The sequence below is a fragment of the Penicillium digitatum genome, chromosome 2, assembly GCF_016767815.1.
Source record: "Penicillium digitatum chromosome 2, complete sequence".
In the NCBI taxonomy this organism is placed as follows: Eukaryota; Fungi; Ascomycota; class Eurotiomycetes; order Eurotiales; family Aspergillaceae; genus Penicillium; species Penicillium digitatum.
In genome coordinates, this window is record NC_089385.1 from 3,314,524 (window position 1) to 3,432,221 (window position 117,698).

General features: G+C 49.3%; 38 protein-coding genes across 38 annotated transcripts; 21 read left to right on the forward strand and 17 right to left on the reverse strand.

The window, feature by feature from the left end:
- Positions 1-1,098: 1,098 nt before the first annotated feature.
- Positions 1,099-1,833, reverse strand: Pdw03_7196 (Short-chain dehydrogenase; the record flags this gene model as incomplete). The annotated part of the gene is made up of 1 exon (XM_014678656.1): positions 1,099-1,833. The coding sequence occupies one exon, from the start codon at positions 1,831-1,833 to the stop codon at positions 1,099-1,101; it is 735 nt and encodes a 244-aa protein (XP_014534142.1).
- Positions 1,834-4,953: 3,120 nt separating this feature from the next.
- Pdw03_7197 (Woronin body protein HexA, putative) lies at positions 4,954-6,779 on the reverse strand (the record flags this gene model as incomplete). The annotated part of the gene is made up of 4 exons (XM_066101587.1): positions 4,954-5,932; positions 6,222-6,529; positions 6,602-6,653; positions 6,709-6,779. The coding sequence occupies 4 exons, from the start codon at positions 6,777-6,779 to the stop codon at positions 4,954-4,956; spliced, it is 1,410 nt and encodes a 469-aa protein (XP_065956670.1).
- Positions 6,780-10,990: 4,211 nt separating this feature from the next.
- Positions 10,991-13,269, reverse strand: Pdw03_7198 (Transcriptional regulator (Cti6), putative; the record flags this gene model as incomplete). Its single annotated transcript, XM_066101588.1, has 4 exons — positions 10,991-11,697; positions 11,754-12,007; positions 12,073-12,462; positions 12,689-13,269. The coding sequence occupies 4 exons, from the start codon at positions 13,267-13,269 to the stop codon at positions 10,991-10,993; spliced, it is 1,932 nt and encodes a 643-aa protein (XP_065956671.1).
- Positions 13,270-15,219: 1,950 nt separating this feature from the next.
- On the forward strand, positions 15,220-17,053 carry Pdw03_7199 (uncharacterized protein; the record flags this gene model as incomplete). The annotated part of the gene is made up of 3 exons (XM_066101589.1): positions 15,220-15,235; positions 15,333-16,103; positions 16,158-17,053. The coding sequence occupies 3 exons, from the start codon at positions 15,220-15,222 to the stop codon at positions 17,051-17,053; spliced, it is 1,683 nt and encodes a 560-aa protein (XP_065956672.1).
- A 1,002-nt stretch (positions 17,054-18,055) lies between these two features.
- On the forward strand, positions 18,056-18,814 carry Pdw03_7200 (MARVEL-like domain; the record flags this gene model as incomplete). Its single annotated transcript, XM_014678652.1, has 1 exon — positions 18,056-18,814. The coding sequence occupies one exon, from the start codon at positions 18,056-18,058 to the stop codon at positions 18,812-18,814; it is 759 nt and encodes a 252-aa protein (XP_014534138.1).
- Positions 18,815-19,399: 585 nt separating this feature from the next.
- Pdw03_7201 (uncharacterized protein) lies at positions 19,400-20,874 on the reverse strand (the record flags this gene model as incomplete). The annotated part of the gene is made up of 2 exons (XM_014678651.1): positions 19,400-20,706; positions 20,766-20,874. 2 exons carry the CDS (start codon positions 20,872-20,874, stop codon positions 19,400-19,402), a joined length of 1,416 nt encoding a protein of 471 aa, XP_014534137.1.
- A 3,546-nt stretch (positions 20,875-24,420) lies between these two features.
- Pdw03_7202 (D-arabinitol dehydrogenase ArbD, putative) lies at positions 24,421-25,744 on the reverse strand (the record flags this gene model as incomplete). The annotated part of the gene is made up of 4 exons (XM_014678650.1): positions 24,421-24,601; positions 24,689-25,114; positions 25,168-25,237; positions 25,303-25,744. 4 exons carry the CDS (start codon positions 25,742-25,744, stop codon positions 24,421-24,423), a joined length of 1,119 nt encoding a protein of 372 aa, XP_014534136.1.
- A 1,473-nt stretch (positions 25,745-27,217) lies between these two features.
- Pdw03_7203 (Biotin carboxylase, C-terminal) lies at positions 27,218-29,761 on the reverse strand (the record flags this gene model as incomplete). The annotated part of the gene is made up of 5 exons (XM_014678649.2): positions 27,218-27,268; positions 27,514-29,140; positions 29,198-29,295; positions 29,357-29,555; positions 29,610-29,761. 5 exons carry the CDS (start codon positions 29,759-29,761, stop codon positions 27,218-27,220), a joined length of 2,127 nt encoding a protein of 708 aa, XP_014534135.2.
- A 1,167-nt stretch (positions 29,762-30,928) lies between these two features.
- Pdw03_7204 (ubiquitin-conjugating enzyme e2) lies at positions 30,929-32,466 on the forward strand (the record flags this gene model as incomplete). Its single annotated transcript, XM_066101590.1, has 5 exons — positions 30,929-31,009; positions 31,076-31,364; positions 31,425-31,548; positions 31,606-31,708; positions 31,765-32,466. 5 exons carry the CDS (start codon positions 30,929-30,931, stop codon positions 32,464-32,466), a joined length of 1,299 nt encoding a protein of 432 aa, XP_065956673.1.
- Positions 32,467-35,112: 2,646 nt separating this feature from the next.
- On the forward strand, positions 35,113-36,108 carry Pdw03_7205 (AT hook motif family protein; the record flags this gene model as incomplete). The annotated part of the gene is made up of 2 exons (XM_066101591.1): positions 35,113-35,184; positions 35,260-36,108. The coding sequence occupies 2 exons, from the start codon at positions 35,113-35,115 to the stop codon at positions 36,106-36,108; spliced, it is 921 nt and encodes a 306-aa protein (XP_065956674.1).
- A 133-nt stretch (positions 36,109-36,241) lies between these two features.
- On the reverse strand, positions 36,242-37,835 carry Pdw03_7206 (Isovaleryl-CoA dehydrogenase IvdA, putative; the record flags this gene model as incomplete). The annotated part of the gene is made up of 6 exons (XM_066101592.1): positions 36,242-36,656; positions 36,707-36,984; positions 37,051-37,286; positions 37,349-37,443; positions 37,520-37,607; positions 37,658-37,835. 6 exons carry the CDS (start codon positions 37,833-37,835, stop codon positions 36,242-36,244), a joined length of 1,290 nt encoding a protein of 429 aa, XP_065956675.1.
- Positions 37,836-38,348: 513 nt separating this feature from the next.
- Positions 38,349-40,132, forward strand: Pdw03_7207 (3-methylcrotonyl-CoA carboxylase, beta subunit (MccB), putative; the record flags this gene model as incomplete). Its single annotated transcript, XM_014678645.1, has 2 exons — positions 38,349-39,784; positions 39,838-40,132. The coding sequence occupies 2 exons, from the start codon at positions 38,349-38,351 to the stop codon at positions 40,130-40,132; spliced, it is 1,731 nt and encodes a 576-aa protein (XP_014534131.1).
- Positions 40,133-40,848: 716 nt separating this feature from the next.
- Pdw03_7208 (Ras-related protein RSR1) lies at positions 40,849-41,944 on the reverse strand (the record flags this gene model as incomplete). The annotated part of the gene is made up of 8 exons (XM_014678644.2): positions 40,849-41,272; positions 41,364-41,373; positions 41,434-41,462; positions 41,511-41,533; positions 41,588-41,667; positions 41,731-41,757; positions 41,834-41,865; positions 41,934-41,944. The coding sequence occupies 8 exons, from the start codon at positions 41,942-41,944 to the stop codon at positions 40,849-40,851; spliced, it is 636 nt and encodes a 211-aa protein (XP_014534130.2).
- Positions 41,945-43,375: 1,431 nt separating this feature from the next.
- On the forward strand, positions 43,376-44,391 carry Pdw03_7209 (Protein yop1; the record flags this gene model as incomplete). The annotated part of the gene is made up of 6 exons (XM_066101593.1): positions 43,376-43,429; positions 43,611-43,817; positions 43,890-43,898; positions 44,041-44,104; positions 44,157-44,214; positions 44,268-44,391. The coding sequence occupies 6 exons, from the start codon at positions 43,376-43,378 to the stop codon at positions 44,389-44,391; spliced, it is 516 nt and encodes a 171-aa protein (XP_065956676.1).
- Positions 44,392-46,785: 2,394 nt separating this feature from the next.
- Pdw03_7210 (Autophagy-related protein 1010) lies at positions 46,786-47,523 on the reverse strand (the record flags this gene model as incomplete). The annotated part of the gene is made up of 3 exons (XM_014678642.1): positions 46,786-46,973; positions 47,023-47,376; positions 47,436-47,523. The coding sequence occupies 3 exons, from the start codon at positions 47,521-47,523 to the stop codon at positions 46,786-46,788; spliced, it is 630 nt and encodes a 209-aa protein (XP_014534128.1).
- A 671-nt stretch (positions 47,524-48,194) lies between these two features.
- Pdw03_7211 (Peroxin 3) lies at positions 48,195-50,046 on the forward strand (the record flags this gene model as incomplete). Its single annotated transcript, XM_014678641.1, has 3 exons — positions 48,195-48,352; positions 48,469-48,821; positions 48,884-50,046. 3 exons carry the CDS (start codon positions 48,195-48,197, stop codon positions 50,044-50,046), a joined length of 1,674 nt encoding a protein of 557 aa, XP_014534127.1.
- A 2,791-nt stretch (positions 50,047-52,837) lies between these two features.
- Pdw03_7212 (uncharacterized protein) lies at positions 52,838-53,926 on the forward strand (the record flags this gene model as incomplete). Its single annotated transcript, XM_014678640.1, has 1 exon — positions 52,838-53,926. The coding sequence occupies one exon, from the start codon at positions 52,838-52,840 to the stop codon at positions 53,924-53,926; it is 1,089 nt and encodes a 362-aa protein (XP_014534126.1).
- A 1,080-nt stretch (positions 53,927-55,006) lies between these two features.
- Pdw03_7213 (Chromatin assembly factor 1 subunit A, putative) lies at positions 55,007-57,031 on the forward strand (the record flags this gene model as incomplete). Its single annotated transcript, XM_066101594.1, has 3 exons — positions 55,007-55,699; positions 55,757-56,874; positions 56,932-57,031. The coding sequence occupies 3 exons, from the start codon at positions 55,007-55,009 to the stop codon at positions 57,029-57,031; spliced, it is 1,911 nt and encodes a 636-aa protein (XP_065956677.1).
- A 779-nt stretch (positions 57,032-57,810) lies between these two features.
- Positions 57,811-62,763, forward strand: Pdw03_7214 (Chromatin assembly factor 1 subunit A; the record flags this gene model as incomplete). Its single annotated transcript, XM_014678638.2, has 4 exons — positions 57,811-57,856; positions 57,978-59,338; positions 59,404-59,513; positions 59,571-62,763. The coding sequence occupies 4 exons, from the start codon at positions 57,811-57,813 to the stop codon at positions 62,761-62,763; spliced, it is 4,710 nt and encodes a 1,569-aa protein (XP_014534124.2).
- Positions 62,764-63,700: 937 nt separating this feature from the next.
- Positions 63,701-64,731, forward strand: Pdw03_7215 (Protein phosphatase inhibitor 2 (IPP-2); the record flags this gene model as incomplete). The annotated part of the gene is made up of 3 exons (XM_014678637.2): positions 63,701-63,767; positions 63,856-64,585; positions 64,650-64,731. 3 exons carry the CDS (start codon positions 63,701-63,703, stop codon positions 64,729-64,731), a joined length of 879 nt encoding a protein of 292 aa, XP_014534123.2.
- An 885-nt stretch (positions 64,732-65,616) lies between these two features.
- Positions 65,617-67,248, forward strand: Pdw03_7216 (Major facilitator superfamily domain, general substrate transporter; the record flags this gene model as incomplete). The annotated part of the gene is made up of 5 exons (XM_066101595.1): positions 65,617-65,684; positions 65,970-65,998; positions 66,068-66,865; positions 66,923-67,096; positions 67,145-67,248. 5 exons carry the CDS (start codon positions 65,617-65,619, stop codon positions 67,246-67,248), a joined length of 1,173 nt encoding a protein of 390 aa, XP_065956678.1.
- Positions 67,249-69,859: 2,611 nt separating this feature from the next.
- Positions 69,860-71,254, forward strand: Pdw03_7217 (Phosphatidylinositol transfer protein SFH5; the record flags this gene model as incomplete). The annotated part of the gene is made up of 2 exons (XM_014678635.1): positions 69,860-70,497; positions 70,555-71,254. 2 exons carry the CDS (start codon positions 69,860-69,862, stop codon positions 71,252-71,254), a joined length of 1,338 nt encoding a protein of 445 aa, XP_014534121.1.
- Positions 71,255-71,821: 567 nt separating this feature from the next.
- Positions 71,822-73,262, forward strand: Pdw03_7218 (TATA box binding protein associated factor (TAF); the record flags this gene model as incomplete). The annotated part of the gene is made up of 3 exons (XM_014678634.1): positions 71,822-72,191; positions 72,250-72,668; positions 72,723-73,262. 3 exons carry the CDS (start codon positions 71,822-71,824, stop codon positions 73,260-73,262), a joined length of 1,329 nt encoding a protein of 442 aa, XP_014534120.1.
- Positions 73,263-75,017: 1,755 nt separating this feature from the next.
- On the forward strand, positions 75,018-76,511 carry Pdw03_7219 (S-adenosylmethionine decarboxylase proenzyme; the record flags this gene model as incomplete). The annotated part of the gene is made up of 2 exons (XM_066101596.1): positions 75,018-75,557; positions 75,612-76,511. The coding sequence occupies 2 exons, from the start codon at positions 75,018-75,020 to the stop codon at positions 76,509-76,511; spliced, it is 1,440 nt and encodes a 479-aa protein (XP_065956679.1).
- Positions 76,512-77,343: 832 nt separating this feature from the next.
- Pdw03_7220 (Transcription initiation factor TFIID subunit beta, putative) lies at positions 77,344-78,586 on the forward strand (the record flags this gene model as incomplete). The annotated part of the gene is made up of 2 exons (XM_014678632.1): positions 77,344-77,852; positions 77,908-78,586. 2 exons carry the CDS (start codon positions 77,344-77,346, stop codon positions 78,584-78,586), a joined length of 1,188 nt encoding a protein of 395 aa, XP_014534118.1.
- A 1,027-nt stretch (positions 78,587-79,613) lies between these two features.
- Positions 79,614-81,146, forward strand: Pdw03_7221 (Acyltransferase 3; the record flags this gene model as incomplete). The annotated part of the gene is made up of 3 exons (XM_014678631.2): positions 79,614-79,736; positions 79,793-80,420; positions 80,479-81,146. 3 exons carry the CDS (start codon positions 79,614-79,616, stop codon positions 81,144-81,146), a joined length of 1,419 nt encoding a protein of 472 aa, XP_014534117.2.
- Positions 81,147-81,480: 334 nt separating this feature from the next.
- On the reverse strand, positions 81,481-83,101 carry Pdw03_7222 (Mitochondrial export translocase Oxa1, putative; the record flags this gene model as incomplete). The annotated part of the gene is made up of 3 exons (XM_014678630.1): positions 81,481-82,158; positions 82,216-82,953; positions 83,012-83,101. The coding sequence occupies 3 exons, from the start codon at positions 83,099-83,101 to the stop codon at positions 81,481-81,483; spliced, it is 1,506 nt and encodes a 501-aa protein (XP_014534116.1).
- A 408-nt stretch (positions 83,102-83,509) lies between these two features.
- Pdw03_7223 (Outer membrane protein, MIM1/TOM13, mitochondrial) lies at positions 83,510-83,967 on the reverse strand (the record flags this gene model as incomplete). Its single annotated transcript, XM_014678629.1, has 2 exons — positions 83,510-83,620; positions 83,686-83,967. The coding sequence occupies 2 exons, from the start codon at positions 83,965-83,967 to the stop codon at positions 83,510-83,512; spliced, it is 393 nt and encodes a 130-aa protein (XP_014534115.1).
- An 868-nt stretch (positions 83,968-84,835) lies between these two features.
- Positions 84,836-86,635, reverse strand: Pdw03_7224 (MFS multidrug transporter, putative; the record flags this gene model as incomplete). Its single annotated transcript, XM_014678628.1, has 4 exons — positions 84,836-85,092; positions 85,152-85,483; positions 85,540-86,143; positions 86,194-86,635. The coding sequence occupies 4 exons, from the start codon at positions 86,633-86,635 to the stop codon at positions 84,836-84,838; spliced, it is 1,635 nt and encodes a 544-aa protein (XP_014534114.1).
- Positions 86,636-88,224: 1,589 nt separating this feature from the next.
- On the reverse strand, positions 88,225-92,307 carry Pdw03_7225 (Phosphoribosylformylglycinamidine synthase; the record flags this gene model as incomplete). The annotated part of the gene is made up of 1 exon (XM_014678627.1): positions 88,225-92,307. One exon carries the CDS (start codon positions 92,305-92,307, stop codon positions 88,225-88,227), a length of 4,083 nt encoding a protein of 1,360 aa, XP_014534113.1.
- A 1,559-nt stretch (positions 92,308-93,866) lies between these two features.
- Positions 93,867-95,433, forward strand: Pdw03_7226 (Aminoacyl-tRNA synthetase, class Ic; the record flags this gene model as incomplete). Its single annotated transcript, XM_014678626.1, has 8 exons — positions 93,867-93,899; positions 93,949-94,041; positions 94,098-94,214; positions 94,284-94,525; positions 94,591-94,720; positions 94,776-94,845; positions 94,904-95,136; positions 95,191-95,433. The coding sequence occupies 8 exons, from the start codon at positions 93,867-93,869 to the stop codon at positions 95,431-95,433; spliced, it is 1,161 nt and encodes a 386-aa protein (XP_014534112.1).
- A 318-nt stretch (positions 95,434-95,751) lies between these two features.
- Pdw03_7227 (Gamma-tubulin complex component GCP5, putative) lies at positions 95,752-98,459 on the reverse strand (the record flags this gene model as incomplete). Its single annotated transcript, XM_014678625.1, has 2 exons — positions 95,752-98,319; positions 98,382-98,459. The coding sequence occupies 2 exons, from the start codon at positions 98,457-98,459 to the stop codon at positions 95,752-95,754; spliced, it is 2,646 nt and encodes an 881-aa protein (XP_014534111.1).
- A 201-nt stretch (positions 98,460-98,660) lies between these two features.
- Positions 98,661-100,032, forward strand: Pdw03_7228 (Glycosyl transferase, family 15; the record flags this gene model as incomplete). The annotated part of the gene is made up of 4 exons (XM_066101597.1): positions 98,661-98,802; positions 98,880-99,143; positions 99,199-99,817; positions 99,876-100,032. The coding sequence occupies 4 exons, from the start codon at positions 98,661-98,663 to the stop codon at positions 100,030-100,032; spliced, it is 1,182 nt and encodes a 393-aa protein (XP_065956680.1).
- A 729-nt stretch (positions 100,033-100,761) lies between these two features.
- On the reverse strand, positions 100,762-101,603 carry Pdw03_7229 (Cytochrome c oxidase subunit Va, putative; the record flags this gene model as incomplete). Its single annotated transcript, XM_014678623.1, has 4 exons — positions 100,762-100,880; positions 100,961-101,078; positions 101,217-101,262; positions 101,410-101,603. The coding sequence occupies 4 exons, from the start codon at positions 101,601-101,603 to the stop codon at positions 100,762-100,764; spliced, it is 477 nt and encodes a 158-aa protein (XP_014534109.1).
- Positions 101,604-103,189: 1,586 nt separating this feature from the next.
- Positions 103,190-104,311, forward strand: Pdw03_7230 (Fatty acid elongase (Gns1), putative; the record flags this gene model as incomplete). The annotated part of the gene is made up of 3 exons (XM_014678622.1): positions 103,190-103,600; positions 103,657-103,939; positions 103,995-104,311. The coding sequence occupies 3 exons, from the start codon at positions 103,190-103,192 to the stop codon at positions 104,309-104,311; spliced, it is 1,011 nt and encodes a 336-aa protein (XP_014534108.1).
- A 3,032-nt stretch (positions 104,312-107,343) lies between these two features.
- Pdw03_7231 (uncharacterized protein) lies at positions 107,344-108,765 on the forward strand (the record flags this gene model as incomplete). Its single annotated transcript, XM_014678621.1, has 1 exon — positions 107,344-108,765. One exon carries the CDS (start codon positions 107,344-107,346, stop codon positions 108,763-108,765), a length of 1,422 nt encoding a protein of 473 aa, XP_014534107.1.
- Positions 108,766-109,904: 1,139 nt separating this feature from the next.
- On the reverse strand, positions 109,905-113,402 carry Pdw03_7232 (Nicotinamide nucleotide transhydrogenase, putative; the record flags this gene model as incomplete). Its single annotated transcript, XM_014678620.1, has 5 exons — positions 109,905-109,936; positions 109,996-110,070; positions 110,128-110,316; positions 110,370-113,237; positions 113,309-113,402. The coding sequence occupies 5 exons, from the start codon at positions 113,400-113,402 to the stop codon at positions 109,905-109,907; spliced, it is 3,258 nt and encodes a 1,085-aa protein (XP_014534106.1).
- A 614-nt stretch (positions 113,403-114,016) lies between these two features.
- Positions 114,017-116,200, reverse strand: Pdw03_7233 (Amino acid permease, putative; the record flags this gene model as incomplete). The annotated part of the gene is made up of 10 exons (XM_014678619.1): positions 114,017-114,195; positions 114,247-114,649; positions 114,708-114,830; positions 114,899-115,242; positions 115,294-115,414; positions 115,472-115,506; positions 115,562-115,828; positions 115,885-115,933; positions 115,988-116,008; positions 116,093-116,200. 10 exons carry the CDS (start codon positions 116,198-116,200, stop codon positions 114,017-114,019), a joined length of 1,650 nt encoding a protein of 549 aa, XP_014534105.1.
- Positions 116,201-117,698: the final 1,498 nt, after the last annotated feature.

A 117,698-nucleotide genomic window follows, 5' to 3' on the forward strand; every position in this document is an offset into this window, starting at 1 on the left:
GTAAGGAGAGCTAAACAAAAAGGGAGAAAGGAACAAAAAAAGATCCAAGCCGATCAAGGCAGATCCAGGCAGATCCGAGATCGAGAGGAACTTGCGTCATGACTTTGATGGGCCAGGCACAAAAACTTGGTTTACCGCCTTGGTGAACCTTGGACTTTTTATGTGGATGCATTGCTTATTTATCATGTATATTATTATGTATTATGTCTGTGGGTACGGAGTACATAGGCATGACCTCGGTGTTAAAGTTGTTAGGATTTCATGCAACCTACTTGCTAGATCCCTTCTTTTCCCATCTAGATCCTGACACTAAAAATGGCCCTACTATTAACCCCCCTTTCTCAAAATCTACATTCAAGAAGCCGGTAAAACCCCAGGGAGCAATAATCCATTGAGAATCCTCCTCCACGGCTTCCCCAGAAATCACGCACTCATGCCGCCGCGCGGCTCCAAACCAAGCAATGAGAAAGTCGACCTAGCAATCTTTTCTCTATCCAAACCGGTGCGAGATTTTGTGTCGATGATACACGAGCTAGGCTACCGTTCCGTTCGATACATTTCCGGCCACGGCTGTGGCTGTCAAATTGTTATCAGATACAATTCATGAGGCCAATAATCAGCCTGATAGACAGTACAACTCCATCTCAGAAAGTAGGCATCAGAAATTGACAAGCGCGGCAAGGGTAAGCAACCAAATCTCGAGGGATTTTGAGGAATGGAATTATCACATGGTTGGAGCACAACAAAACCCTGACGGAGGGGCTTATGCAGGCGGTAAGCTGCTTACAAACTACAGTCACTAGCACTTGTCACGAGCCCTGCGAAGCCCTGAATTCAGGACCACCCGAAACTTGTGACTAAGTACGAAGTCTCTGGCCACTAGATTGTATGTGCATGCTAAGACATTGAGGTCGGCCTTTCGGGTTTATGCGATTCATAGCTTTCAATGGATCCTGATGGTTTTCACTCGAGAGGAGCGTAGCAGTGGATACAAAATAGGTCCTTTTCTGTATTTTCCGGGAAGCATTTCAGAGAACAAAAGTCAAGAGGACCATATGTACATGTATCTTCAATAAGACATTAATTTATAGAGACACTTTACATTAAAAGTGAGCCAGAGTTGGTGCTGACACAGCTGCCGGTGGCATTTGTATCCTTCATCAAGTAGACATAAGCCTCGGCGACTTCGTCGGGCACACCGACTTTGCCCAAAGTCGTACCACTCTTAAACATCTCAGGTACTCCATCTGCACCCCAGAGCGGGGTTTCAACAACGCCAGGGCTGACAAGATTTACCCGGAGAGGCTTCAGGTCCAGCGCGAGGTTTCGGGTCAGCCCATGAAGACCAGCGAGGTACCCGGCCATCAATGAAAACCCAGGGCTTGGCTTCTGAGAACCTGCCCCTGTAGTCAAGGTGAGAGACGACTTGTAGCTGGACTTCAAGAATCGAGGGGCAAGCTTAGCAAGCAAGACCGGAACTGCAAATCGAATATGGCCTGCACGCTGGATGGCTTCAAGGTCAATACTGTGCAAAGGTTGAATTGCTAGACTATCACCGGCAGTGAAGACGATGTGATCAATTTGGCCAACTGCGGAAAGGACCTGCTCTAAGCCTCTCTCAACATCCTTTGTAGAAAGATCCAGGACGTGCCCTTGAACTTCAACGCCAGGGCTTTCCCCTTTCAAAGCCGCAATGCTCTCGGCAATACGTTTTGCGTTGGAGGACACGATATGGACTTTGGCTCCCTCAGTGAGACATTTGGCAGCAACGCCATAGCCAATTCCGGAAGAGCCCCCGAAGATGAGAACTGTGGAGCCTTGGATGGAAGGCATTTCGTAGTGATCTTTCGGAGAGGAATCAGTTCCTCACACAGAGTTGGGGGCTTTAAGATTACTGTCAACTTGGACGTTGAGTCTCTTTTTATGTTTTTGCTCTCATTTGAATTACCAAGCAGAATGCTCAACCATGGAACCTTGGAACTTTATTCCATCTTCAGACGGAGATAGGAACGGCGATAAGGGCATTAGAGACAACCGAATATGGATGTAGGAAATAGTCCACTGAGGCACAGAGTGACATCTATCGATGGCCCTGACATTTGATTTTGCGTAATGTATATATGGTGGATCTGACTTTGGTACATGAATGCTTGCATTCTCTTTTTACTACTGGATAGTACTTGGTACCTTCAACCCATGTAAGCTTTATTGAGTGTCTACTTGTGCATTTGCGTTACCACTCTCATTGGAAGAAACAAGATAGTCTTCATGATACCGACTGACCGTTTCAACCTCAATCTACGAACGAAGCCATTAACTTGCTAGACAACAACAGCTTGGCAAATTACATAAAATCTAGATTTCTTCTCCTTTAGGTGTGTCAAAAGCTATTCCGTAATGATTCTTCGATCATGATCATGTAGAATGAGTTGTACTCTGATGGGATGTTGCATCCAGATCATCTCATGAGTCATCTGCATCGACCCACAGAAAAAGTTGTACGCCAACACAACTGTTACCCAACCTTTAGATCGATCAGTCATGTTTAATGGAAACTATCTGACAAAAAATACCTGGGTTCTGTGTAGATCTGAGGGGGAAAAATGACGAAGACAAAATTTGAGACTGTCAATTTATCACAAAGCGCTGGATTGGACAACTCATGGACCTCCGGAACTGCAATCCATGCCAAATGCCAGTGTTCCGGGCTCCGGGTTGGGCCTCACACTAGCGGCTGTTGGATGACCAGCTTGCTGTTTAAACCCGTGAGTATTGTTGCACGGGTTCCCAGGGAGAATTGAATTGGTTTATTATTCGCATCGCTGCTGAGGGACGGCATGCGAAAGACCTTGATGCATTTGCTTGGAAGAAGCTCGAGCCACAATTTGCTTATGTCCCGAGCAAGCTGGAATGGGGTATTTATCAGGAGCCAGATGCCATTGAGGAGATGAAGAACGGGGTTTCGTGCGCTAACCTGCGTCTCTTTCAGCTTACAGATAGGGTTGGGCATTGGAAACCCAAAGAAACTCCAGAGGTGGCACGTGTGATTCTGAATTTGATCGAAGGCTTCCACGATTGGTCAGTTTGGAACTGTACAAGAGAGGGTTAGGAAGACACGTGAACTTTATGACAAGAGTTCGGAAACATGCCTGATGTCAAGCTGTGGTCAAATTTAAACAGCGAGTGACCTGCGGAATCCTCTATATGTAAAGTCCTTGCTTATCATCTGAGAACAATTCAGGCAGAGTGATGGGGTTCAGATAATTTTAAGCCGCCTTCAATATTGTTTGACCTGTCCGCCTAAGTACACAACAGAATTTTACGCAGAGTTGACAATCACCATGCAACCCCTGCAAAAACTAGCATCATCCAGTTTCCTTATAGAACCTGTAGATAGAACGGAGTCGCCCAATCAGTCCGGTTCCCCAGAAGCAGCCCCTCCTGCAGCATATCTAGTGCTAATTTACCTGCTCGCTGCTTATTCTACCACTATGAATATGGTCGCAGACACACTAGCCAGAGAACTCCACACCGAGCCCGATCAGACTAGCTATAATACCCCTCCTATACATCGGTACCTCAGGAACACCGAAGAACCGCGGACGAGAGATTTTTCCGACGCAATAAATCACCAGAATTTATATTTTGACCACTTCCCGCCTAGTGCCCCGGCACATTTTACATTACTGGTAGTAGGATAAGTGGCAAGCGGAATGTGGGCCGAGAATGCCAGACTAAGACGAAAATCTACCATACTGCCAGCTGAGTTGCTTTCCTTTAAAGCGTACCTCAGCGCGCCATTTCCAACAGGTTAACCAGACCAAGTGCCATCATAGTCAGCGCAAGGATGTTGGGAGTTGACGAACACAGCACGGCATTTTTGATCACAAACCATAGCTAGGCGGCATTTAGAATAAGAGAGCTTGAATCCCTTCGTATCCAGCTCCTTGCACAACTAGCGATCGGAAAGCTGGCTATAACGCTACCAATGGCGATGTTCATACACAATCTATATGGGCCTATAATTAAAGCCATCGGGTCTGATGGGGCTTCAACTACCAGGCAAAAGACACACTGTGGGACCTAGGTACTTTCCAGCCACGCCCCCTAGAGAATCAGAGTTATCTTCCCGCCGCCGTCCTCTTCGGCCTGGGCTCCCAGGAGCTGGGCATAGCCAGCAATACCCATTGGTGAATGGTAAATGCCAGAGCTCAAACGCCGGTTATGTAGGAAATTGCAGTGGGGCTGTGACCGCACGTATGTTTAACTCCGGGAAGTGCATCGTGCTCTCCGCTATCCTTTTTGTCAAAATACAGGATAGAACACGTGCAATGGCAAATTCATCTTGCAGAGGAAACTCACAGGTCCTCAATTTACATTTTTGGAGTCACCAGTGTAGTGATAGAAAATTCGAGATAACTGGTAGGGCATGACAGAGTTCAGCGAATGGGAAGCGGTGCCTGGAAACATTCCAAGGCTTACCATGGTTGTGAAACACGGATCCGGGGATCTGCCGCAACTTCAATTTTCACTTCAAATGACGGTGAAGAAAGGATCAGAATAGTCAAAATATTGACCTTTTAAGGGGATCAAAGGTAGCAGACCAGAAAAACCTATTTCTCGCCAAGCCAATAATATATGCAAGATAGGTATCTGCACAACCTCAATAAGAGACAGATAGGTAAAGAAGCGGAGTGCTTGTAGGCAAGTGTGGACAGAGGCTTAAGTTTTGTATTATGAGCTAGTTACAAGGAGATCAAGACTAATTGAGTACAGATAAATCCATTCAAGTTTTCACCCGTACACAAAAAGTTGCTTACATGAGATCGTCACACAAAGGAAAATTAAATCACACAGACGAAAGGAAAAGGAAACGAGCAACTCTTCATCTCACCACGGATGAGGGACTAGCGTGTCCTGTCCCCCTTTAGGTGAGACCTAGAGATAGAGGGTTTATAGACGGGAGCCGTGGATGACCTTGTAGTCGACGACGAGCTCACGGCCCCCATCGTTGATGACAAGAGCACGGACGGAACCACGGCCGTCAGAGAAGGCTTCGCTGATGCGCTTGAAGAGGTGGCCCTGGGGGATGACATTAAGACCCTGCTTGACATCACCGTTCTCGGTCATGGCGACGAGGCGGTTGTCATCACGGAGGTCCAGGATGCGGTAGGTCTTGTAGACGGGACCGAGCATGGTCTGGACAACCACGGAAGGAGAGGGGTTGGCGATGAAGCTAGACTCCTCGTGCAGCTTGCGGGTGAAGAGGTCAACACCAAGGTAACGGTGCTGGCCAGTCTGGGGAGAGACCGAGATACGGATCACCTGGCAAGGGCGGCCCTGAAGGATCAGGATGTCGCCAACGCGAACAAAGTGGCAGGGGATGGGCACGGTCTCGGCAGCCGCGCCACGGTTGCGGGGCTCGACGACGCGGACACTCTCACTGGCAGCAACGACCTCGCCTGAGGCAGTCTCTTCAATCTCGGATTGGGAGAATGGGTGCATGACACGGTCGGCGGCGCGCTCAACGCCGCGGCGGAAGGAGTGGTACTGGCCTTCGTCGTTGTAGTAACCCATTTTGCGAGTGGAGGTGATCTCACTGGTAGTGGACTGAGAAACTTTTACTTGGGTCGGGGTGGAGTACCGAGCACGGGGCTGAACTTCACGTAGGTAGACGTCGTCTTCCTTGTAAGAGTCGGTCTGGGGTTCAGAGGTCCGGTCGTTCGAGATTTCGAGGGACTGGGATTGGTAACCGTAGGCGGAGTCTATGGGCTGACGATAACGACGGTCGTCAGAGACGTCGAGGTCGTTGGAAGGAGAGGTACGTGAACGGTAGTCTCTTTCAGTGAGGTCGATTTGGGTCTCGACGACTTTATCGTAGACTTGAGTATGGTCCTGGTATTCAAGAGAAGATTGTTGGTGACTGGGGTAGCTGGAAATTGTCAGCTCACATGCATGGGTGCCATAAACATATAAATAAATTAAGCCAGTCACCGCTAATTGAAGTGGATCAGGTTTTGATGACACGTAACGTTAGTCCTCGACCAGATCCGTAATCCCTCTAAACCAAGACAGGAGATCTCACAACAAATAATGATAGATCAGCTGCAGGTCTCCACTTTCACAAGTGGATCCCTGAAGGTTGGGGGGTAATTTTAAAATAATTAAAAAAAGATAAAAGGGAAAAAAAAAGATCAATACCAGGAAAAACAGTTACATACCGTTCACGAGTAAGCTCAACTTCAGGGGCGTAGTTGTGCGAAGGCTGGTGCTCGTACTGCTGCGATTGCTGCTCGTACTGAGAGTGCTCTTCTTGAACACGAAACTCGACTTCTTCCTTTCCGTGAACAGGAGCGGGAAGGGGAGTAGAATCTCGAGTATCTTCCCGTTCGACGCGCGAAGTGTGATCGAAATTGACTTCTCCCTCTACTCTAATCTGAGTAGTTTCAGAGACAGCGTCACTCCGGTACGACGACGGGAAGACACTGAAGGGGATAGGGACACGGGCGTCAAAGTCCAGATTGACGGACTTTTAAGCGTCTTTTCTCGAATGCCTTCCGAACTGTCGTTAAACAACTCGAAAGACTAAACAAGAAAAGACTTGAAAGGGAAGTCTTTCTCGAGGTTGGGGGAAAGGAGAAAAAGAGAATGTCCTTTTTGTCCTGCAGTTAGATGATTGGAATGGAGGGGAAGAAAGATAAGCTTAACAGATGAAGAATGTTAGATTGTAGGAATGGAAGAAGAAGAGGAAATAGGCCAGCGTAGTTGGCGAGCATCATGATTATTTATGCCAGGCTCTTTGTTTACGCCGCCTTGCCGGTTTGGGTTCTCCGCTGATCACCGAGGCTCACTTTCTCTCCTTACTGTCTCTCTACGGTATTTGAATTGCTCAGTTAGGGTTGTACAATCGGTCTGGTTTAATTCTCTTCATTCTTGTTCTGGGTAATGTCTCTTAACCCTCCAAGAGTGCAACTCCATGGATGGATGCCCCGAGCTCTGCAATACACATCGGGCCCTTTCACACACGGGGGGGGGGGGGGCTGGCTAGCCAGTGCGTATCATCACTGCGCCACCGGTAATATCTCCATAGCAACCTTTGGGTCGAAGGACATCTGGCTCCTCTTGGCGCCGATCTTGTTTGGCTCCATCACATCGGCACAATTGCGTTGGGGTTGCGGAGACCCGTTCAGTGTAATTTCCCTCGGCTTAAGAGGCGTCTTTTTGCTTCGATTCTGCAATTTTATTATTTGCACAGCCATTGACCCATTTCTGACACTATTCAAATCTGACACACTATCCATACCTGACACTACTCCTGACATTATTCACAACCCGCGTTACAGGACACGGGACATCGATACCAATACCAACACCAGTGCACTTCTCCACTGGAAATTGATTTATCGAGATCATGAGACCCTCTTTTGGATCCCTAGGCCCGGCCCAACCTCTGCGAGGTGCCAGTGCATGCAGCTCGCGTCTAGGCCGTACCGCTAGAGAGTGGGAAATGTGTCACATGTCGGGTATTTGGGGGGGCTTAATGTACGGAGTACTCTGTACGTTTCTTACGAGACATCTGAGATGATTACGGGTTAGTGTTTTGACTCGAGTTACACCATTTAAGTTTCGTCCAATAGAGTGGCGTTGGTAGTGTGTCTTGTCTATACCCCTTTTCACGGAGTCCGTATCCAGTGGGGCGGGAACTGGATCGCTTACATTAATACTCCGCAAGTGGACTTCCAAAATCGAAATCCACCTGCAAACCATTACGGAGTTCCACACTACTTTGATCGAAGCTGTCTGGAACCCCAATGTGGTACTTTTGCGCGTCCTTTTTTTTTCAATAGTCAAGCCTCGTGATTTCGGACGCCATACTCCATACAATTATTTTCAATTATTCCACACCCTTCAACGTTGGATGACGGTTCCACCGTTCCTCCTACCATATTTGTAGTTCTCTCACATCCCTACGGAATATGCAGTACTCCGTACTCCGTTTAGAATCAGCATGCGGAGTATCTCTCTCCGGCGTCAACGTCGCTGTACGCTACATTTTAGGTACACATTGGGCTGCTTTTAGGATCGGATGATTTCTTTTGGTAGCTAGAAGCTCAAAGGAGATCGGTATAAAAATAGCACCTCTATTTAAATTACCATGCTTCTCTTATAGAAAGAAAATAACCCCAAAATTGTGAAACAAGATTGCAACCTATTTTGGAACACCGCTATGGCGCTCGATGGGTAAATTGTACCAAACTTTGCCGTCTTCTCGAAACTTGCTAGGGTACGAGACTGCTTGGGAACATGGGGGTATACAAGATATTTACAAACAGTTGACGTTGTCACTATATATTCCATGACTTGTAAAGATGCTTGGGCCAGTTCCAAGCCCAAACTCTCCTTTTCATCCATCCATGTAGTCTCTAACGAAGCAACAAAGGTATACGTACTTCTTTCATGGCCAAAGTATCCACTAAGGCATAGGTGAATGAATCAAGCGAGTAGTAATCTGCCTATATACCCAAAACTATGTCCTTTGAGAAATTGCAGCCGGAATGCCCCCGAATCCTCGGATGTGTCCGGTTCACCGAAATGGCCCCGTGGTACCTGTATTATACCTCGCATCCCTATTGGAATAGACCACAGTAGCTCGAGGAACATCTTGTCTATTTCAATGACGTAGCTCTGAAATTATTTTCTTTGCACTTTCTATGACGTTGGGCGATATGCAGATGTCTGATTGTCCGTATATTGCCCGATCGGATACTACATCTGATCAGACCACAGGACGACCAGAGGTGACACTCTTTGCCACCTCATCATCCGGTACTCTCCCTTCTATAGTGCATCTACTAGTAACAGGTCCGATGATCGCATCGAGCTTTCAGCTTGATGCATGGACCCCGCACCAGATAATGCTACCGTTCCTCGGCTTCACAACCGACTGACGATCTTTTATCCGCTACTAATACTAAAACCCAAAATTTGCCCCATCCACCGTCGTCAATTTCCATAGATCGTGTAATCCATCCAACATTTTTACGTGCTAGACCAATCTTCGCGACATCATGTCCAACGGCCTGTGAGTTTCCATATTACCCCACCATCAATGAGATGCAGATGCCAACGCAGAACCTGTAATGGATATCAAGAAACAACCCTTCTGGTATACTATTCGTCGCGGTTGGGCCGGTATCCCTAGTCAGTGCGCCTGAGAATTGGCTGTTGTTGCATGCTAACCAGAAAAGGCACTCGCGCCTGTAGCGGCTGCAATCACAAAGTCAGAAAGCATAGTTCAAAAACTCATCGAGACAGTTGTGGACTCCACGGTAGGCATCGATGTAGCGCCTGATCGTGCGATCCCTGCGCTTGCTGTTCTTTATGCATTTTGGACTTACATCGGCAGCGGCACGTTGTCTGTTGCCGGGCAAGCCATGTCCAGACCCCACGGTCTGGATAACGATCACCCTCGGAAGCATCGCGGGAACATGGAGGGCCTCCCACTGCGTCTCATGTCGGCTCCTCATTCGTTGATTGAAGTTTTCTCGTTTTTTGCGGCGGGGGCATGCCTCGCTCAAGTACTGGCCCCTGATGATCAGCAAATCTTGAATCTCCTGGGGCTTCATGTGTTGTTGAAAGTCTTTGGTTTTCTGCCCTTCATATATCGTCGGTTTTGCTCCGGTAAGGTCACTGTCGCATATGCTGTCTATTTCTGCTCTTATCAGGTTTCTCTGGATGCTTGCGAAACCGTGAAAGACCCTGCCCACTAGAAGGCAAGTGAAATATTTGAATGAGGTATTCTGGATTATCAACCCAATTTATAGGTGACTGCCGGTTAACTAGTTGGTGGAGTTCAACTCGAGGCGTCCCATCCAGATATCTCCAGGAGAAATGAGAAACCTTGCTCAAACCGGTGAGGGTGTTGATTCCAGTTAAGACTCGGCTTCTGTAATCCGGTTGACTAGAATAGACATGCGACTTTTTTTTTTTTCTTGGAAGTCTAGACTTGTTACATATCACCTGTATGTTCAATCTCGATGTGCACTGCGCATCATCGCCGGGCCATCAGTGCCGATATGAGTTCGTCAGCTATAGAAGCCGAACAGAACTCTTATGGAACACAATTACCCCCCAATTCCAAGCCAACAGTGTAATGTGCATGGCAGTGTGAGGTAACCGAGTTGGAATTTGACTTTGAATATGGTCGGCGATTCGATCTTGCGCTTGATGCAAAATAGAATGTGCCGAGACGTGCAAATGGATTCCCAGGTTGTTTGGAACGGCCTGTCAACACAGTCAAGCAGTATGCTCACGAGTGAAACATCTGCAATTGAGAGCTTTAAATGAGTTGGCTCGCTTCTTCTTCTCTCTCTCACACACAGACATGGTATCGGTGTATGCTCCATGCTTGGCAAGAAACACACCTATTGTCCAGTAAATATCTTCGATTTTTCATGAAAAAAAAGGAGTTGTACTATTTCCACTAGAAAAAAAAAAGGAATTTCTTACAAACAGACGAACAGCCATATATAAGCCCTGACTTTTCCCCGAAACACCAGAAATGAAACCCAGGCACCAGGACCAAAAAAAAGACAGATACAAAAGCCAGACAGGAAGAGGACCTCTTAGAATAAACATACCGAATAGCAAGACATGATAGTCATAGCGAAGCTTGGGCGACAAATAAACATGTAGAAAAAAAATAACATGAGCGATGAAACCTTGGAATCAAGAAAGACGAAGAGTCGCCGCTAGGTACAAGTCATCCTTGCGTTTCAGGATGATCTTGACGCCGGACCAGTATGGAATAAAACGAGGAAGACAAAAGAGAACACGACAGAAAAAAACAAGTGAGATGAGGTCTAGTGTACATCGATAAGGCGAGAAAAGCGTATTAAGATGGGTATCGTGATGCGAAGCAGCGGATAAGCTCAAAAGATGAGATGGCGCGAGAAGAAGAGGGAAAGCAGTTGGGTGATAGCGGAGGAGACTACCGTTCTCCAAACTTGCCGTACTCCTGCTGCCACTTGAGGAGATGGCGAGTGAGCACGTCCATCATCTCGACGCTGCTGAGCTCCTTGAAATCCCTGTCATGGGTCGTCAACGATTCGCCGTAGCCGCCATCTGTGGTTGCGGGGCCAGACTCGCCGCCATCGCTGCGCGTGGATGGCATGGCACTGTCGATCTGATCGACCATGCTCTTCAAGAGCAGGCCCTGGGCCCGGTCGCCGTTGCCCGTAGGTGTGGAGGAATTTTCGCTGGCAACAGCCATCTCCACTTGCATGCGCGAGATGAACTCCAGGATGGCCGCTACTCGGCGCTTCATCTCGTTCATGGTTGTTCGCTGTGGGTGCATGTGGCGCGGCTTGCTTGGCCGTCCTGACTCCCCGCCGTTGAGGTGTGCTCCGTTAACACCGCTGTAGCCAACTCGAGGGGAGTCCCCGCCGATTTCGTGAGACTGACCGCGGCGCGGCGAGTTCGCCATGTACACAGAATCTCCATTCCCGTTGGTGTCCCGGTCTTTGGTATATTGGTTTCGTCCAACACGACCGCGACGAGCGGGAGGTCGACCGGATTTGCGGGTTGACGGGCGAACAGGTGTCGGCTCTTGGGGAGTAGGGGTGTTGGGGCTTGCTTGGGACTGTTCAGGCTCCGGCGGTGCGGTTTTATTTGGGGATCCGATCTCTTGCTCGGATTCTGTTATAGGCCGTATCAGAAAGTGAGCAATTGGGTACTGGGCCTGTGTTACTTACCGTCCCCCTTGCGCCGGTTTGATCGTTCTTTCCGACGATTCGCCGCTCCAGGAGCCTCTGTCTCGGCCTCATCGTGTTCGTTCCGAGAATCTTTCTCCAACTGGCCTCGAGAGGCGGCTCTCTGTCTACGAGCCCCGTTTACTGCGGGTTTGGGTTTCATCTCATCATCAGAAGGCGGGTGAGATGCTATGTTGCTATGCCTCGAGACAGAACTAGGTGAGGATGAAGTAGTTCGGGGACGTTTCGATCGTTCTCTGTTCCTAGGTAACTGATCAGCCACATTATCAGAGCTAATGCCATTCGGCCTGGGAAGACGCACGTCACACTGTCACTGCGACTTCGCTTGCCCAAATTTGTGTCCGTCTCATCTGCATTGCTTTTGGTCTCAGCCTTGCTTTCTTCAATTGCACGTCGTATCAATTCTTCTTCGTCATAAGCAGCATCCCGGCTGTTCATTGTTGATCGCCGTTTGGCGTGCGCGGCGGCACTCTCACTGTTCCGGGACTTGGAATCCCTGGAGCGCCGTGAGATCTCTCTCGATGAGGCACGGGAGGACGGACCGGGGGACGGGACCACCGCCGGCATGACTGGAACATCAGGTATCTCAGGCTCAGTTGGGACCGGGGCCGGAGCTGGGGCCGGAGGAGGTGGAGGCGGTGGCGGCGGAACTGGTTCTGGTGCAACAGGAAGGTAGGTAGAGGATTGTTGTCTACAAGATGGTTAGTACGCTTCTTCAAAGTGTTTAAAATAGCAGCGTGGAGTAGTCGTTTGTATCTTGGAAGTGCTCGGCGGGTGATTGTGCGCTCGTCTGCGTCGGGAAAACAACCCCTTCCAAGCTGCGAGAGGAAAACACAACCACCGGGATATAGGATTGACGAAAAATGCCGGAAGATCGAAGGCCAACAATACTCAAAGAACATCGAGGTCTCACTTACCCATGAGGTTCGTCTATGATCTTGTGCAAATCCTTCCTGCATTCCTCGCAGAAATATTCGTCGGGACTCGTAGCCTCGTCCATGATCCCAACACAGCCACCGTGTTGCCAGACTTTGCACAAGTCACACTGGATGAACATGCTTCCAATGTCATCTGACATGGGATCAGATGGATCAGTGGGGACTTGTCCCGACTCCAGCTTAATGGTGCCGCGACCGAGGGCCTCGCGACGAGAAAAAGGCAAGCCTGGATATTCTTGCTGACCGCACAGACATCGAGTGACTTCCTCCTCGTCGTCATCTAGGTCATCCTCGTCTTCTTCGCGGGGTGGATCATCGTCGTCGTCATGGGCGCGCTGGCGCTGCCGCGTATGTGGAAGGTCTTTCGAGCCACCCTCAGCATCCTCGATGGACTGAGAGCGGTGACCAGTTGATTCGTTAGAAGAATGATTTTTATTATTCGATCGAGTGCTTCTCTCTCGAGTAAGGGAATTTGAGGAGCTAGAGGAAGAGTTGGTGTGTTGTAGAAGGGCAGGAGAGGGCTGGGAGGTGCGAGCCCGAGAGGAACGTCGAGGCGTCATGGTGGGGGAAAGCCGAGGATTGTAGGAGAGTTTGATCGAAAGCTCTGAAGACAAGATTAGAAAAAATTAACGGATTTTCGAGACGTTGGCTGGTGTAGTTCCAGCAACAACTCGAAAAAAGCCGTTTGCGAGGGAGCTCTCGCGCGCGATTGAGAGCTCTTTGGGAGGGTGCAGTGTCAAGTCAAAAGGAGCAGGACAATTGAAAATCACAGATCTGTATAAAGGCGTCACAAGGCTCGATAAAGAGCCCGATGACTACATAGTCCGAGAAATGATTCCTTGTAATGGCGGGGAGGAAGAAGAGAAGGAGAAAAGCGCCGGAATGGGACTCCAAAAGATCCAATCGCCGGTTTCCCCGCTCTCGACGCCTCTCGACGCGCGAATCTTTCGACACTCATGCTCTTCGTGTTTCACTTCTTGTTTTTCATTTCTCAAGGAGGAATTTGATGCTGTTTTTTTTGATTTTGTTTCACCATTCTTTCGACCTTACTTTTACTGGGTGCAATGGCTTTGTGACCCACTAATTGGAGGTTGCTTTTTTTCACTACCACAACGGGATGAAGCAACAGGAGAGTCTAGAAGCGAAAGAGAGCTAGCCAAGAACAACAGTACAACATGCAAAACTGTGCAGGGCTGCCGGAGTTCTCCTTTGAAAAAATGATGCGATTTTCCCCAGTGAAAGATAGTAGAGAGCACTGTAGAAAGAGACCAAAAAAGGTCCTAAGGTGGTTTAGTGGCCTTGGGAGGCCTAAGCTGCAAAACACAATTTTGGATCTTCTTATGCTGCAGGAAAGAATTGAAACAACCGATCTTGTGATTCCTATCGTCTTGACTTCCGTCAATCCGGATCAACCTATGTACCAAGTGTGCATCTCATTTCGACCGGAACCCGTTTTCGGCGTCGGCAAGACAACCTAGATCTGGTTGCAAGGTGAAACATATGGGATCGGTTCTCCCAATCATTTTTATGATGTGGTTGTTCTTCTGAAACGTGCTCCGAGGTGCATTGGTGGTTGGGAAGGCGAGATGAGGCTTAAAGCAAAGCCTCGCGGAGGGGTCAAACAGGTCTAACAACACCCGATCGAGGTTCGTTGGGCAAGTTAGGGCTATGGTTAGTGGTGCGATCAGTAAATTAATGGCCCAGAATTCAAGCAATCCTTCACAACAGCTCTTAAGTGCTGAATTCCCTATGAATGCAGGTACCGGTAGTACCTATCTGGGAGATGATCGGAGAATGGGATAGATTGAGTAATTTAGTTGTATAGACCAACGACCAAAGTGGAGTACCTGATAGTACTTGGAAGATAAACCAAATTTGTGCTCCTAAATGTCCGATCTGCAGAGTAGTTCTTCAGAATCAAATGCCTAAGTACTAGGTTATGCCACTTCTCCCCGAAGTTATCGGGTAGAGGATTACTAAAAGAAGATTAGCGTGTTTTTTTTAAATTCCCGTGACTTGTCTCTTTCTCTTCATATCTCTCAACCCCTCTTAGTAGTTAATCTAGTCGTTCATTTGCCTTGTCTCTAGCACTGATTCTGGATTCAAGTTTGCCTTACTCTTCGACCTAGGACCCGATCCCATCGATCTTGAATTTCCAACGTGCTGAGTAATAGCACTGTTTTGTGGGTAGGTTGATATTCGTGTCTCCGGGATTGTGGACAGCAGAGGAACGCGGTGATTGGATTGAATCCCAGTTATATGTTGACCTTACCGCCTATACACTTCTCGGTGGGTTGCTATTGAAAGGAAAAAAAAGCTTATGCCATGCTCCACAGAGATTGAAGACATTACTTCCCAAATCGACCCTCGGCACAACTCCCGACCTTTGGATTATTGGCACTTTCACAAGCAAATATCGTGGCGGGGGATCAAAGGACAAAGCCAAAGGGCTGGAAAATCATCCATATAGCATCGTCAGCGGTTGATGGCGAGCGTGGATACCTTGCATGATGACAGCTACATTGAGTATGTCTGCTCAGGGACATCTGGTCCGGATGATCGGGAATTTCCCAATTCAGGACAACGATCAACTAGTGGACTGAATACTGACGATGCCATGTAGACGGGGTGTTCAATTCGTCCCCTGATACACCCTCTACCATTTATCCTGATCGTCTGATTCGTCCTCTACCTAGACGGACCCTCCGTTCCCGCCTTTCTTCCGATGCTGCCGACATCATATTCTATCCTCCTACGCCGCCGGCCTCTCAAATATTCTATGGTGTCTCTGCGGACTCCGAAGAAGCGGTGAATGAATCCAAAGTGTATGTGCAGCAGACCGTGGAGACTGAACTGTCCCCAGAGGTTGACACCCATGAATTTGAGATGTCAGTAGAGCTGGAAAGCGGTGATGAAGGCGGTCCGATGGTTGTGCGGAGGAGTGGTGTTATCCGGAGATCTTCGATGTCACCTCCCGTGTCTGGCAATCCACATAGCTTCCCTCACGACACACCGCAGGCAAAGTCTTCAACGGGGGATGGTTACGACGCGTTTGAGAACACGAACAACAAGAAAAAACGAAAGATACCTACACCCGGGAACCTGGGAGGACACCACTCTGCCTTGTCTCCGGAGTTCGCCAGTATGGGGTTGGCCAGCTCAACCCCAGTACGGGTTCCTACCCCAACTGATGCCACTGGCACATATTATGGGAGCGGGAACCCTGCATCCCCTTTAGGAAGTGGGATATCTGGTTCAGGAAGAGGTCGGTTGGGACGTCCTACTGTTCGTAGCAGCAGCAGGAACCCGTTATCGCCCAATGCTCAGCATGGATGGCTGAATGCCCGAACGCCTAATCGGCGCGACGGGTTGATGTCATCCCCTGGCCCTTCTGGTATGCTTTCCCTCCATTTTCCCACTATACTGTTTGTTCTGACGTATGCACCAGGTGAATCTCCTTCTGATCAGGGAATTATCTCCACCGCGATCGCCAATGCCGCAACACACTCCTCCCCACCCCGAGGTCCCAGTAATGTCAGCCTGTTAGAGAAAGAGAAAGAAAATACCACTCCGACGAAGACACAATTCACCTTCACATGTGAGTCTGACTCGTCTAAGGGCATGGCGATGCAACGAAATTATTCAATTCCTTATCGATCCCCCACTTCACCACTCGGTCCGGCAAGTCAGAAACAGAGGGGGGTCTCCACACAAGGGACACAAACTAGCCCCGTGAACCACCAGGCCCCACCCGATACCCAAACACCGGTTCAAGGTGGGGAGCCAACTCCCGTGGGCCCCAAGAAGAAACGGTCTCCAAGCAGCAGCTACGCACTTTCTGCACGTCAACGCAAGGTCCAGCAACAATACACGAACTTCCACCATCCTCCTAGTCTCGAAGACATTTGGATTTGTGAATTCTGTGAATATGAGAGCATCTTTGGGCATCCACCCGAGGCCCTAATCCGACAGTACGAGATGAAAGACCGCAAGGAGCGCAAGCGACTTGCGGAGAAGAAGCGACTTTTGGAAAAGGCCAAGATGAAAGGTCGCAAGACCAAGAAGGCGACCAAAAACGCATCGAAGAATGGCTCACAGCACCCTTACCAGCAGGGATACGACCGTGCGTCGGTTGACCACTCCTCCGCCGGTGGGTCAGGTCTTCCCGATGATGAATACCAAGGACCTGAATATGATGATGAAAATTCGGCGGTTCGACCTTCCGCCCCTGAGTCCCTCTCCGACCTCAAGCCTCCACTGCCCACTGGAAATCATCCGAAGATCGCCGCGTCTGTTCAAGGTATCAAGGGTTCTGCGGATTCCGGTGCAAGTCGGCCTGCGTAGTCGACCAACCGCATCCCCATAGCTGTTCCTTGGCGTGTCATTTTGCATTCGTTTTTCTTTTCGGGTTGACTTAATTTTTTTGAGGATGTTCTCGGATTGTTGCATGGAACGAAATCCCCTCTCAAGCATGTTGGTATGGCGAGCAACTCATCGGACAAAGTTCCTTGTTGGAGTTCCTGGTTATTCTTTGTAATTGTAATGTCCATGGTATGTATGCTCTGAATCAGATGTGAAATGATCCAATGTCCATACTTGTAGCCAGCATTCTTTTCCTAGACCAGACCCTCTGTATTCCGCACATGGTAAACTACTAAAAATAAAGCAGGGACATTTTGATTGGACCTCGAGCCTGCACTTTGAAACCATCGAGTTGGCGCGCGCGAACTGAAGCTACTCCACCACGATGTCAGGATTATGAGATCTACAAGACCCAACATGTTAGCTTTGTTCCAAGGTTTTAGCTCTTGATGAACAGGGGTGCTCGGCATTCGATTTTGATCTACCCGTTTCATCTTCTCGTCCCCGACTCATTGTCTTTGGATGAAAGACGACGATAAACAGTGGAGAACCCCTAGAAGCGCGCGCTCAAAGGAGATGCGTTTCATCTTGGGCTGCAGATGTTAGAAAATAACAACATGGGGCTTTCTTGTCAAGTTCTGACGAATATGTACCAGGGAGCAAGACTAAGACTGACATATAAAAGCACAGCGCTGGCTGTGTTGTTGAAATCAGACTCGCCTTTCATTCTATTTTCATGCTTCTTTCTTTTGTTCACTTCTGTTTCTATATGCTTTGAATACGACAAGCAGCTTTCTCTTTGTCCTCCTATCAAACTATACAATCTCGACAATAGCTTCATTCGTCTTCGTCCCTCCTTCGAATTTTACATTTCTCTACCTGTTAACATAATCTCTTGAAGCACTTCTATTTTGCTTTCTCATCCACACCTCACTTCCAACTACACAACTAGATCCCCACATCACCAAAACCAATCGAGATCAAATGTCTTTCCTAGCAGTCCCCCTCCTCAAACTCGGCTACAATCAAGCCAAAAAACACCAAGCCAAGAAAGATCTTCAAAAATACCAAAACGCTGGCATCTACCCCCCCAGCTACCCACCGGAGCAACACCCGATGAGCAGCTACCCAGCAGGCGCCACGCCCGGCACAACCCTGCACTTCGAGTTGCCCCCGCAAGAACCCAGCAAAAGCGCCCAGCTAACCGTCATGTTCTTCTCCGGTCTCCGCTTCCTACAGTTCATCTTCGGTCTCACCGTCATCGGCATGTACGGCAAAGACGTCCACCACGACCACTCAAAGCAACACACCTGGCACTCGAAATGGGTGTACGCGCTCGTCACAGCGTTCTTCGCAACCGCCACTGCAGCCATCCATCTCATCCTGCCGTTCGTGATGCGCAAAGCTAAGCCCGGTGCTGGGCCGGGCCGGGCCCTGCTGCTGCCGCAATTTGCGTGGGAGTTTGTCGTGACCGTGTTGTGGTTGACGCTGTTTGGGATCTTTGGGAAGATGTATATTGGTGTTCATCCTGTGGAGGGCTCGAGTTCGCAGACTGATGCTACTACCTCTGCGCTGGGTGATGCGTCGAAGATCAGGCGGATGCGCCATGCTGTTTGGGTTGATGTTATGAACTTGGTGTTCTGGATTATGACTGCTTCTTGGGCTTTGGTGCGCTGGCTGAAGAGTCGCAGGTCGGCTGTCACTGGGGATGCCATTGATACCGAGAAGGGTGAGAAGATTTAGGTGGAGTTTGAGGCTGTGAATGTCGATGTTCGCTTTGCTGGTTGGTTTGTGTTGGGGGATAGATGCCTTCATGACATCGGATGGAAAAGGAGGGTAATCAGCATGCGCGTTCGTTTAGTCTTTCTTAATCTGGCACTTGGGCTCGGGAGTCACGGTGTACAGTGATTTTTGTGTCTTTCCGTGGAGGGCGTTCTTCCAATACAAGCCATAAAAGATCGTTTTTGAGACACATCTCGGTGGCTTCGTTGTTTTGAATGTAATCTCATTCGTTGAGGTTTATGGTGTTTTACTATGCAAACGGTAAAGCAGGACACTTGGAGATCACTATTGATGTTTCTGGTATTGGATTCTCAGGCTAGCAAATTCGATACAATGAACGAATGTCACCCCTTGGAGTACATAGGAACTCGCATCTCCGGGGATGCTCTCCCCGTCAAGCATCCGGAATTTCTGAGATCAGCTCAGCATGCTCCGAGACATGGCAAAGTAAATTATGCTGAGACCTGGCGAAATCAGCGCTGAGACCAGTGTGCCTTGCTCAGAATTGTGCTCCTCCGGGTCAAGGCTCTGTCTTTCGGTGAGAAATCACAACTTCACTCCCTTCATCCCAGACGACAGCAACGAATCCTCCTTGGAAACGGGGAAAACAGCGGGCTGTTCAGCTGGAAGGTCTTGATCGACATCCTCGTGGTGCGAGACCAAGTTCTTGAAAGGCTGCAAGGCAGGAAGTGTCGACTCAAGAGCATCGATGTCCGCCCAATCCCCCTCAACCTCATCAGGAGCAACAAGCCGCGGACCACCAGGCATGTCGAGGCGGCTCTCCATAACGTTGAACGATGGTGTGATTTTACAGAAGTCATTGGGGCTCAACATCGGGTGCCGGAGGGAAGAAGCTCGCGGGAAAGGTACAGGGGACGGCTTGCATGCAGCTTTCACAGCCTTCGCGGCTTCCATGACAGCAGGCTCATCAAGAAATTCGTCGTCGAATAGTGGACCAGATGGCTTAGCGGGTTTGGGCTCAGGAGCAATCTCACGTCCCAGATCACGCGCGATCTGGTCTTCCTCGTCACGGAAGCTGAGGTGCTGCAAAAGACCAAGCTCTACATAGCTGTCTTCGTAGACGGTGTTGGCACCATCGGCCTTAATAGTTGGCTCAGAGCGCCGGCGGATGGGAGGTGCCGTTTTCGGAATGGATGCCTGTGAGGATTTCCGATGGCTGAAGACTGGGCGGCGGCGTGGGCCTCGTCCATTACGTGTCGCAGTAAGGTAGGTCTTCTTGGGACCTTGCTGGCTCGCGTTATCGGAATTGGCGGTGGAGTCACTTGCTATGGACTTATTCTTGGAACCGCGGCTGCCAACCTTGTCTGGCATGAGAGTAGACTCGGGATCTATTGGGGTCCCTTTGCGACGCTGATGACCCACTTTATCTGGGGCGCGGGTTGGCTCCTCAGCCATGCTTGCGGTGGGAGAGTTGGAGGGGTCAAGAGTTATTATTGTGCCGAAGGGAGTGTCAAGGAGCACCCGAGTTGCTTTCTGTGTTTCAACCTTTGAAGGCTGCGGCTTCTTCAACATTGGGCTAGGAGAACAGGTTCCGGCAGCACCGCCTGACTGGTTCCCATTGATGTGCTTACAGGAACCGTCAATACGGGGTTGACATGGTGCGATGTGGAGCAGACTTGTGTCTACCTCTTCTTTGTCGGTGCCAGGCAACGATGAGACGGTCACCCTTTGTCCGACTAACCCTGCCGGTGCCTTGATGCGTAGGATTAGACGATCTAGGACATGGGTATTCAAGCGGCTCGAGAGTCGTTCAGCACCCCATATCCTCCAGAAGAGATGTTCTAGGCGATGTTCGGTCTCATCCTTGCTGGCGAGGTAAGAGGTCGAGTACGCTGTTTGTTGTCAGTCTGCTTCTCCACCACGAAACCAGGAGTAGGGAGTGTTACGTTACCTTGCCAAAGGTTCTTGTAAACACCATTGTTCAATGTATCCTGCTCCGGGGTTTTGCAAGGCGTCACACTTGACATGGCCACAAGACTTTGGGGGAGCTTTGGCTCCATCTCGGATGTTCGTTTCGGTAGTCGAGCTTCAGATGATACCGGAATGTTGACTTTGCACAGAGAAATGTACGGGATGAGTGACGTGCGAATCGACAAGATTGAAGGGTCTAATCAGTGATGCTGCTGAATGGTGCGTGGACCAGTCGTGCTGATGTAAAGTCAAAGTGCGATTTCATCCTTCGTATTTAGCACATACAGAACGCTAAGGGAACAAAAGGCAAAAGAGCTCGACGGGTGAGCTTCGAAGAGAGACGTATTCTCGGGTTATTCTTCTCCGTACGACTTTGAAGTGGCAATTCGATGACTTTGGATGACTTTGGATGACTTTTGATAACTTTTGATGACTTTGGAAGCTTCAAGATACTCCAGGTTGAACTTGAGGCTGCGCTACCACATCAATTAGAGCCTTCGAACACGCTCGAATTAGATAAGAAGATCATGGCTGCAAATTCTTCCTGCACTCCACACTCCAGAAACCGAAAAAGAAAAGAAAAAAAAAGAGAAGTTCAGGACTGAGAATTTGAGTGTACCCCAGGGTTCGCCCTTGCCTTTAGCGGTCAAGGTGTTGGGGGGGGGGGGGGGGGGACCCCCTTGGATTTGAAATCGGACTGATGAGATCTTGAATCTTCGACCTGTTGATCTATCTTGGATCTCTCCTTCTTTTAACCAAATCTTCTAAACTTGGTCTTTCTTGGGAGAACTGGCTGGGAGTGGACTTCACTGTCCTGATAGATGTGAACTCTATCTACAACATGAAAGACAAGGGACTACTATTCAACAACTACAAGACTCAAAAACTAGAAGAGAGGTCCAAAATAAAAACACAGTATCCTCGTTACATTCCAAATTGCGCGTCCTTTTGCAAGCAGGGGTGTAGTAGTGACAGCCCTATCGGCGGCCGACTTTCTAAATATGACACAGCACACCCCAGTACCACCTGGAAGAACCCTTTAGAACAGATCAAGGAGCTTTGCCGAGGTGACATTCACATCTACATGCCCCCTTGATTCGGTACATCTAGTAGGGGAGCCTCTCTTAAGGATGTGGCATGCGGAGAAACCCCGGGGGAGCTTGTGATTGGGGGGTTCTCCACTGTTAATCCACTGCAAACGATATAGAAGATCCAGCGTGAAAAAGGAATTATGGATTCCAGTTCCTATTCTTGTGCCCTACAAGAGGACTTGACAAAGTAGATATCCAAGCACTGAATATCGAGAACAGGCGCAACATCCTGTATAGTCTTGAAGCGGCCTAGTGTAGAGACTGCCGAAATAGGAAATCCCGCATTCTCACTAAATTTATTGCCCACATTTATTGCCCTGGTTTGTTTATGCAAATGAGCGATTCTCAGCTTGAAATTAAAAAGTTTAGACCCTTCCAGTGGCTATAGCTATGGACACACTACTTACTCGCGAGGCTGAAGAGAAACAACTTGTCCACCATGAGAAACAACCCTCTCATCACCTCCGCGAATATTTATATGAGGCCACATCCCATCCAGCACAATCTGGACGGAAGTAGATACAATAAAAAGCCAAGCTAACAATAGCCGGGCGCTTCAGACGCGCAATGGTCTATATACAACCGAAGGTCTCTCCGTCCTCACGGACAGAAAGGCGGGCAAAAACAATCAGTGCGCCATGAGCGAAGTACAAATGATTCCAACAGACAGATCATTGATACCAATGGGCATAGACGAGTTCGTGGGTGCGGCAAGATCGTTCTTCTACAACCTTTGAGTGACCGGTGGTCATCTCGACACGGAAGATAGACCCCAACCGTGAGTCTGTGAGTAGCAGGATTTTCGGCTGCGACGGCATTAAAGCCATGCCGTTTATGGTCAATTTGAGGCCATAATGGGAAATTAACACTGAGCTGTAGGGAAAAAAACGTGTTCCAGATTAATGCGGTGAGCGTGTTCGGGATAACAATGCTGGGTTTCAGAAAACCCTATCAGATTAATCTCTAACATTGCACTGCACATTATGTGCGTGATTCCCATCACTGCGCAGTGGTGCGAGCTAGCTTCGTCTCACGATCATCATCCCCACCCTCACAGGTCCTCTTGCGCCTGTTGGTTAAAAGGTCAACAGCAAGCCTTTGTAGCGGACTCATCAACCATTTGGACAGCTAACTTTGAGATTGTGGCTTTTCTGCAATGATTCCAAAATCCGTAGTCAAGTTGGGGTACTGCCTCAAACCATCTAGGGCGCCTGAGAGGGCACTTCGGGTTGTTAGACGGCAAAAAACCTGCTGCGTCGATCTCAACGATGATAGGAAGCTCTTGTGTCTCAAACATGCTTCGTCGCACAAGAAATAATCGTTTCAGACTGGATATGACACTGAGAGAATGAGAAGCTATGCCACTAGCCTGGCTGCGGTGCGAGTGGGAACAAAGCTCCAACTTTCGTAGCCGGCCGGATTTTCTGATTTGATGCAATTCTATCCCGTATTGCGAGCCAAAGAGCCGGATCAAGTGTTAGGTTGAAAGCCGCTCTAGCTGTCTCAGGAACATCAACACTCGTCGGATCATTTCGTAGCTCGGGGAAAAAAGAGCATTCCATATCGAAGACGAGGAATTCCAGGGAAGGAAAATTGTCCACACGCTTCATAAAGCCGTTATTCTTCTCCACTTCTGCCTCTGCGCTGGGTTTTAAAAAACAAGTTCCTTCGACAGGGACAGAGCTCAGCGTATCAGTCTTTAACATAGGAGAGCTGCTACAGTGAAACGAATCCACGTCTCTAGTCAGGCAATCCCGGCAAGTTGCACAATCTCCGGTTGGAGCCTTCCTCTTCAACCCGGGCAGTTTTCAAAGTTGTAGCTTAGAAGATTGTCTCTCTTTATCTATGCAAAGATACCCATGGATGCCACAAGGATCCCGATCGAGAGGCCATATCTACCTACCTTGGATGTTTCAGGCCACACGTAACAATTAAAACAGCCACCTTTGGAGAATCATAAACAAGAATCGTCAACCACTTGCACGAGATACTCGTGATACCTGTGTCAAGGACAATTGTAACGGGGAGATCGGAACCTGTTTCGCAGGAATACCCAATTCCAGGTCATGCGAAGTGCATCCCGGAATGGAGGTGAGTCAGATTCGGTTTAATTTTTTATACGTTGATTTTTGAATTCTGCAAGGAGGTGCTGAGATTGCTAATTCGCCAGACAAGAAGTGGATGTCTCGTATTTCCGTTGCGATGAATTGGGGGTATAGACCGGCCACCATGCATCTCTTGTTCTGGAGAGAGATTTATTATGAGGGGCTCCCCCACACTGCATGTTCAAGCTACTCCATTATTGAAGATGGAAATTTCCCTAGGATTTTGAACCTTGTCACTCTCACATAAGAAATTCAAGTTGGGAGAGTCTTTCTCCGAAATTTTACGGCTCCGAAAATGCAAACCACAATAGGACGAGGATCCCGTAACTCACGCCATTTAATGTGAAAGGGTCTACCTCAAATTGACACCGTGAAAGATGAGGTAGTATCATGTAGCAGAGAGATCACAAAGAGAGATTAAAGTGCGCAGATAACGTGCTTAGGTTACGGTGTAGCCCCCATCAACGCGGAGATCCGCCCCAGTGATGTACTTGGAGGCATCACTGAGCAGGAAAGCCACGGCACCCATTAGGTCCTCCGGTGTACCCATCTTGCCGGTGGGGATAAGAGAGGTCCAGTGGTCGCGAAGCTGAGGGTTCTCGTCGAGAATCTTGCGGGTTCTGAATGGCGAAGATAACATCAGCAACATTTTCTGGCAAGATTTCTCTAACGACAAGCTTCTCCTTGTTCACATAGGAAATACGCACAAAGCAGTAAGCATATAGCCAGGGCTAATGCAGTTAACACGGATATCATGGCCAGCCCACTCCACAGCGAGCGAAGCAGCCAGGTGGCGCACAGCAGCCTTCGCGGCATTGTATGGAGCCTGGGGCTGGGGAACATTAACAATGGCACCGGACATCGAGCCGATCATGACAATGCTACCGGGTGCCTTGCGCTCTATAAGGTGCTTGGCAACACTGATAGCGAAAAGGTATGTGCCATCAACATTGACGCCCCACAGCTTCTGCATACGGTCAAAGGGGTAGTTTATAGCCTCGAAGTTCTCGGTGAAGCCGGCCGATGTGACCAGGTTATCGATCTGGCTGTGCTTGGCTAGGATGTCTGCCATGGCGTTGTTCACGGAGTCGGGGCTGGCGACATCCGCATAATGAGCGGTGACATTAGGCATACTGTATGGAGTCAGCTCATGAGGCGAGCTGGAATCGTAGGTCAATGGACTCACTCTTCCAGGCCGGGATTCTCCTTGCGGAACTGCTCGATCAACGAGTTGGCTGCGGACTCGGCTTCATCCTCTGAGATAGATGTTAGGATCAATTGCTTGCTCCGGTTATGTTTAGTGGGGTTGAAAAAAAGATACTGTTAAGATCAACGATAGCTAGATCTGAGCCAGAAGCGACAAGGCCTTGGCCCATGACCAACCCCAACCCACGTGCACCACCAGTCACCAGGGTTACTTTCCTCTCAAGTGAAAATTGGGCTAGAGTACGCTTGGAATGTATGCCCCCGCGTCCCTGGGCCACAGGTTGAGTGGGCATCTCGCTGTCGGGAGGGTATTCAATCTGTACGTTCTCATCAGTGCGAGCAAATTGGCCCTCCTTATCGCCAGAAGCACCCTCGGGGGCTTTGGTCGTAGCAGAGAGGATGGGGTTCGTTGAGGGGTCATCGTGCTTTCTCTTTCCGAGTGAAGCAGTGTATGAGAGAGGGCGAATGAAGCCCGTCGCTGGGCGAGTAGCTGCAAAGGCAGGACGAGCGGTGTTCAGAGTCTTGATGGCATTACAAGTGACTGCAGACTTGAACATTTTGAAGATCGCAACTTCAGATGCACTGGAGCTGTGAAGGTACAGGGTTGGAAGAGACGCGATGTATCATGGGTGTACGGGGAAATAAAGAGGGAATAGGTACTGGCAAGAAAGGTCCAGCAGAGGGTGAGTACATTTTAATAAGCAGGTCATCGGACCTCCATTTTGATTTTCTTTTTCTTAAGTGCAAGAGCAGGGGAGTACGACAATTGTGATGAAAACAAGCTAGATAGTAGACGTGGAGCGTATCAAGGTCTGCAGAGCTTTTCATCGAAGTTAATCACTAGATCCATTTCGAAAATATGAAAAAAGCAGAAGACAAGACCGTATTGTTAGATCATTCCATATGCTCCCTAAGATGTCAGCTTGATCTGAAAGAGCTACACGGTCAAATGCGGCCTTGCCCCCGAAGTGCAGTAGGCCAATTAGGATCTCTGATGTATGAATGTGTGGTCATCTTTGTGTCATGCAGGTTGAATTTTTGCCGACTAGGGATTACCCTGTGAGTAAAAAATTATACAATGCATTTTACCAGTAAATAGTGGTCACTATTGTTTTTTGTGGGGATTTGTCCCCCCCCCCCCCCCCCCCCCAGTTTTGTATCTCCTTGAAGCAAGCCTTCTCGCGCTTTCGTAGTTCAACGGATGCCGATAGGGTTAAGTGCTTCAAACGAAATTTATCGGAAAAATAACTGGAGCTGAAACTTGGCTGGGCCATTGCTCTACATGTAGGCATTCTGTTGATTCAATTATGGGCAGGCCCAGAGGTCTGAATTCGTGATGTGACATATTCAATGATTAGTCAAACACCAAGCATCAAAAAAGCCTTGCCACCGGACTTCACTTGCACTCATTTCGTCCCTATCATCAACAACCTTCTGGTATGTATTCACACAACCGAAAATTGCAGGAGCGCGACCAGAAAGATGCTAGCGAGCTTCCTCGGTGTTCCGCCGGAACACCGCAACGTGATGTACATGGATCTCCTAGTGCGCAGAGCGCATAATGATCCCTGGGATGGACATCATGGGCTAGCACCTAACATCCTCTCCACGAACACGAAAATCCTACACAAAGCCAGGTCACTGCTCTATGGTGATGATAACTGTTGTGACCTTTGGAGATGGGCGGCGGATTAAAGAACCCAGAGATGGGCAGCTCTTCCAAGAAGTCACTACAGCCCAAAGCTATCGAACAGTAGCTCGAGCTGTGTAGCACTCTAGTACAATGCCCGTCGAGGCTCCAACATGTGTTGAAATTTCTCTACTTTCTTTGAACACTCAGGAATAGCGATCAAATTCAATCCACTGTGGAATAAAGCAAAATATATACACGCAGAGCCGTTCCCAACGCCAATGTGATTTACAATGCATACAATGTAGTTCAATGGATGGGTTAACTATCGCTTTCTTCATTGCGGCATATTTAAAAACGAAGACAAAACCCTGTGCGCCTTGATACCACAAGTCCCAGTCTACTCGGACTCGGTGAATTCCACCAGCGGTGTTCCGCTTTTGCATTGATCCTGCAAGGCACATGTTAGCCAGTGGTTTTTGAATCTCTAGTAATTATAGGATCATGGAGTCTTTTCCTCTCCCCAAAATTAAAACTCAGGTAGAACCCCCCAACCCCAACCCCAACCCCAAAACAGCCCGGACAGATAACCAGAAGGGCGCAAAAATTAAAACAAAGACCCAAGTGAAACAGAAAATATTTTACGCGGGTCCGGGGGTTTCTAGATCAAAGTCAGGGGCAAGGTGCGTGACTTACTCCTTTTTTATGCACGACCCGTGCAATGGTGCCCCGTTGTGGACTGCGAATGACCGTCTCCATCTTCATGCTCTCGATAACAACCAACGGCTGGTCTTTCTCCACCACATCTCCCACCTGCACTTCCACCCGCAGAACTTTACATGGCATTGGGGCCAAGACACTGTTTGTCACATCCTTCAGTCCCAATGCCTTCTCCATCCACTTAGCCCGGGGCACCGTGAGCCGGTACTGGGTTCCACGCTGGAATGCGATGATAGTGTCCTCGTCTCGAATAACTGTTGTATCTAGCCGGGTGTGTGCGAAGAAGGATGTGACAATTTGCGACGCTGAATCAAGGCGGCTCACCACCTGTTCGAAGACTCGTCCACCGACTTGCACGTTGAATGTGTCGTCTGCTGTCTGCTGCACTCGCACACTGAACGTGGAGCCGTCGGTGGACCCTGGACCACTATTCTCAGTGAATGACAACTGTCGCTCTTGGTAGCTAGGAGTAAACCCGATCGTCGAGCCCGCAACACCTGCTGAAGATCGCGCCCCTGAGACGGTGTCACGGTGTAGACAGGCCAATGCGACCTGCGCTAGGACTTCCTCCTCAATAGTCGTCGAGGGAAAGAGCTCTTCACGGTGCTTCTCGATGTAGCCGGTCTCGACCTCACCAGCGATGAAATCCGGGCTCTTGCAGATGGCTTTTAAAAACTCTATGTTGGTCACGGGTCCTGCGACTTCATATTCTTCCAAAGCAGCTGCCAGCTTGCGGAGAGCTTCCTCGCGATTTGCACCGCGCACGATGAGCTTCGAAATCATGGGGTCATAGTGGGCCGAGACTTCGTCTCCTTCCACGAAGCCTGCGTCAATGCGAATGTCCTCCGAAGTAGCCGGCGTTCGCACATGGAGTAGACGCCCTGAGTCAGGGATAAACCCCTGCTCTGGGTTTTCGGCGTAGATTCGGGCCTCGATGCCATGGCCACTCTTGGCGATACGCTCCTCCACTTCTTCTTGTGTTAGAGGAAGCTTGGCTCCTTCAGCTACCAAAATCTGCCAGTGGACAAGATCCTGTCCTGTGACCATTTCAGTCACGGGATGTTCGACCTGGAGGCGAGTGTTCATCTCCATAAAGTAAAAGTCCCCGGAGTCGTTATCAAAAATAAACTCCACTGTACCAGCACCTTCGTAACCGACGGCCTCTGCAGCTGACCGCGCCTTTGCCCAGAGGTCCTTTCTAGTTGCATCAGGGAGATGAGGCGCTGGAGATTCCTCTAGAACCTTCTGGTGTCTCCGTTGAATACTGCAGTCTCGCTCTCCTAGTGCAACAGAGTTTCCATGCTGGTCTGCAAATACCTGGACTTCAATGTGCCGCGGTGTAGTGATATACTTCTCCACCAGCACATTATCATCTCCAAATGAACTCATGGCCTCTGACTTAGCCGACTCAAGCTGAGCTTGAAACACCGCCTTGGAACTGGCTATACGCATGCCCTTTCCGCCACCTCCTTTGACGGCTTTGATAAGCACCGGGTATGTGATCTGGTCCGCCTGCTCTTCTAGGAAGACTGGATCTTGATTTCGTCCATGATAACCTGGGACACATGGCACACCGGCAGCTGTCATAATCTCTTTGGAACGACTGTTATGGCACTTCCGGTAAGAATATTGAGCTTTCAAATAGCGTAAATAAACGTACCTTTTGTCACCCATGTCTTCAATGGCCTTATACGGCGGACCAATGAAGACCAGCCCAGCTTCGGTACATTTTTGCGCAAATGCAGAGTTCTCACTCAACTACATACCAGGCTCTTAGTTAGGATCACATCTAATGTCAAAATGCACATAGTCTACTTACAAAGCCATATCCAGGATGTATTGCTTGACACCCTTCTTTTTTTGCAATCTCAATAATTCTATCGCCATCGAGGTATGCTGACACCGACCCCAAGTTAAAGGCGAAAGGAGAGCTCAAGGCGTGTTGAGCTCGGCTATCTGGGTCAGTGTAGAGTGTGGTCACGCGAATCCCACGCTCCGCGGCAGTCCGTCCAACTCGTCTAGTATGTCGAAGTTAGCATCCCCAACTCCACTCAATTCCGTGTCCAACATACAAAGCTATTTCTCCTCGATTGGCTATAAGAATCGAGCTCAACGACTTGTTTGCTTTTTTTGCGTCAGTGGCCGATGATATAGCTCGTGATGTTCTGCGGGCCGCGGTCGGGGTTAAGCGGGGAGCAATGCGGAGAAGAGATGAGAGGGTCATGACAGTGGGAGAACGACCTTTCCAGCAATAGTGAGGTCTTTACAGTAGATGGTTTGTATTACAGTGTAAGCATAATCAACGTATTTCGAAGGGATAAAGTAAAGAATGGGAAATGCTCAAGGGTTTGGAGCTCTTGTTAAGCCGACGCAAAGCGAGATTGCGGGGAAAGCCGAGAGGGTGACCTAATCAACCTGCGTCGACTCCTGAGAGGTTTGCATAGTTTGCATATTAGTTATGCCTGAGGCAACAATATTTCTTGGCACTCGGCCAAGTGCCGCGTGCTTTTTTCTTTCTGTGGGCACCATGCGATCCGAAGTCTGCCAAAATCATGCATGGCTGGTCGATTGGGCAAACTACAGTGTAGCTGTTACCAAGTGAAAACGTGATGACGGGAATAACCCCTCGTTGAAACCCCCTTGGGCAAAGTGGGAGGGTTGGGGTTCTGGGGTGGATTACTTGGGACACACAGTTCCTTCGAGAGCAATCCTATGATTTTCTATGCTGGATAAATTGGAAGAAGTCCATAGATAGCACTATGAAACGATCTTCTCCATTTTATATCGGATTTTAAACACTACGCTTCAATCTTGTCAATCTTGGAAGTGTTGGTTATAACATAAATGGTGTTGTGATATAGTGAACTCTCATCTCGGCTCCTATGGTGTCCAACTGACGACTCCCAGGCTTCCAATTTATCTATGAAGCCAAGGGTGACAGCTTGAAGGGATTACAAGACAGCGATAAGCTTTCGGGTCATCTTTCGGGAGATACAAAAAACTGTAGATCTATCTCTTGCCCTGCAAGTTTCTGGTATTATAGTAAACTCACTGCTCCCGAGGGCAATGTCAAGTGTCAGCTCATTCCTTAATAGTGACAGCAATTTTTCAAACGTGGATATCTGTTCGGATCATACTTGTGCAAGCTCGGTGACATGCCCCGGACAGAACTTCCTGTATAGGAAATGGCTTATCAGGTGAAGCGCACTGACTGCCCAGGTGAGTCAATCGAAGCCGCTACAGCTTTGGCTGCACCGATTATTTAAGGACGAATTTCAGCTGCAATAATGTTCTTCTGGCTCGTAGGTCATAACTCTTGTTTTTTAAATTCCAAAACGAAGGCAAATACCTTGTTAGGTTCTATCTATTTGGCTCACAATTTATGCCCATGATGAGTCCTTTCAACGTGTTGAAGCAAGATACCTGGGACTCTTCCCAAAGGCTCATCAAGGAAGATGTATTTTATCCAAATGTATGTGGATCTAGTCAATTCTCTACGCTTAGCCCGAAACTTCACCTCCAAAATCTGACCCAACAGGTGCACCTCAATTACATTCCATCTCCAAAGAAATTTACATTACAAGACTTGCGTCTAAGCCAGAGTCCAACTGCATCCCTCATTGCGGGAACAGTACCCTTTTCATTATTGTCAGCCGAAGGTGTCAAAGCCTACCGAAGGGCTCTGTTCCAAAAGGATGTCATAGACAAATGTGCCAACTCGCCATTCCCGGGGACTTTGGTTCTTCGTGGCGCGGCGAAGCAGTCAAAGTTTATTTATGACTTTTGGACGCACCCCGAGACAATGAGGATTGTGTCCGAAGCAGTCGGTGTGCCTTTAGAGGTGGTGATGCCAACAGAAATAGGGCACACTAACATCCAGGTTGAAGGCACTACCATCGCAGAATTGTCCAGCAATCTGAAACCTGAGCCAGCGGTAGAAAGGCTTGAGCTGACTCCCGAAGACCGAGCTTATGACCCTTTGAGAGATGCTAGTGCTATCATTCCGTGGCAGTAAGTTCAATCCTTAGCACCTTCCTTGGAACACTAACAACACTGATTCAATCAAAGCTACGACTCATATCCTTATGTTTGTGTATTGATGCTGAGCCATACTGAGGGCATGATCGGAGGCGAGACATACATCAAAAAGGGAGACGGGGAGGCTCAGAAGGTGTGCAAGAATCCGGATTCAAAACGAAAGGCCCTCACTAATCATACACTGGGAAGGTTGAGGGCCCCCAGATTGGTCATGCTATCATGCTCCAAGGCGGCGAAGTCTGTCATCTGGCTGCCCGGGCAAAAGGTGTGAAGGAGCGAATATCAACCATCACTTCGTACCGTTCTGCCACGCCGAAAGTTTATGACTCCAGCTATATCACCAACGTCCGCCCTTATGCAGATACGAACACTCTCTATCCTGAGTGGATACGATACCGCTTGCGAAAATTGAGAGATGAGCTTACCCATCATCTCGACGAGATGGAGAAAGAAGAAGACGCGGCCCAAGAGAGAAAAGATATCCAAAATCTTATAGACCAACAGATTGACTATTTACAACGAACTTCTCGACAAATGGTTGATCCTGAATATACCCAGAAAGTTTTAAAGAAGTATGGCAAACCGTCATACTATGAGGCCCCTAGAATTTGGGAGACTGTTCAATCACTGCCTGAATTCCAAAGACTTGCATTAGCCGCAGATGAGGAACGACGTTGGCGGCCAGAGAGTATCTATTGGACGGATCTCCTGAGATCCATCGAAACAATTCGGTTAGGGAAACCTCTTCAGGGTGCCCTAGGAACAGCTGTGCGGGAGAAGACGAGAAGGTACTACATGGGAGATGAACTTTTGCGACAAGGACTCAATGAGGCATTCTTGGATTGGTTGGGATGCTCAGGTATTTGGGAAATTTACTGCAACAACATTTGATTGGAAGAGAATTGAGTCAACTATCAAAATGAGATTGGAGACTTATCAACTTCTTTAGCGTGTATCTGAAGTTATTCAATATTTAATTTAATACCTTTATATCTATTCTATGAGGAATCCAAGTATTTTCATGAAAGTTTTTTTTTGTGGTCACTAGACTATCCGAAAGAGAGGTGCCATGCCCTCCCCCGAATCATATCGCAACATCAATTACTAAAACCCTTTGAGTTGGTCGCTGGACAGCCCGAAAGAGAGGTGCCATGCCCTCCCTCGGACTGTCCAGCAGTAAGTCCAGTTGCCATCATTCCACAGAGTAGAACTCAACAATCATCTCCTCCGACATGAATTTGAGGCCTCGTTAAAACCAGCTGGAAGAAACCCCTATGGGATAAATACAACCAGCTGGAAAGAGTACCTCGTACATAGGTTAAATCCAACATCCTCCAATTTCCCTTTGATTTGCCTTGAATTTTATTCATTGATTCGTTGTCTTGGACTTTTTTAAGTGTTTTGAGGCATTCATCACTTTCCTCCACTTCGATCTGGAGTGTTTTTTTTGGTGTTTTTGGTGGTTCACTTTCATTCACTTTGATCGGGGGTTTTTGGTGTTTTTGTCTCAGGTTCATCCACCTTGATCATCAATCTGATTTTGGCGTTTCTTTTTGCTTTGGGATATCGATGTTGGCCATACCGATAGTGGAATTGCTTTCTTTGGTTGTTTTTTGTTATTGGATAATATTATTAGTGTTTTTTTTTGGTCGTTTTCTTTGTTTTCAAATGGGAGTGGTCCTTTCGATGGGCATTTGAAGCACGGTTGCCGTGCCTAATTCCTTCTTTGGGACTCGTTCGATAGGCGCTTGAGTCTTTTGTTCCTTCGGGGCTCATTGGCATGGGCTGCCATGTCTGTTCTCTTCTCCAGCGCGTTCGATGGGCAGTTGAGGCCTCTCGTTTCTTCGGTTTCTCGGGTGGCACGGGTTGCCAAATTTGTTTTCCTCTTCAAGTTCGACCGGTTCGATTTCCTCCACTGGATCTTTTCCATTCCAGACAGCAGTTTTGAGCTGTGGTGTTGTACCACGCTGGTATTAATGACATCGTGGTGAAGGCCCAACCGAGAGAACGCCACGTGGGAAAGGCTCCCGGTAGAGAGTGAAGTATTCACCAAGAAATGTTCAACATAGTTGAACTTTGAGCCAGCAGAAAACTCATTGGGAAGAGCTGCTAGTCTAGATTGGGATAAGAAAGACATCCACAGGAGTTGATTGAACCAATCCCACACGACGTCAACTCCAGCTGGGGGTATGTCTTTCATACATTGGAGTCTCGTGACAATTATCAATCATCAGGCAGGCGGATTTAAGAGCCCGAATGATCAGTTCCAGATGAAGAGCACGAGTGCCACAGTCTCCACCCAATACATCAAACCCGGGTATCAAGAATGCGAATGCTCGGTACTTGAAGAGAGACCCGGGCCCTGGATCTCTCCCAAACACAGGCGAAGATGAGAGGAGTGAGAATCCAGGTTATCCGCCACCAACAAAGACTGCAGGGGTTGCAATCTCCACTGAGGACACCAAACCCAGACATGGGAATCCGCGGATTCTCCGCACTTGAATAAAGGTTAGGGCCCTTAACCCATACCCAAGCACTGAGGTGATGTGGGTTTCAATTTCAAATTTCAACCCATACAGGTAGTGTCTTCCAGAAGGATGTAGTTGATTTATTAAATTCAATCCTCTTCAGCAGGTGGGCGTCCCAATGGGGACGAACGATGGGGATCCTGCCGAGGCACATCGTGTGGGATGGTTGTAGAAGGAAAGAAAAAAGGAGGAGGGAGGGGGGGAGGGCTAGTATATATATATTAGTATGACGTAGATCTTGAGAACTTCCGACATCTATTCAAGCAATCGACATGTATTCTATGAGATGAGTGGCCCGCACACTAACAGGTGACAGTCTTCAAATGGACCAATCCATTCAATAAATTTGAAGTACTATGCCTTTTATAGTAAACATTTTCTTTATCCGGATCGGACCTCTAAACTATTGCGTGCAGTTTTCATGTAGTTGTTGGCCACTACTGCATACAGAACGGAAGGCGAAGTCAAAAGTGGACGCAGAGCACGAGACCTGATAGACATTTCGTGCAGAGGAAACCCAGAGAAAGCCCAGAAAACCAAGTCTAGAATGAATTAACATAAATTGTATCATAAAATCCGAGTCTCCATCGAACTTTTGTACAGCTACATGGATGCCTAGTTTCTCAGGCCTCAATATGCTTTGCCTTCTTATATGGCAGGCTTATCCCAAGTAGCCCCCGATGCTCAACTCTCTTCAGCCTTCATCGTCTTCCCCGTGGTCAAGACTTGAAGACAGAGCACAACAAAGTTGAGGGTGAATGCTATGTAGATCACTAGAGTGGAGAAGCGCCAAGGCTTATGTTAGCAGGATTGTCATCTTCTTCAATGCACGATCAGTCCGGTCTTCACTCCGTCACGTCAGCTGTGCAGCCTTGTTTTGCTTGCGCTATAGACATCTTTGCTTGATTTGCTTTCGTTCAGTGATTTTCATTCACTTAGCAGACGCCTTGTCGAAACTCTCGACACCTAATCTTTTTCATCTTTTTTCCCCCTCGGCGTCCACTCCAAGATGTCTGACGACGATGAGTACTATGAATTCGAGGATGAATACATGTACGAGGATTTAGTCCCAGACATGGTCGTAAGTTCAATCCTAGGGCGATGCCTCGACCAACTCGTGCCATCAGTTCCGCATGACAACACATCATCAATTCAGACCCTAACCAAATCGGTGCTTATCCAGGACGATCTCGCCGCTTCCTCATACTACGAAGCCGCCCTATACGAGGACCCAGGGATTGATGTCGAAGACTACTTCAGCGACTGGGACTATTATTCAGACGATTATCACGACGATGATGCAACCGTCGAACAAAGCGCAGAGAGAAAGAAAAGGACCGCGATCGCAGCGACAGCACCACGACGAACCAAGACATCTTCCCGTCCAAAGGGTCACATCGCCAAAATCCCACCGTCTAAATCACCTTTGGTGCCAGATACTGCCTCTTTCCAGGGCGTGGTGTGGAAAACACCTGCGTTTGACCGGGACCAGGACGTCGCCATTTTGTATGAGCCGGACACGGGAGACAAGGTCGCGCTTCTAGAGAACTGGCGGGAGGTTTTCAAATCTGCCCAGCCGGCGCTGGATAGGTCACGCCTGAAAACGCGACACGTTGAATCCAAGCCCGTCGATCCGTCGCTGGCTGACGATGAAATGTTCGCTGGTGACGGCACCGACGATGAGCCCGATAGCGAGGACGAGATGTCCGGTGTTGTCTCTTCGGATACTTCGGCAGTTGATGCTGGGGATGCGGGGGATGCTTCAAACACAACCCCCGACCCGGATCCGGACTCTTTCCGCTCGATGAAACTGTCCTCACCGCCGAAGGTCGTGATTCCGTTGAAGAGGGGGTGGAAGAGGAAGGCCGTTGCACAGAAGGATGACACCGATGAGGACACAGCCTCACCTCGTCCGAAGAGGGTTGCGTTGCGGAAAGGCGGTGATGAAAAGGTTGCGAAGCGTGCGGCACCACCGGTGCGCAGATCTGCGAGACAGAAGAAGTAGGACCGTTGTGTTGGAAATGTTTGATGTAGGGACATTTATGATATGTACAACGACTAGGATGAATTTGCATCTACTCTGCAAAGAGATAGCATCGTCCAACATGAAGCAATTTTTTGTGGATAATACTTTTATTTTAAGCATACTCCTTGTTGAATGCGCGGCCAATGACCATCCTGCGGATCTCACTTGTACCGGCACCAATTTCATACAGCTTCGCGTCCCGGAGAAGGCGCCCAGCAGGGATCTCGTTGATGTACCCGCTTCCTCCCATGAGCTGGATGGCATCAAGCGTGCATTCGGTCGCACGTTCAGCGGCGTAGAGGATTGCGCCGGCGCAGTCCTGAGTGCGGACGGTCATCTCACCAGGTTCCACGGCGGCGTTGTCTACCTGCCGTGCCGTGGCGTAGGTGTACGCACGCGAGGCAGCCAGTTTGGTGTACATGTCCGCAAGCTTGCCCTGAATCAGCTGATTGTGGGCGATTGGTGCACCGAATTGTTTGCGCACATGAGTGTAAGGAAGGACTAGGTCAAGTGCTGCTTGCATGATTCTTGTGGGTGTTAGAATGTCATGGGTGTACTGTGATATGAGATGGCTCACCCCAATGGTCCTGCACTCAGGACGAGTCGCTCTAAGTCCAGACCCTCCATCAGTACGCGGACACCGCGGTTCAGCTCACCCAGGAGGTTCTCCCGTGGAACGAAAACATCCTCAAAGATTAGTTCTCCTGTGTTAGAGCCACGCATACCCAACTTGTCCAGTTTACGTGCGCACGAGAAGCCTTTGAAGGTCTTCTCGACCAGGAACGCCGTGATACCTTTGGAGCCTAGTTCAGGCTGTGTCTTGGCGTACACGACAATATAATCGGCATCGGGGCCCTGTAAGGAAGGGTGAGCAATCAGGTCGGAAACTCCAATACCATCTATACCACCGGAACGACTCACGTTGGTAATCCACATCTTAGTTCCGTTCAAGAGCCAGCCTCCATCAACTTCCTTCGCCGTGGTCTTCATGCTGACTACATCGGAGCCAGCCGAATGCTCCGACATTGCAAGAGCACCGACCTTCTCGCCTGATAGGAGATCAGGAAGAAAGCGCTTTTTTTGTTCTGTCGAACCATTGATAGAGAGCTGGTTCACGCAGAGCTGGGAGTGGGCGGCATAAGAGAGACCGATGCTTCCTTTTTGTCCAGAATGGAGGTTAAATCGATTTTTTCAAATGACTGTATACTAGAATACCTACCAGATGCTCGGCTGATCTCTTCCATCACCACACAATGTGCCTGGTAGCCCATCCCCAAGCCACCGTACTCCTCGTTGGCTGTGACACCGAGGAACCTTCATATCTGTTAGTATGCTGTATAAGATGCTCCCTTCCCAAAGAAGAGAACCGAGCAATTGGGAGAGCCCATACCCAGCATCACCCATCTTCTTCCACATTTCTGCTGGGAACTCATTCTGTTCATCTGTCCGTGCAGCAACATCGGCTGGTATCTCTCGCCCTGCAGCAAGGTTAGAAATGCGACATGGACAAGAGCCTGGCGCAATCTACTTGTGAAATCTTGCACGCGTTCTCGTAGCTCTAGGAGTTCCTCCTCGGATGGAGGTTCAAAGCCCGTGGGGTGCTTCGTTGAGATGGAGCGGAAACATGGGGTGAGTGCGGGGATGTGGTTTAGCCGCACCGCACGCGTTGATGTGCGAAGGAGAGAGGGAAGGGTCAAAAAGGCCATGGTTATGTGAGAGATTCAATGCAGAATACAAAATCCGAACGGAATGTCTTTGGGGAGGTGGACTTCTTAAATATGTGCAGGAGGTGCGGTAGTCCTCGGCGCGCAATCAAGGACAAGGTTGTTACGCTATAGTTGTGCACGAGTTTCCCACCTTGGAACATGCAATCCTTCACTTTTTATTTTGAACTTCTAGCTAGTTCCATGATATATCTCCAGATTGGTATTTGTATTCTCTTCTCTCTCCAGCTCGCTAAATTTCCAACATCTTTTGGTCTCTTTTGGTCCTCTCATGGGAATGATGATGGCCCTCGGGTACAAGCGGCAATCGTCGCACCTCCGCATTTGGGGAAACCCCAGTTTTGTGCCTCACTTCTCTTCTGCTGTTCGCTGTTCAAGTGAGGTTAAATACTTTGAAAACTCACAGTATACCTATACATACCTCTTCGTTTCAACTTGAGCCGAGCTCTGCCATCCTCTTCTCAGAATCAGCTACACTCCACCCTCTTCCCCGCAATGCGTGCCCCGTCCCCGCTCGTCCTTTGGAGCTGGGGCTCACGACCCGGACCACGCAAATATCTCCAGCCAACCAATACTACGCGACCATTTTATAGAACCGTAGCAAGCTATACACATCCTCACCATGCCTCAGCCCTCTCCATCCTCCCCACAGCAGTGGATACCTCCTCAGACGAGTATCGCGAAAACAGCGAACAAATGCAAGAACTCTTAGACCGGATGAACAGCCTACACACCAAAATTGCACGCGGAGGACACGACAAAGCGCGCGAGAAGCATATCGCACGCGGCAAAATGCTCCCAAGAGACCGCATCTCCGCCCTAGTCGACCCAGGCACCTCTTTCCTCGAGCTATCAGCACTTGCAGGACACGGTGTCTACGACGAGGATGTTCCAGCGGGCGGAATAATCACCGGCATCGGGATGGTCGAGGGTGTTAACTGTATGATTGTTGCTAACGACAGCACCGTCAAGGGCGGCACCTACTATCCCATCACAGTAAAGAAGCACCTCCGCGCACAGGCGATTGCACAAGAGAACCGCCTCCCCTGTATCTACCTCGTTGACTCTGGTGGCGCAAACCTGCCACACCAGGCAGATGTGTTCCCAGACCGCGATCACTTCGGCCGGATCTTCTTCAACCAGGCCCGCATGAGCTCCCTCGGGGTCCCACAACTGTCCGTTGTTATGGGTCCCTGCACAGCGGGCGGTGCATATGTACCTGCTATGAGCGACGAGACTATCATCGTTGAGAACCAGGGCACAATCTTCCTAGCAGGCCCGCCTCTCGTCAAGGCCGCGACGGGGGAGGAGGTTTCCGCCGAGGACTTGGGTGGCGGCCAGTTGCATTCGAGCATTTCCGGAGTAACTGATTACCTGGCTGTCGACGATGCACATGCTCTTGTCCTTGCTCGCCGCTCTGTCGCAAATCTCAACTACCCTACCACGACAATTCCGCTCCAGCTGGAGAACGGAAATGGAGATTCGCTTGTCGTGAAAGAACCGCTGTACGACCCTAATGAGCTAAACGGAATCGTGGGAACGAATCTACGTCGCCAGATCCCCGTCCACGAGATCATTGCGCGAATTGTCGATGGGAGTGAATTCGCCGAGTTTAAGCGTGATTATGGCTCGACCCTGGTAACAGGCTTTGCCCGCATTCATGGCCACCGTGTCGGTATCGTTGCTAACAACGGAATTTTGTTCTCCGAGTCCTCGCTCAAGGGAGCGCACTTTATCGAACTATGTGCGCAACGGCGAATCCCTCTTGTCTTTTTGCAGAATATCTCAGGCTTCATGGTCGGCGCCGATGCTGAGAAGGGCGGCATCGCGAAGAACGGTGCCAAGCTTGTCACTGCCGTTGCCTGCGCCGATGTCCCCAAGTTCACAGTTGTGTTTGGGTCCAGCGCTGGTGCTGGTAATTACGGGATGTGGTAGGTTTTTCTGCCTGGTCTGTCTCTAGAATTTTTCTAACTGCTATTGCTAGCGGTCGTGCCTACTCGCCTCGTCTTCTCTTCATGTGGCCTAATGCTAAGATCGGCGTTATGGGTTCTGAGCAACTCTCTGCCGTTATGAAGGCTGTCGGACGAACCGCCGATCCCACTTTGAAAGAACGCATTGACCGCGAATCCGAAGCGACCTTTTCATCAGCTCGTTTGTGGGATGATGGAATCATCCCACCGTCTCAGACGAGGAAGATGCTGGGCTTGGGTCTGGCAGCTGCGCTTAGTGGCAAGGCTGAGCCCGATGTGCAAACCAGGTTTGGCGTGTTCCGGATGTAAAGCACCGACAGGTTGGAATGAGGCATGCAAAATTTCCCCTAGCATAACTCCGAGAAAACATTTAATGGAAGACGCACGTTCATAGGCTACTGACTCGACATGAGATTTTGGAATGGTGAAATGAAAGTATGTAGTGGACCATCACCTTGTAGAAAATCTTGTAGTCTACAGGCCTCTTCCAGGCTATCATTCTTTAGTCGGGTAGGCCCTTAGAGCTGTACAGCACGGTCCAAGGAGATTATCACAGGAAAAGGTTCGGATCGCTTATGATATCCAGTACTCTATTTTCACACCTTTCCATGTTGATGGCAAAAGGTTCCGCCACATGCCAAACATTCAAGGGATCTATCTAGCACGAACCCATCAACCAAAGGATTAGAGCAACGGGATCAAAAGAAAGCACTTTTTTCCTCCATCTCGTGAAAAGCTTTCGTCTTTTTAGTCCAGATCAACCAAACCTCAAATATATCAAATATTAAAAAAAAGGGTGGCACCAATAGTGAGCAGCCCAGAACAAAAGAAAAAAAAATACAAATCTGTAGCAGTGAAACAAGGTTTTATATGGGGGGAGCGGAATAGACATGTTGGCAACAAATGGAAAGAACATCCGTGTCAAGATGTATTATACCGTCGGGTGGTAGATCGCAGAGGGTCGTATCGCATGAAAATAAAATAAGACAAGGGTCCTGGTCAAAGGGCCCTTCAAATTGTTGAAATCAAAGGATAACACACGGTCCGCGGCGATTTCTTGGCCGGCGATTTTCTTTCTTGCGGTCATGGCGGTTCGAGCCATCGCGCTTGCGGTTGGGATCGCTGTTGCTCCTTGAGCCCTCAGAGTCTTTGCGGATGATCTGGCGACACAGATCGACAAAGACTTCGTTGACGTTTGCGCGGCGCCGGGCAGAGGTCTCGTAGTATGGGGCGTTACCCCATTTTTGGGATAGGCCAAAGGCGCGGGCGCGCGGTACGGCGCGGTCTTCTTCCAGATCAGATTTGTTGCCCACGATCACGATTGGGACGTTTTCGTCGTCTTTGATTCGAATGATTTGTTCGCGGAGCTCGGAGAGTTCGTTTAAAGAGGACGTGCTAGTGATGGAGAAGACGAGGAGGAAGCCTTGGCCTTGCTTCATGTATAGCTCTCTGTAGATAGCGTTGTTAATGCGGTGTACTTTTCGCAAGGTCCGTCCGCGGAATCTATCGTGGTGGTGGATGGGTTGGGGACTAGATTTACCTCATTGCCGCTTGTAGGTTATTAGCTTTGACCTCACATGATTAGATGTGCAGATTTGAGAAAGACTTACTGAACTGTTCTGTTCCTGCGGTGTCAAGACTTCGAAAATTTAGCATCATGCCATTTCCAAACCACCGAGTTACTCACATCTCCAGTATACATTGCCGACCCTTTTAAGCTTGGTTAGTGAGGGAGCTATTTGCAGCACATGGTGGACCACTTACGTCTACCTCAATCTGTTTCCGGTACGAATCCTCGATCGTGGGGTCGTAGCTTTCGATCCAGACATTTTGAACGAATTGGGCTGGAAGGGGATTGTCGATCAGCTTGAGGACTCAGGGCAAGGCGGGGAACACAAGGAACGAACCTGTTAAGCAACTTTTTCCGACACCTCCTGTAATTGCGTCGCATGGGAATGCCTGTGGTCAGCCTGTGACCTATAGGGAAATCTCAGGAGTCGAGGCTCCTACCAGCACCCAAAACAACAATATGGTATTCGCGTCTAGACAGGGCGCAAACAAATAATTAGAACTGGCTCTGGCGAAATTCCAGGAGTCTTCATGGACTTACTGCGGCCGCATTGAGAAATATTGATCTTAGTTATTGATTCGGAATGGAAATCAAAATAGCTCTCGAGGACCGAAGGTCAGGTTTAGTGTGGATCCCACGTGGTATAAATGACGACCTCAAATCGTCTAATCGTCGGTGGTGATGAATTGGCCCATCAAGCACGTTGAATGATTCAAGTATATGGTGTAGCTCGCTCGGGGATGGAAGAGCTTAGAAGGGCGGTACGCGGGTGCGGTTACATGGCCCGCCTTTTCGTGCACGGAATAAGGAGATTCGAGGGATTTGAGGGATTTGAGGGATTCGAGGGATTCGAGAGAATGCAGGATCCACTGGGAAGTATCAAAAACCTGTAAAGTAATGCGAAGATATTTGGGCGTTTCTGCAAGAATTTTGCGAGAAGAGGGGAGATGGTCTGACAACAGGAGTTAGCCAATTGCCCTCTCTTTCTCTTTTTAGGCCCCGGACCTGATCACATCATATGCCGAGATCGTTTCTGGTGGTCAGGCACTAACTGGAAATGTTCTCTGTCTTCTCGGCACTGTTCGATCCTTTCTTATTTGGGTCTGAGTCTTTTTTTACTCTTTTCTTTGCCGTTTCCAATCATCTCTACGAAGACAGGTCACGTGATCGATCTGTGGATGTCTCCCGGCGTTGAAATCCCAAGTTCACTTTGAAGATACTCAGCATCTGTCTAATTCTTCCCCCCCCCCTTCCGTATACAAGATATTTCATACTGATACCTCGTGTGGTGTGGAATTGGAGACAAGTTCCATAATTGGTCAATTAATTGGCGGGACCTCGGGAGAAGAAGGATATGCATCACATACCCCCGAATGGACCAACTGCTGCAGGGGAGGCCCACAAAGGAAGGTTTCATGATGGAATCAAAAAGTTTGAAACGCAAACAGAGTACATCTTTATCTGACATACAGCCCTCGATGACGGCAAAAAGCCGCGTACGTCATGTGTAGGATTTACCTTGTAAATAAATTGTGAATTGAAAAAAGCGAACTGATTCTGATTTAGTACGGAGTTAAACGATTGGGTTGAAATATCAAAGCATTTCTAGGCTAGCACGATTAAAGCTTAAGACTCGCTAACTTTTAACGCCATATGTTTCCCTTAGCCCCTCAGTTAGGCACTTCGGTAGTATGTTTTAAAGATTTGACTATATCCGCATGGCTTCCAGTATTGGAACTTCTGATAGAGAGGGCATTAGTTAGCGATACACTGATCTGTTCAAACTAACAATCTACTTTGTGCAGTTTCACACGGCACCCACAGTGGAGACGTCATGTGTGTCACGTGATACACACAAGCTAGCCTCTGTCCTCTTGCCGCCAGCTTGACCGGTTGCATTCTCACCATCCCTCGCTCCATTGCCATCCTAATAGTTCTTCGATTTGTTTCCCCACAAACGATACCTTTTATAAGCAAAAAAAATGGCCTCTTTCCAGGAGCGTGCCCAGCACTCTATCGCTCAGCTTGACAAGGAGGTACGTTTCCGGCCACTGTTGTGTGTCTCGCTGGCGCTTCGGATCTAGCTTTCGCCTCATGGCTGCAATGCTTCTGGGCGCCAGCGACCACAGCAACAGTGACTGCAATTAAGTTGATTGATATCTACTTCACTGTTCTATCTATCGCAGTGAGTTTGAGCTGACATCTGTCATTTTGTAGCTCTCCAAGTACCCTGTCCTTGCCAACCTTGAGCGTCAGACCAATGTCCCCAAGGTCTATGTCGTCCTGGGCCTTGTTGGAATCTACTTCTTCCTGGTCTTCTTTAACATCGCGGGCGAGTTCCTCGTCAACTTTGCTGGTTTCCTGGTCCCCGGTTACTACTCCCTGCAGGCGCTCTTCACCTCGAGCACCAAGGACGACACCCAGGTAAGACAATTTTTGTAAACTTTTCCCTGCCATGCACCAATCCGCTAACTTTGTCTTTCTTCACTCTCACAGTGGCTCACGGTATGTTCACATGGTTTTAAATCCTTGTTGTCGCAATCGTGCGGAAGCATGAGATCACCGCCGATTCGGGGTTCTCATGCACCACCCACGTGACACAATTTTGTTCACACACGACCAATGATTCTAACCCTTGACTTGGTAGTACTGGGTTGTCTTCGCCTTCCTGACGGTCATTGAGAGCGCTATCAGCGCCGCTTACTGGTTCCGTATGTGCTCATAGGACGCCAATCTTGCTGCTATTTTGCTAACTGATTACAGCCTTCTACTACATCTTCAAGTTCGTCCTGATCATGTGGATGGCTCTTCCCCAGACCAGGTATGTCAATTTCCCATGGCGATTTTGAGGCCAGTGGCTGACCTCTGTCGCAGCGGTGCCCAAATTGTCTTCCACTCCTTCCTCCAGCCCGTGGTTGGCCGCTTCTTCTCCAACAACGGTACCTCCTCCAACCTCCGTGCTCAGGCCGAGGCTGCGAGCAAGGCCCACTCCACCTAAACGGGGTGTGGTTTAGCCTCTCAGCGGAGAATCGCACGGGCAATACAAGCTCCGTGGAACCTGCTTTTGCGTGGGTCGCGGATCCGATTCTCTGTGCCCGGCAGGACTCCAAGCACGAAGTGAAGTGGTTGGCTCAAAGCTTCGTTGCTATGATTAAATAGGAGCAGTGCACTAGCTGGAACATGAAATAGAGAGGACCCGAGGAAATGTTGCGACGGGTCCGAGGTTGGATGTGCGCTGAAAATGAGAGCGTTTTAATCTTGGTTGTTGCCATTTTGTCACATTCGAGTGGATTAGTTGTTTAGTTCGTACATTGAATGTGGACGCCGTTCTTTTCAGATGTTGAGATCTACCTAGGTGCATTGTCAGGGTGTATCTTCAGGGTGCTGCGCTACGGGCCGTCGAGCTGCGTCCCTACGGAAGTACAAACCAGTTCATGTCCCATAAGAGTCATTTGATCAGTATCACCCGGATCCTCTTTGGTCCCATTGCCTTTTCAACACTTTGTGCACAGCCGTCCTCTTCAATGCTTGAATTCTTCTGATAATGTCCACACGTTTTGTCATTCCGATCAACATGATAGTTCTTCTCAATGTGTGTCTCGCAATCGTTCTCCATATGCCAATCAAGTATCTCATGTGGCTACTTAAGCGTACAAGTTAACCGCCCTTCAAAAGTCTGCTATTAGCTCAAAAGCTGAGCGCAAACAGATCCTCGAGAAGGTTGTCCGACGACTAACTCTCTTCCTTCCGACGGAGCTGCTCCAAGAATTTGGCGCCTCGGTTTACATCTCCAGGCCGAATTCATATCACAGATCAAAGACTAAAGTCCTTTGATGGTATCCTGCTCATCAAGTCAACAACAAGCATCCTGGCAGCTTCGGATGCCCAATCACTAAAGTAGCTGTCTCGAAGCCAACTCTATCGTACGTTGTATGCCGAACATGACAGCTGAAGAGGCTTTACAGAGATACCGCCTACCACCCTTCTCCGACGATGATTCTAGTATTTCCTGTAAGTTGCAAAGTTTTAAGCAAGCAAATGGGAATTATCCCACTTGCGGACCGTGTCAGAATCAGTCAAAATGTCTTTTAGAGTCACGAAGGAAGTTGAATCGATCGGTATCACCATGATTAATCCCCAAAGCACGGATGTAACCGAGCGAGGGTCTGCTGGTAAACCTCAACATCCTTCGGCTCAGCATGCCTTGCTTGGCCGATACGCCCCCATCAAGCAACTAATAACATGACCATCTTCAGTGAGATATTCCAGGAACCAGGGACCAATTTCACAACTCTTAATCAACCGATAGGCAGAAGTCTCGCCTATCAATCATTTAATTTCCCAGTGAAAGTGAGCAGATTCGACGACACCATCCTCAAACTAGGGGATTTTTGATTTCGTAAACGCCAGTTCGAAGTCTCCTACTCTCTCCAAGATCCATACGATCAATATGGGTATTACGCCCTGTACACTCACGCCAGGAAATGAGGTTCGAATGGCGCGTGCAAAGTGTGGTTCGCCAGTTTCTGTGAATCTGGACCCTTGTCCATCATTCCAATTGCCCGTATGGAGATCGGGGAGAAGTGTGGCTAGAGCTAGGCCGAGGCACAGATCATCCGGGTTCCAGATGCCTTGAGCAATTGTCATATCTACCTGAATGACCCATTAATTAGAAGTCGGAGATTGCTTTCTTCGTCAATGTTGGCTTCTGCTTGGAGCAATGAGATGCTTCTTTGGGTCTGCATTAGGGAGTTGGCATATTGCATGGAGGGGCTGCTATATCTGCATCTATATATTGGTGTGGGGGGATCAGATTCAAAAACATTATTGGTCTAGAAGTACAACTTTGCTTACCATGTGCAGGGTTTTTATGCAGGGTGCAGCTACCACAGAATGCAATTGAGGAAAGACTTCCAAAACAAATTTCAAGATGGTCTGGCTGAAGAGACATTATACACCGAGATTGCACACCGTTCTGGCCTCTTTTGCCTCATTAGGGCCCAATCGATAGCCCAGGATAGGATTTCGTGTTGATTTTCGTAATTGAGCAAAGAAACAAATCCAATATGTACTTACGCTGCCTTGTAAACAGAACCAGCCCAGCCCGTTCAAAAATCCCCTCAAAGAAAATACCCAAGCACTGAACTCCAAAGGGCCATCACTGAAAAACCCAAGCACAGCACATGAGAGAGCCGTAGACTCATAGTAATAGCCCTTTTTAAAATTATCTAACAGATCATTAAATCGTATCGAGGTTGATCGCCCGCGGCCATATTCCATTGAAGGAAATTAGAAGCAACGTGTCCGGTTGGTTGAACAGTAGTCGGAGTGGGAACGTATCAGACTTGGTGATCGAGGTGTATCGCCCAAGCTCTTAGTCAAACTGCTTAACTCAGTAGAGCCTTATGCGATTTCCCCAGCCATCAGCGCGAGGGTTGACGACAATCCGGTAGGGGAACGGATTGGAATCGCTAGTGGTGATGGGCGGAATATGATCTTTATCTCGATTTACAACGCTCAAGATTTTCAAAGCTGCCTTTTGCAACATGTTTCCCATTGCCTTGCGCACCTTGGCTCGTTCTGAAACCAAATTAGTTCTGGAAAAAAGGGGCCCGGTGATTGTACCTACCGGACTCAGTGCGCGGTGTTGCGATAGTCACATCAAGTGTCCAAATCTCCCAGCACACCTCTTCCTCGCCTTTCCCTGTCAGTCCACCGAACCAGTGCCCCGAGCGACGCCGTTTCTTCTCGTAGAACTCGACTGCAATCCGCCCTCGGACGCCCCCGCCCCCTCCGACGATCTGGCCATCCTGCCCGCCGGCTGCGGAGGACAGATGCTGCCGGACCAGAGTCGATACGCGCGATTCAATTAGTGTCTCTAGATCTGCATCATTTATAGCGGGGAGTGTGAAATCAAGCACATCAAAGGTGACCGGCCGGATAGAAGGGAAGTAACGGTGGAAAAAGATGAGGTTCAGGACACCTGGCAGGACGTAGAATTTAGTAAGAACGTGCTTGTAACGTCTCCAGCTCACAACTTACCCTTCAGTACGTCTCGCACATGGGTGGTGTCAGCGAAGATCTCCAGGAAGTACTCCGGAGGGGTTTTGCGGGGCTCCATCCCCGCCATGACGCAGCTCGCAACCAAGCCGGTTGGGGTTGGGTGCAGTCTCAGACGGTTATTGTTGGGAGAAGAGAGAATAGTGTCGTAGATACAGAATGGAGGGACAATCAGTGAGCAAGTTGTTGTTGCATAAAGCTGGAGGGGAGTAAGGTGGAGTGATGACTCCACGGCTGATATAGCAAGGGGGGCGGACCTGTATCGGGCGTAGCCGACTGAAGCTTATCGCTTATCATCGAACTGGGGGGGAACAGGTTTGAAAGAGATCATTTTATCTTGAAGTACGGGGTATGCGGAGTATACGAAGAGCAATGAGAAGAGAATGGACAAGAAAGAGACAGCCAGGGATTAGCGGGTTGTTGCGGGATGGCTTTGCCAAATCCGGGGGAGAGCTCTAGTGGGACATAATTGACAATTCAGAAGAAAGGAGACGATGAGTTCAAATTCTAGAGGTAGAGTATATAGTTGGCAGGTTGCAGGTACTTTAATTGTCTGTGGTGCTTTAGAGGTTCGTTTCACTCACATTGCATGATAGTGAGCTCTAGCCGAGGCCTGAAATTGGCGATCAGCGCCCGAAGCCTCTCTTCCCCATCTACTGAACCCACCCATCTCTTGCATCTACAATGAACTGAAGTTGCCTGTCATTCTTACTTCTTCCCAGAGAAGCACCCATCACAAATATGATCGGTGCGACGAGGCGCTGGTTCCAGCGCAATCGCAAAGGTCTTGCAATCGGGGCTGGGGTGATAGGAGCCGGTTACTTGGCCGGGCAATATGTGCTGTCCAAGATCTCCGAGGCACGGGAGCGCATGAGCAGTGATCGGATTGCTCGCGAAAAGTCAGTTTCCCTTGATTTTGATGACTCCTATCCCTCCGCTAGCGAGCACGCGAGCTTGCAACGGGTGCAACCCCGACTAGATACCCCGAACCGGAATCACTTACCCATGGCAATAGTCTCCGCCGACGATTCGAACAAAACCAGTCTGATTGCACATACACTGTCCTTGCCTTATTGCCGACCGCCACCGAGAATATTATTGATGCCCTCCCGGTTGAGGAGTTGACCAAGGAGCTGCAGCAGAAGCGAGCAGAGAGGTTGGCTCGGCTGAGTGCAGGGGAGGCAACTGGGTCCGATCAGAGCTCAGTGTCCCCGAGTCTACCGGACGATGATCGAAGGAGCCTCTCTAGTTTCCAGAGTGAGGGATATTTGCACGCAAGCCAGGTCGGGGACTCTTCTTTGAACTTAGACGGACGACCTCGGCCTAAACGGAACAAGACACAGCTGTGGAATGAGGTGAAAATATCCTGTGAGTTTTTTTTGGCAGTTTTGATCAAAAACCCTAGTCCATCAGACGCTAAGGATTCCTAGCTGTCACTCGGTCTTTTACTATGATCTACACTCTTTCCTTACTTACTATCTTCACTCACATCCAACTCAACTTACTCGGCCGTCGGAACTACCTATCAAGCGTGATTTCCCTTGCTACACCACCTGCCAACACCTCGACAATCCGTCTTGAAGACCACGATGATGAACTCACTCAAACATTGGGCGATGACTTTGAGACCAACCGACGTTACCTCGCCTTTAGTTGGTGGCTGCTTCACCGTGGATGGAAGGACCTAATGGGACGAGTGCAAACAGCTGTGGAGGAATTGTTTGGACCTTTGAATCCACGCGAGGATATTAGTTTGGCCAAACTTTCTGAGTTGACCTTGCAAATCCGAAAGAGGGTGGAAGGCAGTACCGAGGACGAGCGACGATCTCAGAGGTGGCTTTCGTGCTTGCTTCCCCCGGCAGAGGACGAGGAGCATGTCTTACGCGAGTCGGGCGTGGAAGGCGTAGCTGACCCGTCCTCCTCCCAGACAGCAACGAAACTGCGACAACTTCTAGATGAGACAGCAGATTTGATTGACTCTCCGTCTTTCTCCCTCGTCCTCACACTTCTTAACAACGAGGGATTCTCAACCCTTATCGATCAAAAATGTGCTGCTGACGCCTTCAAGACGTTCACCTCCGCACCAGAGACTACCTTGCAGTCCTTCGATTCAATTGCCACTGTTGTGCCCCTGGCTGCTAACTCCGAGCGCAAGACAAAGCTTGCCAACCTCCTGGCCGTCATGACTCGCCAGGCACATGTGATTGGCAATGGTGTCCACCCACCTAATGAGTATCTGGTCGCCATGGACCAGAACGTGCGTGAGCTCGAAGCCTTCTCTGCCGTGGTCTACAGTTCGAACTTTGACCTCGAGCTTCTTGGTGTCAAGAACGAAACGGCATCGACCAGAGAGACAGATGTGATCGATAATGAAATTGCCTCATCGTCTTCCCCCCAAGGTATCATAGAGAAGGAAGTTGAAGCTGATTTAAAGGCGGGGAGCACCGAGCCACAATCACGCAGTTCCCTTCCCGAGGAAACAGTCTTCAATGAGCCTGAGCCTTTGGCGGACTCAGCCTTTGAGGAGGCTTGGGGCAAGGCCACGGATGACGAGAACACCTCCCAAACAGAGGAAACCCAGCCGACCCAATAAAACAATGAAGAAACTTCCACCACCGATGGCGATTTGTGTGATTCTTTCTATCACCTGACACCTTTGTTTTCGCATGTCGCTATGGGGTTCTATTTTCTCTGCATACAATATCTTGGCGATAGAATTGAGGGATGCTAATGATACATGCCAGTTCAATGATCATTTTCTAGTCCTAATCTCTCAGATAGTCCTATCAGTATACCACAGCTATGCGTGTATTTACTTTCTAGAACCAATCAGGCATGAATCCGTTGTGATGGAATCTTATGCTCAACTCAGGCCGCTAGCTCCCGAGGGATTACATAAGACTATTTAGCCGCTCGGCCAAACAGATTTTGGCAAGAATCGAAACCGATTCTCGCTACAGTGGTGTACAGATCAGGCCCTAAGATCCTCTAGGGACTACGTGTATTTGTACTATTTTATACTCCACATCACAGTAGACTAGTGTGGGTGGGACAGCGGGGGTCTCATGCTTGGGGATAGTGGCGCCGAGATTATCAGGATGCTAGGATTTCGCGTGGGATTATGGAGCCTCATTGGGTACCTGGGTATCTACGAATCGGAAGCTTGGAAAATAGCTGGACATCTCCGCTACCACGTACGGAGTAGATTTTCTGTACGTTACAAAGTACATCGTTCATCAAGTTCAAAACTTGTTTATTTTCTCCCCACTATTACACTTTGGTCTGCAAGTCAATGTAACCTCAGGCACAGGCACTTTTCCAAGGTTCCTTTGTAAAAAAAATTTGGATACGCTGAAACATCTTGACGTCACAACCAGACTTCCAAGGGTTTTTCCTACTGCAGCCTCCGAGATCCACCAATGAGCTCATATAGCCCACTTGTGTGGCGCAGTCTTGGTCGCGCATTTGAAATTTTGTCGTACTGAACTATAGCGTTCGTGTAATGACGTTTTTCAATGGGGGGTTGGAGCATTGGCTCTTTTTTTAAGGGTCAATCCAATTATGTATCAATACAGCCCTAAAAGAAGCAGAGTCAATAGCTAGACGAGTATACGGAATGAGAACATTGCTCCCGGCTGTTGGAAATTACCCTGTGCACACAAGTTCTCTTCCAATGTTCTCTTGCAGGGAAAAAGACCCCCGCATCGTGCAATCAATGATCAGCCCGCTATCATCAGGCTCGGTCCCGATCATGCACATGGCTGATACTTGAACCTGGAGTGGAAAGAGGAGCTTGGGAACATGCACATAAAAGCTCGCACATTTCATCATCAGAGATTTTGTGCTTGTCAGAAGCGGGTATGTAGTTTACATGCAATCCAAAATCCAGGCCAGCATTTTTTTAGCGATATAGCATACGCGGCAGTCACCACTCAGATAATCGGATCGTACTAATCAAAGAAGTCTTGGACATCGATTTTTACCTCAGCCAAAGAAGCAAAGACGACCAGGTCTAGTCGCAGATGCTGGATATTCTAGAATGCTGAATAGGACTCTACCGTCTCTACTTAGGCTGCTACGTGGGGTAATCGAGTCGGCTGCATCTCTACATCGGCTAGGGTATCCAACGATGTAGACATCGCAACGGGGCATCTAGATCAAGACCATTTGCACCAGCATTACGCATGTCTCGCACGAGTAGCAACGGATTACCATCGACTTAAAGGTGCTCAAAGTCTCGGATGCTAGCCGTCATGCCATGATTTCCGAATTCTTCACCTAACCCGAAAGTCCTTGGAAACGAGGTGTTTGTTATAGGCACTGTAGACTGGCACTGTCAGGAGCGTAATCTGGGTGCATTGAGGTTAGGGGCGGTTGGATGGTGGAGTTAGTTGATGGTAGCAGCCCTTGTGCGGTAGCGTACGTCGGCAGGGAGGAAATTTGGGAGGTCCACGACTTGTACCATCGTATCAAACATTTCCACAGAGGAGCCGTTAATCTTCAGTGAGAAAAACCAAAGATTCGGCAAAGTGACCATGTTACTTTCAAGCATTCACGTGTTCAGTGGGAGGCGAATGTGTAGAGTTGGCATGTTACTGTAGCATCGATCCACGAAAAGAAAACCGGACGCACTTTGATATGAGAGCCGGGGAGAGACAACAATTGAAGCTTGGGGACCGTGGAATGTAACCGTATACCGTAAGTTACCCAGCCTCAGATGTGGCTAAGCCATGTACTCCACCCGCCAAACTGTGTGGGAAAGTACTTCCTCCGCCGTGTTCCGTATCGTCCAATCACTTTACTCTACCAAGGAACGGCCAGTCAAAGTCCTCAAGGTTTCCCCCGATCTGCCCTGCCTCCCCTTAAGGCCTGCCTATCCCGATCATCCCTCCACATTCGAGATTTACTGGCCGACTCCAGGTTTGTTGTTTGATTTTTCTGTAACTTCTCGCTTTCATTACTGTCGCCGAGGTCGTCTACCAGTTGAGTTGCAGGACTTCGTGTGTGCGCTCGTACCCCGTCACCTTCGCCTTTGAAACTACCCCGACGATCAGCCCGAGGATCAGCCCATTGCACGTCTACAACGCCTTAACATCGCTACCTACCTAAGCACCCCCCTCCCCCTCCTCCTCCCCGCACTCGGTCTTCCATTTAAGACCTTCCAAAGGGGACCGTGGCGGCTGCATACTGCAGTGTGTACTGAGGCCGCATTATCGTCCTATCCGTCAGCCGCGCGCATCGGAAACTCAGCCTTTCAAGTCATCATCACGAATCTAGATCCAGCACCCTGAAATCAAACCTCCGTGTACTCACGAGGAAACCCAACTCTCACAACGGCGGCTCTATACGTTGGGTTTCAAGACTGGTGATCCATTTCGCCCAACATGACTGACTTTCGAATGCCCCTCCACCAAGCGCCTCCTGTACGGAAACCCCTCCCTGGTGCCCAGCACGGGTATGTTGGATATCAGCCCTACGATTCTTCACGACCATATCTTGCGCCCCATTTAGCGAGTCCCCAGACCACGCATAGTCGGACTCGAACCACATCCTCCAACGTGTTGCCCTACTCGAGCGGCTCTCAACATTACCACGGCGCTCCTCCCCCACCTCCTATTCCCCAAATGACTTATTCTCCTCATCCACCCTCTCGACGCATGTCTAGCACCACTACCTCGACCTCGTCTACCGGCAACCACCCGACGGTACATGCGGGGCATGGTGTTTCTGACATCCGGCGAACCGCCTCGTCTCGCTCTGCCAACTCTCAGCTTGGATATGTAGCCCTCATGCGGCGGCAAAAGGCTACTGTGTGGTGTGACCGGGCACAACCTGAAGACGCCAGATCACGCGAACAAGCCCTGCGGGACAAGAAGAGAGCGTACCTCGAAATCCATGGCGCAGGCGCTGGCCGGGCAGGAACATTGGCTAGTGGCAAGATCCGGCATGGTTCTAAGGGAGCAACTGAGTTCTCACCTTCAAACTTAGTGGGCGCTAAGGTCCCCGTTCGACTGAGTGCGAACGAGGTCGGCGACGGGGACGATGACACCCTTAGCAGTGATGGTGGCGCAATTCACAGACGGACCGGCAGCGGTCGTAGCTCTCTGGGAAGTGCCCACCGTTACCCAAGTGGATACTCGCGGCCACAGGGAACGATGGGCAGTAACAGCACGCCCCCGAACGAGAAGACCGACCTTCCAGAGGTTTCTGAAAACACACCTGCGGAAATCCATGAAGAAGAAAAGAGCCGATTGTCATCTCTCCACAAAGATGATACCGCGACAACACACAGCAGCGAGCAAGAGCAAGAAGACTTTGTTGGTGACATGAAAGCCCCGAGCGCCGCTTCTGCGGCAGCCGAGAAAGCCCAGAAGGCAGCCGAGTTGCGACGACGAGGCAGTGTAGATGAGCGAACCACTTCCATGACCAATGTGCGACTTTTCGTCGCAAATCCCGATTCAGACAGCGACTGAGGCTCTTGTTCTCATATAGTTTGCCAACTCTTCATCCTTCATCCTCTTCTTTATATCCCGCTTCCTTCTCTCTTTTATGATTTCTGCATGATATCTCTTAATGCCTCGTCAATTGCACATAATACCTATCTCGTTGCAACTCCACACCTGGCCCCATTCGGCAAATCTTGATGTTTTAGACCAATGCGTCCTTCTGCTTTGTCTATATCTTTGCACGTTTGCTGTCTGATTTACCCCTTCTTTTCAAAGCGCCGCATCTCCTTTTTTCGTTCTTTTTTCTTCTTTCTTTTCTCAGGTTTCCTTTTTTCTTGCTGTATATCCTCGATGGCACTACTAGTCTCCATAGATTGGCTCTTTGGTGTGCTCTCTGAGTAGTCCTTCGTCCTTCTGCGGCTGCATACGAGGCCATCCCATCCTGGTATTGGTTATGTGGCCCAACTTCTCTTGATAGAGATGTCAATTTCAACCCAAAGATTATCTCAATTTGTCTCGTCTACAAAAATAACTTGGAGTGGCATGTGGCTCTAGTTGTAGCCTCGCTGCCGTTGCATAGGCTAGAAGTGCAAGGCAATCGAACCACAGTCACAAAAGGAAGTACAAAAAACTGTGCTCATTCCTTGTTGACCTTGGAATTCGAAAGCGATGCCATAATTTGTTTATTCAAGATCCCACCCAAAATATCCCGGGTATGTCCCTTGGGCACTTGGGCTGTCCGTAAACCCAAGTTATATAATCACACACGTGCTGATCGGTCGCGAGCGCGAAACGATCAACGCGTCTCAGTCTCGGCCCAACTGTCACTGCTGTGCTCCGGACGTTCTTTAAGCAACCTGGTCGATCCTCTGTGATTTAAGACAACTCATCTAATTCGAGTGACGCCTGTCATCTTTCTCTCCATTTCGCGCTTTCCCTTGGTTGACACGACCTAAGCCACCTATGAACAGAAGTTGCGATCTATCATACGCAGCCTGACCCCATCCCCCCTTCCCTCGCCCACCTGCACCCCCGAGACCTCGGATTCCTAACCAGCTCTTTGAAACAAACCTGGCGTTAATGGTACTCAGCGCATCTCTACCACCAATGCAGTCGGCCCCGTCCTTTCCTGCACCACCTTCATCCGGTCCCCGAAAACGCTCAATTCACGATGTTGATGATGCCAACCTGCCCCCGCCAAATGTGAAGCGACCATTGACTGGGTTCGCCGGCAGAAATCAAGAAAACCTTGATCCATCTATCCCCTCCCAGCCTGACGACACTATCCCCCCGCCAGTTGAAATCAAGCGTAATCTTCCACCTCCCCCCTCGGTCGAAATCGTGATGAGACGAACACTACGTAAACAAGATGAAGCTGGTACTGGGGGATTAACTTCGGCTCCTACCAACACTGCTTCCAATCCCGAGCCTGATGCCCCGTCCTCTAAGAAGCGCAAGGTAGTCTCTGCTGGCACAGATTCCAAGCAACAAGAAAAAGAAGCTAAAGAGCGCCAAAAGGCCGAGGAGAAGGCAAAGAAGGAGGAGGAGAAGCTGAAGAAAGAAGAAGAAAAGGCCAAAAGAGAAGAAGAGAGGCGTTTCAAGGCGGAAGAAAAAAAGAAGCGCGATGCCGAGCGCGACGAAGAGAAACGTCACAGGGAGGACGAAAAGCGCAAAAAGGACGCCCAACGTGAAGAAGATCGCAAGCAGCGAGATGAGAAGAAAAAGGCCAAGGAGGACGAAAAGGCTGCTAGAGAAGAAGAGAAGCGCAAAAAGGACGAGGAGAAGGAGAAGAAGACGCGGGTAAGTGCCAACCATAATTGTCCTCACGGGAAGATTTCCATATGCTAAGCGTTTCAGTCACAAATGAAATTGAACTCTTTTTTCACTAAACCACCGGGACCTTCCGCTTCATCGGGGCAGGTGATCGCCGCTCCTTCGCCTAAGAAGGCATCCATCACAGCCGATTTCGCTCGCGAAACTCGTGCCGTGCAGTCAGACTATGAGCGAGAGTTTCCTGCCTTCTTCCTACAATCCCATACCGTTGTGGCACCTCCTCATCGGTTTGAGCGTGATTCCGGTGCGCTCAAGCACGTGCGAGAATCCATCGATAGATGTCTACGCAACGAAAGTTCAATCCAAATGCATCCATTCCGCCCATCAGAAGTCTTCCAGATAATCCCCTTCCATCGTGGGCGTCAGCCATCGAGTTCTGTGAGGGACATACTGTTTCAACTAAATAAATCTGAAGACACACCTCAGCCTACTCAAGACCAGAGCAAAATGCCGTCTCAGATGCCACAAGAACTTCTACGCAAGGTCACGATGAAGTCCCTCAAGTTTGGCGAGGATATCCGCCCTCCCTATCAAGGAACTTTCACTCGTCGCGTGTCTGAGTTATCCACAAGAAGACTTGCGCGAAATCCCTATTACCGAGGGCTGCCGGATACCGATTATGATTATGATTCCGAGGCGGAATGGGAAGAACCCGAAGAAGGCGAGGAACTGGACTCTGAAGAAGAAGATGAAGGCAGTGATGAAGGTGAAGATGATCTCGAAGGGTTTTTAGATGACGAGGATGATGCTCTTGCCGAGGGTAAACGCCGTCTCATCGTTGGTGATTTAGAACCTGTCTCTACCGGAATCAAGTGGGCTACCAATGGAGTCGAGCCTGAAATGGAGGTCTATCGGATGCAGCCTATATCTGATGCGGTCAAGTTCCCTATCGACCCCTTCTCGACTGCATACTGGGAGAAACCCAATCCTGTGGATCAAGTAGCTGCGAAAGCGCGACCTGTGACAGCCATAGACGGCTTCCTTGTTCCTGCAGTCCCTAAACCAGTGGTGACGGGCAGTGGTTTACCTCCCACTTCGAAAGCGAAACGGCCATTCCCGCCAGACCAACTTGCTGAATTCAAGGATGCAGTTGAAGGCAGTGATCTGAGTAAGATAGGGTTGGTCGAGATCTTAAAGAAACGGTTGGTTCCCACGATGTCCGCTTCTACTGAATCATATGCTAATGAGGATGGATCTAGATTTCCCAAAGTGTCCAAGGATACACTGAAAGCCACCCTTGATCAGGTTGCTGCTCGTGTGGGGCAAAAAGAAGTTGACAAGAAATGGGTTTGTCGGTGACATTAAGATTGATTTCCTACACGAGTTGCCTATGAATGGATTTGGGCCTCGGCATTTGTAATGCCTACGTGAACGATTCACCTGATCTTGATCATACATCTTTGCTTTTTTTTTATAAAAAAGAGTCAGGGTATCCCGGGTTAGCTGCATTAATTCAAGGTTGTGCGCGTGTCGTGGTATATAAGCCACAACATCCTTGCAAGTCATATTGCCACTCGCCATGTCATGGATTTCTCAGATCTTCGACCTATACGATTTAATAGGCTCTACGATCCATCCTATGTTGTACATATGTGTAAAATAGCTAGAACACGTAGAGAAAGTACACGTCTATCAAATCTGAGGGGCGCATGAGGGGCGCATGGACACCTCACTCCTGCACTGCCAACGCATCGTCTGTTGTACTCGGTACCTGTCCCTAGCCCTGGAAAAACAGACCAGTGACAAGTCTCTTCGACTTGGCTTTTAGCACTTTTGTAGTCTGCAACTGTCCGTTTCGAGGATTCTTTTTGCTCTCCTTTTCTGATCTTGTTTTTGTTTTATACTCTGAGAGTTTTATTAGTTATTCTTTGATTTTTAAACCTCCCTCTCCCCTCCGTTTTTTTTTTAAAAAAAACCCTTTCCTCTTCCCCGCCTTTTCTTCTCACGCACTCATCCTGGAAGTCAACAGTTCATCCGATCGAGTGCATCGTCACTCTGAGAACCTGGGTTTCGCGTCAGAATGCGATAGGGATTCATTAGCTAGTGGGGGTTTGCGACTGTTTGTCGCTAATGGCAAGATGGTAGAACACCAAGAGGATCCATCCTCTTTGCTTTCTACAACCAGTACGTCATTATGTTGATTTTTACGCTTTTCTCCCTTGAATGAGGTTGGGGCGTGGAAAGAGGGGTGCTCCTATCGTTATACCCCCTATTTATGATTGCAGCCCAATCTGACCAGCTCCAGCCGAGCAAATACCTGCTTTCCCCAAGGTTAATACACCATGTGACTTGTCGCATCGGGCACAAGATCCTGCGTCTGTGCCTTTACCTCCTTCACCTCCGGGATCGCCAGTCATGTCGCCCGCATTCGCACTCGAATCTCCGTTAAACGTGGGGCCAGGTGAGTCAGGTGGCTCGGGCCGTGCCAGCTCGAAGGTAGAGGCTCCTTCCAATGGACACAATCCCGGGCCCGTGGCGGCTTCTATAGTACCCGTGCCAGTGGAAGATGTGTCCCAAATTTCATTCGAGGATTTTGCCACCCGTTACCACCAGAACCAGCGCAAGCACGCCCAAAGGAAGCGATTGGAGAACCGTCTACGTGCTACCAAGGTGTCCATTGGTGTCTCTGCGCGCATGGTTCGTGTCGGACTGATAGCACAGCGAGGCCTTGTTGAAGCTCTCCGCCATGATGACAAGGCCAGTTTTGTCGCTCTGTACCATACACTCCAAGACCTTCAGGAACCATGCTCTGTACCTGCTCTCAACGATGGCCAGACTGACTCCGCGGACGAACAGCCATCCCTAGGAACTGACATTGGCCGTTTCCCGGATTTCCTTCATCAGCTGAGCCCTCAGTCCCGGACTGACTTTTTGGAGATTTTGCGGCTGGTCCGCTCTGATCCCCAGTTTTTGGTCGACCGGCTACAAAGCCTGTCTTCATCCCAATTGGCCGCTTTTACTTCTCCTGCCACTGCTTTGGATACCAATGATCCCACGTTCCCTTCTACCTCCAGGGCCCGTGCCCAGTCTTTCTTAAACAGATCCGCTGCATTCAAGGACCACGCATATGCCTTTGAGAGGACTGACCCACTTTCTATACTTCTTTTTAACGTTTTTGCTGCTCCATTGGATGCAGAGATGCCTGAATCCCGCTTGCGTTTGGAAGTGTGGTCGTCCGTCTGCGCTCAACTAATATCCAACGGCAGTAGTAGATTCTATCCTCTTATCGGCCAGATCCTTTCTTCTTGGACCACCGGCAGCACCTGGAAAGCCCGCCCCAAATTTGAACTATACCTAATGGACATTTTACAAACCGGTGCTTTTCTCCTAGAGCCCATAGCCACACCACCCGGGCTGGATTTTTCCATGGACTCCCTGGACCCCATGCGAACGGATGTTGCGGAGGAATTCTTTGCTTCTGCCGTGGATGACTTGTTCCGTGTACTTGATGACCTCGATGGCGGCTTTCCTCATGCCGTCTTACAGTTTGCAAAGGCCGTTTTGCGCAAGTTGGATAATCCCGAGACCCGCCGTCGCTTCTTGGAGTTTTTATTCCTCCAGTGGTTCTTTTCAAAGTTCCTCTATCACGCATTGACATATCCTGAGGTACATGAGCCTCTAACCCTTGGTAAAATTGCGAAGCTGACTCCAACCTGCCATTGCTCTGATAGACACACGGTCTTCTCTTAGACTTTCACATCAGAAAAGATGCCCGCGAGAAATTGTTGAACCAGATTGGGCACCGTGCATACGCTCAAGTTTTCGCTGTTTTGCGTTCAATGTACGTCCTCCTAGCTTGAACTCTACAGAGTTCGAAATTGTTGCTGATATATTCAAGGCATCATTTCTCCATCCCTCGTCCGATTATCAAGGGCCGTCTCGAAAACATGCTCTCTCGATTCCAGGACACGATTCCGCCGGAGGTATCGATTGACCCCTCCATTCCCTCTCTACAGGCATCACTTTCTCACCGACGAAAGTCACCTTCGACTTTCCTGATGATGTCTGCTTTGGATGTTCTCACACTCCTAGACACTCTTTTCCACCAGACCCCTTCGTCTTTGCATTCTTCACCAGCCTCTACAGGAGTTCATTCTTGGCCATCCAGTACACCATTATCTTTCAACCTCCGACCGTACTCACTTATGGACTCTGAAATCGCTCGTTTCAAGCACGACACAAGCTCATACCCCACCTCACATGATGGTTCCATATTCTCAGTGGAATCTCGTTCCATCGTAGTGCCGGAAAATAGCCTCTCTGAACAGGCTGCTCGCATTCGGTTCGAGCTAACTGACTTAGATCATCCTAATGAGCGGTTGGGCTTAGAGCACCCCTCGGACGAGCATTGGACTATCTTCTCTGTTGCAGCGGATGGCCATGGCTTAACATGGAGTATTCTCCCTGATAGCAGATATGAAATGCCCAAAGGCCCGATTATAGAAAGTGAAGAGGACGCAGAATCCACGACTCTAGGGCTGGAGGAGAATCATGAAGCGTTGCAGACCGCGATCATTCGACTTGTCAAGGAGAACCTCATTCAAGATGCAGACGACTATGGCCTCCTTTCACAGAAAACTACTCAGCCAGTTGCCTTGTCCTTGAAGCAGCGGTTCAACGAAGCGATGTTTTGCTGCCACCATGCCTCCGATTTTGTTGGTGCGCACTACTGGTGGAATGCTTCACGGCAGCTCGGGCAACGAGGAGAGCCTAGCTCATCTAGAACCACAGACGATTCATGGATCTTGGGCCCGATGCATGAGAATTACAGTCGTTCGCTGACCCAGTCACGAGCTGTCATTGAACGGTGTGAGAGTGACTTTGTGTCTCTAGATCACAGTCTCCACCGGCTCCAAACTCAAGTCAAAGACCTGACGGCCACATTTGGCAAGATCCGAGACAAGATGTGGTACATGAGCGACGTCAAAAACTCTATTAGATATGAAGAAGCCAAGCATGTGGCGATGGCTTTGAAAACGATGATCTACTCAGCCAGACTCTTCAGCCAGTGCCCCGAAGAACAGCGTTCGCGTTACGGGGCCAGGTCTTTGGGTGGCTCCTTGTTCCAGAAACCCGAAGTGCAAGTTATGAACATGATGAAGGCACCCAGTAGTCAGGGTGGACCAAATAAGCTGTCTGACGAGCAAGTTGAGCTGACTCAGAAATGGTTGTCGCACAATGGAATCGACAATTTCTGCAAGGGAGAAGAAAGAATTCATCGATTCTGTTACGAGGTCCAAATGAGCATCAATAAACTAGTTGGTGAAACGATGGCCGAGACACCGGTGTTATGGGCAAGTGAGCTTTTCCAGAGGGAACGCTCAAAATATGAGGGTTACGGCTCTCACAAATTCCCAGCAATGTCCACGCCTAGCACTCCTAGGCCCTCAACGACCACAAGCGAAGACACAAATTCTGCGTCCCACTTCTATGGTGCCAATATGCCTATGCCTGATCCCATGTCCCGTCTCTCTCAAGATACCCCGTCTTTGGGCCGTAAGCCCTCCATTCAAAGCATATTCTCCGATAAATGGAGGCCTCAACGTGACTTGCCTTTAATCGACATATCTTCTCTCGGATGTTCACCTAGCCGTGCTGCTTCGACATCCACCGGTGACACCTACAGTACATTCTGGTCTGCACCCCAGCGGCACCCTGTGTATGCCGCAAGCGCGTCGAGCGTGTACTCACGGCCACCGTCTATGTTCAGTGAGACGGCAACCCGTCAGCTCCATCGCGTTGAATGCAAGACATACGGGAAGACGGTGTTCATGGATAACTTGAGACAAACACTGACTAGTTTGCTTTTGAGCGATCTGGGATCTCCAGTATGGAGTTGTGGTAGTGAAACCGATGCCTGGTTCACCAATGCACTGGACCAGAAACGCATTCAGGTGGAAATGCGTCGACGAGCTTCTGTCCAGAAATTCTACGTCGATCATGAAGAGCGCTCCAAGCATCTTGGTCAGCAACGTGGCTCATTGAAAGGCTGCCGGAGCAGGTCTCTGGACAACTTGCGTGTACCTGAAGACAAGGCTCCTCATGTAGACGCTTCGTCGCAGCCACCGCAAGCATCTTTGGAATCGGACGGACAGTTTGCCTTTTCATATAAGGCAGTCTTCCACCGGCTGATCGAAATGTTCTCGCGTCATGGAAATCCCTTTGTGAAGCTCAACGCGTTGCGGGACCTGCGTTCGTTGGTGGTTGCATCGCTCATTCCGCTACAAGATTCCAATTTCCCTACTACTCCCAGCTCTTCCACGGGAGAAAATGACAGGATGCGGAGCAGTTCTCAACTCCACCGGGTTACTCGCCACAGTTTTTCAGAGGTGCGGCCTAACAACCTACCACAGATGGACCCAGTGCTGCCTTCTTCTTCTTCTTCTTCTTCTTCTTCTCCTCCCGAGTCGATCACATATGGCTCCCACCGATCTGACTACTCCACTCCCTCGGAAGCACAAATTGTGGCAACCTTGCGGGATCTAATTCTAGAAGTGAAACCGAAGACCCTTTTCAGGGACTTGCAGTTTATTTCAGCGTTCGTTCCAGGAGATCAGCTAAACAAGACGGACCGCGGGACAGCCTTCCTCCAATTCGGTCTGGCCGCACTGAGCCTCAAAGAAGAAATTTGCCACAGTATGGTCGAGATCGCCGACCGAATTGTCTTCCAGGAGCTCTCCCATCGTCATCCTCCCTTTGCCTCGGACTTCCAATCCCATCCCAGCCGCGCTATCCAAGACGCAGCGGGCATGTGGATCATCACTGCTAAAGAGGGCAACCCAGTCGCACAGCGCGAACTTGCAATCCTTTATCTGACTCACCCGGAGCTTCTCCCGCGCGTGACACTCCCTCTGACCCTCCCGCGGGATACTTTCAAGGCGGAGATGATGTATCGACGCGACAAAGACTCTAAATCGGACCCACAGAGCATGTGTCTGGCGCTGCACTGGATGCAGTTGTCGGCCAACGGTGGGGATAATCTTGCTCGGAACCGACTTCGTGAACGTGAGGAGTTTGACTCCATCGCATGATATGCTTCTGAGACTTCGTGGCCTGTCTGTTGTTTTGGCCTTGCTGTATGTTGTTGTTTTTTTTTGTCAATGGTTTGTTCGCTGGTTCGATCTTTCATTCCCTATCTCTTCTTTTCTCTCCCACATTTACCTTCACTTTTCCCCCTTATCTTCTACATCTTGATTATTACGTCCTTGCATATATATCCTTATACCCCTGTTCGGGCGATCTAGTTAGGTGTTTTTAGGCATGCGTGGACTTTGGAACTCTTGCCTCGGGTTTCTGTCTAGGCTTGACTCTGGAACATGACTAGCGTTCTTGAATGCATTGAAAGGCTTGGTGATTTGTCGTGCCGATCCTAGCTTAATACTATATGCCCTTGTATATGCGTTTCTACAAGCAACGTTCGTATCCCTCTGTGCTAGAGTTTTGTTTGTAGTCACTTTTGAAGGTTCAAGGCAAAGGTGTCATACGCTGCCAATTTTGCAAGTTGTTTTTACGGCTATCACACAGCGTCAAAGTAGAAATTTCCACCTGGACAACCTAGTAACACGGTATATCTCGTCAATCTGATAAACGTTAGCTAAGCTGGATTCGGTGTCGGGCAGATGACCGGGCCGACGTCATCGGGTGGATTTGCACCCCCACCACTTGACTTATACTCATTCTTTTCTTTGCTTCACCTCGTGTTGTGAGCTGCCTTTTTTTATCCGAGTCAGGCTGTTGGTTTGGATTGATCGGTTTTTCTTCGTACCAACCACATCAGGTGGTGCTCAGCCTGTGTCTTTTTTTTTCGCCCGGATTGCAGAGAACTTTGTGGCTTGTGATATAATCAAAATAAAACAGGCCACATCCTTTTGATTTCTCTGATTCCCCACCCTTGAAAATCACTCTTCTTACTACATCGTCCACTTGCAAATTGGGCGACACCCGGTCTTTGCCTACCACCATCCCACCATGACTACCGCATCGCACATGCCGGCCAAGGCGCACAGCTCCGATGATGTGCATCATCGGCCAAGAGGTAAGTTCAAACTGCATCAGCATCTAACGGTGACCAAAAGCTATGAGAAGACCTAAAAAAAAAATGCGTTCTTGGTCTAACTAAACAGGCATTCTAAAGAACTCCAACTCCTTCCAAGGCGCCTCCGCTACGATGGCACCTATCTCCCCACCCTCCGCTCTAACAATCTCCGAGACCGAAGAGACGAAGGAACTCACCATCCAGAACACCCTGCAGAATGCAGGCCATCGGCGATCCTCATCCACCACGCACCCAGGCTCTCACTCGCGTCGACAATCGTTAGCCAGCGCCTATGACGAAAACGAGCCCCGTTTAAAATGGGACGAAGCAAATCTGTACCTGACCGAGCAGGAGAAGACAGCAAAGATGAAGATCGATGAACCCAAGACTCCTTACGCGCCCCACTACGATCCCAGCGAAGATGATGAGCAGATGCGGCTCGACGAGGCAGAGGCACAGGAAACCTTAATCGACGCGCAGGGTATTGTCGTCGATGAGCTGGACGAGCCCACCAACCCCACCCAACACCGGAAGGGTGTGTCAGAGGATGAAATCCCTGACCTGGAGCTCGGTGAGCCGGAGGAAAGTATCCAGGACACTGCTATGGACGACCCTCGCGTCTTCCGTGACCGTAGCATGAGCACGGATTCGCACAAGAGCGAGAAGCATGTTCATGTCGGCGTGGAGAATGCAAATGGTGCCGAGGCGCCTGAGCATGATCCGCTTTTGACGACTGAAGAGGCCCGCGTGAAGCACGCTCATTTTGAGCAGCAGCGTAGGAGGCACTATGAGATGAGGAATATTAAGGAGCTCCTTGCGTATGTCTGTCCGGGGTTGGTACTGATACTTTGTGATCTTTGTGAGCTGACGTTATATATCTAGCCATCCCGAGGATTTAGATGAGGAAATGGAAGATACCGACGAATCGGACCCTGGCCTCCCGCCGCCTGCCTCCAATGCCTGAACGGTTTCGCAACAACGAACAATGGAGATTGGCTGGCTTTCTAGTCTGCTTCTGGTCTTTTCCTGTGCTTTGTTATCTTTGGGTCTGGTTCTTTCACCCTACGGTGGTTCTTATTGATTTCAGATTACCGTTGAACCAGTCTCTCCTGTCCTGTATTCTGTCTTCTCTTCTTCTGTGTATATTCCCCCGGTGAGACTCCCTTTCCTGGGATTTTAATTCTTGCTCGTTTCCTAGTCCGGATTTTCACCTGGCAAATGATTTCTTCGCTCTAAACTGAGGTCCATCCTCTGTGATTCTTCGATTCATGTAAAAATGAATACCTGATTTACGCTACCGGACCTCTCGTAGCATTAGCATCTCAACTTCACATTTTCTTGTCTTAATAAGCTCTCAAGATCTGAAGATCGTCCCGGAGCTTGTCCCACACGGACATCAAGGCAAAAATGGCTATGTTTGTCGTGTCAGACAAGCCCTAATTGTCTTAACAATGCTATCTGTGCCAACAAGCATCTGTAATTGAAAGAAAGGCTCAGATTATAACATTCAGGTGGCATTCGCTAGAACCACTGGACATCAATGCACATCGAAGACGGGGTTCACATTGGTCGGAATTGAAAAAAAGCAATCATAACATTGGATTTGCAACTAAGGTATGGAGTACAGAGTACCGATGTCTCATAAATTGCTTGACTTCGGGCAAATCTAGGCTATGTCCCTCCTAAGCCATCTGCTTTTGGCACTTCTCTTTCACCTGGAATTTTCCCTCCCAACTTTTTTCTCCTTTTCGTTTTCTTAATTGATCCAGAAGAGCGGTTTAATTGATAAACCCAGCCTTTCTAAAATGTTTCCTTTATCGGATTACAAGACACAGCTTTTAGGACCAAAATGGGGGTGTCGCTGGCGCTCGTCGGATACATTTGTTCTCAGCAGTATGTCCATGGCATTATTTACAGGTTCGTGCATTGAAATAGGACATTGAAGAAACTGAATCTTACTTGATGACCGAAATTGCTTTCTCTAGACGAATTGCTCTTCGCCTTTATGGTCCCATTGCTCCCTCACATCTTCGAGATCCGCCTAGGGCTAGACACATCCCTCACGCAGCGATTGACCTCCATTTTTCTAGTTGAAGGGGCATTGATATCCATTATCTCGAGTCCATTTATCGGGGACATAGCCGATCGAGCTAGCTCCAAGAAGTTACTACTACTGGTGTTGCTAGTACTGACCCTGATCAGTGTGATCTGTCTGTCAATCACAACATCCCGTAAGTTTTAGGTCTGTTGCTGTGAGCTGCACTACCTCACAGCGTACTAACATACTAACTCGTTCCCAGTGCCATGGCTCTTCATCGGTCGTTTCTGCCAATGCATTGTCAGCAACGCACTATACATCGTCGGCATGGCCACAATGGCCGAGAACATCGGGTCAGAACACATGGGCAAGATAGCAGGGCTGAGCTCGATCCTCACAGCAGCTGGAACGTGTTCTGGTCCTGTCATGGCTGGGTTTCTCTTTGGAATCGGAGGATATTGGACTGCATGGGCCGGCGCGGCCCTATTTCTCGTTGCAGACATCATCATGCGTCTACTCATGATTGAAACCCCGCAGAAACGCCATCACAACGGATCCCTATGCGCTGAAGAACCTCTACCCTCGTCGGAAACAGGGCCGCTTCTCAGTGGAGATCGGTCTTCGGCTACTGAGGAAATCGGCGGCTGGCGCTTCTACCTTTGCCTTCTCCGTCAACCTCGCTTTGCAGCGGGGATTGTATCTTATTTTGTCTTTGCGCTGTTTATCGCCAGTTTCGAGTCCACGATCGCGATGCATGTCCGTGCTACTTTTGGTTGGGGTGTTTTCCCAGTCGGGCTTTTGTTCGCGTCTATACAGGGACCTGGGATGATCCTGGCTCCTCTGGTTGGGGTGTTGAAAGACCGTGTGGGATCGAAGGTCCCTACTACCACTGGATTCATCTTTCTTGCGCCTTTCATGTGGGCTCTTGGTGTCGCTGGGGATGAGCGCTTTCCGTGGGCTACCTTGGGAACTAGAGGCAAGATCATATATGGCGTCTGTACGACTATGATTGGGTGTTTTATGTGCTTGCTCATGGGGGTTGGGACGATGGAAGCAACTGGTAAATATGGGACACTATTGCTGGGATCCAGAATGCTAATTTTTTTTTTTTTTTCAGCAACCGTTGATGAATTGGAGGGCTTGCATCCTGGCATATTTGGTCCCTATGGCGGGTACTCTCGTGCTGTTGCAGTCACAAATATGACTTGGATGTCTGGTTTACTCGTCGGACCCATCTTGGCTGGCTATATGGTCGAGAGATTTGGATATCTTGAGCTGCAGTGGGTACTCGGTAAGTTGTGTATATTCGAGGCTGGCTTCCCACTCTAATGACATATAGTGGTCGTTTCCTTGCTGGCTAGCGTCAACGCTGCCGTGAACCTCAGTTCAGCCAGTCCTCAAAAGAAAGAGTTGGATAATGACTTCGGGGCTGATGAACTTTAACTGCAATTCTAGAAGAGGATGAATAGGGCCATATATTTTGAGTCAGCTCATTTCACGCTCAATATGTATAGGAACATATTTACATGAGACAGCTGCCAGAAACATGCCAACAGATGTAACTGGCAATCATGGGATGCTAGTGATGGAGTGCTCCATCCCTTGTTGGCATCTGCACCGCGTCAATTCACTCACCTGCTTGGCCAATGTGCTTGCGCATATACAGCTTGAAGGTTTTGATCACATCTGCCTGTGTCCGGTTTCGAACGGGGTGGCTTGGTTGAAACCGACTGCATTGATTTTTGCTCTGTTTTGTACGAAGGAATCGTAGGTTTACCAGGATCGTGCTGTACATGGAAATTTAGTTCAAGCATCGTGCTATTCCAAGACGATTCATTTGTTGGGAGGAGTCTCTGGAGATGTGAAGACGGGTTGTGCAATGTGAGGTAATCTCATTGAAGAGTTGAAGAAGCCAAGTGCTGGAGTCTCTACGAAATGAAAAACTTCTAAAGAAAGTGATACATCCTACGCAACTGACCCTTTGACCGTCGCCCATTCTGTATACTCGGGCTAGGGTATGTGTGTGACAGCTACCTCCCCCGCAATTTGGTCCACCAATATGTCCCGCGCACAGCAGGTATAGACCTCGTTGGCCTTCTGAACCCTTTGTTCCTACAGATAGTGACAGACAATCTACCGGGCAATTGCCCATATCACCGGTGTGACTATGGTGAAGCTACGCCGGTATACGGTACAGGATCAACGTGTCCTGTGGCCCCACGAGCGGGATTTCGCCGTGCACCTTGACGAGGTTCGCCATCGACCTAATCTTCCACCCCCTCCCAATTTTCTTGGATAGAGTGAATGCCCCCAGCTATCATAAGTTGCGGTGCCTGGTGAATGCTTTTTCCCTACAAACTGCGCAGACACAAACGCTCTGGATTTCGAAAAGAGCAGCTGTATGCCTTCTGAAGAATGGGAAAGCATCTGATTCAAAACTGCAGGAAGAAGTTGAAGGCGGACCAGAACCAGAACCACATCATTCCAAATTACGCCTAATCGTAACCCAATCCCTTTGCTCTCAATTCGCTGCCTAACGGCCCTTCGAGTCGCTAAGCCCTTAAATTAACATACCGGACCTGTTCCAGATAAGAATTTGAGAGACGTTCTAAGGGAGCTAGGAAAAATCTCAGTGTTTGCAAAGCAAACGCTCTGTTTGACTCCTTGATTGGTGGCAAGTCGTCCGAGTGTGTTGCAAAAAGTGAAAATGCCTCCAAATTTTCTCCACTATTACCAAGATTCATGGTGCATCAAGTGCATTGCTTGAACAATTTAATGAGGGAGTCTGTACTCGATGAAGTCCGATGGAGTGACCTGGTTACATTCTGTTCCCTGCGTCTCCGCTTCAATTTCCCCGTGACCTTGATACCAACCTTGCATCATCCAGTTGGGGGCTCTTCGCTCTCACATCAACCAGCACCCTGACCTCGGGAGTGTCGAACTATATGTGTGATGGAAATCACCGCAGCATTATCCAACATGGTATCCAACATGATCACTGAGTAGAAGTAGTACAAGTCCTGTAAGTGGTAGCTCGTCTTCATTGACGCCTAGAGGACGATGGATGCATTTGTACCACTATTGCGGTGCTAGTGTAGAGTACTTAATTCAACATCCCATACTCAGTACTCACGCTGGCCTTCGGGCCCATAACACTTCTTTTTATTCTTTATGTAAAGTGCAAGTTATCTTCAGGACCTAGAAATCAGGACTCCTGGGGTTGTCGCTCCTTTGGGTGGCCTAAAATGCGCAATAGGGTATAGTAGGGCAGTAGTAGTCTTTTTCATGAGCAGAACGGTCGTATTGCCTGTCTTTTAACCTACCTGATCCCAGTACGTGTTGCTCTATACAAAGTCAGGGGGATTAAATCGGAAAATTTCGGGAGCAGAGATGCCGTCTCAAGCATCGAGCTTGGTACACATCTCCCACTTAATTGTAATTCTAACATCGTAAGCCACTCTGAGTAGCCGTCAGTCATTTTGAACATAGAAATTTCAAAATCGACAAAGTCCGAATGAGCCAATAGACTTGTAGTGGTCGTTATCGAGTCGTACCAGAGGTGTGCTGCGAAGTGACATGTACTAGGGGTAAGCAATTATACTCCAACTGTGTGATACCTCTACAACATACGGAGTGGTTGATTTAAAAAAAATACAAATAAAGAGGACTCTATATTAGTGAAGCTATTGAAAGCGATGTACGCTCTGCATGGTGGTTAGGAATCATCCCAAGATATATAGCCAGTGGGAAATTCCCAGCTTTCACCTCAACGCTTACTTTTCATGTCAACCCAAATACAACATCGATATTCACACAATCTAGCTTGAAAATGTTATAGAAGTAAAAGATGTGAACCGCCTCTGAAAAAAAAAATTTAAAAAAAGACTAGATTCATGTATGTGATATATCATGAAACAACGAAACATAGCTCCAGGGCTGACAGGTGGGGAGATTTATAAGTGGCCCGATTATTGACAAGGTAACTGCGACCCCTGTGAATTCAAAACCCCCTTTTCATTCTAACCTCAACACATCCTCGATTTTACTATCAATCATGCCAGATACAGCTGATCAGAATACGCCTATTGCGCCGGTTGCGCCCGTCGTGCCTGAGAACCCCGTGGAAGCAGTCGAGAAGGCCGTGGAAACTCCTGCGCCTGATACCCCAAACACCGAACAGACTGTAGCCAAAGATGAACCTGCCAGTGCCCCAGTCGAGGAGGAGGTAGTTCCAAATGATGTTATTGCCGCCACCGCTGCCACTGCAGAGTCTGAAGCGGCAAAGCTTGAAACCCCCCAGGTCGAGAAACCAGCCTACCTGACCAAGAACCCAGCGTTGGGTGAGTTGTTCAACCGCCTACCAACCATCCTCGGCAACGTTGGTCACACGGAGATGTGGGGAGTGCCTCTCAAAGATAGCCATGATATTCCTACCGTCAACGTGTTGATCAAGTTCCTGCGCGCAAATGAAGGCAACGTCAAAGCCGCCGAGACCCAACTCAGCAAGGCACTCCAGTGGCGCAAGGACGTGAACCCGTTGGCATTGGCAGAATCCGCGAAATACAGCGCTGCTAAGTTTGAGGGCCTGGGATACCTGACCACCTACGAGGAGAACGGACGGCCATTGGTGTTTACTTGGAATATCTACGGAGCTGTGAAGGATATGGGTACGACATTCGCAGATGCCGACGAGTAAGAATCCAAATTGGGAAGTTTTTTACAATTCAAATGAATGCTAACGGCAAACAGATTCGTCCAATGGCGCGCCGCTCTCATGGAACTCGCTGTGCAGGACCTGAAGATGAAGGATGCCACCGAGGTCATTGAGTACAACGGCGAGGATCCTTACCAGATGATCCAAGTGCACGATTACATGAATGTCAAGTTCTTGCGTATGGATCCATCTGTCCGTGCCGCAACAAAGAAGGTCATCCAAGTGTTCGCCACGGCATACCCAGAGCTTTTGAGTGAGAAGTTCTTCGTCAATGTTCCTGCTATCATGGGCTGGATGTTCACCGCCATGAAGTTTATCCTGAGCCGGAATACCACGCGCAAGTTCCACCCGATCACGAACGGTGCCAACCTAGCCCGGGAGTTCTCTCCTTCGATTGCTGCACAGATCCCTAAAGTTTATGGTGGCAAGGGTCCGGAGCTCAAGGAGAATGCTAAGTTCATCCCACTGGTAGAGGACAAGGAACAGGAAACCAAGGACCAGGGCAAGTCTGTCGAGGAGCCTCTCGTTGCTGAACCCATCAAGGAGGAGGCGCCATCGAAAGAAGAAACCCTTGAGCCCGAGGCCGCAAAGGAGCCACAGGAGGAGGTGCCATCGAAGGAAGAAACCCCCAAGGTGGAGGCACCCCAGGAGGAGACTGCCAAGGAGCCCCACAAAGCAGATGTTCCCAAGGCTGAGTCTCTGAAGGAAGAGCCTGCGAAGGATGAAGCCCAGTAGATCACTCTTTGGCTGTTATGATACCCGGGGGAGCAATGAACAACACTCCCCGCTCTTGTGTGCCTGGCTTCAGGTGATTGGTGTGCTCTCTCAAGATGCACTGTATTGTTAGTACCTATTGTTAACCATAATTAATTTTAATCTTCACGTCTTTGTGACTATAATGACGATCGATGGCTGAGGCAAAAGTCTTTCAATGTAGACCCTTGCCAGGCAGGCAGCCTAGCTAAAACGGGTGACTGCAGAACCACTCGCGCAACTCTTATCGACAAGCTTTCATCTTCTAGGCGCGGGTGCTGGTCACTTTGTTCCTGCTGTCCATTGAAAGTTGCCTCGTGTAATTTATCAGTTAAACACAAAACTGACTCAATAGAAAGGGCTGTTATTGCCTAATCTGTGGATCCGCTAGCGGTGGCCTCAGAATGCGACTCGCCTTCTAAACCTCATCTGCCCCCCTCGTTCTTCGCCCTTTGACCTCATTTTTCGCGATAGTGCCATTATTGTCTAAACCCAAACTTATCTCGATCTTCCCCCACACGTCTTTATTCCAGTCCACGCCCTTCCACCATGTCTGTCTGGAATCCCGATAACATCCGCGATGTCGCCGAATCCGTCGGTATCCTCAACCTCAATAACGATGTGACCGAGAATCTCGCCCGGGACGTCGAATATCGAGTTGCGCAGGTGCTTGAGGAAGCACTGAAGTCCATGCGCCACTGTAAGCGCACGGTTCTGACCACTCAAGACATCGCGCTGGCCTTGCGCAACCTGGACGTGGAGCCATTGTATGGCTATGATTCTACCCGTCCGTTGAAGTTCGGCGAAGCCTCTCTAGGACCTGGCCAACCACTGTTCTACGTTGAAGATGAGGAGGTTGACTTTGAGAAGTTAATCAATGCGCCTCTGCCCAAGGTTCCCCGCGAAGTCTCCTTCACTGGTGAGTCAATACCCTTCCCTACTTCAATGTGCTGTCTAACCACTAACGTCTACTTTAGCCCACTGGTTGGCTGTCGAAGGTGTGCAGCCATCGATTCCTCAGAATCCAACCGCTGCCGATTCTCGCAACCTCGAACTGGTCTCGAAAGGTCCGAACGCCAACTCTACACTGGCGGCAATTAGTGGCACAGGCGATGTGGCTGTCAAGCCACTTGTCAAGCATGTGCTTTCAAGGGAACTCCAGCTCTATTTTGAAAAGGTCTGCAGCGCCTTTTTGCACGAAACAAGTGAGGATTACCGCACCTCCGGGTATTCCAGCCTTCGTGAGGACCCCGGGCTGCACCAGCTGGTGCCATACTTTGTCCAATTCATTGCCGAAAAGGTCACGCACAGTCTCAAGAATGTTTTCGTTCTTACCCAGGTGATGCACATGGCCGAGGCGCTGGTCCAGAACCAGTCACTTTACGTGGACCCTTACGTGAGCAGAATCTGCCATCTTGGAAGAATATTGTTCAGACGCTAACCGCATTAGATCGCATCCCTCGTTCCATCCATTCTTACCTGCCTAATCGGCCGACAGCTTGGTGGAACCGCGGATCTTGTGGAGTCATTCGCTCTGCGTGACATGGCCGCGTCCCTACTCAGTCTCATCGCTAAAAAGTACTCCCATTCGTCTCACATGCTCAAGCCTCGACTCGTGCGCTCCTGTCTCAAGACCTTCCTTGACCCTTCAAAGCCATTTGGCGCTCATTATGGTGCCATCATTGGACTGCAATCTGTCGGCGGCTCTGAAGTAATCCGAGTCCTCGTCATTCCCAATCTGCACGAATATACCAAACTTCTCAGCGATGGCCTGGACGACTCTGCCCGCCGGCCAGCTGCAGAGCGAGTTCTGAATGCACTTGTGGCTGTGTTGGCCTCGCTGCGTGGTAGCCAACCATTTTTGACCAATGGCCATGCCGTCACAGAGGATCTTCGCTCCAAATTAGTTGAAAAGGTGGGTGATATCGTTGCGACGAGGATCGTGGAGGCTGGAGAGGTGCAACTAGCACATATCATTCTGGAAGCATGAATGGCTTTCTCGGTTTTCTCCATGATATTCCTCGGGTGCTTTTGCAAATGAGGTCACGATGATTTGTTCCTGCGACCTGGCGTTATCTTAGGCGTTGGTTCGGGAATTATGGATACCTAGGTAGACATGTTCAGGCTCTGGATATGTTTTTTTTTTAAAAAAATTATACGACACAACCATTGATCAGCGTGTTTCGAATGGTAACTCTATTTATTGACATCCTATTTAATATTCTGAATTGCCTATACAACACCTACCTTGATTTTTGTTTTTCGTCCTAGTTCTCGGGAAACAAAGGGCTTCACGTTTTGCTTGCTGAATAGGCCTGAGCCAAACTTGGAGGGCTTCCTTGGAGGGCCCAGTTGACTCATCATTTTGTAGCGCTTGTCTGTGGTCAGTTGCGTTATATAGTCACCAGCGACTTGATCTCAAATTTACACGGTGTACTTTGTTGGTCTTTTCATACTTGCAGCTCTAGATGACTATAGAGACGTGCACAGTATAACTTCAAATCTCCCCGCTTAGGACTCCCCCGCTTTATGCTGAGTCAGAGTGATCTTACCTAATAAATTGCATCAGGAACAATGTTTAATTCTGCCAATTGTCACCGCGCGTGTGAAAACCGGGGCCTCGCCCACTCAGGCTTTTTCCCCCCTTCTTGTTTCCGTTTCCCCTTTCAAAGGTCGAAATCGTCCGTGACGATTTGCATGTTACTACAACTTTCAACTTGCCCAATTTGTGTGTAACATGTAACATTATTACATTCCCTGCCATTGAAACACCAACTGACGCTATCATGTTCCCTGATGTCAGACAAATTTTGATCCGTTTTGCCCCACCCTATCGCGGGCCCACAGAGAAAATCACTCATTACCAACCGAACCGGCCTTGAGCAAACATTTTGCACTTCCCCTCCCACACAAGGTCACCAAGGCCAGAGCAAAAACCGTTTTGCCAGTATATCTCATCAAGAGATCCCTTGTACTTTTCAGCCTTTGAGTAATCAGTTTTTTTGACCTCGGGCACCCATTGGGCTTCTGGGTGAGACTGTCCTACAGACAAACCCCGCCGATGTTCACGACTGTGGCCCTCCGCTACCTCGTGCTGATTTAAGCCGAACTCGTCTTCGCCTTCCATGAGCCCAACTGACCTTCTGCGATTTTTGTCCAAGCCCGCGAAGTAAGTGTGATTCCATTTCTGTCTTGAAAGGCGTCGATTGCCAATTGCAATCAAAGCCATTGGATCGGGATACCATAGCCAATGCCATGATTTCGACTACAACAATGAATTATCATGTGTCGAATTTGTCTTGAAGCACTGTTTCTAACAGCCACACTGCTCTAGGCCTCGATAACGCGACTCCCGCCATCTCGTTTTCCAACACTTTTTTTTTTTTTTTCAAAGCAGAATTCTCGTCTGCTAGACCCGATACTTTGACCGGTATCGGTATCTTTCAGGACGAGGGCACAGACTGCTAGTCACAATTTCTCTTAGCATCTTCTTTTTGTCCTTCGCCTTCCGACCTCCTTAGCAGTCCTTTGGTCTGTTTGGAGATTATATCCGCTTGGTCTGACCAGTTAGGTTTTTGTTTCAGGGCCTTCTCTTCTCAGACGGGCATCGCCCCCTTGTTCGTCTGGGCAAGTAGACAGTGCTACTACAGCCTATCTCCATTGAAGTACATAGGGCGGTCCGACGTCACTGTTTCTCCTTCGTTCAACACACACAAGTACAACAGCCTAAGCTACATCCGTCATCATGGTTTACGTCGGTATTCCAACGAACTACACCACCTCGCCATCCTCGTTCGCGGGGACGCCATCTCTGACAATCAACTATGAGGCCACTCAGGATCTCGACTCGACCAGTGCTTTCGAAGGTCCTGAGAAGCTTCTTGAGGTATGGTTTGCGCCATCTGCCGCTGAATTAGGCACCGCCGGTCCTGAAGGCCTCAAAAAAGTGCCTGGGGAAATCTGGAAGGACATGTTGGACCTGGTCAACTGCCAGGTCCTTTCCGTCATCACCTCCGATGAGATGGACGCCTACCTTCTGTCCGAGTCCAGCATGTTTGTTTGGCCACACAAGTTGATTCTCAAGACGTGTGGAACTACCACCTTGCTTTCGGGGCTCCCTCGCATCTTGGAAATCGCTGCCTTGTTCGCAGGGTTCCCACGGGCCACTGCCCCTCCGTCCCGTGGTATCACGGTGGCTGCAGCTCCCTACCGAGTCTTCTACAGCCGGAAGAACTTCCTGTTCCCTGACCGTCAGCGTGGCCCTCACCGCAGCTGGCGTGATGAGGTGCGATCTATGGACAGGTTATTTGTCAATGGTAGCGCTTACATGATCGGGAAGATGAATGGAGAACATTGGTATCTCTACCTTACCGAGCCTGGCACAGTGCTCACCCCGCCGGCGAGTCCTAAAGAGGAGGTTGACTTCCACGAGACTGAAACAAAGATTCTCAACTTCCCTGACGCCAATCCGCGCACTGAATGTGATGAGCACGATGAAACCCTCGAGGTTCTGATGACCGACCTTGATGAGGAAAATGCGAAACAGTTCTACCTCGAAAATGCAACTGCCGTGGCCGAGAAGCGTCAACGCAAGTCGGAGAAAGATGATGGTACCGATCACCTCGACGTCTTCAGCAACACCTCCGACATGGACGAGGAAACTGGTGGCATCCTGCCACCGGAGCTAACCACCGAAGGCCATGCTCTGGGGACTGTCGTCTCTGAGTCATGCGGCCTGTCCGACGTGTACGCTAAGAGCAAGTTCCCGGATGCTCGCATCGACGCTTACCTCTTCACTCCATGTGGCTTCTCTGCCAATGGCGTTGTGCCCGCTCCTGGTGGCAACGCCCCGACCCACTACTTCACCGTGCATGTTACACCGGAGCCTCATTGTTCGTACGCATCCTTTGAGACCAATGTCCCGCACTCTCAGAATGGCAAGGCTACTGCCGACATAATCGAGCAGGTTGTTGCGATCTTTAAGCCTGGCCGCTTCAGCATTACTTTGTTCGAGACCAAGCCCGCGTTGGATGAGCTCGAAGAGGCGAATGGGCAGCATGATGTAGCGCACGCTCAGCGCCAGGCTCTCCGCCGCAGCAAAAAAGTGGAGCACGTGGAGGGCTACCGCCGTGTCGACCGCATCGTCCATGAATTGAACGGTTATGATCTTGTGTTCCGTTATTACGAACACAATGACTGGAAAGGGGGGGCACCGCGAATTGGAGAGAAGGGATTCTGAGAGGACTTTGTTCTTTAGTCATCTGCCATTGGAGTCCTCTCTCCTCGCGCGTGCGACCTTTCTATCCGTTTGGGTTTCTGTCACCTTGTCATTCAATCTTTGCACAGTTCTTTCTGTCTTGTTCACGTTTTATGTCTATCTTGTTTCCTTACATAGTGCGCAGCATCGCATGATTAGGCTGAGCGACACAATATTTCCTCATCTGTTACAGTGTGGTTCAGTCGAGAAAGCTCGAAACATGGGTACTTTGAGCTTCGATTTCTCTCGGAATTTCGTTGTTCTGTCACTCCTTTGATCATTAATCATACCTGGCTTCGGACACTCATCTGCGGGCACATTCGAAGCATTTTAAATCATATTTACCATTCTCTGCATCACATTGCCTTCAGTGTCGAGTGTAAAATCTAGGATTCCCGAACGGGTACCCGTACAGTGTCTAGTATTCAAAGGGCTAAAGCTCACCTAAGATGGAAGGCGGTGAGATGCGTCCTTATCTCGCGTCTCCAAATTGCTTCCAATCGATCGCAACCAGCTACTTTCACCAAAAGTCCGCCGCAAAATAGCACCACTATCTAAGGTCCTTCGAGAGAATCTCTTGCCACCTTTCGAAAAGAACGTTCATTCGCCATTCTCATCCGAGGTTGATATCCACCTTCCTCGCCCGGCGCAAAGCGCAGTGCGAAATCCTTGGCCCTCGAAAGAGCTTCAGCTTGCGCTCACACTCTATCGAATAGATTGAGTATTCTTGCAGCTGGCTGTTTTGAATACGAACTGATTGAACCTTTACACGCGCAATACACCTGCCCCTATCTATCCGCCACGTCTTTTCAAAATGTCGTCACCACCATCATACCAACCAACATCCAACCCCCTCAAACGACCCTCCATCTCCTCCTCCACCTCACAGCCGCTTGGAAAGAAGCAGCGCATGCACCCGCTTCGCCAGACTTCATTCCCGACCGGTATCGATATCGGAGATCGCAGTTTCGGTGCTACTAGTGAAGCCGGGAGTGTGACAGGCAGTTTTACGGGGAGTCTGGGTGGAGCAAGCGCAGACGGAATCTTCTCTGGTGCTGCACGGGGAAAGAAGCGGGGACGCAAGAGTAAAGCCGAGAAAGAGCGGGAACGGGAGCGTGATGATGCTCTCAGCACCAGGGCGGGAGATTCTACACGGTTTGGATCAGTCGATAATGAGGGTTCGGTCAGAGGTGGTCTTTCTGGCGGTGGAGGTGGTGGGGGGGGTGGTGATGATGCAGATGACTACGATGAGGATGATGAGGCAGAGCTATTTGGGCAGCAAGAAGGAGCTACGGATACAGAGGCTGAGAAGAAGAACCTGGCGTATGTCTTCTCCTGTCTGGTGATATTGAATGAAACTAACGTTGGTTTTGGACAGGATTCTGGTTGATGCTTTCAACCCAATGCAATCAGAGCGATATGATCTCTTCAAGCGAGCAAAACTGCGCAAAGAAACCCTCCGCCGTATCGTCAACCACGCCCTCTCTCAATCCGTCCCAGCCAGTGTGGTGACGACCGTCAACGGTTTCACCAAGGTCTTCGCTGGTGAAATGATTGAAATGGCGCGAACTGTCCAGGCCCAATGGGCTGAGGCACACGACCTCGCTGCACGCGATGCGTTTGAGGCCGAAGAAGCCGCCGCCGAAGCCGCAGCCCAGGCGAAAGCCTCAGGTGTGACCGCAAACTCAAAACCCGCTACGCCAACCCCCGCAGGCACAGCAGTCCCCGGATCGGCCTCTTTCAGCAACGGGGTTAAGAAAGAGCCACTTGACTCTAAGCGTACGCCTACACCTTCTCTCCCTACTCATCAGCACTCGACCACATCCTCTCTCCCAGCTTCCACTCCTCTTCGTCCCAGACGCGAGTTCCGTCTTCCACCAAACCCACACCGTGGCCAGCTTCTGCCATCACATCTGCGTGAAGCGGTACGGCGGACAAAGCGTGATGGTGAAGGTGGTGGAGTCGGTTACTCGGGATTGAGTCTGGAGAACCTGGGAGTTCGCGGCTCATTTACGTGGAACTCGGGAAGTGCAGGTGGAAGGCGGCTTTTCCGTTAGTAACCGCAACGGTCTTTTATTGCATATGGGCGGGCTTTGTTTCACTTTCTTTTCATGTCTAATACACTATGATTGGCGATTGGTGCTTTGCAGGGAACTTGTTCGCAGACTGGGTCTGTTTTGACTTTGATATCATGATTATTCTCTGCAACTTACAACTCTCAATGGATTTGAGATGCCCTATTCCATTTACCATGGAGCAGATGGAACCCCTTCAAATTAGAACACACTCGCATCCGTATCCAACACATTCCACTATTCCCCTATTTAACTCGATACGTCTAACCCGGCAGCCCTCAGTCTTGGCAGGGGTGAAAAATGCCCATGTCTCTTACTCCATGCGGACAAACATGATTCGGATTGGCCAGTGCTAATGCCATAAGTGTCTACTCTTTACATGTACGGAGTAGGGATATTTCAATGCTCCAATATCTTCCTATGGTCGCTTGCCGTTTCCATTCAAATGCCAAGTCCTGTGCAACACGCCCAGCACGGCCATGCCTCCCCTATAGGATTGGGCACAGCATTTTCGGAATGGGGGCTAATCTCAATGTCATACCACATACGGAGTAGAGATGGACGAGATGGCAATCGTTGAATCGTCGAATTATCCCCATCCAAAAACGGGAGGGCAGATCATTCGACCCTGCAGCAAGCCATCGCGCAAGGGCTATTCGAGTGGCGTTTTCCCATGGGCATCTTGGTCCAATTCAGCAATGTGGGACTAACACAGATCTTCTCAGGGAAAATGCAACTGGATCTGGACAATATAAGGGCTGCTTGCAGGGCCGCGTCAAGTTCAACACCCTTCTTTCTTGGCAGCCTCTTTCTTGATGTGATCGCCGAGGAGGGTGATTGTCCCAGTAGCCCAATGCCTTGGACGTTTCCGTTTCTCGTTGGGTCCCTTTTGTTCATCATTCTTCTTTGAACACCTTCATTTTCGAGTGAAGTGGGCTAGTCGACGCTCAATCTGCTTTTATTTTATAGCCTGGTTCTTGAACGGTGGCAACTTGGACGTTTCTTTATAATGCGATACCTCCAACCATCTCATCTATACACTCGATTAATAGATACAATCCCCACAACCTTGCCTTGGTCATCCGGGGATTCAGTGAAAGGAGACCCCAAAAAAAGTGTGAAATGGATTGATGTACGTTTTGAAAACAGACAGCGCCTGATAACAAATCTAATATCTTCAACTTGCAGGGACTCCGAGGCATCGCCTCATTCCTTGTAGTCCTAACCCACCTTGCCCGAGCCTGGGACTATGATCTGTTCTCACCACGCGACACTGAAAACGTCAGCCCGCGAATCCTCCAATGGCCCGTCCTTCGCATCCCCTGGCAGGGCCGTCTGGGTGTAACAATCTTCGCCTTCCTAACCGGCTATGTCTGTGCGCTCAAGCCGCTCAAGTTATCGCGAGTAGGCGATACAACAGGGGCATTTGAAACTATAGCAAAGAGCGCCTTTCGTCGACCTCCACGACTCATCTTCCCCGCGACGATTGCTCTGTTCATCTCGTGGACCATTGCGCAATGCGGCGGGTTCATAGTCGCCAATAGGTCTGATTGCTGGTGGTGTCGATATGCGGCGCCGGATCTGGCGGATTCCTTTTGGAAGGAACTCCTTCGTCTGCCGATGAATTTCTTGTCGACTTGGACGACGGGATATATGGCGTACGATGATCATCAGTGGGCACTTTTGCCGCTGCTTTGGTCCTCGATGTTGGTTTATCTGGTGCTTTTTGCAACCATGTTCGTCAAGTTTCGATATAGGGTTTGGGTCTATATCGGAATGTTGTTATATTTCCATCAGAATGCGAGCAGGGATATAGGCGAGTTTTGCTTGCAGATAAAAACAAGGCGTACCAGTTGCTAATGCCGGTTCTATAGAAACCTTCCAAATGCAAGCCATCTACGGAATCCTCCTCTGTGACTTCTCCTACCACACAGCCCTCAAAGACTGGATCGAAAAGCATCCGCGAGGCAGGAAGATGCTGACTATCCCGCTCACTATTGCCGCCTTGTTTCTCGCTTCCTACCCCGGTGAACATCCCGAATGGGCCGGCTGGTCTAATGTGATGCTCAAAGCAAGCCACTACATCTTCCCGCCAGGCGTCAATGTCGGGAAGCGATACACTGCACTTGCAATTGACATGATCATTCTTGCGATCTTCTTCTCCCCTTCAACCAAAGACTTCCTCTCCAGCAGACTGCTTCTCTGGCTCGGCAAGCAGAGTTTCGCCGTCTACCTCATCCATGGAACCATGCTGCGCGTGGTACTCTGTTGGATGCTATATGGTATCAGTGGTCAGCCGTGGGAGGGTCCTGAGCCATTGACTGATGACAAGCGTGACGACTGGTTGCGTATCCGGCCGCCGTGGGTCGTTGGCATAAGTATTCCGATCTGGATTGGGCTTGTGTATATCCTTGCTACGCTGTGGACGACGTACGTAGATACCTTCTGTGCTTCTATGACTCAGAAACTGGAGAAGGCTGTTTTTGTTGAGGATGAGAAGACGCCTTTGCCTATGCAATCGATCCCCATGCAGACGACTTGATCTTCTGTCGTTTTTGGGGCGTGCTACATGTTGGTGCTGGATGTTGAGTTGGTTTGACCTGGGTCTGTGTTGTCGAGAGAACGTGATTTCTTTGACGTGGCTGGTCCATGGCCATGGATGTAAATTTGACTTGTTCTGGCGTTTCCCTTTCCTAGCTCTTCCAGTCTTGATCAAATGCGGCAGCAAGATGAGTAATGTAAAGCTTCAATTCTATAGAAGTGTACATAGCCAAAAATGGAGATTGCGGCCGAACGAAATTCTACCCTTCAAATCACAAAAAGAGAATGCAAATGCCACTGCGCCATATTTTACAGTTTGTATAAACACACGCTGATTAAGCATGGCGAGAGCCACGTCGTCCGTTAGGTTTGCGAGCAGCCGTCTGACTGTTCTTCAAAGACTTGCTGGCCTTGGTCCTTTCGTTCTCCAAGGTTTGCATGTGCTCCTTGCGACGAGCTTCGTTGCGCTCTCTTCGCATGAGCTCATCCTCGTCTTTTCGCTGTTGTTCGTATTCATCTGCGCGCTTCTTTTGGTCCTTGGCAATACGTTGCTCGACCGTTGAAGTGCCCATGGTTTCTGAGACTGATTTAGATAGATTGGAGCCAACCTTCCCGAACTTCTGGTAGATGCGGTCAATGATGCTGATCTTCACATCCTCTTGTGCAGATGACACAGGGACTTCACTGAGTGCTTTCTCTTGCGCGGCTTTTTCCTTCTCAAGGCGTTCAAGCAGTTGGCGAAGGCCCTTGCTTTGGGTGCTTTGGGTGACTGCCGAGAACTTCGGCCCATTGGATGGCTTCTTCGCGATCGACAAGGACATCCACTTCCGGAAGGCATCCGAGTTGATCAGATAAGTTTGACCCAGGCCGAAAAGACCACTTGCCACAAAGTAGAACTGTAGGGCACTTGGCATGAATGCCATAAAGGCAAAAGACATGACGGGGAAACCATAGATGATGTACTTTCCTGCCTCAGTTTGCATCATGGGCATAGCGCCGGATTCGCCACCTCTCTGTTATCTATAGTTAGTGTCGCGGTTACAGTAGATCACATAAAAACCAAAACTTACCCTCAGAGATAGACATAGCGTGCCAGCAGCGATCATGGGCAAGATGTAAGTGGGATCGGCAATAGTCAGATCTTTAATCCATCCCGCTGTTTCCGTGGCCAGGGCCGGCACTGGCAACGCAGTCATTGCTCGAACGACTCGGAAGCATCCAAAACCAAGTGGAATTTGCAACATGGGAAGAATTGACTTCCATGTCTTGATGCCGTGGGCAGCGTTAATTTCCTGGAGCTGGGCTCTTACAATCTGAGCTTCCTGTTGGTTTCCCTCGGTCGACGCAGCGACCATTTTTTGCCGGAGGGGCTCAGTCTGAGATTTGGCGTTGGTCATTCTTGCGGCGTTCTCGGATGCGCCGAGTACAGGCTTCAGCATTGCTACACGAGTCAAAACACCGACAGCCACGATACTAGCCCACCATGGCAAACCGGTCCATATGTGAGTGTGCTCGATAAGCCATTGCATTGTCGACGTGAAGCCCCATCCGAAGTCCAGCCCGAGCTCCTTAAGATATCCAATGCGTTCCGGAATCGTGGTTATATCGTTTATGTTTACCGCGTTCTTCAATGAGCCGTCGAAAGCGAATTCGGGAAGTGTTGAGTCGGAGGAGGTAGAATTGAATCGGACTGCGGCCGGGCCGGTAACAGTTGGTGTCATGCGCCAGGGAGCACTTCCGGATATTGCTGACTTCAATTGGCCCCGCTGGCTAGGGAACCGCAGGCTTTGTGACCGCAAGGTGGACATCTGCAAAGCCAAGTCAATATCGATATTTTTGCAAAGCCGAGTCAACGGGAGAACAGACAGATCGAGAGGAGCGGGACATGGCGGTCATCCTCTGACGTGCAAGGACAGCGGCTGCACTGGACCCTTTCAGGCCAATAGGTCCGATCATTGTGGTTTGAGATAATGAGAGATGGGGAGATTAACCAAATACGGAAGAGTTGTTCTCCTGCCTTTCGGCGCGACTTTTTCTGCCCGGGCGGTAAATGATCCCCGGATCACGGGTACGGGTCAGGCACGGAGACTCGAAGGTGGAAATGTGGAAATATGCAATTTCCGAAGTCATGGACTTGGATATTCTTAATATCGTAACAAAAGCTGGCAGCAAAATGTAAATCCTAGTTCGCCAAACGCCAATCCCCCCCCCTCCTTGAGTCAACAAGTCTATGTACATCCACTAAATTCAGGTGTGCACAGTATGCCAGTTATCGATCCCAAATCACCTATGCTTCGGTTTTTGTCTCCCGCGAAAATGCAGTCATTCTTATACGGACCAAACAGCAAAAGAGACCTCGATCACTTATTCTAAAGACGCAGTATCCCTCAACCCAGGGCGTCTTCGCTCCGAAGGAAGCTCCCGCATTTCAACACCGGGGCCCACTGCATGTGAGCGGCGGTGGTTAGGGAAGATCTACATAATGAAGAGCAGCTAGTCAGTAATTGTAATAAATACAAGCTTATTACAATTCTACCTACCTTAGTGTTAGACCATCCAAGTCGGAAAGCAGCCTCGTGTGCGAACAGCTCTCCAAAGCCTAGCATGAGGCCGTTCACGAAGGGGAGGAAGAGGTTGATAGCCGCACCGCGCAGAAGACCCCAGACACTTGGTGGCTTGTAAAGCATCATAAGTGAGCTTGCGGAAGATGGCACCGAGGAAGATGTCTCATGGTTCGCGGAGTAGTTCTCTGAGTCGGAGGGGACGGTCATGGCAGAGTCGTAGAGCTCGGCGGGCAAGGCGGAGACGGCGTCGGAGGCCATTATTAGGGTCGGAAAAGACCGAGTAGTTGTTTCGTATCTTTTAAATAGAGGAGTCGTAGTTGACGTTGACTCTTGGTCTCGGGAAAGGAGCAAAGTTAAAGAGAGGCTAAAGTTGATGCGATGGTCCCGATGAGCTCGCCGGGGCCTAGGTGGTCATGCCGATTATGTCAGCACATTGCATGCCCACCCGGAAAGGCACACTGAGTTGTGAATAGCGCGTTGTTCACTCTAAGGAAAACATCTTGGAAAGTTCACGATCTTCAATGTCTCCATCTTCAAGTCTTTGATGTCGATGTCCACGGACTGGGATTGTGTTAGTGACAGCGTTCCAACACAGACCTAAGCCTGTTCAGGTCCGACTACAGGCCTAGTACTTGTAATCATCTATTTCTTCGAGTTTTCTCTCTATCCATGACAAGTAGTCGTTTTTAAGATTAAGAACTCGATGCTTAAAAAGGAGTGGTGGTTTGAGCAAGTAGATAAATGTACAAAATCAGTTAGCTCAACCGTTGTTAGATCTGTAAAGTCAACGTAATTTTCTCTTCCCATCACCAACCTTCTCATGCTTCAGGATTATCCGGTGTATTAAACCATCCCGCTAGATCAAAACGACTTCGACCTGTTCATTAAAAGCACTCATGATATTATGTGCGTTAAACACTTTGGTATTAAAAACTATCAATGGATATCTAAGGTTCTATCAATTATATATGCAACGGAGATGAAAAGACGCCGTGCCAGTGTCATCCAAGTTCTTTTCCACATCAGTCATAACAGCAAACCCATTTCCACATTGTTGCACAAGCTGAAAGAAATGGAAAATTTACCTCCTCTCTTAAAATTTCCCACCGTCAAACTCGACAGTAATCTACGCCTTGATGGCTTTCTCCTCATCGTCGTGGAAGGCGAATTTCGAGAAACGACGAATGGACGCTCCCTTGAAGTAGAACACATAGGGAATGGCGCAGCATCCCAAGCCGATAAACGCAAGAAGCGAGCTAGCCCACTGGTCGCCCAGACGCTCGTACATTTGCTCTGTGAACAGAACTGTGCTGGCACCCCAGATAGACCGGATGAAGGTCTTGGCTGCGAGAGCAGATGCTGCTTGATGCTGGTACGTATCAACTGGAGAAAAGGTTAGCAATGACACAGATGAATGTTGTGTTTATGAGTTCTGTACATACCAAGGTAGTTGTTGGCAGAGTTATAGAGCAGGATAATGCCGAATCCAATCAGGAAGCCTCCCATTGCCGGTCCCATCCAGTGAATGTGGGGGTAGGAGGTCCAGGCGAAGAGGAAAAGACCAGAAGGGACGCACCAGCAAGCCCACATCATGGGAATCAGACGTTTTTCGGCTGGAGGCTTGCCACCGCATGCTGTAGAGACCTCGAGGTAGTGTCTGTTGACAAAAGGAGCGCAGCATGCACTTAGGATCACACCGATAGCTAGAGGGATAAACATGAGACCAGTTTTAGACGCGCTCCATCCTTTGCCACCCTGGTAAACAATAGGGTAGCTAGAGATATAGTCAGTCTCTAGCCAGTGTTGATGCAAGGTATATTGATGACTTACGCAACGAAGAACATGTATAGTAAGCCATAAATGACCGACATGTAAAGAGAAATGAACAAGACAATGGGCTCGAGGAACAAAAGCTGGAAGGGCCGGAAGAGGAAAATTCGCAGCTTTTCACCCATAGGGCGAGGATCGAGCTCGGTTTCAGTGGTATACTTGAGGTCGTTCTCAGCAATGCGAAGTTTTTGGGCTCGCTTCTTCAGCAAAATTGGTGCGAATGTCTCCGGGACAGTGAAGGTGATCATAACCCAGGCAACAAAGGCCAAAATAAGCTGAATCCAGTACAGCCAGCGCCAACCACAGTTGTCCGACAGAAAGCCACCAGCAAGTGGGCCGATGGCCGGACCGATGAAGGGAGCAGCGCTGAATGCTGCCATCGGAACACCACGTTCCTCACTCTTCCACAAATCAGCCAGAGTACCACCGACTAGAGTCATAGGGGCACTAAAAGCGATTCCATCGATCAAGCGGCAGACAATCAGAGTTCCTATGTTTTTAGAAACGGCGCAGGGGATGACGAAAATAACAGCGATTGCAAGGGTCAGGGCGTAGACAGGACGACGTCCAAAGATTTCTGACATTGGAGCAAAGACCATGGGTCCTAAAATTAGGGTTAGAACTATCAAATCACATCACATGTGAGGCACTTACCAAGACCGAATCCAATAACGAAAACCGTGATAACAAGCAAGCTGACTTCACGGCCAATACCGAATTCCTCGACGGGTCCCTCGATATCAGCTGTAATGACACTACTGCAAAATGCGACAACAAAGCAGGTAAAGGCGACCACCATGGTACAGTACCACTTATACGCCTTTGACCAGTTCTTGGGGCTCTCAGGGTCGTCGATAGTGAAGGTTACCATCTTCCAATCTTCGATTTTGCCAGTAGCATTGGACTTGACCTGCTTGATGATTTCACCTGTCCTCGTCTCGGTGGTGTATTCACGCAAATCTGCAGTATCATTGATTTCGCGAACTGGCAGGTCCAGATAATCATTGGGCTGTTCATGGCTAAATTCGCCAGACCTGATGGAGGCTGTCGGGCTAGTTGCAATTTCGTGGGTCTGATCTGACTGAGGAATCTTCATATTGAAAGATATCAGATTGCTGATGGGGATCGTACCCAGAGACAAGTATAAAGTGTCGTAGTTTAAAGTTCAAGGTGTGGTGGTGGTGGTAACGTGAGGTCAAACAAGTTAGATCGTTTAGAACTCCCCGGGGGGGCATCCTTTTATACTTCATCTTAGTAATTTTGTTTCACTGATCTTTTGGCGGGCAGATTATAACCAAAAAAGAAAAAAATTACAAGAGCTATCCATGGATGAAGATGCTCATACATTTTTGCTCCAAGCGGAGCCTTTGATATCGGCCCGCACCCCCAGATGGGTTGCCTGATGTGGATGTCAGCGCTAGTCATATTTGGCAAAATGCTGCGATGAAGCCTTGGCATTCTTGGCAGCCTTGGCATTATTGCTTGGTTCCTGATACCTCTTCGAGAAGACAAGCCGTTGAGATTTTTCAATTATCAATGTGTATCTCACATTATTCATGTTCTAGACCCATATCAGGATGTAACTCTACTCATTGAGACATTGGTTATTGGATTATCCAGGGGTGGTTTTTCCTTCGAGCAAGGGGAGTAAATGTCGCATTAGAGAATGCGCTAGATTATGTGTTAATCAGCAACGTGTGTAACCGAGTAAGTTGTTACCTGAGGTTCCTTATTTTTTTTTGCATTCTTCCTATGTTGTTCAGGAGTCGTTTCCCGGGTTGCAGGGTTGCAACTTGGAATCACGCGAAGCGGATCGTGAGAAGCTCAATCATGGAGATACTAATATGTAGAAATCTACGATGACAGTCATCTGATTTGTCGACATTGTAGACCATACAAAATAGAAATTATCAGCATCTGTGTCCAATTACAACAGTTGCATCTACTGGTAAAGGACGACCTCGGAAGCGACATTGAATTCGGTTAGGTTAGCTCAGCTGAGGGGATATTACAATGTCACCTGAAGATGTACATGTTGTAACATGGAATTTTTATCTTGGGTGACACGGTCCTGAATCACAGTACATAGGTTAATAAGACAATCTTTTTGCTTTTCCCCTTGACCTCTATAGATCGGAACATCCTACCAAATTAGGAAAATTGAAGTGCACTTCCTCGTTGGGAACTAAACCTCAGGCAATGCGAATGCGGACTTCGGTTTGCCGCAACGTTACTTTAGGAATAGTATACAACACAGAAAACAAACACGTCAAGGTTCCTGTCTGCTGATCCTCCTCTTGACTACAAGGAGCTTTGATGTTGCGAGAAATAACTGACCCCAAGGTAAACAACGGACCAGAAATTATAGATTAGTCTCTCAACCAGATCAGAATCGAGGAGCCCGGCGGCTGGCGTTATTACGCCGTAACTGTTCTATCTGAAGGGGGCCTATAAAGAAAACAGAGTTGCTTACAGCTTATTGCAGTAGCCCGTAAGATGGGTCTTCAGCCTCTGAAGAAAACATTCGAATGGAAATATTATTCATCAATTTTGCTATGTACTGATTTGAGAGGTCATTTTGGCATGTTCGTTTTTTCAACTCCAGCACAAAAAGTATGTGGACAAGAACTCGGAATAAACAAGGAATAAACGTAAAAAAAGCTTCGTAAATAATAACTGAAGATTCTAACCAATCCAGCGTCTGGCGCTATAGAAGACACGTCCCCAAGGGCCAATCTCGCCCCAAGAATCGGCGTTCGGAGGCAACCAGCTGGCAATACCGTTCATGACGGTACGCTCAGGGTGGGGCATGATGGCAAGGACACGGCCGTCGGGGCTGCGCACGCCGGCAATACCCTCGGGACTTCCGTTAGGGTTGAACGGGTACTTCATCGTGGGCTTGAGGGAGGAGTTGTCGACAAAGCGGACGGGGGCAAGACCCTCACGAACGAAGTCGGAAGCCGAGATGCCCTGGGAGCCGACGAAAGAGGCACGACCCTCGCCGTGAGCAACGGCAATGGGGAGCGAAGTACCGTCCATGCCGTGGAAGAAGACGCTGGGGCGGGAGGGGTCGGGGTCGGAGATGCGGGCCATGCAGACACGGCCTTCGTACTGCTCGCTAGTGTTGCGCTCGAAGCTGGGCCAGTAACCCGCACCAGGAATCAAATCCTTGATACGAGACAAGAACTGGCAGCCGTTGCAAACACCTAGGGCGAACGTATCCGGGCGTTCGAAAAACTCCTGGAACTCCTTGCGGGTGTTCTCGTGCAGCAAAACGGACTTGGCCCAACCCTGGCCGGCACCCAAGACGTCACCGTACGAGAAACCACCGCAGGCAGCGAGACCGGCGAAGGTGGAGAGAGACACACGGCCGGAAATAATGTCGGTCATGTGAACATCGACGGCAGAGAAACCAGCGGTGTTGAAGGCGAAGGCCATCTCAGCTTGACTGTTAACACCCTGTTCGCGAAGAATGGCAACACGAGGCTTGTTGGCGAAGGGAGAGTATTGGGAAAGGCTGGTCATCATGGGCAAGCCCTTGTCCTTGGGGTCGAATGTAGGATTCCATGAGAGACCGGGGTTGGCATCGTCAAGGATATTGGCATACTCCTGCTCCGCGCATTCCGCGTTGTCACGGATCTTCTGCATGTGGTAGGAGGTCTTGGCCCAGATCTGCTGGAGGCAGGAACGGGTGTTACGGTAAATCAAAGAGGCCTTGTGGTAGATGACAAGGTCCTGCTTGGGCTGCTGAGCCACACGTCCAATTTTGTGAATCAGACCCGGAGGGGGACCGCAAGTGGCAAAGCATGAGCGGAACTGGATCTCGTGCTCCTTGCGGACTTGGAAGACAGCACCAAGCTCTTCAGTGAAAAGGGATTCAATGACATCCTTGGTGTTGAACGAGGCACAGATGTTATCGAGCATTATCTCAACACCGCAGCGGCCGGCGAACATCATTTCAACAAGAGTAGTCAGAAGACCACCATCGGAGCGATCGTGGTAAGCCAAAACAATTCCGGCCTCTTGAAGTTGCTGTGTAGCATCGAAGAAATCCCGGAAGAGATCGACATCACGAATGTCAGGACACTCGGAGCCGACTTCTTTGAAGACCTGGGCAAGGGCCGACCCGCCAAGCGTCTTGCGACCGAACGATAGGTCTACAAACATGAGGACTGTCTCACCAACTTCTTCGTAGCTACGAAGAGCCGGGGTCCAGGTCTTGGTGAAATCGCCAACCGGTGCGAAGGCAGAGATGACACAGGACATGGGGGCAGTGACCTCCTTGGCCTCATTTGAAGTCTCATCCTTCCACTTCATCTTCATGGACATAGAGTCCTTGCCGACGGGAATGCTGATGCCAAGCTTAGGGCATAGATCCATACCGACAGCCTCGACAGCTTCATAGATAGCAGCACCCTCGCCAGGATGGCTACCGGCGGACATCCAGTTGGCAGAGAGCTTCACTTGGCTGAGACGATCCACAAGATCGGAAGCAGCCAGGTTCATGAGTGACTCGGCAACAGCCATACGAGCAGACGAAGCCGAGGAGATGAGAGCCAAAGTAGGCTTTTCACCCATGGCAAAGGCTTCACCGGTCTTCACACCTGAGACCAAGGAAGTGGCAGTAACCGAGACATCTGATACGGGTGTCTGCCACTTGCCAACCATCTGGTCACGAGCTGTCAGGCCACCGACAGTGCGGTCGCCGATAGTAATCAAGAAAGACTTGGAGCCGACTGCAGGGAGAGACAGCACTCTCTTGATAGCCTCATCGACAATCTCCGTCTTTGAGGTGAGAGAGGGAAGGTACTTGGCGAGGCTAGAGTCCACGGTGGGCAGCTTCAGCTTCCGCGAATCGACAGTTCGGGTCATGCGAGGAGTCTTTCCGAAAAGCACAGACAAAGGAAGGTCTATCGGAGCTGGGTACTCCTTGGACTCTCGGTCAAGGAGAATGAGTCTCTTTTCTTCCTCGGACGCACCGCCGCCACGACCGACAACGGAGAAGCCACAACGCTCACGGTTAGCGATAGCAGTAAACTTGTTCATGCTCTCCTCACCGACCGCCATGACGTAGCGCTCTTGGGCTTCACAGCACCAAATTTGCATAGGGCTCATGCTACGGTCGGTGTTGTCAATTTCACGAAGCTCGAACGTAGCTCCCAAGCCCGAGTCGTGGATCAGCTCAGGAAGGGCGTTGGACAAGCCACCGGCACCAACATCGTGGATGAACTTGATGGGGTTATTGTCTCCCATGGCCACACAGGCGTTGATAACCTCTTGAGCTCTCCGTTGGACTTCGGCGTTGCCTCTCTGCACACTGGCAAAGTCAAGCTCGGCGGATCCTTCACCGGAAGTGATGCTAGAGGCAGCACCACCTCCCAGACCAATAAGCATAGCCGGTCCTCCTAGCACCACAAGGAACGCACCGGGCTTGACAACGTCTGGGTGCTTGATAGCGTGTTGAGGGCGAACGGTTCCAACACCACCAGCGATCATGATAGGCTTGTGGTATCCTCGAACTTCCTTCTCACCATTACCCACATCAATCTCGGTGAGCAGGGTGCGGAAGTACCCACCAATGCAGGGACGGCCGAACTCGTTGTTGAAAGCAGCGCTACCAATTGGTGCCTCCAACATGATATCTAAACTGCTGGCAATGTGGTTTGGCTTGCCGACATCAAGTTCCCATGGCTGTTTCAAGTCAGGAATCAAAAGGTCCGACACACAGTAGCCAGAGAGACCGGCTTTAGGGCGCGAGCCACGACCGACGGCACCCTCGTCACGAATTTCTCCGCCGGATCCTGTAGCCGCACCAGGGTAAGGTGAAACGGCAGTAGGGTGATTGTGGGTTTCCACCTTGGCCAGGAAGTGCACAACTTCCTTGGTGTGCATCCACTGCCCGGTTGTCGGATCGGGGGCCCAGAACGCGGCCTCGGGGCCCTCCAGAACGGCGGCATTGTCACTGTAGGCACTGACGGTGTGCTCAGGATGCTTCTTGTGCGTGTTGCGGATCATGGCAAACAGACTGTTTGGCATAGGCTTGCCATCAATCACCCAGGAAGCGTTGAACTGCTTGTGTCGGCAATGCTCCGAGTTGACCTGAGCGAACATGAAGAGCTCGACATCAGTAGGGTCACGGGCAATTGCACCATTTGGACCATAAGCCTCAGCCAGGTATTCAATTTCTGAATCATCAAGGGCCAAACCGAGCTCGATATTTGCCTCTTGAAGAACCTCCTTGGGGGACTTGGTGCCGCCCTGGAGAGGAATGGTCTTGAGAGGTTGAGGAGCGTGCTCGGAGAACATTAGGCTCAGCTCAGGCTCATCTTTACCAATAATCTGAGTCATGCGATCATGAAGCGTATCCAGATACTCTGGCTTATAGTCTTCTGCACTGTCACGAAGACACGAAATCTTCATACCCCGTTCGATCCGCTTGACGTATTTCTGCAGGCCACAGACGTGCGAAATTCCAGTTGCCTGGGAGCTCCATGGCGAGATGGTACCGGTACGAGGGAAAATGTAGAAGGTATCGAATTGACCGTCGGTAGATTCAAAAGTGGGAGGGACGTCTGTGATATCGCCGTACTGAAGCAATTGCTCGAGCACTGCACGCTGGGGCTCATCCAAGGGCTGGGTGGTATGCACATAGTGAATCCACTGGGCTCGTACATCCTGTACACCGATGCTGGTAGCAATAGCTTGCCCTCGGGAGCGGGAAAAGGCAACGGAGCCCGAAATGGCCAAGTAAGTGTCGGTAGAAGCCATCGTGAAGCAAATTGGGGATTATCCCAATGAGTCGAGTATGACACAGGAGACTAAAATCGATTCTCCTGGTATCGAAGTAGATTGAGTGGCTGGAGTGCCTCTCTCAAGTGGACTTGAGAAGATCGCTAGAAGAGGCCGGCGATGACTCTATCGCCGCTTTTTTTTTTGTAAGAGAAATGAGTTTCCCCCGCCCTAAGCCCGTTGCGGCTTATCTAGATGAGTCATGTGACGATAATAATTTTCAAGCTTTGACAAATTCTTCATTTCCATTTTCTGTTGTATACCATGACGTATCCATTTACCTGTGTTGAAAGAATTTGCCAGTTAAATATGACAATTACGAAATACTCTCGTGCCATCTGATAGTATCGAAATGAAAGCGGAGGGGTCGAATGGAGGGGTATTGCGGGGCACTGAGTCAACAACATTGGCCTGGGGGATCTCTTCGGTAGAACAACTATCAGAAGGAACAAAAGGATGTTTTTGGCCTTTGGGAACCTCCACTTTATTCAGTAGGAAGAAACATTGATGAAATTAGAGAAACTTTATCCATCGGTAAACATCACATAAAATGAACGGGAATACAATCTAAATGAACCCCGCATTATATCAATCTTGGGATGTTCCTCATCGTGTCCTGGTTTCTAGGCTCATATTATCTAGTTCCCTTACTGTGCGACAACAAAAGAAGGCCGAGTGATTCCCTTACTCGCCTAAAGTGTCACCTTCACGGTTTCCTTTTAAAGTATACTTTGACCTTGATCCATGGGTCTTATCTTCACCTATCCTCTAATACAACTGGCTGTTTACGCCCTTTAACAGCAACAATGGGATGAAGACCGTGTAGGAGAAGTCTGCAGCTCCATGCATCAAGGTTCTATATAGGAACTTGACAAGGCTGCAGTCAGCATAAGGCTCGAAGAGAAGACATTTAAATGCCTACTTGTTAACGGCACATGTGAAGCTCGCCGAAGAATATCTTGGGCGATGCGAATGAAGCAGGCATCAAACGCAGTATAGGACGTTCCTGGGAATGGAACCCAGTTCTACTGCCAGTGAGGACGGTTTAGCCTGCAGGCAGGTGAGCTTCTAGGGCTAATGTATTCACAGGGGTCAACTAGATACTAAAGAAAATGATATCCATTTGGTAACAACCTAAGCACTTCTTGCCGCTGGATAGGTTTGTCTTTAAACAAGTCCAATCGTCGAAAAATAACCCGCCTGGAGAAGATATAAGATGAGCAACAATCTGCTTCGAGGTTGGGCGTTACCCACATTCACCTAAACAGAGCAATGATTCTACGTGCGCTGCTTAAGATGTGAAACCAAAATTCAATACTATGCATGATATCTTGATGTAATGAAACGGAAGCATTCCAAGCTGCTCAAGTGTCGGAGGGAATGGAGATTAGCGGAGATAGAGCGGGGAGGTCATCGCTGAGTCACCCATCCCACCTTTCGCTTTTTGCTCTTCTTTTGGACAACTCTCCTGTCTTCTCCTCTCACGCTCGCTCACTCTATTGCATCTTAATATTTGAAATTCCTGTTTTTAGCCCACCATGGATTCTGCGGCGCAAGCAAGATTCGATCTCGTGAGACCCTACGCAAACCGCATTTTAAACCAAAGCTCATTTCTTGCAGATCAATTCGAACCTCGCCGAGTTCCTCAATCCAGAGATCATCCAGGACATATTGAAAAGCGGACGCAATCCTAGGGTGTACTGGGGCACAGCAGTTCGTAGAAAAAGTCTTTATTGCGACACACCCTGCTAACACCTTCCCTTTTCTAGACCACCGGTCGCCCTCACATTGGCTACTTTGTGCCAGCGCTAAAGATCTCGCAGTTGCTCCTCGCAGGCTGTGATGTGACGATTCTGCTTGCTGATGTACACGCCTTTCTCGATAATGTAAGCGCATATCTTTCGGAGTGACTCGTTCAAATCCCGATTTAACCAACCCTTTTTGAAAATAAATAGTTGAAAGCGCCGCTCGAGCTAGTGGAACAACGTTCGATTTACTATCGAAACATCATCACTGCTATTCTTCAAGCTGTCGGGGTTCCTACCGAAAAGCTCGAATTTGTTCTTGGTAGTTCCTACCAGAAGAGTCCTGATTATGTGCTTGATGTGTACAAATTGTCTTCTTTGATCTCCGAAGGTCAAGCCAAGAAGGCGGGTAGTGAGGTCGTTAAGCAGACTGGCAATGCTCCGTTAAGCGGGTATAGATATCCAATTCCCTCGTCCATATGGATTGCACAATGTACGAATACTAACCGTTCACCAGACTATTGTACCCAGTTCTTCAAGTTCTCGATGAGCAGCACTTAAATTGTGATGCTCAGCTCGGCGGAGTGGATCAGAGGAAGCTCTTCACCTCAGCGACGGAATGGCTCCCTAAACTTGGATACCGCATTGTGAGTTATCATCCTACGATTTTAACCAAACTATCAGAGGCTTACCTACGTCCAGCGTGCCCACCTTCTAAATCCTATGATGGCCTCCTTATCCTCCGGGAAGATGAGCTCTAGTGATAACCCAGGTAATCAACTCCCTCTTGATCAGAAGTTGTCTTTATCATTATGCTAAACTCCGATCAGATAGCAAAATCGATCTCCTCGACTCGGCCGAAAGTATCACAAAGAAAATCCGGAAGGCAGAGTGTTTCCCCAAGATCGTCGAAGACAACGGTGTACTTTCCTTGGTCGAGCACATTCTGTTGCCCGCAGCTGTCCTTAAGGGCCACGGAGAATTCCGCGTCGAGCGCAAGGACGCTGAACCTCTGGTCTTTACCGATATTAAGCAGATGCACGATGCTTACGCAGCTGATATTGTATGTCTACCTATCTTTCTCATCACACAGGCTCGTATCTAACAAACATTTTAGTTGACACCACAGCTGCTTAAGCCTGCTGTCTCGGCTGCCATGATTGCCCTTATGGCCCCTATTCACGCCGCTTACACAGCCTCGCCTGAATGGCAGGAGGTAACATTAAAGGCTTACCCGCCTCCGGTTGTGCAAAAGAAGGTCAAGAAGGTCAAGGATAGAGGCTCTCGCTTCCCCGGCGCAAAGCAAGAAGAGACAGCCCAGCCTTCGGAGCAAGAGGCCGCTCAACCTTCAGAGCAATAAATGGTTTGTGCAAATGAATAGAGCGCAAATCAGACCCTACGCGTACCTGGCAATACAAATTCTTCCCATTAATCTGGGCTCTAAGTCTCCAATTGGACGGGGTTGGTGATCGCTCCGTGGACATCCATGGAAGTCTGCGACCCCGGTTGAAAAAGGGGTCGCCTGTTTGAGTTTCCGAATCGGGTAGAAGAAACGCTCAGGGAACTTTATTTTGAGACCGAAGCTTATGTTCGTGGTTAAAAAAAAAAGTCATTATTGCACCTTCCACTACTCAGACCCTACATAACGCCAACTCCCGCTGGAACCAAAACAGGGGTATCAATTTCTATGCCAACTCCGCCTCCATTCGAGCTTGTCGGCAAGAATATCCCAACTTTGAAGCCCATCATCTGCACGGGCTAGATTTTTTAAGCCATCCGTGACAAGGGTGGTTAGATAGTTGAAGTTGGAGTTGACTGTTTTCATCTGCTGGCTGTAGGTCGAGTCACGAAATGAGATAGTGAGTGTGTGTTCGTGGTTCATATGATCGTAGTCCTCCTCCTCATCATCATCATCATCATCGGAGTCGAACTCGTTTTGAATGTCTATCTTTGTGCGCGGTGCGTTCAGACTCTCCGGATTTTGTTGGCCTTCGTCGCCGAGCAAGTGGGCGGCTTGTAGATCTGCGAAATGAACACACAGATCCAGGAAATTGATGATTGCGTCATGGATGGGTGATAAATCTTTGCGGAGGAGGCACTGGGCTTCCAAAGACGACATATATGATTGGTGGGCGCCTATCATGGCATCGACATCTTGTGCGCTAGACAAATCTTTTTGTAGAGATCGGGTTGCGGTAGATATTACGAGATAGGTCAAATGGCCGTAAATGAAATCGAGAACCCAGAGCATATTGTGATGTAGAGCGTGCACCAATTTGTCATTGTCGTCAGGTGTGGTGATGCGGGCGTCGCGAACACGCTGTTTCACCATGGCATGTTTAGCGCGTCTGATTTGCATCAGAAATGTCGAGATCCGTTGGTAAGTGTGCATTGCGCCCTCGGTAACTATGTTTGCAATAGGCCACGAGAGGCCATAATCAATTGAGATTGCTTCCAGAATGCCCACAGTTCGATTTTGATAAACCCGCAATGGAGTGCTAGCTGGCCGCATAAGGAGTCTTGACGTGTCAACGACAGATACTGAACTGAAAGCCGTCCTTGATATCTCAGTGAGCAGGAACCTGTCATCCCAGGAACGACCCCGATCGATCAGCTCAAAAATTTTGGCGTCAACTATTGTAACAGCGCTCATGTCTTTGGCGAGGTAGACATGTTGAAGAGCATCAAGGGAGGACCATAATCCGCATTGTTGGTCGAGTTCGGTTCGTAAGAAGCTAGCACTGAGTGAATGATCCACATCCACGAGCTTTTCAAAAGCAGACTCTACTAGTGCGGGGAAAGGAAGTACATGTAATAATGAAGAATCCTGGGAGTAGAGGTCCTCAAATCTCATGGCCTCAATATCTGGTGGCGCATTAAGGTAGCGCAGAAATACCATGCTTTTCCCAGCCGTGAAAACTTTCTGCACACCAGCTTCGAGGAATTGGGGAATCCTCTGCTGCCTATAGCCCGTGTCAAGCACAAACCAATCATGCCAAAGAGTTCGTAAATCCCTGTTCTCATTCTCACGATTAGATCGCACGAAGAAAGTGCTGTCCGAAGCATCGACCTGGCCTGTTTCCATCCATAGTCGGATCGAGCTTGAATATGTTTTGAAGCACATAAAGAATAGGCCCGCTAGGCGTTGGGACGTACTTTCGTCGCCAAGGGCTTCTAGCATGCATATTAAATTGTATAAGGAATCCAGGCAGCACATTGGTTGATCAGTCGAGTTATCGGCTAGTTTGGTGATCATTTCTGCGAGCAATACTAGCTCGTGAGAGTTTTGACGAACGTCAACAAGAAGCTGGATGAGACTGACAGTTGACCCGGCGGAAAGGTATTTGCACTGAACTTGAGATAACATTCTATCAAATTCAAGGAGACGATCTTCTAAGCCCCGGCAAAACGTTTGCATGTATGGAATGGTCTGTTGGAGCTTGGTGAAACGCCGTAAATCGTTGACTTTGGCGCCTATCTCGCTGAAACGCTGCAAAAGCGATGCTAGAGCTTCACTAGATGAATGTGCGAGTGTGTATCTTCGATCCACTCCGAAGTCATCATCCAAACGTACATAAATAGACGTCGGAAGGCCCTGAAGCATAAAGATGGTCTCTCTAGCAAGTTGAGATTCTGTGACAAGTCGCGAGGTGGCTGCTTCCCCCTGGAGCAACGAAGGGTGATTTTCCGCTCTCCAAAATTGAGCCTTTTCTAGAGAGGCCACAAGATCCTCATCCTCTGCCGGAACAAACACTTCATCTGGAATATTGTACCCTTCATCCACTGTCGTGGCGGATTGAGGCCTATGCTTTGGAAGCGATACATCACTGGCAACGGATGAAAAGTCGTCATCTGATGAGTCGCCGGCAAAGTCTACCTGTTCCCAGATTTCTTCGTCGCTGAATGCCGTCCCTTCCGCATTAAGGTCCGACCAGGAAAGAGTCTCTTTTGCTTCTGGTGCCTTGGCCACTTCCTCCGGACGTTTGACCGTAGATAAAAGAGCGGGGCGATCTGAAAGCTGCAGAAATAGACTCAGGATCTCTGGGTGCCAGGAGGTCCGATTATTTTCCAGCTCCGCAATACGATTGTGAAGGGCTTCGGCAAGTTCATCTCTATTCAATATTTGAAACTTTTCCTGTAGTCCTTCGAGTTGCTTGGTCACTGCAAACTGGTCGGTGCGCGTATGAGAACCAGTTCGTAGACTCCCTTGTACACGACGCTTCACACTTTGAACACGCACAGACCCCTGCACATATATTAGTACATTGTGAATGATGATATGAGAATTATGAAAAGTCATTATATTACCTTTTGGTCCGGTGGTATCTTAGCAACTGAAGTGATCAAGGCATCGATAAGCGTACTCAGATCAGCCGCGAGAGCCATTTTAAGAGATATTCTCGGGTCCAGAAACAAGGATCAATCACATCGAGATGTCTCCAGAAGTCATAAAGTGAAGAAACATAATGTTGAAGAGAGACCCGGATGTTGTGCTTGAATGACGCTAATCCCGAAAAGGTAGGATGGCCACTCTTGTTGCGCGCCTCTCCCTCCGTCCATTTTCCCCCTTAAGCAAAGACCATCACTATGGCTGTCGCACGACCGATTCGTATGCTGGGTGCAGCATGCATCCTTCTTTGTCTATTTCTTGTCTTCCAATTACACCAGAGCTCCTCTGAAGAAGGGTCTAGGTTGGTTCATGGCATGAAAAAGGATCCTCTTGTAGATCGTGCGTGGCCCCGGTTTCTTGCCACACCTCCCATTACAACAATCGCCTTCTAAGTGTCATACTAACTATTTTCATAGCGACCGGAGAACCTGTAGGAAACTTATGGCGAGCCGACGAACACGATTATTCCCCCAATAGCGAACAATCTGCCCGCACCAATGCTGCGCTCATCACCCTCGTCCGCAACGAGGAACTGGATCAGTTGCTCTCGACAATGAGTGACCTAGAGCGAACATGGAACAACAAGTTCAACTATCCCTATATCTTCTTCAATGATGTACCCTTCACCGAAGAATTCAAGCAGAAGACTCGGGCAATGACCAAGGCCAAGTGCCAATATGGTACGCATTCCAGTCCGGTTAGAACAAGATGAACCATACCTAACTTTAGATGCAGAACTTGTACCCAAGGAACATTGGGATGTTCCGGAATGGATCAATATGGACCTTTTCCGCGAGTCTGCAAAGGTGTTGGAGGAACAAGACATCCAGTACAGCTCCAAGGTCTCCTACCACCAGATGTGTCGCTGGAACAGCGGCATGTTCTACAAGCACCCTGCCCTCGCAGGCTACCGCTACTACTGGCGTATCGAGCCCAATGTCAAGTTCTTCTGCGACGTCGACTACGATGTGTTCCGATACATGGAGGATGGCAACAAGACTTACGGCTTCACCATCAACCTCTACGACGCACCACAGAGTATCCCGACCCTTTGGCCCGAGACTCAGAAATTCCTCGCCGCCAACCCGTCGTACCTCAGCGACAACAACATGTGGGAGTGGATTACGGATGATGTGGCCCGTCCTGAGCATACCAAGATAGCCAATGGATACTCCACCTGCCACTTCTGGTCCAACTTCGAAATCGGCGATCTCGACTTTTTCCGCGGCGAAAAGTACGAGGCTTATTTCCAGCACCTGGATCGTGCTGGTGGATTCTTCTATGAACGCTGGGGTGATGCTCCAGTTCACTCCCTCGGAATTGGTCTTTTCGCCGATGCCGCCAACGTCCACTGGTAGGTCACATTCTCTTTCTTTCATTTAAGCACCTTCACTCACATACATCTTCACTAGGTTCCGTGATATCGGATACAATCACATCCCGTATCTTAACTGCCCCAATTCTCCCAAATGCTCCGGCTGCAAAGCTGGCCAGTTCTTCCAGGGCGCAGACTTCCTTTCCAAGGAGGATTGCCGACCTACTTACTTCAAGTATGTTGGAACGCACTAATTAACACGATGTCCCGTTTCATCTGTTCTCTCGTCTCTTGTCATTCTGGAGAATTCCTCACGACTCGATTTCTTGCATCACCTTGCATACCCCTATGACTATATTACTGAATGTCAGTGGCTTTGGTACCCGGCGTTTAAGCGGACACATACCTGTGTGTATTGATGATTTTGTGTTCCTTTTTTCCCCTCTCCCCGTTCTTTGTTTAATTCCTTGTCACAAAAATACGTTTTTGGCCAAGTTGCTGTCTTCTGGAGAGCTACGGGTTGTATTTATAAAAATTGCGCATGGTCATAGTTGTTGGCTCAGTTCATCGCAGTTGTCATTTTGTGTGATATATTGGCTACTTAGGAACAAAAACTGAGACTCAACCCAGTCCGACTATTCTGTCATTTAGAGCAAGTAACATTCTCCGTAATGTAAGTGCAGTAACGTTGTCAACTAAGGAAAGAGGATTGAGGACTAAGGGCTGACATGAGCGGTTGATAATACAACAATGCAGGATGACTGAACAAGATGGAACCAAGATAGATTAAGCACCAACCAAGGCACCGAGGACCTTTTTCCAGCCAACAGCACTAACAACACAAGAGAACTCTAAAATATGTATACAGTTTTCTCTGCTACCTAGCCTAATCCTCAGCCAGTCAAACAGTGCTGGATAAACAACGTGCGAGGGGGTACTGTTTAAGAGAAAATTGACGTAAAATTGGAATTGATGATGGGAATTTACGCCTCCTCGGGGTAGAGCTCCTCCCGCAGAGCGACACCCAACTCGACGCGGAGACCCTCGAGGGACGCCAGATATTGCTTGTACTGGTCAGGGCTCTCGACCTTGGCCTTGATGCCTAATGACAGAAATTGCGTTAGCTGTGGTTCACCGAGCGACAACAGTGGAGCTCCAAGATAGGATGTTGCGGGAGCGTACCCTCGAAGACGCGGACAGCGGTAGGGAAGTCGTTAACACGACGGGCGGCCTTGAGAGCGGCAGTGAGGACCTCGACGGAGGGAACGAGATCGTAAGCGAAGCAGTTGTTCAGGTTGCGCTGTTTGCAAAGATATGCATTAGTCATTTGTCGAATCGGTGCGGATAAAGAAGCCTCAAGTCGAGTGACGGGTGCGGCTGATGCCTTGAATCGCATGCCGATCAATATGCTTCAGGTGAAGTCGAGAGAGAGTCATACCTGGAGCTCGAAAACGTCCTGCACACCATCGAATTCCTTCTCGAATCTGTCATTGGGACATGCGGTTAGTATGAGATGTCCCTGTCATGTCCAGATGATTGCCGATGTTGGTTCCGGGAAGCGCCTAACATGGAGATGCAAGGCGCTTCTGTCCGACTCCTCCGGCTTCAATGGCATGCGATTGGGGGCGTACCTGGCAGTGAACTCTTCAAATGTCTCATCCTCGTGGCCGGAGCGGAGCATAGAGGTGGTACCGAAGTTGTGGGCGCGGGCGGCAGCCAGAGTCACCGGGGACTGCATCCGAGACCGGGTCAATTGGGGAGCTCTAAAGACGCCGGTAGGGCGAACGGCGCGGGTCGCCACACGGAAGATAGATAGGGACGACATTTTCAGAACGTGACCACGGTGGACCGGACAGGAACAATGGTGAGGGGAGAAGTGTGGATGGGGACGGGAAGGGGAGGTGTGAAGTGCCTCTAGGATTTTGCGGGTGGTGTGTTGTTGACGCCTGAGGCAGCAATTCGTGTGCTGAGTCATCATCCGATAGGCCCCGTTCCAAGTCTTGATCTCAAATGATGGATGCTGATTGGCTGGACGGCTGTCACTTTCTAGATGCGTGTCATTGGCCGAGTCTTACGGTCATGACAGTTCGAAGGTTGGGTTCAGGTTATACTCCAAGATTAATTTGGGATCACTTGGGTATCGATTTCTCTAATCCGAGAAGGCTCAGTATTGAAGAAGGGTGTAATCTTAAAACACAAAAGATAGATTGTGAGGATAATTGGATGTCAGATGTTGTATTTTTTTTTCTCATCCCCATTGCGCAAAGAAGCCGGCTCAAATGATTATTGGGGAACTCCCCAATTCAATTAATCTACTGTGAGTATGGCACTCCATAAGCTCAGGACGATAAGCAGGTACCGGAGAATTTAAGTAAGTTGTACTCCGTAGTTACATGAGTGGTGGCTTTTAAGCTTAGACCTCGGCTGAGTACAGTACTCTACAGTTGACAACATCTCATTCTAAGATCTTTATAACTTTCAATCTTTTCGACCCATTGATATGGTGCCATTTTTATCTAAGCAAGAAACTCCCAAGAGATGAAATAAAGCGTGGATAAATTGATGTACATGTCTTTATTCTACGGAGATGCTCTTCATCCTCCCCTGTACGGGCTACCACAAGCAGGCGTACGCGACCTTGATATTCCTGTCAAGCTATGGCAAATTTCAAACTCCAATGGCATTCAGTTGTAACCCGAATATGTAATGTGAAATGACCAGATTTTTAATGCAACGCTTCGGGTGCGGATCTACTCCGTGGTTGAGGCGGAGAGAATCCACCTAACGCCTTAGCCTAACGCATTAGCCATTAAGAGCAAAAGGTGGTCACTTGCCCAAGATATGTACGGAGTGCATAGCACTTGATTTGCATAAAGCCTCGGTAATTTCGCGTATATATTCCAAAGGTATTTCTATGTAATATACAATGCACTTTTGGCGTTGAACCAGTCTCGCATGTGGTTTCACACCAAGGACAACATGGCATCTACACAGTGCACTCCATGTTTTGTGATCTGGAGTTGATATTAAGAGTATGATAATAAGATCTAATTCTAAATTGAATCTGATAATGGTTCCCATGTTCGGACAATATACTCCGATGCGATCGGAACCTGATCTTCCCCTTTTCTCATTGGCACGCTAAACCCTTTTGGGTCCTCAACGGACGCGCCGGACGTAAAAAGTAGTTGTTCTCTTATTTCTCCAGCTTTTCCCTCTCTCTTCCCCTTTTCCCACTTTCTTTTCTCCAGCTTTCTTTCCATTCATTCTTTGCCTTGCCTGTTTTGTTTTGGCGGTTCATTGCGGTCCTATCACTGCCCCGTCAAGAAAAGAACAGGTTGCCTTTCCGGGCTATCGCCATCTTCAATTCCACATCCATTTGCTTTGAGAGAACAACCCAATCTTGTCACAATGGCGTCTGAAATCCTCAAACATGTCTCGGCTCCGACTATCGATCGTCCCTTTGGTGTGCACTTGTGGCCCCTCTTCAATCAAGTCTACGAGAAGGTTATGGGATATCCTGCCAGCGAGTTTAACTTCACCGAGGGTGTGACCCCTCTGTCCACCTTGAAGGAGACTACACTGATGCTTATCACCTACTACACTATCATCTTTGGTGGCCGTGAGGTTATGAAGAAGTTACCTGCGTTCAAGCTGAACACCTTGTTCATGATTCACAACCTTATTTTGACCACCGTCAGCGGTATCCTGCTGGTCTTGTTCATTGAGCAGCTGCTCCCTACTCTCTGGCGACACGGAGTCTTCTACGCTATCTGTGATCAGCAGGGTGGTTGGACTCGCCCTCTGATCATTCTGTACTACGTAAGTTGCAAAGCGCTTGGACCATCAGAAGAGAAACTCACCCCAATCTCCATTAGCTCAACTACATCAACAAATACGTCGAGTTCATTGATACTATCTTCCTGGTTCTGAAGAAGAAGCCATTGACCTTCCTTCACACCTACCACCACGGTGCTACCGCTCTCCTCTGCTACACTCAGCTTATCGGTGTGACTGCTGTGCAATGGGTGCCCATCGCCATCAACCTGTTGGTTCACGTTGTGATGTACTGGTACTACTTCCAGAGTGCCCGTGGCGTTCGCATCTGGTGGAAGAAGTACATCACCATGCTGCAGATCGTCCAGTTCGTGATTGACGTCGGTAAGTCGTTTCAGGCCCGAAAACCTGTGCCAAATGGAAAACTGACAGTCTCAAGGATTCATCTACTTCGCCTCGTACACCTACTTCACCTCCGTCTACTTCCCGTGGCTCCCTAACATGGGCAAGTGTGCTGGTGAGGAATTCGCTGCCATGGCTGGTATCGGAATCATCAGCTCCTACTTGGTGCTGTTCATCTCCTTCTACATTGCTACGTACAACAAGACCGCCAAGACCGGACGTCCCCGCCGCAACACTGGCCAAAAATCGTTGATCGACATGAAGAACTTCGAGATTCCTTCCCCGGCCGGCCTCGGCAGCGCCAAGTCCACCGGTCGCTCCAACGGCCCCGTGACACGCTCTCGCAAGGCCTAAATGACTAACTGAAGTACAGTCGCGTCTGAAACTTTTCAGCGTGTGATTTGGAAGAAAATTAATTGCCCCACGAGTTTGGCTGTGGAATCATCTTCGGATGAGCCATTAATTCATCCAATGCTTGTGGCCAAACAAAGGCAGAGTAGCCAGACTGCTCTTCGGTGATGCGTCCCTATTTGTTTAATGAATGACCACCTCATGATGCCAGGTCCATTAGCCGGGCATGGGGTATGTGCCTCGGAGTTGTTGGAATACATGCGCCGAAACTTTTGTCGGAAAAACCTGCAGGGGGAATGCTCTTGGATTATCCCAACGGTCTCGTCATGATTGTACTCTATAATGTTTTCTTCTTCTGTTCATGTTTGTCGTTATCACCCGTTTGGTGGCGTGCCATTGGATTGTACCATTCGCCCTTATAATTAAAGATGCATTGATAGACGTCTCGTCAAATAAAGAGAAATATAATCGTGTCCGTTCCTGAAACATTAGCCAGATAGATTGGGAAAGAGACCACGTGCCACATGGCCGATTCGCATCTGGTCAGCACGACCGGTTTTCTTTTCTGGGCAACGTTGATTGCCCATGCTGTAAGCACCTTCCGCATAGCCGGGACTCACGATGCATCTCCCATGCACCGTCTGTGTCCTGAGAGACAAGCCCGTCTCATCAAGGCTATCCATGCAAGCCTATCGACTCCACCCCCAAACTATTGGAAGCCAAACAAATAGCCATGTTGGTATGGCAACATCAAAGCTTGCAGTCATACCTCTGGTCGCACCATGTGCAGGATCATACAGGAAACTGCACGGGAGAAACGGAAACGCAGGAACAGGCACCGCCAGGTGGAGCTTCGCGCGCATCATGGCCTGTGCGACAAGGCACCACCAACGCCACGAAAGTGATGTATCTCGTATGCCCCGGACATTGGTCCAATTGACCCAGTGAACCCGGCGATCATTGTCACAGTGTCGAGTGCCAAAACGGTTCGAGCCTCAGCCCCCCGGAGAGAGAAAGCCCCAAAAATAGGGTTGAAATCGGAAGGCGACGAGCAAGGCAGGTTATATCCAGCCTCCCAGGTTCCAAGAACGGTGACTATCATCACGTCTCCTCGCACCAAGCCTACCTAACCATTTGAGGTCATGGGGGCTGGACACAATTTAAGAGACCAAGGGCAAGAAGAAAAGTCAAAGGCCAGGACCCAATTTGCATTTTTTCTTTTTGCTCATTGCCCAATTTCGTGAAAATTTTACAAGCGCCTTGCTTGGATGTCATGCGCGTGGTTTATTCGGAGACTGGACATGTAGGGCCGGGCTATGCTGCCGGAGCATGGGCACCAATTTGAGAAAAGAGAAAAAGAAAAAGAAAAGATAAGAGATTAGCACGCAGTCGTAGCCGTGTTGACGTTTATAGTGAAGATCAGCATATGAACTCGCGATGGGCCTAGTCCGATTTGAAACGCTTTGGACATGCAAACGGAGCTCTGGTGCCGAATCCCTCTAGCGTTGAGACCCACTGGGTACGGGGTATATTGGTCAATGCAAGCCAGTTGAAGCAAAGGTCAAGAATTTGACGTGCAGAATGTGTATGTATCCAAGAGCTGGGAATATGGAGTCCTTGCCGGTGGCACTAGTAGAGGATTTTAGACTGATGATAGATGATATCGATGGATGCCGGGTGAGATCGATTGGAAAATCGCCGAGAAACGGATAGATAGAAGGAGAGAGTACGAAGGTAGGGAGTTATTCATCTTTCCAGCATCTTCGCTGATGTTAATCGTCATGGTCATTCCCCGTCCTTGAGCGCTGGAGACCAAAACCCCTGATTTCTCCTTGAAGAGTAATATACCTCCAACCTCCAACCCCCTCAAGGTTAGCATGTCCGGACCCCTGGCATCTTAAGGAAACTTTCCCTTCTCCGAAGGATTCCGAGTCCACCGTGTAAAACTAAAGAGAGAGGTTCGCAAGTGTGTTTGAGGTATATACGGCCCCACTGATCTCGGACTTGGCAACTTGTTAAACGCCGGATGTGATTCGAGTCCTTTTTTAGTTACTTGCTGTTCCACGCCGTTCCTACGGGTGAGTTCATTCCAATTTTCAAATTGACAAGTTGGTTCGCAATATAGAATGCGCACGGGGATGTCTCATTGACATCCCGCTCATGCGGAATAGATACTTGTCTACTCTCCTACTCTCCTACTCTCCTACTCTCCTACTCTCCTACTCTCCTACTCTCCTACTCTCCTACTCTCCTACTCTCCTAGATACAAAGGTTCTTTCTGATCAGACCCGTTGGGGCATTCAAGCTCTGCTCTTCATATGCATGTCCCTACCTTTTGAGGTAGAACAAAATCGCGGAGCATTAGGCGCATGGGCTTTGACCAATAGCTCATGATGATCTATCAGATCAGGCCGGAATACATGTGTTGGATGTGAGATTCTATCATCCTATGATTTTCTTCTCTTTTAATCTATTTATTCTTTTCTCTATCAGTCTAGTCTTCCCGCCTCAGTCTTTTTCTCCTTTCTCCCCCTGCTGATAAACCCGCCCTATTTTTTTTTTCTACATGCAAGGGTGAGACACCAATCACGTCCAAAACCCTCAAGGTTCACACTGGCTATGGAGCACCAATTTAGTCCTAGCAAATTCAGGTTTATTGAACCCTTTCTCTGCCTACACGTGTCCAGGCGGTGGAAAAATGTTCCTGGATGCCTTTTCTTCCTTCTCCGTGCTCCGGCTTGAATCTATATACATCCCCTGCCCATAGCTCCTGGGTCCCACCTCGGTCCACTTCCTTAAAGAGCCCTTTTTGTCGCCCTGGTGGATTGTCGGATCTTCTTTACAGCGATTTTACCCTGCGATTTGATAGCTGTTATATCTGCTGGGGGATCCTCAGTTGGTCTTGGATTTTGGGGTTGCGGTTCCCTTTTGCTTCCGAGCTGCCTATTCTTCGGAACTGCCTACATTTTAGAACAGTCACTCTTTCTTCTCTTCTACCTTCAACCCCCAATTACAACCATACGACTGTCAGGAACATGTTTGAACCTACTCCCTCACTGAGCCTACACCGCTTGAGCAGGCATAGCCTCCAAGATCGATACGAGTCAGACGAGGAGGCTGTATCTGAGTCTGATACAGGCGCCCAAGATGTACTTTTCTCGCCCGTAGGTTCACGAGCCGAAATCTTCGATTCCGACCTCAGTGCCGATGAGAATTCACAAGACTATGATCGGGATGAACAAATTCGGGCTCCGCCAACGGTCAAACGGTCCCGGCCCGTCTCTTCTGCCACTATCAAGAGAAACAGCGATGCCACCTTTGACGAAGATACGTATGTCTTTGATCCGGAAGAGCAGATTATTCTTGAACTGCCACCGTCAGATTCTCCGCCACAACTGGCAGCCAGTACCTTTCTACCACCATCGATGTACGTTTGGCCAAAACCACCGCAGCCGGCCAACTCGAGGTCCCGCTCGACTTCACCCTCGTCGCTCTTTTCCGTAGAGGAGGTAGACATCCAGGTTGCAAAGAAGGTCACTATCATGGAGCCCGGAACTCGTCCTACATTGGTCTTGATCAACGCCCTGGGACCACGGTCAAAGACCTCAAAACCTCGTCCTAGTCACTCTCGCTCCCGGGAAAGCAGCCGCACTCGCTCTGTGCTTGTCAGGGCCGATAGCCGTCGCCTGACAATGCAACGCTTGTCAGACTCAGTCACCCAGCCACCACGAGTATCTGAGAAACGGAACACCATGAAGCAGGCGCCCAAGATAGCTCCAGTCCCAGCCCTGGAAGAAGATGCACAGTTCACACCCAGTGCAATCACCAAACGAGTTTCCGAGATCCCCTCTTTCCCAGCACCACCACGCACACTCCCATTCCCAGAGCACCGACCCCGACCCCGAACATCAGGCACTGACAAAGCAATGCCACCCCCGTCACTAAACCTGCGCACCTATCGACCCCCTTCAATGCGCAGTGTAAGCAGCATCAGCGTCCCAGCCTACACCTCCCGCCCATCAACACCGTCCTCGGCCGAGGATGGCAAAAAAAGCCACTACACCGATGCACCATCCAAACTCACCAGAGTCTGCAGCCCGGCCTCAAATGCATCCACTTCACCACTGCCATCTATCTCCTCTAAGCGCAGTGGGCCTTCCACCTACAGCGTATCGAATATTCTCACAAGTCGCTCGCCACTTATGATGCGTCGCATGACGAGAAAACACTCCTCCTCGAGCGTCCATTCGCTTAGTAGTCTGCGCTCAGAGGTCGGCGTCGATGGTCCCTCTTCGTCACAGATCTCGGTTGCTACACAGCCTATTCCGCATCCCAGCGCTGACTGCCATATCGTACGTAAGTCGAGCCAACGTCGCCATACACGACATGCTAGCGTTTTGCCCAGTGGGAGGGGATTTATGGGATTGAAGCTGGGGAGGAAATCGCACAAGACTTAGATGGCGTACCTGCCTCGTTGCTTTTTTCTTCTTTTTCTTTTCTTCCTCTTTCTTCTTTCTTCAGTTTTCAGTCTTTCAACCTTCTTATTACTATCTTCTTTTGGTTTTCTGGTGCTTAATATATATTGATCTATCGATCTAGTGGTGTTTTTATGGGGGGCATCTTTTATGTGGCTTGAGTTCCCGAGGTTTAATTCTGGTGTCTTTTTGGTGTTCGCTGGTTTCTTTTGGCGCAACTATGCTATTTCATGTCCCTCTCTCGTCACCTCTGCTTCTGATCAGCTAACTTATGACGGGCGTGGACTTGGACAAGGCGAAATCATGTCACCTTCTAGAATGGCTAATGTCGACTTCAATCTTTGGCGCAGGGGATCTGATTTGAGGAAATTGTGGGGTGGTTTTATCTTCTGGGTACGGATAATACAATCGTTCTGAATAACATTGCTTGCAAGCCATCGAGGCATCTCTTCACACTCTCAGCTCCGGGAGGTCAACGGTCTCCAGTTTCCCTGGAACCATACGAATCAAGACTCGTGGTCTCCCACTCCACCATCTTGGCTAAACGCTAGCGATTTAATGAGTTTTCTTGAAAAAAAAAAAAAATTTTTACATGTCTTGCGAGCGTGCAGGAAGCTGAGCAAGGGGTACTCGATCATTTCCTCATATTGGTAACCCGGAAAACCAGCCGGAGTCTGGTTTAGGTGAATTCCTAGCTACAGCCACTAGGGACATGGTCAACCAATCTTGAGTTGCCGATATGGCCATGTTCCGTGCTCGGTGCAATAGAGACGAGAATGTGAAAATTTCATATTTGTTTGACCCACTGACCCGATCGATCCGGGACTGGGAGGGCACAGCCCGCCAGGGGTTCGGGGACTCCACCATGAAGATCTTTATTAAAATGCCAAGTTTGGCATTCCCTGGATTGGGAGTGCCCCGTAATAAGAAATTGTTGCTCAAGGTTAGCACGTGCACTAAGAACTCGACCTACTGACATGATAGTAGTTAACCATTCATCCGGCGTGAGCTTGGAATTGAGCATGAAATCAAGCCACTGGGGCACAAGATGTCGCAGTGAACAAGGAGCGATGCACAACAGAAGATGCAGTCACAAAAAGACGATGGGTTCCAGGCGATGCCTATTTCCGTGCCTCCAGGGCAGCTTTGATGGCTGTTGGGAATAGATCAGCATTATTTTCGTTCGTAGATAACCATGCAAGTGACACTTACCGTCGCAGGAGGTCTTGGCATCGCCAAATAGCATCCGAGTTCCGGGCATAAAGAACATGGGGTTTGGAACGTCAGCTGTGGATAAGGTTAGATGGGTTCATTCATCAGGGACGGCAGAGAGCACAATCATACCATATCCGCTGGACATCCCCCGCTTCATTACAATAACCTCCTTGCTCTTCCATGCATGGAGGACAGGCATGCCGGAGATAGCGGAGTCGGGCTCCATGGCGATAGGGTTAACGGTATCGTTGGCGCCAATCACGAGGGTGACATCTGTGTCTGAGAAGTCCTCGTTGATCTCCTCCATCTCCAAGACGACTGCATCGATTGTCAGCAAATGGACTATCAGTCTAAGACGATGAATGACTTACTGTCGTAAGGCACAGAGGCCTCTGCAAGCAGCACATTACATTGGCCGGGCATTCGGCCAGCAACAGGGTGAATGGCGAAGCGAACCTTGACGCCACGCGCACGCAGCAAGCCAACAATCTCCGAAAGAGCATACTGGGCTTTGGCAACAGCCATACCATAGCCAACCACAATGATGACATTCTCCGCGCCAGATAAAGCTTCTACGGTGTCATCGATGCTAGTTTGCTTGATCTCGCCCTCGATCTTCTTCTGGGTTTGCGCAGCTGGAGTCGAGATTCCACCGAATAGGACGTTTGTCAGCGACCGGTTCATATTAACGCACATGATGTATGAAAGAATGGAGCCGCTGACACCGATCAGAGATCCGACACTGGTGAGAAGTGGATTGTCGAGCATCAGACCTTCAGCCACGAGGGCGAATCCGGAATAAGCGTTCAACACCGTGATGACCACGGGCATATCGGCCCCACCGATAGCTGCGGTCGTGGTGTAGCCCTTCAGGAAACTAAGGACGGTGCTTGTTCCCAGACAGATAGCAGCAATTGCAGGGCTTCCTGGCGCCAGTGTAATGAACGCTCCCATTGTTGCCATGTTACTGCCCAACAGTGTCGAATTGAGAACGTGTCGGCCGGGCAGAATCGTCGGCTTGGAAGACATACGCCCTGCCAGTTTCAGAAAAGCGACGATCGAGCCGGTAAAGGTGATACCACCAATCAGAACACCCAGGTATGCTGTTGTCAGGTGTAGAGTTGTGATGTCACCAACATCGGCCATCACACTTCCGGCGCTAGTCAAAACCGCAGCCAATCCTACTACCGAGTGAAGAGCAGCGACGGTTTGGGGAAGACCGGTTGGTGTGATGCGACGGCCCATCAATCCTCCGATCAAGGCACCTGTTCCAGCAACAGCCGTGAACTGCGCGAGGGTCTCAGGAGAGAAGCCTACCGCAGCTAGTGAGGCCAGAATACCGGAGGCTACTCCCAGGATGCCGAAAATGTTGCCGCGCCGGGCTGTTTGCTGCGATGCCAGACTAGAGATTGAGCCCATGCATAGCATCGTGCTGACGAGATATCCAGCTTGGACCAGGCCGGACATGCCAGTGCTGGCAGCCGCAATGAAGCCACCACCAAACACCACAGCGGGGACAGCGTACAGCCATGGGTACTCGGGAGGGTCGGTTGGACGCTTGAACATGTCCAGCATGCGCTTCGTGACCACAAAGCCGCCGGAGATGTTCAGGAAAGCCAAAAACACGGAGACAGCACCGAAATATTCCGGGATAGTAGTCGGCACATAGCCTCCTCCCATAATGAACAGTCCACCAATGCCTACCATGCCAGAAATGGCGTTGGTAACGCTCATGAGCGGCGAGTGGAGTGCAGGTGCTACTCCCCACACAGCGCGATAGCCGACCAGACCAGCAAGTCCGAAGGTCATCATGTTGCCCATAAAGACTGGACCAGCTGCCTTTCCCAGGGCTAGGGTCGTGCCCATTGCGCCTGTTACCGCTGTCACATCGCGTGTTGCCTTTTGCCACGGCGTCAAAGCGACTTCCTCCTTTGCCCTGACAGCTTGTGCCTCTGGCTTTGGGGTTGGAGGTGGAGCGGGTGGAGCAGCAGGGGGGATTATTTCGCCATTATGAGTCACGATAGAGCCGCGCACAACTTCATCATTAAAGTCTATTCCAAACAACTTCTCCTGGGGAGACATGGAGAGAAGGTACTTGGTAATATTGTTCGAGTACAACGTTGAAGACTGGGTAGGGAGACGCGAAGGAAGATCCGTGTAGCCGATGATGGTGACATCCTTGTAGCTACTCAATTCCCCGGGAACAGTAGCTTCGCAATTCCCACCTGCCTCAGCAGCAAGATCAACGATGACAGAGCCTGGTTTCATTGCAGCAATCATTTCCTTAGTAATGAGCTTCGGCGCAGGTCGGCCTGGGATCAGGGCCGTGGTGATGATGATATCAACCTCCTTAGCTTGCTCCATGAACAATTTCATTTCAGCTTCGATGAATTCCTTGGACATTTCTTTGGCATATCCACCCTGACCAGATCCATCTTCCTGGAAAGCAACCTCGACAAACTCGGCGCCTAAAGACTGGACTTGCTCTCGCACAGCCGGGCGGGTATCAAAGCCACGAACAATAGCACCCATGCGACGTGCAGACGCGATTGCGCTCAACCCAGCTACACCAGCACCAATAACGAGAATTTTACTGGGAGGAATTTTTCCAGCGGCAGTGACCTGGCCAGTCAAGAAGCGACCGAAGTGATTAGAAGCCTCCAGTACCGCCTTGTAACCTGCAATGTTGGCCATGGAGCTAAGGGCATCGAAAGTCTGCGCACGAGTGATTCGCGGAATGCGATCCATCGCAAAGGAGGTCACGCCACGGGCTGCAAGTGCTTCGACGAGGGGCTGGTTCTGGAGGGGATAGATGAAAGAGATCACGGTCGAGCCTTTGCGTAAAGCCTGAATTTCATTGAATGGTCCCTCCGACCGCGGGCTGCGGACCTTCAACACGATGTCACTCTGAGACCAGATTGCATCCCGGTCGACCATTGTCGCACCGGCCTTTTCGTAGGCATGGTCCAGTAACTGAGCGCGCTCGCCTGCACCGCGTTCGATGAGCACGCGGGAAACTCCCTTTTTCAACAGAAGGGCAACATTCTGTGGCGTGAGTGCCACCCGGCGCTCGCCCGGAAAAATTTCCAGCGGGACTCCAACAGTCAAGACTGAGTAGGGGGTGTTAGACACAGGCTCGGAGGGGGATGAGGCAAGGGAGGTTGTAGCGGTTCGTTTGGAAACGGAGGGCCATTGTGGCCGGCAAACGGACGGGCGTTTGTTTAGCGACGCGAAAAATGCTGATTTGAGGAAATGGGTTAGAAATCAGGCCAACTTGGGCTTTCGACGCCGTAATTTTGGAGAAGCTTACTTGATGTTACCGGAAGGCATGATTTCCCCGCGCGAGCCATAGACGCCCCATAACACGGCCGTAGGGCTGACCGCAGGGATGCTGGAGCACTCATTGCAAGCAATTCTGCAAGCTGTACGTTCTTTCGGGTCTTTTTGTGCTCATCTGATATCTAATGGGCCCAGAAAGGGGGAGCAGAACCAATGTGCCACATCCAGTCCAGAATGAAAGGCAGATAGACGCAATGCTAGAGAGAATTCAGAGCCAAAGCCTCAAGGGGGATCGGACTTCACAGCCAAAGGACAGAATGAAAGAAGAGAAAGGAGGGGCACTTGAAGCGAAGTGAAAGCACAGATCTCGGAGCAACGTCCAAGCAAAGAGGGGAAGCGGCTATGTACAATTCCTACCGTGTGATGAAACCGGGACATTTGTGTAGAGATTGGTGGCTTCAATTTTCCTCTTTTCACTTGTGTTGTCCTTTTTTTTTTTTAATGAGAGTTAGTTATACGCGGAGGAGGCGTTAGAAACGATTGGTAAAAAAAACCCTTGCTTCTCCAATCAACATTTCAGGAACCATGACAGGTATTGATAGCATAACAATTTGAATTAGCTAGAATTAGCTAGATTATTCTATGATCTAAGCCGGAAAGCCATCTACTGCAATACATAAGTCATTCTGTGCTCGGAACTAGGAGCTGATTACCAGTTACCCTTCCACATTCCTCTACCTCATCGACCAGTGTTCGATTCGCCATGGTCAGTGGAGCCAAGTTCCTCCACAGTCTCCGTAGCACCCTTAGTATCAATGAAGTGAGTAATGCGATCTTGAGGAAGCCAGGCACTCTCAGGCATCATGAAGTAGGAGATCAACGCCAAGATGGTGACTCCAGCCATGATAATGGGGGCATCTACCCCAGGAAGTTAGCAAGATAAATCCTACGGGAAAGAGAACAACGTACAATTCAAGTTCTCGCCAGTGACTGGGAACACGTAGGGCGAGAACAGGATAGCGACAACCCAACCATTCCAGAAGACACCAATGAACTGGAATGGCTTACTCCAGCGGCCGAGACTCCACTGGGGCTTCGGGAAGCGCGTCGGAGTGCACAAAAGTCGACCCAAGCAGATCAGACCGTAAGCCGCAGCGCTGGGAACACCGGCTGCCGAGACGAGGGAGGTAAACGCCGTCGCGGATGGAAGAATGGTGCAAGTGACCAGCGCGCTGACAATCCAGACAACGATAACTGCGTTCCGTGGCTGACCGTTGTTAATCCGAGAAACCCAACCCGAGAAGGGAAGGACGCCATCACGGGCGACGGCAAAGACAAGACGAGAAGCGGCGATGATCGCAATGGCGGTGTTCTAAGAACCGAAGTCAGCTATGAGAGATTCAGATCCAGAAACAGAGATGATAGCTCACCAGCCATAACGCGAAAACGCAGATCACGTTCATGAAGATATGACCGCCCTTGCCCAGAACCACAGCGTAAAGAGGCACAAAGGGTTGGGGCCCGCCAAAGCCCAGAAGTGTGTCGGCGTTGGGCTAAACGACCAACGAGGTTAGAAATTTGAAAAGTTGGAAGAGATTCATAGAGCCTCAAGGAGACGAACCGCGCAAAACAAAAACAGAATGATCGTAGCCAACCCCCCAAATCCACTAGCAACGGTACTCCAGAAGATACCCCGAGCAGCAGTAATAGAGGCATTCTTGGTTTCTTCCGCCACGTGACCCGATGCATCGAATCCAATCAAAATGCCAGCGGTAGCAAGATAAGAAAGACACCAGTTCCAGCCCGCGGGTGCTCCGGTACCGTTGTACGTGGTCATAAAGGCCTCGTGAGTGGTACGGAATCCCCAGGTTTGAGCGGTTCCAATGGGGAGCCAGATAACGTTGAGGACGAAGTCGAGCATGACCACTGCGGATGACCCCCAGAAGACATATCTGAAATATCGAGCTAAAACTGCTGTCAGAAGTAGTGAATCACAGTTAACCCACTGGGACATACGAGGCAAAAAGTTCAACAGGACGGCCAGGGCAAGCAAGATCTCAGTGCAGATCCACTGGACTGCGCGAAATTTGACACTACTTGGGTCTGATGGGAAATCAAGGTTGAATACGGTGATTTCCTGGAAAGCGATGTATCAGTCCAAATCCCGCGGGAATCCTTGAAAAAGAGAGCCTACCGCAAGCATATAGTTCACCGCAGCCTGGGTATTGCCTATTTTCAAATTCAGTTCGAATGCATGCCTTGGCGGGGTAGACACACGACCTACTTGCACAGAATGTGGTCCAAGCCGTTGTACTCCACCAGGCAACGATAAAGCCAAGGAGTCGGCCAAATCGAGGCCCACCAGCTTCGGCGGCCCACAAATAGATCGACCCGGCGGATGGAGACGCCGAACAAACCTCCGCGATGACAGCAGCGGTAATGAAGGTAAAGACCATGGTCACTAGATAACTAGTCCAATAGGCCAGGTTTCCCCCGGCGGCAATACCCGTGCTAAACGTAACGCGAACACCACCGACAAAGTAAAGCGCAGCTAGATTCAAGTCACTATAAATGCGCCCTTGCATGGGTGAACCGCAACACACGTACCGAATGTGGTCGAGAAATTCTCGACCAAAGTGTATGTCCGATGAAGAACCTGTTCAGCGACTCAGTGATCGCAGATCATCTTCATCTTTACGATTTGACCTACTGGCTTATAGCCCATAGTTTGCTGGAAGATCACAGATGTCAGTTGATTTGCAAGTTACAAAAATTTAAAAAACAAAAAAAAAACAAGCCGGATTGCACCACTTACCAACAAGGCGGCATCATCCTGATTCTTGAGCTCAGCCCGATCAACTTCACCCTCACCTTGATTGGTAAAAAGGGCAGCGGAACCACCGATAGGTTCAGGAGAGGCCATATTTGACAGAGATGGGAACAGAAAGAGACCAAGGGTGAGAACTCAGAAAATTTGAGGGTTGACTTTTGGTTAGTCCCGCGGTCATAACGTCCCTAAATTGATCCACCGGGAATGTTAGGCCCCACAAGAATGGGTTGATTTGATGACCAGGACTATTTTTGATTAATAGCGGTTGTGTTATCATTTACATAAGAGTCTTGCGATGTTGAACTTTTTAATATTGCAAGGTTGGTAAACTGCGGTGAACATGATGAGTTCCAAAAAAAAAAATAAAAATAAAAATACAAAATCAAAAATAAAATGGGGAGTTCGGAAAGGGTCCAAGATCAGCTCGGACTTGTCTGATCCGTAAATTGAACTTAATCTTATAAAAAAAAAACCATTGCACGTTTTTAAAAGTCTGGAGTGTGTAGAGACTTGACTAGAGATAGTTCTTATATTCTCCATCTACAATGTTCTTTGGTGACACCGATCAGTCCAATATCGCTGATTTTGGGATTTGGTGAGTGGATGGTCCACCCCTGACAGGCTAACATGACTAGTAGTGCTAGTCGTGTTAGCTTGCTGCGAGATGGACTATATAGACGGAGTACAGTTGACCACTATAGCTCTACCGTCTCCGATCTCTCCTTCAACCAGGGATCTCAGTGGGAAGACTTTTGTTTTGATTAGATCAACTTGTTGAGTTGTATACTTATCAGACACTTCCTATATCCCAAGTTGTCTTGCCAGCTCGGGGCTGTCCTACCACCTCAGCCAGATGACACATCGTTGTTAAAATAAAGCGGTATCTCAGCTCGAGTCCATCACATAAGAATCAGGAAAGAGAAGGATGGAAGCAACGTTCAAGGCTCACAGACTACCGACGACAACCCCATCCGCTCTAGGCTATCAAGATATGTTTCTCTGCCGTTTCTCTGCACTGCCCGCATGCCTACGGCATGTTCAATCATGTGTACCTTAAGGCCAAATCCTATTGTAAAACTCCCTGAACACGGAGCAAAGATTGTTGCACAGGGCGTCTCACTATGCGATAGACTAGGACTCTTGCAGACCGAAGGTGGACAAGCCCAACAAAGATAACAAGAAGATGATTGATAACTCTTAGTATCTTTAGTTTTAATAACTTTGAAGGGAATCGACAGGACTGCGTAAGTAGTAGACTCAAGAGACTCAAGAATGACAGACTCGCTACCTGGGGAACATACTTCTTAAATCCGTATTATGCGGTGCCCTTCCTCAGCCAGGCAGCTTTGCTCGCGGATCAAGCTGTCGTGCTTTTGGCTGAAGGCAGGGAAAATCTGAAAATTTGTGGGAAGAAATGAAATTTGGGCGTTTCGCGGTCGAGTATATCAACGACGTCAATGGTTGCTCTCTCGATTCCCTGTACTATATTTCTGCGCTGTTTGGGCGCCATGGGTGTTCCTTGGACTAGATCTGTTGGAAGATCACATGCTGACATCCCGTTTGCTCCTAGTACTAGTCAAGTTCATATCTG